Raw genomic sequence first — 144,179 nt, forward strand, 5'->3', positions numbered from 1 at the left:
AATAGATCAGCACAGCTTCACCAAGCTCAATAAAATGTTACTCCCTTGGACCATTTGATATGATGCTTTTAGTGTGTATGCTGTCGAAAATAGCATCCTTCTTTCACCCAGAAGCAGAACAAATTTATGCAAAGTTACAGCTATGGCAAAATTAGAACCAATACTTTCTCTTATAGCCATCATTTGTGCTGGCAAGAAAAGAAAATTGCCTAACTTTTCCAAGATTTTGGTTTTATGGGGAAATTTCTTTGATCTTGTTATAACAATAGTGCAAAGGTCTATACTCTGGTAATGTCTTTTATCCAAACCTTACTAAAAATTTTACTCTGAAAGTTCCTTATGCAAAATGATAGCCTCAAAATATAAGCCATTTACTGCCAGATGTTTTTCAAGCTGTTCTGTAATGTCACATAAAAAGCAATGAAGTAAAGACAGAGCCATAGCAACATATATTATAAGAAGCTGAAACTGGGATGGAGAGGGGTGTTAGCTTTGTAAAATTTACAGTAATGTGAAGAAATCAAGGTGTTCTTGGAAACTGAGTGGAGCCAAGCCTATTTTGAGTGATTTTTTAATATCAAGCAGAACATTCAATTAAGACATGACTGAATAAATGCATACATTTTGCAGTGCACAGTGAAACACCAGCAAATGTTCCCTGCTATTGAACCAAATAAGGAAATATGTTTAGGACTTGAAGATCCCATTTTGAGGGATTGCTTTCTCTCATCCAAAGACCTTGGATGAGCCATTGATCCCACAGATGGGTGGTAAGATGTCTCACATGAGATATGCCAAACCATTAGTCAATGCTGATGATGATCTTCCTGATCTCTTACGTTTCTTTCACTGTCTTGCTGTATAACCCTGAATTATTTTGAGCACTTTCTGCTAGTGATGGTGATGGGTGCATGTTCATTCAGACCAAGACTAGTACATTAGTCAGATGGAAATAACAGACTTTGGTCATGAAGGATATGAAAGAATGAAGCATGTGTATGTGACCCTTGAGTGGCTGTTTTAGGGCCCATTTTTAATTTTGGACATACCAGTTCAGCCTCAACACACTGCCATAGAGCTGATACCACTTAGAATTAGTGAGGATGTTTATTGGTAGCTGCAAACAAGGGAAGCTGGCAGTAGAAGCTGGTGATTAAGCACAGAGGAAAGTGAAAAAAATGATGTATAGCTGGAAAGATCAACAGTTTGGGCATACTGACTAGGTTTTTTTTTTTTTTGCTTGTTTTTAAAAGCAAAATTTAGCAGGAAGTAAAAGGCTCTTCACCTATGCATATACTTCATGTCCCTCTGTTGCTGCTTCTGACCCAGATCAGGGCCTTCAGACACTACAGAGTTATTAAAAAGGAAAATAAGGCGATATAAAGAATCGAGAGGTGATGCTTTTTATTAATAACAATAATTATTTGTTTCACTCTTAGTATTTAAAATAGTATCTGCATATAAATCATCACTGTGTGTTTTTTCCCTCCCTCCATTGTCATTCCATATAATGTGGTTTTTTGCCTTAAAATAAATGCTAGCAATTAAAGAGAGTGAGACAAAGTAAACACATTCCTTGTTTTTCTATATTTTGTGTTGTAGGGAAATAGCACAGTTGCCTCACAGTTTGTATCAGTGGAAAAATTGAATCTGGGAGTTAGTTCTTCATACCATTTGTGCATGAATCCCTCATCCAGGATGGGAGGAGGAGGATCTAGGACACTATGCAATGGCAATAATAAACAAAATTATGTCTATTCAGGGGGATAGAGTGTTGACTACTCTCCATTGACCCAGATCTCATTGACAGCACAAGAAGGTGGTGCTGCCCTCGCTGCTGCCCAGCCTTCCTACTTCAGACACTTTGAAGCAGGAATCATGAGGATGCCAACTGTGCCTTGCTGCTCTGCATGGTTGTCAGCAGAGATTCCATCTTTATTTGGTTGTTAGAGTACCTCACACATCTGCGGAGCAGGATAAGTCATAAATAATAATAATAATGTCACCGCTTCCCTCTCGTTAATAACAAGTCACTAGAGATTCCCTCGTGGTGATGCATAGTGCATGACACCACACAGATTAGGGCTTCCATCATTCAGACTGTCAGCATGATTGCTTTTACTAAATACAGTCATCGCATACAGTGAAATATGCTCAGCTAGGGCACTGCTAATAAAGCACTGGCAGCAGCTTCGCAAACAAGAATGTACAGCTTTCATCATTCTGCTCTGGAGACTAAAAACTTGGAGAAATGATGGGGATTGTGAGCAAGAGGTGAATACGTTAACACTTTTTCTACAAGAATCCAGGCAGTGGATCTTATTCCCAGAAATATGCCTTTCTTCTCTCTGGGAAAACCATTCACTGACTTAAGTCCATAAACTCTTTGGGTCAGTAAGCTTCTTAATCAGTTTCACAAAGTTTAAAGCAACTGAGACTTACTCTTGTCTGCTATCATGAATGTTAATTACCATGATAATTAGCTAATTATGTTAGCCAAACTGGCAAAAGAAACTTTTAAACAAGTTTCTACTAGTATTTTGTGTGGGAGGAAACAGAGCCAAAAAAAGAGCTTTTCTAACCGTTTATCTTAGTCTCATCTGCTGAAGCTCTTTATAGTCAATGGACAAAAGTGAGTTTCTAAAAGAGGCCGTTCAGAACACCAGCCCAATGCAAAAGCTCTGTGTGTTCCCAGGGAGGAGTCTGCCACTGTCAATGGACCTGCAGATTGCACACCTAGAGCTGAACGTCCAGAGTAGATGACATGGATATTTTCTTCATTCCCCTGACCAACACTGCCCTTCTTACATGTTGCATCTGGCTTCCACAGCCATTTTCAGCTGAAGACGGTGCCACAAAAATCACTTGTCCCACCTCCCTACCACCTTTGGCTATCCATTCCCCTCCCTGCCTGTTTCTTTGGGTGAGTCCCAGTGTTCATACACTGACAGAGCAACTGAAGATAATGGCCCTAGCTGGAAGGAAACTGCTGGGTGTTTAGGGGTTAGTTTTTTGGAAGGCAGTTCTCCAGTCTAGCCTATTGCTTGACCATCACAGCAGAGATGGTAGGAATATAATACCAGCCCAATCCAGATATGTTGAAAGAAATTTTGAAGTATTACCCAATGCTTCTGTGAAGATTACCTCAAGATCCCTTCGAGGTGCAGAATGTTAGCCTCTATATCAGTTACAGTATGAAATAGATACCAAACTTCAAATTCATCTCCTCATTTATTTCCTAGTAACTTCCACATTTAGGTAAGCCCTAGGGGACTGCATATTGTTATTCTTCCATGAATTCATTTAGCTTAGTGACTGCACGGAAGGATAATGTAGGAAAACCAGTCTGCAGATGGACGTTGGTGGTGCAGATACTCACAATTGCCAAATAAATGAAGGTGATGTTGGCTGGCATGACAACTCTGCATTGAACACTGATGAATGCACACCAATCACAAGTGTATTTCAATGTGTTTTCATGTGTTGTCACCAAAAAAATGCCATGATCATACTCATTACATTTTGAAGGCAGGGAACAAAGCCATGGCCTTGTTCAACTTAGCTAGGACGTTGCCTTGGAGTTCATCCAGACAAAGACTCCTCTCCAGATCAGTAAAAAAAAAAAAAAAAAAAAAATTGAGACAAATTACTGTGTTACAGAGTTACCTGTGTCTTCCCTTGAAGCATTTGTTGTGTTTTTGGAAGGAATAACAGAGTAGAGGGACAAGTCTGGTTACAAAATAGCAATAAAATATCTGTTTTTAAAGGCACTCAACATTTTCCTGTGGAGAAACGGAGAAGTAAAATGTTAAACCATAGGAAAAACTGAGTTGAGCAGAAATACATTTTTTCATTCTAAAAAAAATTGATGCAGAGGTTCATAAAACCTGAAACTCCACAGGGTTCATCCAGCTAGAGAATCAGTCCTGAATAGCAGTACTTTTGACAAATATGGCTTTTAAAAAAATTATATTATGAATACTAGCTCATTTGCATGTGGTAATTGTCCTTGTCTGTCACTTCTGCTTGATGGTCTGCTCTTTAGCAAATGCTGCTTTGTTTGTCACTTCCCAAGTTCTATGACTGGCTATGGAGCAGCACTCTTTCATTTTTATAGATTTATAAGTGATGTTAATAAGAATAATCTGGGAAAAGCAGGGGAAAAAAAAAAAAAAAAAAGAAAGAAATCTGGTGTCGTACCTGGGCTATGGACATAAAGATAACTCCAGAAGAGTCTTTTAAACCATAACATGGTTTCTATGCTGACTGAAATATTGTTGCACCATGAAACCCATAAATCTATACAGCTTTATATGCTAGCTCAGTTGGACTGAGTATTTTTCAGTAACTAGTATCTTGGCACTATTCATTGTCCAGATATTATAGGATTTAAAAATCTACAAATGTACAAACCCATTAAAAACAATTTAGTTCTAACAATGTTTTCTGTAGTCTTTTAATGAAAACCAGACAAAACCCAGAGCTACTGAAAAAAATGTCACCTTTATTTTGGAAATTCAAGCTCTGTGTGTTGCATCTGCAAATGAAAAATTTTTAACAAGTCTCTGAGTGCCAAGAAATACCCTTTCTACCATCACTTCTTCTGCATCCAAAGCTTCCTTCAACTGAGAATAAAAACAAAGAGTGTCACACACTGTGCTTTGCTACACAAGAGGCAAGTATGGCTAAAGGCATCTGACAGGTCTCCAAAGCATGGAGGGAAAGCCACTGCTAATGTTGTGCCCTTCAGTAGTCTAAAACCCATTTTAGCACTAAGGATTGTTAATAGGAGAAGCCAGTCACTTCCCATGTCAGGGTGAATGGATGGCCAAGAACTGAAGGACATAAAAGCAAATGAGAATGGATCTTTTAGTAAATTCCCTTCATGCAAAGAGGGCACCAAATTCTAGCCCAAGAGGGACTTCTTGTTGGCGAACTGTAGGTGAAATAGGAAAAGGAAGATCAAATACAATCTGTTTCAACATGAATGTAGTAATACTTCTACTCCTGTGTAGGAGACCTTGCCTCACTTAGGAGTAGTGGCAGATATATGTAGGAAACATCCAACTGGCATCTTCCAAAATTAAGACAAAGCTCATTATCTATTGCAACCTCAGGGACAAATTATACCTAGTGAACTCACATCAATTATGCTGCAGTGTCGTGTTATTGAGTCACAACCCATAGAACATGGATAATGCACACACTGAGGGAGGACAGAGAAGGAAAAACTGAAGAGAGCTGAAGAAAATAACAGGTGAAAATTAAATGGGTATAAAACCAGAAAAAGACATTTTAAAAGCAAAATCAAGTTCAGGAATGAAGCCCAATCAAAAGGAAACAATCTGAAAAGCCTTTGCACAATTACAGTCAAGTTAGTGTGACTGAAAAAACATTTCTCAGACAAGGCATGGATGTACCTGTCACCCGAGACATTCCCTCATGTTCCAGAGAGATCATTTTAATGCTCAGTTTAAGTGAAGGATTAGGAATGAGATCAGACCACAAAGGACTTTCATGCTCCCCTCTCAAATCCCATTAATCAATCAAAACCTGCTGCCTGGTCAGGCTAAGGTCCACCAGCAGACATAGGCTCCATCAAGTCTTACTTGCTTGAATCAGTACCATGTCCACAACTACATATCCTCATCTGAAGCAGAAGCATTTACAACCCAGAATATGAGCATAAATCTGGTTTTATTAGCTGCTTAAGTTGATAAGCTGAACAACAAACTGGCCTGCTTGAGGCATGGGAGTACATTCCTCCTGCTTCTCTTGCAAGGGGCAGGAATAGGTTAGAGCAAACAGGTAAGGCAAAAAGTATCTGAGACTGCCACAGTAGGGTTAGGGAAGCTTCTCATATCCCTCAGCCTACAGACTGCAGGTTCACAAAAGGTGTAACTTCATTGCTTGCAGGGTTTTGAACCATCTTTCAAGAACAAATAATATGGGGTCTTAGTGGTGAAAAAAAGCCACCCCAAGATATTTTCATAAAGGAAACAAATCTCCTGTCTGTACAAGAAGACATAAAAATTTAACTCAAGAGAATATTTGTTTAGATCATAGGAAAGTACAGATCAGTAAGAGAAACAGATGTGATAAAAACTAAAAATACTTGAGAATTGCAAGAATATATTTTTAAAATATACATTAATGTCATAGTTCTTAATGACAAAGGATATAAATCAACATAGCTCAGCTGATGTGCAGCAAAAAATTGTATTTGATCAATTTCTGTCTGAAGGTCTCGCCCCTGGTATGCAAAAAAAGATTGGTAATTATTTCAGTACATAATGCATGACCAGCTCATGACATCAGTGTAAAATTAAAATATTTCGGATTTGTGTGCTTGGTTATTTTTTTAACCGTTAGAATTCATAGATTCAAGCTTTCTTCTGCAGTCAAACAGTAATTAAAAAAAATAATATAAATTGTTCATAGTGATGGGATCCCAGGAACTTTAAGTATATGAGTGATTTCTAGATGAAATTATGTGAGTTGGCAAGTACTAATTAGGACTGCTGACATTTGTTTTATTGGTCTGATTTCTCATGCATCTCATGCCTTTCTCTCCTGCTGAAATCCATGGCAAAAAAGTGCTGTTGCCATTGATAGAAACAATGTTATCGTATATCACATAACTCTTACTGGCTTGCAAGAAACCTGCTTCCAAACTCAACTTTTCTCTTTTCTTTTTGGCTTTGTTCTTTTGATAAATGCTGTCAGCCAGTAAGGAAAAATCAATTTAAATGAATAAGCAAGCGAAAAGCATTCACATCACCTTTATTTCACTTTGCTTCCTTGCTTGATACTAATGATGCTTTATTTCAGTACTGAGAAGCTTCACTACTTGGCCAAGCCTTCATAAATAAGAATCAAGTAAGTAAATAAAATCATAAACCCAACTGAACATCAGCATTAGCTCTGAGCCATTGCAAACTTCTATTTAATAGTAATGAACATAAGTTCAGGAAAGTCCAAGCTGTTCATTGCTCAAATGGGGCTCACAAATTGCATATGACAGTCTTTTAATACTAAAAAAAACTCAGACTAAGGTGCCTATCAGATGTGCTGCCAGAGAGGGGAGAAACTTTACCCTTTTTATTAAGCTCGTGGTTCCACTTTGTTTAATTTGTTCTCAAGAAAGGGGAAAAAATTAAGATGAATTCATATATGGACAGCTGGAATGACAATGTATTGCAAGGGATGAAAGCTGAAGCATAAACAAGCTTTGGCTTCACCACACAGCTGAAATCAGTGAGTCATCATGGACCGTCAGCACTGGCAGATGGGCCTCTGGGATCAGTGGAAAGTTAGGACTGACAACCTCTTTCCACCTCAGCCCACTGGTCCTGCTTCCTGATGGTGGTGAAATGACCATCCCTGTCCTCTGCATCCCTTGGATGGCCTGATCTTTGCTTCCCTTCTCCGTGGTCATGAACACCTTACTGGCGACATTATTGCCTGTGCTCATAATCATTCTTCTTTTGTAGTGCTGAAACAAAACATCTATGGAGAAAGGTCACCAAATATCCAGACTCAGTGGGCTTAAAAATAAAATGTTGCATCAAGGACGTTTGAGGGCTTGAATTTACTCAGAGCCCCATCAGTCCTGTATTTGGACCCTTCAAATCATTGTGAATGCTTGAAAAAGACAATGCAAAGAATGGTGTGGGGGGTTTGAATATGCAAGTACACACTGACCTGCTACATCAGTATGTAAAGCAACCAAGCATTTCTACTGCTAATAGGAAGTCCATAACCTGTCCCTCAAGGAAAGATTACTTCTCAAAGGATTCATCTACCTTAACTCAGGTGCCTAGAATTTGGATATCTATACTCTCACCTGTCATTTTCACATGCCTTCATAGTCATCTAATACATCACACAATCACAGGACATTTTCGATCAGAGAGGAGGTTCATTCCACCATAGGTTTATCATAAGTATAAAACAATGCAGATCGGCAGCACCAGTTCTTATTCATTGCCTGTGAAAAGGGTGTAAGCAACCAGCTTTGACAGAAATCACTGTCAGGTATCTAAAGTGGAATGTGATGTTCAGTGAGGGCAAGAGGGAGAAACTATCTTGGTTAACAGGGAGACCATAAAACACTGATTAGAAGTTTTCTATCTCTTTCTGAACTCTCTTTTGTTTGGGTCATGCCTGCTGTACCCATGTTTTTAAGCTTCTTGAGAGTTCGAAGAAATAAAACATGCACCCAGGTTTGTGTCTATAGATACAGGGAAAAGGTAAGCTCTCAGTCCTGGCAGCTGTAACTTTAGTTTCCCACTGCTTGGGTTGCACATTGATTTTTTTTCCAGGAGCTCTGGAATTAGAGCTTCCTTAGTCACTTAAATTTATTTGTTGTTAGAGATCCAGATTCTCAGCTCTGGTTTAAATTTTGTTTCTTCAAGTGAAGATTGAAGTTCATAAGAGAAGCTTTCTGAAAACTTAAGGGGTTTTTTTTTGTTCATTCATTTTTCATTTTTTATTTTTTTATTTATTTCATTTTTTATTTATTGTAGAAGCCAGGTTCCCTTTCTTAACTGTAGTAATTCTCCAGAGGTGTCCATATTAGTCTTCCTTACATGAGAGAAGGGCCAGCACAACCCCTGGGTCACTGTGCACATTATATATCTGACTCCATTGAGGGCAGAGGGAGTTGAGCTGACTAGACTTGGTAAAACACTTAATTAGCCTTTAAGCTGTAGGCCACAAAAGAGAAACACAAGCCATCCCTTTTCAGGTCCCTCCCCATGCTAGGCATTTTCTGGGAATCAGCTGGTGTTATCTGAAGACGGTGTCTTCAAGACGGTGGCTCCAAGGCTAGGTGGAATGCATTACTAGTGGCTGCTGTGCAGTTTTCACCAGACCTTACTCTCCCAGCAGTGGTCATCCCCTGTATTTCAGGATTTAATAAATTTGGATATTAAATTCATCCAGTTTATCACAAATTACAGAAATAGAGTTTTAAGTCATCAGTTGTGTCAGTAATTAAATCTCATGAAAAGCAGAACAAAGTATTAGCTCGAAGTTGGGAACACAACAGGCTGACATAGATGCCACTGCCCATACTGGACAAAGGAAAACCAGCTTGTAACTGGGGAAAAGGATCTTTGTAAGAAGTGTTGCTCTTATTCCTTGGCAGCTGTTCAGTGTAAAACCCAAACTGATTGTGTTCACAGATATTCCTTCTTTCCTGAAGCATGTTTGAAAAGAATAGTCTTTTCCTTCTTATTGAGCCCTTCCTTTTTTTGCTAGCAGTTTCAGTGAGCTACAGTGACATGTAGGGCTGACTCTGCTAGAAAGTCAGCTGCCTACATCTCCAGCATCCCCATAAGATGATAGTGTGTCCATGGTGACACTGTGGCAACAACATTATAAAGCATCAGCATTACCTTCAAGGGAGAATTTATGGCTTGTCTGTAATTTTTCTACTTAAAAAACAATTTTCTTTCTTGAGGTAGGAACTGTAATTAAGCTCTCCTCATCTCTTTCTTAACTCAAAAATGGTATTACAAATATTTTAATATTACAATGTTGCTAATTGCTTAAAAAGGGAGGCTGAAAAGTAACAGAAACACAATACAGGGGAAAAAAAGTCACCTGGGAGAAGTAAGGTATTCAAGATATTTGGTCAAGATATCCTTAAAGACACTCTCAGTCTTCATGCTGATGTCCTCAACCAATGTTAACAATATGTTTGTATTCAACGTGCAGGCATTGTGGTTTTCTGGCCCATTGTAGCAGCACATATGTAAACACGTGTTAGGGACCAGACATAAAGACTGGCACAGGGTTAGTGTTCCTAGCACATAAATGGAAAGTAATCTCTTGTGAGGGATGTCAATATTCTGGTCAAGTGGCAGACACATTTCCAGTTAGATTACCAGTGGAGGTACGTCAGAAAGTCCTGAGAAAAAGTATGGTAGGGACTGCTTTACTGGAGTATTTTTTCGATCTTCTAGCTCATTCTCTGACACTTTCTTTCTCAAGTGTCCTTCACAAGACCCAGACAACCCAATTAGTTGTTTGGATGGACTGAATTTGACCTGTGAGCCAGATAGCAAGTATTTTACAAATTAACAGATGATTTATCCTTGACGTCATTGTCTCCATCTACATATAAATAAATAATAATAAACCCCACCCCTCACCCAATAATATTTAATGAACAGTGAACTTACAACTAATTGGTGCTTACTCTGCGGCACTTAACTTGTGACTGGAGCTGCAGACAGCAGTGTTACGGAACTCATGAACTGGGATGGGCAGCAGGAAAATGGAAGATGTCAGGGGTTATAGGACTGAGGTCTTCGTCTGCCTGTGTGGGCGTGGATGATAAGAAAGAGGCTTAAAATGGAGGACGTGAGTTGCACATCCAGATTTAAAGATAGGGGAAGCGGTAGACGTTTGAAGGTAGGCAGGATCAATTTCACTTCCTAGTGTGGGGAGATATAAATAGGACAGCAAGGAGTGGAAAATGAATTAAGAAAGCTTGGATCTCAAGCATGTGAAAAGGTTGGTGTATGACAAATAGTGCTGGAAATTTTACCCTTATTCTGGGGAAGAGGGTTTTTTAAAGGGCCCTTGATAAGTTCTTTTTGTATAAGGTAATTTCAGTGTAAATATTCAACAACCTGGAAAGTGTTTCAGTTAGAAGGATGGTGAGTAAAAGGAGAGGCACTGTCTCAACAATACCTACAGCATTGCATTTTCTGTAGAAACTGCCCTGTAGGTATAAACAAAGTGTGTTCTTGCCAGGTGGAGAGTCATAAAGACGCAGAGGAACCCTAACCACTGAATCTCAACCAGACACAGAATTAGGCCTCCATGCTTCAGAAATATAGACAGAATCCTTTGAGATAACTATGGAAGCACAACTGTACACTGCTCTTCATTGAAGCATGTGTAGTTTTAAAGCACCAGGTGATCCCAATATTGAATCTAACTATGCCATAGCCCAACATCTCGGCTCATTTTTATTTTTGTTTTTAATTGTGCGTGTGTGTGTCTGATCATATGAATACCTTGTTAATTTTCATAGCTACCTTCTGTTCAAAGTATAAATAGCTGCAGCATTTCACAGAACTGTGGGGTCAGATGTCTGGGGCTGGAAACCAAATCCAGCACCAGATGCAGATACAAAGCAGTCTCATTCCAAGAAACCAGTGAAGCCATAGTTTCCACTGACTTCATCAGGAGCTGATTAGTATCTCTGAAAAACTGCCTTTTTAGACACCTAATGATGGAGATCAGTGTCTAACAGACAGCAGTGAAGTTTAAAATGTTTTTAGCTTCACTGCATTATATCAAGCTGACCTCTGCCAATGTCATTCCCTCAGCTGATAAAGTGATTTTGCATGGCAGAGCTCTCACTGCACAAGAGTCATGTGTGAAAGGCCTTTCAGAAGCGTAACACCCTGCCCAAGGACTAAATATTATTAACGGGTATTTTTCCTTTTTAGCATCACTTCTTAATTAGCAGTGAACATAAGTAGCTGTAAAACTCGACAATACAGCACTAAATTCACCACTTGATCAAAATTCTAGCAAAAATTACCATATGTGTTACAGGAAGCTCAACATTTTCTGCTTTTCCAGCCTGCTGAGGCAGCATCCTCTTAGTGTTGATAAAAATTGCTTTGCAAAGGTTGTGCCTCTTTGGATTTATCACTATCAGCATGTGGCAGTGTTTGAGCTTCCAGCTAAAAAAAAAATAAATTCAAATGGAATTTTACAGTACTTGCTTTGGGGCTGGAGCATAAAACTGCTCTCTTAGCAGCTTCCAGGTCCCTGGAAGCTCGGTCCCTGTGTCACTCGACTTTGTCACATCTCCTCATGCATTGCTGCTGATCTTTTCCACTTGCTGTTTATTTTATTGCACAGTTTGGAGGCACCTTTTTATTATTATCTTGGTTTGATTTTGGCTTCTCTTGATGACAAGGGCTTACAGAAGTGCAAAGGAATCATTAACATACCATGCATGGCAGGCAAGACATCACCATGGAGGAGAGGAGAAAGCTGCTGAAACAAGATTTTGAAGAAATTTTAGTCTAGAAAAAGTGTCTGGGTCTACATTAGCAAACTGTGAAGCCAAATAAGTGATGTTATGCACTTGACATCTACATTATATGCCTCCAGCGGCTCTGCTTCAAGCTAGCTCTGGTGCTGTGGGTTGGATGCTTGGTGGCAATTAGCACAAATTATGTGCTGATATAAAATTCTGGTGTAATGCCTTCCTAAAGGACTACAGTTTGTGTGTTGGAAGCCCCATCTGCAGTCTGAACCTATGTGCTATGTAGTGATGGTAAGAAGATACACTTCAGAAGTGCACTGCTGAGCTGAACTGAAACACTAATGGAAATGTACCTGGAAAAGGAGCTAATGCCCTTGGACTGATGCAGAACAGCAGTGGGTTTACACCTGCTATAGTGAAACACACAATCAGAACTTCAGCAGGTGCAAATCAGTCTATATTAATATAAGTAGCCTGAAACACTTTTACCAAAGATCTGGTGCTGTATTCTGCTTAAAAATAATAATAATAATAATAAAAAAATTACCTTTGCATACTGAGCTGGATGAGGCATACAAGCGTTTGATTTTTCTGGGTGCTTCTCTGGTTTGAATGGGGCTTTTTAGCACTCAGTGCCTCCCTGGATGTCAGCATTTTGATTCCCTTGGTAAGGTTACACACAACATCCCTTACATCTGCTAGCTGAACCTGTGTTTCCATTCTAAGCTTTTAGACCAGAGCCCTGGGAGAGAGCTGGAAATTACTCTGAATCCTCAATCCAACTCAGTGCCATTTCATGGGAAGGGTAAAGCGAAGGGTAAATGCTCCATTTCGAAGCCTCTTTTATGCATTTGATCTTTCACAGTGTTCCTCATTCAATCTGTCCCGCACTAGCGATATGAAGAAGCTGTGAAAGTTAATCCATTTAAGAGATGAATCAGTGCTGGCAACTGTCCTCAGCCACAGGTCAGTAAGCACAGGATGGATGGGCAACCCGGTGCTCTCTGCTGGGAACAATTCCTTGAAAAACGGTATCTGGAAAATGCTCAGTCTCTTGTTGCTCATCTGCTTTGGTAGTAGGTAGCTGGCACAGGGTTCAGTTTCACCTTGGCTCTAGGCAAGGAAGAACTGCCAGGCAATGACAGTTTTCAGAGCAGAAGCTTGGGGAAAAAAAACCCAAACCAACCCATACAGTCCCTCTGTGAAAAGATCCTCTTTGCGCTAAACATTACTACACAGCCAGTACAATCCACCTCCTTTTACATATTCCTACTGGCATTATAATGCCCCAAAATAAAAACTTATTGTGGGAAGAGCAGAGAACACAAGCAGAAAGCATGATATAATGTACTGTTTTGTTCAGCACAGGGGCAAAGGACACAAAACACTTCTGATGCTTGATTGATCCCACTCAGCGCTGTAAATAGGAACAATGACCTGCTGAAATGGCCAGGTAGAAAAGCTGGTTCGACTAGAGAAAATGCCTGAGGACTGAAGAATGTTGTTCCCAGTACGGGAAAAAAACACATATCTAGAAAGTTAGATCTGCTCCAGTTTCAGTCTTTGTCTCTGCTCCAAATCCATTCTGTGGTTGGGTCAAGAGAAGTTAGGGTTCTGGATATTTCTTTCAGTGTTACAACAGCATTTGGCCTATACCAACCTTGAAGGAAAACTAAGATCCTGATGTTGTCAATCTAAGCCTTACAGAAATTCATCCTAAGTCTGAATTCTAGTGGCAATGAGCATCTCAGCCCCCTTCAGCAAAACTGAAAACCTCCCTGTTCAAACTCAGAAACTCTGAGTTGAATACCTGAAAATGATACCATTGGTACAAAAGCAATGAAATTTTTTTCTTCTATGTCTATTGACTATGCAAGCTCTGGGACAATGTATGACTATTCAGGGCCTCATCTTCAAACACAATTTTGGTCTTTTTTTGTAGAAGATTTGGCCCAAAATCCCACATAGAACCACATCCGCAGTTTTTTTGCTTTGTTTTGTTTTTTCACAGCTGCCTCTCTCCAGAAGGAAAGAGGAGACCTGGTTACCTAGAACATGGAGAAGGCTGAGGTACTCAACAATTTTTTTTCCCCAGTCTTCCCCAGCAAGCGTTCCAGCCACACTGACCAAGGAAAAGGCAGGGATTAGGAGAATGAAGTAGTATCTGGTTCTGTAGGAGAAGATTGGGTTTGAGAACATCTAAGTAATCGGAACGTGCACAAGTCCATGGGACCTGATGGCATGCATCTATGGGTCCTGAGGGAACTGGCAGATAAAGTGGCTAAGCCACTATGCATCATATTTGTGAAGTCATGCCAGTCTGGTGACATTCCCAGTAACTGGAAAAGGTGAGACATAACCCCATTTTTAAGAAAGGGAAAAAAGGAAGACGCGGGGAACTACAGGTCGGTCAGGATCGCCTGGCAGGTTCGTGGAGCAGATACTCCTGGAAACAATGGTGACAGCCAACATGGCTTCATTAAGGGAAAATCATGACAGACAAACCTGGTGGCCTTCTACAACAGGGTTACAACGTTGGTGGATGAGGGAAGAGCAACTGATGTCATCTACCTGGGCTTGTGCAAAGCATTTGATACTGTCATGTGTGACACTTGCCTCTAAACTTGGGAGACATGGATTTGATGGACAGACCACTCACTGGATAAAAAATTGACTGGATGGTTGCACTCAAAGAGTTGCAATCAACGGCTCAATGTCGAAGTGGAGTGCAGTGATGAGTGGCATTCCTCAGGGGTCAGTACTGGCACTGGCACTGTTTAACATCTTTGTCGGTGACATGGACGATAATATCAAGTGCAGTCTCAGCAAGTTTGCCAGTGACACCAAACTGTGTGGTGCAGTTGACACGCTGAAAGGAAGGGATGTTGTCCTTGAGAGCCTTGAGAGGTGGGCCCACACAAACCTCCTGAAGTTCAACAAAGCCAAGTGCAAGGTCCTGCATGTGGGTTGGGACAATTCCAAGCATAAATGCAGGCTGGGCAGAGAATGGATTGAGAGAAGCCCTGAGGAGAAAGACTTGGGGGTATGGGTACACGAGAATCTCAACATGACCCGGCAATGTGCACTCACAGCCCAGAAAGCCAACTGAGTCCTGGGCTGCATCAATAGCAACATGGCCAGCAGGCTCAGGAAAGGGCTTCTCCCCCTCTACTTTGCCCTTGTGAGACCCCACCTGCAGTGCTGTGTCCAGCTCTGGGGCCCCCAGCATAAGGGGGACACGGACCTGTTGGGGTGAGCCCAGAGGAGGCCATGGAGATGCTCAGGGGGCTGGAGCCCCTCTCCTATGAAGCCAGGCTGGGAGAGTTGGGGTGGTTCAGCCTGGAGCAGAGAAGGCTCCGGGGAGACCTTAGAGCAGCTTTCAGTACCTAAAGGGGACAACAAGAAAGCTGGAGAGGGACGTTTTACAAGGGCCCGTAGTGGTAGGACAAAGCAGAATGGCTTTAACCTGAAAGAGGGGAGATTTAGATTGGATACTGGGAAGAAATTCTTTACTGTGAGGGTGGTGAGGCGCTGGCAGAGGCTGCCCAGAGCAGCTGTGGGTGCCCCATCCCCGGGGGTGCTCAAGGCCAGGCTGGACGGGGCTGTGAGTAATCTGGGCTGGTGGAAGGTGTCCCTGCCCATGGCAGGGGTGGTTAGAACTCGATGATCTTTAAGGTCTCTTCCAACAGAAACTATTCTATGGTTCTATGATTCCATGATTCTTATATACATCTCTAAATAAAATTTTAATGGCCAAAATGCAAGTGATGTAGGGAATCCTATTTGGCTCAGGTTTTAACTGATGTCAGGATCCTCTTACCCTTTAAGAACTGTGAATGCTGCCTGCCCTTGGATTGTTCTGATGTGTATGTTAAGTTATTTTTCCTTTTCAGTCAAAATTTTGCTTCTGCTTTTAAACTGTTATGTACCACACAGGGAACTGTCCTTCTGAGTTGAGAACAGTTTTGTTGTGCAGCTCATTTCTATCTAAGCACAGCTGCTGGAGTTCTGTAAAGCACTCTCTAACAAAGCTATCTAAAGAAAAATCTTGGATTAACACACTCAGTTTTAGCCAGTGGAAAGCTGGACATCAGGGACTCAAAGAAAGACAAAATTGTAAAATATGAACATCTTCTCAGAGCAGCAGTCCTTAGTACTGCAGGTGATACCTAATATCCTTCTGATTATGGCCTGGGTTTTGAGCTTTCTGTGTTGTGTCATCCCTTGCCTCACATGCTGACCTAGTCTCACCTGCCCAGCCAAGTTTATGGATGAAAAAACACATTATCACTTTTGACATGGGAAATCCTAGGGAATTACTGACAGGAAACTGCCCTGTCAGTAAATGCAAACATTCTTGCAGCAGCAAAGTAAAAAACCTCTTCCAAGTTAAAATAATCTTCTAGCAATGAGTTTGCTTACCAAGAGCACGTTTTTCATAAAATACATAAATTATTAAGAATTATAAAAGCTTGAAACACACTGATGCAAAATAACTCAAATTGTAGGAGATACTCAATGTATGCTGGATCTTGGTGTTACATTGTTACAGGCTTCCTGTTGTGTCTGTTGTCTCATAAAAGAGCCATCACGAATTCTGAAGATTCCAGGGATTCATTCATGCAATGTCTATGGTATGCGGTGGCTTCTCCATTCTTTTCCCCATGAGAATTTAAACACGATGTCCTAGTAGACAACATGTGGACCACCAGACGGCAATGTGCCCATGCCGCAAAGCAGGCCAACAGCATCCTCCAGGGCTGCATTAGGCAGTGTTGCCAGCAGGTCAAAGGAGGTGATCCTTCCCCTCTACTTGATACTTACGAGACACATTTGGGGTTCTGGGTCTAGTACTGGGCTCCACAGTAAACAATAGATATGAGCATACTGAAGCAAATGCAGCGAAAGGCCACAAAAACTATTAAGGGACAGGAGCATCTCTCATATGAGGAAAGGCTGAGAGAGATGGGATTGCTCAGCCTAGAAAAAGATGGCTCAGAGGGGGTTTTATCAGTTTTTGTAAATAAATATTTGAAGGGAGTAAAGAGGGAACCAGACTCTTCTCAGAGGCGCTCAGTGACCGGACAAGAGACAATAGGCATGAACTGAAATACAGAAAGTTCCATTTGAACATGAAACACCCTTTTTTTTGTTGTGAAGGTGGCCATACAGGATGCCCAGAAGTGTTGTTGAGTCTCCATGCCTGGAGATATTAAAAATCCAACCAGACACAGCCCTGGGCTACTTGCTCTAGCTAATCTGCATTGACTGGAGAGGTTGGACCAGATGATCTTGAAAGGTCCATTCCCACATCAATCACACTGTGATTCTATGATCTGTTAAAACATTCTGGCTATAAATAATGTAAAACACAAGAAGGTTGGAAAATAGATTAAAACTTTAAGACCCTTGTCTGGTTTCTGTGCAAATCAGCTATGCACAGTTCATTGTAATGGTGTCTCAAGGTTCACCCTAATAGTTCAGTTATATCTTCAATACAAAAGATGGCCAGTGTCAGGACTAACTTCAGACCAAGTACCTTGTTTCCACTCTGAAACTACTGAGTTCAAGTAGCCCTGCCTATGTATCCTAAATATCACAACTCCTCTTGGAATAACCCTGGGCAATCATGCAACCTCTGTCCAGGAAGAAACTGACACACTGTACACAGAGGGTGAAATTCAGGGACTTAGCAGTCTGAAGGTTAGGCATCCTATCTGAAGTAGCCATCTAGGTAAGTATTCACTAGACAAAATCTAGTGCTACAAAAGATAAGGTAGTTCACATTCTTCACAGCTAGTGGAGAGAAATAGATTATCTCTCACTTCAAGGCAGATGTCTAAAGCCATTAGATGTGTCATTCTTTAGAAGTGCTTTTTCCCCTCTGTTGCCTATAAAAATATTCTGAATAATTAACTCTGATACAGATGTTTATAGTATAGATGTCTAAAATTAGATAAGCTGACTATTGCTTTCTCTGTCAAGGCTCATCAACCAAGATGACAAATGAGCCTTGGTGTCCTGCTAGCTTGCTAACTACTCTCAGCATGCCAGCACCACCATTAAGTCGTCCCCGGGAGTCTCCCGACAGTAACATGACTAGAAGCAGTATCTCACATAATCTAAAGCTGATAGTCTCATAGCTGCTTATACACAGCAGTTCATCAGTACCAGTCCTCAATAGTGGATAACCTCAAATACCTACCACCCAGATGCATCCCTTGTTTTTTCCACCCACCAACATGAAGAGAAAGGGGCAATTTTCTTATTCAGCAATCCTTCCAAAATTTATGGCCAATTATTTGCTCTGCTGCTGAACATCTCTTTGAACTGATCAGGCAAGTCTTCAAATCCCTATTCCAAAATATTCAGGTCTTAGGCTCCTGCTGAAGTGAATGACTGCTGGTTGCCTGAGAAGCTTTGAAGGTCAGAGGACTGCTTTAACACATGTAATCCTCAAAGCTGTAAGAGAACAATGTTCCTCAGAACTTGTGCCATTAGAAACAACTTTATTTCCCATCTCCGTGAATTTTCTTACACAAATATTTTATGGTAAAAGACAAAATACCATCTATCTAAATGAAAGATATCATGGAAGAGTTCAGGTAAAGAAGGAAGAGCAAAGTAAATGAGGTGTAACAGATAAGTGCTTGACATTCTTGAAAGTGTCGGTCCACTAATTAACTGGGAAAATAAAAGCAACAATTATGTAATTTTGTGTTAGATGGCTCTGAGATACAGGCAGAAAGAGAAAATGGATGCTTCTATAAACACAGGAATTACACAACTTCTGTAGACTAGGTCTCTTTAAAATGAGATGCTTGCTGTATCTGCCAGATACGCTTTCAGATTGCTCATCTCTACTAGTCCACAGCCCAACAAAACAAACATGCCTACTATTAATTTCAAACCTCTCCACTTTAAGCTATCATCAAACAAACATTAACCACTCATAACAGCCTTTTATATACAGTTCACTCATTCCTAACCCCCTCAGCATAACAAGGGCAGCTGCTTATATAGAAATCTCTCTTTCAGTCAAGGTGGTGCTATACTGAGAACATAGATATTTCTATATTATATGCTGTGGTGAACACCTTGCTAGGTAGGAGTCTTTTTTTTATTATTATTTGAGAAAACACAATTATTAGCATATTCCTAGCTAACATTACTCACTGTTGATCTTGGACTGGAGGTGCATATTGTGAGACATATTCTTATAGATATTTTTAAAGACAGCAATGAATTCCATTGGCAGCTAAAAACAGACAGATTTTTCCCCAGATGCATTCCATTTTTGGAAAAGTCTTGAAGATACACCTCAGATACTCTTCATATCCACATTTGACCTTATATATTCCTTCCAACTCCTAAGGAAGTAGCATAGCTTCTTAACCATGAGCTTTGACTCCATTCCAGATCATAGCTTTCTATAAGATTGGTTTCTTTCCTTAAGGAACAGAATATAAGGTACTTTTGGAAAAGAAGAAAATTATCTTCAGTCTCATGATTTGCTGTGAAAACTCTTCTCCTCCTAGCCTGTTTTTATTTCTGGTAATGGTGTACAGACATTTAATTGTTTTTTGCATATGTCAACCAAATATGTTTTGCAAATGAGCTTCAGTATATAGGATGCCTGCCAACTATTATATGTCCTTTGGGTTTTTTCACTGTACTGAGATATATACAATTAATTGTACCTCCACCTGTATTAGATTATAGTGACATTTCATAAATGAAAATAGTAATACCAACAGTTTTTGCAATATTTATATGGCTAAAAGCTTACACATTATAAAGAAACTGCAGCAAAAAGCAGTTTTGTAGGAAAGGAAAATTATTTAATTGAAAAAAAAGTGAAGATTACAGTTGGCTTTTGTAGGTTTGTTTGCAAACAGCCTGACATCAGCACTGCTTTCCAAACCCCTAGGTACTGTCACTGCAGAATCATGGCTTTTTCTCTGTATTCCAGCTCTTTGTATCGCAAGTTTATGAAATGTTCAGGATCTGAATGAATAAGTTATTCAGAGAATTATAAACAGCTCCACAGAGGGAGGACTCAACTATTGATCAGCCTCTAACAAGAACTTTAGTATTGAAATATTTGACAGGCTAATGTCACAACTTTTCTACATCCCTTGCTATTTATAGGTTTCCTAGGTATTCAGAATCATTGAGTTCTGGTAAGGAGTACTAGATAATTCCTAACATTTCTTTTGTTGTCAATGCTTTCTTTTATTTTGGACAAGCTAACAGACCTCTTTGAGTGTCAGTAAAATGGGGAATCTTACTGTTCAAGGAGACAGAGATGGAAAGAAGGGAACATTGCAGGTTAGTTTTCTTTCTCTCCTGACACTCCCCTCTTAAATGCAATTTCCTGAAGTAGAATTCCGTAAGTTCTTAATTAACATAGCCAAAAGAATATTCTGCCTCTCCTGGGGAAACTAATGAAACAAAAAATATTTATTGTCTCATAATATTACTGAATTAAGCTAATTTTTGTAAAGAGCTTTCACCATGAAAAGCTTTTGAATAAGTTCCTGAGTGAAAACAAAAGAACAACTGGGTTATTTTAAATAGCTTTTTTGTTAACAGTTAGGCATGCTTTGTGTTGTTACAAATATGGAAGACATATTTTGTCTTTGTAATGCATGGTATTCCAAGAAGGAAAATTCCATCTCTGAGCTATTGCAGTTCTCATGGAAATTACATACTTATCTGAAAGGGAAGTCATTCTGTGTCTTAGGTGAGTCTTACCTGTTTCCAAGTATCCAAGAGAAATCTAAAAGATTCCTCTAGCTTGAATATTTATGTAGGTGATATTATTGTTGTATCGGAACACATCTGCAAATGGCAATGCCTTTCTTCAAACTGCATTTTTTCATTGAGTAGATTGGAATCTGAAATTTTCTTGGTCTTTAATCAATATCCTAGTCGACATCTATTGTTGCTCCTGTGGGCAAAGATGATATTTTAGTTCTCTGCTGTGAGAAGCAGTGCAAGGAAAGGACTGGGGAAGGGATGTCCATGTGCCGAAGTCAGAGCACTTCCATGCAAATACAAGTACTTCAGTTAACAGGTAAGTTGTGCTTTTGTACAGGGAAAGAAAAGAAGTAAACTTAATAAACTCTGTATTTGCAAGGAGTCTGAAAGAATAGTCCTACCTCTTTGACAGTGCACATTTTAATCCAAAGTAATATAAAATGGTATTAGATCTGCATGGCACACAAATTACATAGAAATGTCTCGTAAGACCAATATTTTGTAGTCGATATTAAATTTAAATTATACTTTCAGAAATTAGCAGTAATTTTTAGGATTATTGATCTATTTTGCTATATTCAGCTACCAGCATATTCCTCTCAATGCAGAAGAACCATATTTTCTTGATTTGGGGGTGGGAGTGTGTCAGGGTGGGAATTATACCCCCCTGCATTCAATAGCATTTGTTGAAATAAGTGAAGGAAAATGTCAGCTGTATGTGCAGACAGCAGGTTTCTAGTAGTACAAAGATTCTGGACACATAAACTGAGGATCACATATAAGCAGCAGCATACTGACCCTGCACAAACTGCTGAGCTTGCATCTCCCTAAGTCCAGAGCCCCTCTCTGACAAGTCAAGGGCAGGTTCACTTAGAAGCTTTAATGTCCTGGGAAGTGTATTCATATTTCTTGTGCTGGGACCTGTCCTTTAAATAACCAGAAAGGGTTGGCATAGCTTGCTCAAAGCAGATTACCGGGAGATCCACGATGAAAACCTGACTCCCCTCAGTCTTGAGAGAGCACCTCAGTTTTACCCCGATTCCCTGCTGCTCTGTAGCGAGCAGAACATCAGAACTGCTGAGGTTTCTCAGTTTTCACTGGGTTTGGCACAGGATTTACTGAGGTAGCTCAGTATCATGTTCAAGACTGAGTTTTCAGGACCAATTCAGAGAGACTGAGATTTCTAAATAATTATTTTCCTGGGAAATGCCTGTAATTTAGAACTCCTTCGACATGCTTTTCTCAGCTAAGAAAGTCTTTCTGATTCATGCCACTTTTGTGACCTGAGGATTTTGCTGGAATCACATCTGCTTTTTCTGTGCCCCCAGTGCCTACAAGAGATTTTATGAATACGGTTTTGCTCAGGGAGAATTTTGATATATTATTCTGTTGTAATTAGATATCAAAAATACCTGTGTGCAGATTCTGCAATTATTTAGTATGTCTAAATATGAAAAAAAAAGAATTATTATAACAGTTAGCAGCAGTTACATAATTACTTGCTCCAAAACATTTACGTTGTTTACTTTCATATTTGAAGGGATCAGGGAAAATGATGGATTGAGTTTCTTTCTTTTCTGTCACCTGAGGTTTGTCATCTGACCTTTAAGTGGGGCTGATGAACAGAGAAGTTGGCTGGTGCAGCAGTCCAGTATTTCATTATCTGTTACCTCCAAAGGACCTAACTCTTATCTAGCACAGGTCACAGCTTGGTGACTTCAGCTAAGCCTCATGGGGATAAAAGCCTGTCACTCATACGTACTGTGGCCTTTGCTTCAAAAACACCAGGATCAAACAAGCTTAGGAAAGGCATTAATTTCCAGATGAGCTGAGATCTCTAAGCCTGAGGGTTTGAGTTTAATATAACAAGTGAGCTCCTTGCCACAGTCTTTTTACTGACCATAATTGTGGTTATTTCAGAAATATCAATGACCATTTATATAAACTTTTGTAATGTGAAATTTAGTGCAAAAACAAACAATAGGTTTTGAGGCCAAAGATTTAAATGATTAGTTACCCAAGAGATATTTTTCTGGTGAGTGTTGCAGCCTCCTCTCTGATAGTACAGAAGAAAGGGGGTGCAATTTATCTTTACTGTGAAACCATTTTTTGATCATAATTTTGATAAGAAAGGAAACATTTCCATCCTGAAGGATGATCATGATACAAGCAGCCCCGATGACAGATCATCAGTGTTGTTCATCTAGTGCAGACTAAACATACTTATATTTTTATTGTGTAAATATTATCCTTTCTTCCTAATAAGTTATAAAGAAGAAGAGAGACTAATTGAATTGGACAAAGACATGTTTTATTTCCAGTTTTTCTACAAGCTTCTCATGTATCATTAAGCAGACCAAAAATATAATTTTACCTTGGAACATGTCAATCACAGTAAAAAGAGACCTAAGCTTGTTCTGCTCATTGTTGTCTCAGATCAACACAAATGAGAAAATTATGCAGGGACCTGAGGTGGCTGGAAATCATACAGCAAGATTTATTCTTTAAGGACTAACACTCTATGCTACTATTGAGCTTCTAAGGTTGAGATGACTTCCATCAAACTTGTTCAGCTCTTTGTACTGCACTTTCTTGTGTTTCAGATTACAAGATTATCTGAGAGACCTAAGACCTCTTAGCACTTTTTCAGACTGGTATTTTCCCACCCTCTTTCTCTATAGAATAAGATCTATTGTAATCCACCTTGAAGGAGTCACCAGAGTAACCAGTGACCAATACATTCAACTGGTGGGTGAGGTATTCTGGGTACCAATTGCCATGTAGAATTAAATTATAATTTATTAACACATGAGAAAGTTGTTTAAAAAATATTCTAATTTATTTTTATTACAGGCCACTTGTCTAGGTAAAATGATTTAATCAAAAGAGCTTTTTAATCATGAAGGAAAAATTTTCATCAAAGTGAGCAGCACACTTTAATTAAATAGAGTATAAAGCAGAAGACAAGTTCTCAAATGTTATCTTTTGCTGAGGCTCCAGGGAACCAAGGAAATTCTTTCAAAAGCTGACCTTTCACTAGGAAAACCCATTTGGGTATATATCTATTTCTTATCTCTACATGAGAGATTTATGCAGGTAAGTGCCTGCTCTTGAGATGAGAAAATACTTCATCAAGCATTATTATTCCAGGCATTGAGTTGTCTGACAGGTTCAGAACCTACTTCTGTAAAAGAGGCATTATTCCATGGAAGGTTATGAAGGATTAAAACCCTTTTACTTCTTAGTACAGATTGCAGTTTAGGAGATCGTCTATTAAAATCACCACTGATAACAGTGAATTATTTCAAAACAGGAATCAGGACATATGTCAGTTTAGACCTGATGATGATATAAACCATGCTGCTTAGCTTCATTTGTCTACAAAACATGTTGAAAGTTGTGGCCCTGTATGTAGTGATGATTTCAACTTGATTTCAACAAGAAGTATCATGAAAGGATAACCAGCTACTCTGCAAAACTATAGGAATTTAGACCACAGATGCAAAAGGCTAGAATGGATTTATGCTTATGAGATGACCCCTAAGGTAGTGTTGGTTCCATGATCATCATTCATGAGCTGTTTTGCTAAGCCCATCAGTTTTTATAAGAAAAGAGAGTGGGTGAGGTGACATCATCAAGAAAAATCACTATGTCAGATCCTTCCTTTTCGTGGTACACTGGGAGAGAGGCTATGACAGCCTTGACTGTGCTTATAAGGGGTCTTCTGGACTGCCCACATAACATCCAGTAACTCAGCATACTGCCAGACTTACCCAGGCAGACTGTTCACAAGTATCAATGAGTTTCCCATGTTCAGACCCATTTCATACCTGTGTTCAGCTTTATAAGGAGAACTCTTGGATTGTGTCCTTGAAATGTCCTTCATTAACCCATTTTGTGATATTATTGCTGTCTTCCTGTACTCAGCTAGAAAATCTCTTCCACACACTGAATTTTCACTTACAAACTCCACCCCCACCCCCACCCCCTGAAAAATCTCCTGTTTTGAAATGATTTATCATACAGTTTTCAATGACTTTGTGCTCTTGTTGAACATGCAGAGATTATTTAAAGCCAAGCTTTTGCCTGAGCATCACTTTAAGGTGTCATCCACGGGTGTGAATGCTTATTTTCACTTGAGAAGTGGAAAAGAGGAACTTTTTGGCAAATGGATACTGGGTTAAAAATTCCCATCCTTGATTCCATTGGATTGGAGTGCTAATTAAACTAGGCTGTTGATTTTGCTTTGGTTGCATTATTTCAAATAACGTTCAGTAAGCTTTCAGATTGAGAAACTTTATTATTATTATTATTATTTTTCTGTTGATTAGAACAGAACAATCAAAACAATTAAACAAGCTTTTTACTTACCATAGTAATCAACTCCTGGCAATCAAAAAATCCCCGTCTCTCAGAGGTAACTCTGAGTCAGTGTTACTGCAAAAGAATGTGCATTCAAGAGCTGGTAAGGAAGGGGGAGGGGGTATTATTGACTATCTTTAAAAAAGAGAAATATAAAAGAGCCTAACCTCTCATTTATAATTCTTTAACTGAGGGCTGATGGAGGGAGAGAGAGGAGGAGCTAGGGACACAAAAGCAATTAAAAATGAAGGCTTACAAAGAAATTGTTTGTAGCTAATCGAGTTGCTGTGGATACCCTGTTTGTTGTTTGCATTCTTCGTGCAATTTGTTAGGGGGAAATCGTTTGTTGCAGTGAATAGAGAGTGTTTTTGAAACTGTTTTCTGGCAGTCAACACATGAGGTTAAACCACAGCCTCTGAGGCAGGCACAGAGGTCTCTTACCTCACTTCAAGTATCTACAAAATAAAGGCATTTGTCCAAGGTATTTATTTAAAAGCCATTTAGTAATGCCACTGATTATCAGAGAGAATCAACCATCTCTATGAAATTAATCCTCCCAGCCCAATATAAACATTGAAAGCACATTATAGGTGCATCCAAGGAGTGTCCTATAAGGCTGAAAAATGAGAAAACACTGATGGATTAATAATGTGTACTTAAAGGCCCTTCAATCGGAGGAAGGGTCTGATCTGATCCTGGCTGAACATTCCATACTTTGCCCAGTTTTTAAGCCGGAGCTGATATTTTTTTATTGCCAGAAACTAGTGAACACAGCTCAACTTCTTCCTTACTATGAATTTTCAGTATTAATTTTGCAGCTATTAACATGGAATTTCCTAACCAAACACAAGGTTAGGAGAAATCTGGAAGGAATGGCCACAATTGTGTTAAAATGATCTGTGAAGAAAAGGACAGTTTTATTTTTAATTCATTCCAGTCCAAGAGAAGGAACCAAATACTCTGTCCAGGCTCATAGGAAGTGTGAATGGGAATTTTCAGAGATAATGCTTAGACTGAAACTCCACACATACCAATTACAACTATTAATCGACATTATACCAAGCCAGGGTATATCCACCTCTACTACAAAACTGGTTTATTTGTCCATACTGTGCCTTCATAATTAAAATCAATGGGTGATCTTAGGAAATGAACTACCTCTGGTTGAAAGGAATTCAGAAAAGAGATCCTAAGGCAATGCCAATGAGGGGGAAAAAAAACCCCAAAACCAACAAACAAGAAACTCACCACCAACCAACCCCCCAAAATTTAGGAGGGTAAGCTCTTCTACAGAAGCCTCAGTGAATTCAGTCTAGTAATGATGTTGTTCAGTCTTGTCTAGTGCCAAAAATAAAGGCCAAAAAATGTGAATGATTCCATGGTGATAACAAAAATATCTCACCCTTCTCTTTTTCTTGTTTTCCACAACAAAGCGGTCCGATAATTGCTTACATTTATTAAGAAAGCGTATCGTCATCCTTAATCATTATTCCCCTTTCCCTATGATAGCCTAGATAGTATTGTAGCTGAATGCATAAATAAGAATGTAAAATCTATCTACACACAGTAATCATTCAAGTAATAGCTGAAAATAAACACCACTTAGAGGACACAAGTTTATATAGTAGAGATGTAAATACTCTTTGCTATTGTCTCAAAACCAGCAGGCTGGTGGACAGAAGTACCAAAGCAGTAAAATCCTTCAAAAGACTGGTGATGTTGTGATTAGAAAGTTGCAGAAGGATATGAACGCAGCATGAGTTGTTACCCTCTGAAACACAAAACTATTCTTCCACCCTCAAGGTATCTTATTAGTTTACTGAGAATGAAAAATGTTGGGTGATAGAGCTGGAAAGATGACCTTCTTTTGGGTTTTGTGACATTGTCAAATCCTCTTGTAATTCTAGCTGCATATTTGAAAGCCTTTCATTTAACCAAAACCCAAAGAGATAAGCATTTTCTTTCCAAATTAAAAAGAAAAACAAACAACCAACAACCAAACTAATAAAGAGTTAAATGGTATCTCATTCACTTACATTCATATTGAGGCAGCTGTAAAATCAAAAAGGTGATTCGAGATAACACAAAAGGTAAAGAAGAAAAGAATCTGGTTGCCTGAATATGGAAATTGCCTTTGCTACAATACTTGGAAGTGAAAACTTTCTTGGTCTTTGCCAGTGACTGACAGAAGATAGTTTACAGAACTGCATACTAATGATAAACCCTTATGAGTTTGTTGCAGTTGCCCATCTGGTTTCTTAACTAATTTATGGTCTATCCTGACACTCCTTAATATTACATTACCTTGTAATATAATAATTTAGGAACCTAAAAATATTCTCCAATGTTTTGAATCGCAAAGCTATTAAAAATTTAATAAAATGAAACACAAATATAATGCAATTAAAAATCCACATTGCATATTAACACAACACTTTGCAAGAATATGGAATATAATAAAATTTGAAGCAAATTATGACATAGATATTCAGCCAAGTATCTAAGAGTTTCAAAAGAATTTACTGTAGACCATGCAGTTTACAAATATAAATGATTTAGTGACATCTCATTAGAAGACACAGCAGAAGAATCAATTTCTTTTTAAGAAAAAGTAACCTAACAACTGGAATACCACTCCACTCTCTCTGTGGATATAGAATATCAACTGAATTCTACATGCCCTAGCCACAGGAGTACTTGCATTTTCCCATTCATTTCTGCTAATTTTCCCATGAATTTCTGCTAATTTGCTGGAGACTCTACTGTTGCTGATATTTTGATGCTACAGTCATACACAGACCAGCTCAAAGCCCTGTTTTTATTTTAGTTTGTTTTTTTTTTATTTTGGTCTTCAAATCTGAAGATATTGTGATGATGCAATGACCAGTGACCAAATATCTGTAGGTATTTCAGCTTTTTCAGACACTTTAGTTACCACAGAAGAAAAATCAACTACACAATCTTCCCAGTGATTAGATTTCTAAGTATGAGACATTTAGCTCCTGCAGTGATATTGTGGGTATGATGAAAGAGATTACTTCCTTCCCTTGTAAGTTAAGAGACCAATGTTGGTTTCTTTCCAGACATATTGTCAAGACTATCCTCTGGGAAACCATCCCTCTACATGGTACATGTTGATATCAACCACCTAAGATATTTACAGCATTGCTGGAAACTCTTTCCTTAAGTTCCCAACTTTGTCTTGAATTACGATCACTACCATTGTTTATTTGCACTACTACTTTATTTTAAATTTAATGTTTCCCTTAAAAGCAGGCTGCTTCCTTCACTGTCATTGACTTTAAACCTAAAAAATACCCTCTGAACATGCCAAGCAAGTTCTAGACAACAAAAAGGACAATATACTAAGTTCTAAAATGTCAGTTCAGAGTGTCTCTGACATTGACCTCATGGAGAGTGGCAGAAAACAATGAAAGGAACCTGTGACCCATGGATAATTCAGCTGTCACTGATGAAGACATCCCATGGCCTGGTGCACCAGAGGCATTTCTTAGCATCAGAGAAAGGAAGAACGTCTTTGAAAACACTCTGCTTCTCAAATGCTGTCTTTCAGAGTGACTCTTTCCTGGGATATTGACTCCAGCTTTACTTAAGAATTTTAGGGATTCTTTTGGTCTGTAAAACCCTGTCTCGCAACCCTCTGTATTTCTGTGCTAATTTAGGAGCTATCTATAGATACAGCTTTGCTGTAACTATTTGGTATCTTGAAGAATAATGGAACAATCTTCACCTTCCTTAAGAACAAAACACCTTAATGAGAAAAAAGGTATTTTTAAGGGATCTTTCTTTTATTCCTGTCTGCTTATTCTCTTAGAGAAGCAGCTGAATTGTCATCATAAATCCACATTATAACATTTTGCAAACCGCATGTTATGCAAGTGGTTGGGTGCAAGCAGCAGACTGCCTTCTGATTTCTACTTTCCTTAGACAGCGTGACTTATACCCAGAATCATTTAATTGCTTCATTATTACTTAATAGCTTCCTATTATAAAAGCATTATTTAAACAATACATTTTATGATCTCACAATGAGAGTTGTCTTGGGAAGCTTCCACAGAAATGATACACAATATATTAGTAGCTGAAACAGCTGGATTTGGATTCCACCAGTGGATAATATTGTTGATAGCACTGAGCTGTGCTTTTGGTCAACAATAAAACACCAGAAGCACCTATGATGAGAAGCCTTTAAATCTTTTAAATGATCTTACATACACTATTTTTTATGCTAAGGTTTTCATATTTTTGACATAACAATGACATAGGCAAAGTCCCTCAATAATTACAGCTATGTAATAAAAGGAGATGTAATTTTAGGTTCTGTGGCCACATTTGATGTACTTGAGGCCAAAAAATTTACATCTTCTGAAACATAGAATTTCACATATTTCTAGTGGAATAGGCATCCTACTATGGCTACCCATATTGTGGCCAAACCAGATGCAGTCTTTCTTATTAAGCCATGGTCTTGCTTTCAAGAAAAATGCCAGGAAAAATGTTCCCCATAAGAACACCTCGACATCCACCTTCCTTCATGAAAACTTCATTCTCATTACAAGGCAGAAATGTTACAGCCTCCTCCCATTACTCCCTTACCACTCACCCCCCAAAAACCCCAAAACTGGAAGAAACCCACCCTGTTTTTACTTTCTGATGAAGTGGAAATTCCAGTGTCTAAGCTGGTAGATGGATCTGCTGATTGTGGCCCTTCAGTCTGTATTTAGTGCAACAGTCATGTTTAAACAAACTTCTTAATCATAATTCCATATTGAATCATGTTTCTTCTGGAATCATTAGTATATGTGTGTGTATATATATATGTGTACGCATACACATATGCATATGTATATGCACACATGTTCTTGATCGATTATATTTGCCTTAGGCCACCGTTTCAAGTTTTCTTCTGTAACAGTGCTGGCCAGAAGTTTGCATTTTTCCTGCAAAAGAAAAATTTCCTACTACTCAGACTAACTTAGTACTTCTACAAAGCAACAAACAACCTTGCAATATTTGTAAAGCAGTGAGAGTTGGCAATGCAGCTATACTTAAAGGCCTTGGTTAATGGACCCCAATGGCACTGAATCTTCTGAATTCCACCAAAAGCAAGTAACACAGCATTTCTGTAAGTAGGACATTTTTTCTCTGCAGCAAGACTAAGTATTTTTCCTATGGTTTGTGTGATCACTTGCTAAATCTGTTATGACAGGCTACTTATCTCTGTCCAGAGCTTTAAGACCTTTGGATCATTTCCCCAAGTCTAGACATTTCAGTGATAAATCCACCATACCTAGCAAGCATTTTATACAACAGTGGAAGAAAAATAATTGTAGCAGATTAATTCCAGAAGTACTGCTTTTATTTCAAGCCAGTATCTCATCATAATTGACCAGCTATGACAGGTATGTGGCTGCTTTGCATCTACAGAGGGGCACAGGGAAGCCTGGGCTGTGATCTCAACACTTGTTTAAATGAAAACTGAATTTGAAACAAAACCTTTCATGCTTGTATGGGGAGCTCCTGATGCAGGTAGCATGATCGTAGGTGGAAATAGACTCATGTGACTTTTTAAAAGACTGTTTTGCATCTATCATTCAGATGCTTTTGAATACATCTGGAACCTTACCTGGCTTGTTGTTTTATGGCAATACTTTGCTTCATGTTCTCTACCAGTTGAGTCTGCAATTTTCAAATTATTGGCTGGCTAGTAAAGAACTGTATTTACCACACAATAAATCTTTCAGGCAACTTGAGCCTGGAAACCAGAGGTGCTAAGAAACTATTCAAATGCAATTTTTCTAGCTGATCTGATTTCTTAGAGCAAAACTATTTCTTACCCAGTCTGAATAAGCCTTTTTTCTGTGTGTAGAACTTGCTCTGCCTCAGACTTTCATATTGCCCTTTAAAATTTTGGGAGGCAGAGTTGTGTCAAAAATATATGGTACTCTTTGAGAGCTATTCATTTCAGCGTGCCAGGTTAGAAGCTCATTGCAATTTGGGCATAAAGTGGAGACAGTCAGAGGCATCTCTTTCCATTGCCATAAACCTGTTGTTTCACAGGTCTGCATAATTTGCAGAAAGTAATGCTGTATTCTCCAAGATGGAACATTTTGTTCCAAAGAGCTGCTGTTGCCTTTATCTGCCCTGTGGGGAAGCAATCCCTTTCCAGCTTTCAACCATGGACAAAGGTTTACAGCACTAGAAGCAAAGGTATGTGTTTATATAGGGATACACCAACATATCTTTGCTTTTATCTATGATATAAATACATGTTTTCCCTGAATGTGGTAGCTAAGAAGCTTTTATGTTTTTCTACTTACACCAACACTAGGACAAAGTGAACATTTTTACTATGCAGGAATTTAAAACACAGAGAAAGGTATTTAAGGTCACACAAGAAGTGAAAAGGGAAGCAAAGAATTAAACTTGAGCTGCTGGGTCACATATTTGTTTTTGCCTTTTCTTTCTTCTTCAGAAACAGAGGCACTTCTGTGAACACAGCGTGAGGAAGATCTAATTTACTTTGAGTTAAAGTAATCTTGCTTCCACTACTATAAACAAATCAATTTTGTTAAACTGCATGCTCTATTTTTTAAGATCTTAAATCATGGAATCACATAAAAAGTCAAGATGGAAGGGACATCTGGAGGTCATCCAGTCCAACCCCTGCTCAATGATGGACCAACTTCAAAGCTGCAATAGGTTGCAAGAGGTTACAATACAAACCCTGTTATTTTAAGCTGATTTAGTGAAACAGGTTTAATTAAACTGGATATACCTTATAGATGGAGAAGAGTTAAGCCTATGGTTTTCTGAGGAGACTCATTTGGTTTTAGGACATCAGATGAGACTTTCAAAAGATCCTCCTACACAACACAAAGTGGGAAAAAACCTCACTCTTGTCAAATTTATACTAGGTAACTTGTCCTGATGGACTTCAAGCAAGATCTAGTTTTGCTTGTGCTTCCACAGTCAGTATAAAAGCTGTCCTAGAACACCTCATGGGCAACATATAATGTGCTACAAATTTTTGGCAGAAATGCAAGTGTGTGATTATTCTTGTTTCAGATCAGCTGTATATTGCCAGGTGACCTGGTAATGCACAAGTAAAAATTTAATGAACACAGATTACAGCATGAGTTCCTTCTCTACAAATGTTATAAATAAGCAAAGACAACCTTGGTTCTTCTAGTGCCAAATCTCTACTTTCAGATCATGTTGCTGTAACAGGGGATTTATCTGATTTTTTCTTTCTACGTAGTGGCCCTGCAGTGGTCTGTAAATGTTGTATGTCTATAATCCCTCTGAAAACAATAAATTGTTTATCTCAATTCTGAGAAAGTTGTGTCTTCCCACCAAAGAGGAATCAGTACTTGTGCTGAAATAGCTGGCACTAAACACCAAATGGGAGCATATAGAGACAATAAAAGGTCCACATTAAAGCATGTGCTAATAGAACTAAGAATACCTGAAAGGCAGGGTGGCTGTAGATGTGTAAAATAGGATAAGAGGTACCCAGAGGACAATTTTAAAGAATCTATTTATTAAGAAAGTGTCAGGAGAGTATTGAGAAATTGGTGGATGTGTGAAAAGGTGAAGACAGAGGAGTCCATCAACGAACTTCTGACAGCACAGAGTCAATCCTTTTAAATCATTAAGTCATCAAAGAACATTGAGCGTCCTGAGTGTAAATAACATGGTTTCCTTTTTATTCCGCATGGTTTTTTTGCTTTCACATTTTTTGACAATCTGAAACTTAATGCATTCATTAAGATATTTCAGTAGGAAAAGTCTTTCCTTTTAAAAGCCCCATTATCCCCATCCACACCACCACCACCAAAAAAAAAAGCTTTAATAGGAAAAAATAAAATAGGTAGAAGTTTAAAAAAAAGGATGAGTAGTGTAAAAATATATTTATACTATAAATACACACAAATATATGTAAATTTTAAAAAGTAGGCACACAATTACATGTATAGAGTCCTCCTTTTTCTTACAGAGACATTTAAGAAAATGGGGACGATGTTATTTTTATGCCTAACACTATATTTTATATACTAACTACATACTATATATATGTATATAGTTATATGCACGTATATATTATATATATGTATATAGTATATATGTGTATATACATACTCTATACATATATATATGTATATATACTATATATATGTATATACTATATATAACATACACTAACTGTGCTGATATATGTTCACATGTTGAACACACAAGCCACATTGTGTGTGGAGAATGGCAGTTCAAGTGAAATACTCAGAAGGGATCATTTTTCTATATTATTATGAGAAAGTACTGAGGAAATCAGGATATTTTTCTTTCTCACCAAGAATGCCTAGTTATACCCATGCTACAAGTTTAACTAAATTGTTAATTTTGGGATATAGGAAGTATCTTTTCTTTTGTGATGTGAAGGTTCATATTTGTTTTGCCTTACTTCAAATGCCCAAAACATACAAATTTAAGTTAATTTTTAAGGCTACTGATTGTGTCAATGAAGGAGAAATTAAGTTAGACTAGCTTCGAAAAAGCCATTTGAACCTCGCTTAGCTTCTTGATATAGCATGAAACATCGTCTTACGATGCCTGTAGAGGACCTGTGTCTAAAGAAGAAGCTCAGACAATTACTTTAGGTTAAATTCCTGGTATTTGGTTTCTTAAAGTAAGTAGTTGCATCCAACTCTATATGTATAATTGCAAATGTACCTGAAAGGCTGTACTGGATATCTGTCAGATAACCTGTTATACACAGGGACAACACTAATAAACATAGACCCCTTGAAATCTACAGAGGAACTGGAAGAGAATTAAAGTGCAAGTAAACTTTTGTCTTGTCAAGAAGACAAGTTTGAACTCAAGTGTGTGAATACTAGTAAATAAACCTCCAGCAAAATTGTCCTTCCTGTGGAAAAAACATTACTTAAAAGGAGGCTCATTTAAAATACGTATTTTTCTTCGTGTTAATTGACTATTGAATTTCAGGGAAGTGGGAGGAATAATTCATGCACGGAATGTGGATTCTTTACAATTTACACAGAGAACCTTTTACCTTCCTGATCTCTGCCAGGAAAGATCGTAAGGTATTACTTTAAATAGTCATCCAAAAATTTTGTTCAGTCTGAATATTGTATTGCATCTTTATTAGTATACTGAGTTGAGTTCCCACCCAGGATAATAACCTCACCCGATTTTAACCATCAAACCTTTGGCATTATATGAAAGCTAATGGTTAGGTTCATCCTAAGGGCTCCATGTAGCCTCAGTACTGAAACTTCACATCACCCTAAACTGAGAGTGAGAGAGAGGTAAAATGAAGCATAACTTAGAGATGCTTTTTCTTTCCATTGACTGTTGAGGGTTCCTCAATTAAATTAGTTTAGGTTAGATGTCTAAACAGAAAAATTCTTGGAGCCAAATGAACTTTGAAGCCATTGCAACCTCATCAGCATCCACCCCTGGACAGTGCAGTATGAATTCTTCTAGACAGCAGGAGGAGGAACTTAGGTTGAAATCTTGCATGATTCCTTCATATTCCTTAACCCTAGATCAGCTGACTTTAGCTGTATGAAATCCAAATGGGTTTACACAGTACAATTGCACATAGAACTTCGTAAGGTCAGTGACTGCAATACAAGTTTCTGAAGTCTTTGTAAGAGGCAATGGTCTCTCAAAAACCAGCACCCAATTCAAAAAAGCATATATAACATTAATTCTGAATCCTGTCTCATTCTAAAGATACGTATATATGCATTTCTACATCTGTCACAGAGCTGCAGAAATGCACATATTCAGTCTGAGTTCCAGGATCAAGAAGCAATTTCTGGGTGTGATGCCATAAATCCTTTCCCCAAGTAAAGCAACTGATCAAACTGGTCGATTTACTTGCCAGGATGAAGGGTTGTGGTTTTAGATCTTATTCTCCTCTGACAGGTCCATTTAATAAGCTTTTCCTCCGTGATTTGATTAGCTGATTTAATCTGCATAAATATTCATTTTAAATTTACTGTTTAAATAGAGAAATCAACACTGTTCTTTTCAAATTTACTTGTAAAGTGACCTTTGATTTTTAATATGTTTGCATTCATGGCTTTTTGCTATTTCAATTAGGGAAAGTTAGGATACAAAAAACTTAATGCTGCTCCATTAAACATTCACAAGTCCATGGGGCCAGATGGATACAGCCAAGGGGATTGAGGAAGCTGGAAAAGGAGCTCTCTAAGCCACTCTCCGTCATTTACCAGCAGCCCTGACTAATTGAGGAGGTCCCTGAAGACTGGGGATTAGTTGATGTGACACTCATCTACAAGAAGAGCCAGAAGGAGGACCCAGGGAAGTACAGGCTACCAGCCTGACCTCGGTGCCAGGGAAGGTTCTGGAGTAAGTCACCCTGTTATGTGCAGGACAACCTGGCAATCAGGCCCAGCCAACATGGGTTTATGAAAGGCAGGTCCTGCGTGAGAAGCCCCATCTCCTGCTGGGACAAGGGGACCCGCTGGGTGGCTGAGGGAAAGGCTGTGGCTGGCGCCTGCCTGGGCCTTAGCGAAGCCTTTGGCACCGTCTCGCCCAGCATCTCCTGGAGAAGCCGGCTGCTCCCGGCCGGGCCGGGGGGGCTCTGCGCTGGGCACAGCCGCTGGGCAGGAGCCCCCAGCGTGCCCAGGTGGCCAAGGGGGCCAGCAGCGCTCTAAGGCGTATGAAGAGGACCACTGGATGAAGAGAGACCTACAAGAAGCAGAAGGAGGAGAGAGAGCATCCCACATGTAGGAGAGACAAGGAGAGGCCCTGGGAGAAGCAAGGGACTTGGAGGTGGATGCAGCAGAGGGAAGAAGTGGGGTGGACTGGCGTGAAGAGGATAAAGAAACACCACAGACAGTAGATGAACCTTTGAAACCTTGTGGGGATTGGTGGCTGTGCCAGGGCAAGGCTTGGGAACTACTTCTCAAAGTGAACCTGGTATGGGATGGTAAAAGCCTTGTTGCAGCTGGTTACTTTTGCTAGTGCCGTAACACTTAGTGACATGGTTTAGTGGTCATCTTGGTAGTGAAGGGTTAATGGTTGGACTTGATCTCAAAAGTCTTTTCCAAGCTAAATGATTCTATGATTCTAATTTTGCAATTAGTATTGTAATGGAAAAATATGAAGCATTTTTAAATGGGGCAAGTCACTAAATGGAAAGAATATAACCCATAATAATTCCAAACAGCTAAATGGTGTATTCATCAAGGCTCTGTACCTCAAAGTGTTGTACAATGGAGGCAAGTAGCATTTCACCATTTTAAACATAGCTCTAAAGTCTTTATAAATGATGATGAAAAGCCTGTTCTCTTTGCTGGTTTTGTGCTTTTCCCTCCAGGGAGTCTATAACTGTAATCACGTGGAAGTGAACTCTCCTCTATTATGCAAAGCTTGTCTTGGGTACAATGTGGGCTCAATGTGCTCTGGAGAGTTAGGCTATTGTTAACAGCAAACCTATTCTATTTTAAACCTCCCAGTAAATCACTTCTTGCTTTTCTTGATTACCAATTTTGAAACCTGTATAGAGTTCTCATGCCTTTGGGGTTAAGAAGTTGAATTTCTTTGGCTCTCATAAGCTAATGGCCATTAGTCATTTCTGTTCATAAGAAGGGATTGCCTAATTGACTGAGGGCCATATTGAGACTTCCAGTAATGACTGCCAAATTTAGCTTTTGTGAATTCTTCTGTCCATTGACTGCATGCAAACATAAAGCTCACAGCTCCACTGGCTTGTAGGCAGCCTGGAAGACTCGTCAGCCTTTCCACCACCCATGCCACAGCAGTTGCCAAGGCTAAGCTCAGGACCAAGAGCAGACAGCATGAACATTTTCTCTAGGGTGGGTCCACACTGCAAGTGGAAGCGTGTGTCTCAGAAGTATACAGGCACTCATGCACTTTTAAGTTACACAGTCTTATACTTCTGGTCTTGATGAGATTTGTTTAGCTGGGGTAAGAATAGACAGTTAAACATCAGAAGAGATTGCCTGAGAAGTTGTGTTATCTCTACCCTTAGCGATCTGTAAACCCAAATGAGACAGATGCATGCTGTTGATGGTGTCGATGTAGCTGGTACTACCAGAGAGCAGGTGGTGTGCTGGGGGACCTGGAGGGTCCTTTCTGCCTCTTTTTGTTTCACATAGTTATTGCTTGCTGCAATGTCATTCTCCAAAGGCAGAGAAAAGGTACACTTAGGTCTTTCTGGAAAATCACTTCCACAGTACAGAGCTATAGTGCACATCCAAATTAAACGTTGACTCCTTTTTTACAGAATCAGTTTCAAGTTTTTCTCGGCATATTTGCCTTCCTCAAGCTTTATCAGACAGGCTCTGTCCTGTGTTTCAAATGTTGTTCCAGTGAAGCTGAAATCAGTGGAACAATTTAAGAATAAGGATCTGTCTGACTTGTGTATAGGAGCATTTTAATCTATTTTCATTATCTTTTCTTGGTATTTCCTTATTAGGTTATCAACCAAGGTTTGTGCAGATTATATTTGGAAAGTTATTTTTTAAATTACTGTCTTCATATTTCCCAGGGTTAAGAATTCCATTCACTCATTACATTGTACTATTGACACGGAGTTTTGCTTAAAAGTAAGCATAACAGATTTCATGTTACTAGCTTAATAAAATTCAAATTACATGATTTTCATTATCACTGAGAGATATCTTGTTCAAATGCTCAGAGTAAGAAAAAGATTAAAGAATGAAAGATTTCTTCTTCCGTTTTTTTCTTTTTTCTTCCTCTTGATATGTTTTATAGAGACAGAACATGTATTTTCCCTGAGGGTTGCTTGTAATTTGTAAAATTTTTGAAACTTTTAGGGATAGTTTGGAAAAGACAACAAGTTTAGGGATCAGTCCTACCCTACTTGAAGAAATCTCTTTTAAAACATGGGTCATACTGCAGAAACACTACAGTTGCCCCTGCATTTGATTAAAGCCTGAGGAAAACATCTATGATCATTTAAACTTCAAAGACCTTTGTCACATTGAGGCTACAGCATTTTCATAAGACTGAAGATAATCCCCCACAAACAAGCAACTGGCGAGTCTGCAGTCTAGATTCATAGGGAAGCTTGCAATATACTAGTATATCAGTGAGTTCAGGCTATAAATATTGCTCTGTTGAAAGGTGGGTTGGGTTTTTTCTCTTAAATTTAACCAAAATTCATATATTTAGACTTCCTGGAGATACAGTACTGATTCATTGCTTCAGGAAAGGATATAGTATAAATATAATGTAATTTAAGTCAAAGATTGTAGAGGAATTATAGAAGACTGTATGAACATTTTATTTATAAAAAGGTTGTCATGATTGTTAAAAACATAAGGTGTGAAATGTTAAAAAAAAAGGGGGGAGGTGTAGAGGAATGAAGCTGGGTTAATTAGCATTGGTAATATGCAGCTGTGGGCTGGCTTCAGGGGCAATGGGTTGGCTGATGTAGATAAGGTGCAGCTGTGGCTGGTTCTGTTAAGAGGTTGGGCAGCCAATGAAGAGAAAGGAGGAAGAAGCAGAGAGAAGAGAGACAGTGTTTGCCCTGGATGAGGAGAGACTAGGAGAAGACAGCAGAGGGACTAACATGAGGAATATGCTAGTATGTGATGGTAAAAGCCCTTGTTGCAGCTGTCTAGTTTTGAGTGTGCTGCGACGATAGATTTTCTGAAATTATGTTTTCTCTGCAGCTAGGGCATGTTAGTAAACATTGAGAAATAGTACTCCTATTTTCATGCAGACCTGGAGATCAACTTGTATCCCATTAGTACGGTACTGAATAAAATTGTGAATTAATAAAATACCTAGAGGTCTTTGGTGTTTTGGGGTCAGAAGACCTTGTTATCTCCATTGTGACTTGCCTGATCTTCAGTGGTTTAAGTTTTAGTAACTTCACATTCTGACAGGATATAAGATTCCCTTTCACAGTCTTTACTCAGTATTGAACTATTTATTTCAAATTAATAGACTGAGACCACTGAACATCCTCTTGCTAATGACAGAAATGCCTAGGTGAATAACATCAGAGACAAATCCCTTTGCTCTTATCCAGGTATTGTGCAACTGGGTTAGCATAGTATCATGTCCTTATTAACATTTTGAAAGCTGTCAGTGTTCAATAAGGTACTGTGCTCCTGTACCAAACCTGATTCATCTCCAGACAGCTCAGAACATGAGTGATCCGTGTCTGTCATGTAAATATATCATGTAAATGGCATTTTTTCCCTGGACCAAAGCAAACATGCAACATCTGCAAAGCAGTAGTGCACAGGCTTTAAGTAAGAAGAATATCTCACTGGAACAAAACTTACTGTAGTGTGCAGTCTATAGTTGTGAATGAAGAGGATCAGTTCTGGTAGCAGACTGGTTCCCCCATGCTGGCTTATGGATTGTTCTGCATCCGTAGACTATTAGTTTGCAGAATGGATCCTCAGGGCCTGTCAGCTGTTATTACAAACTAATCCCCAATTAGCATCTTTATTCAATTGTAAGAATAATGGGGGGAAAATCAAGCTACAATAACCACTAAATGGAAAAACAAGTTCACTTTAATTAAAGTGTAATAGCATTTGTGAAAAGCCTTAAGCTGAGGGGGGAAATTCAATAAAAAAATATTTTATTTGGGAACTGCAGAAAGGTAATTAAATACACTCATTTCTTTTGAGTCCTCCCTGATGATCTCTTATAAGTCAGGACATGGTCTGTACTAGTGCTATCATCAGATAGAAATAATAGTATTTATACAACTAACGTGTTCCAAGAACTCTGATAATCTCATCAACTAGGTGGTAGCTTTTGGGACTGTGTCCAACCTGTAAGACTGTGCAGGGTTCCAAGCTTACTGAGATTCTTTACTTTTGCTGGTATGAACTTTGGGATTCCTGCTTTCCAATATGTTTTCTTCAGGCTACTGTTTAGTATCTTTGCTGTTTAAGACTGATTGTTAGTCCAAAAACACTTTCAGAAATTTGGGAAAACCAGTCTTCTTTGTTTCTTTACAGAAATAGGATTTTATTTTACTGGTCAAACATAAATCAGTCTGAAAGTTTTGTGTACAGAAACTGGAGTAATTTTGTGGTGATATAATACTTGCATATACCACACAAAAATACATATACAGTATATGTAGTAATACATGTATCATAGGATCATATACTGGTTTGGGTGGAAGAGACCTTAAAGATCACCATGTTCCAACCCCCCCTGCCATGGGCAGGGACACCTTCCACCAGCCCAGGTTGCTCCCAGCCCCGTCCAACCTGGCCTTGAGCACCCCCAGGGATGGGGCACCCACAGCTGCTCTGGGCAGCCTCTGCCAGCGCCTCACCACCCTCACAGTAAAGAACTTCTTCCTAATATCCAATCTAAATCTCCCCTCTTTCAGGTTAAAGCCATTCTGCTTTGTCCTACCACTACGGGCCCTTGTAAAACGTCCCTCTCCAGCTTTCTTGTTGTCCCCTTTAGGTACTGAAAGCTGCTCTAAGGTCTCCCCGGAGCCTTCTCTGCTCCAGGCTGAACCACCCCAACTCTCCCAGCCTGGCTTCATAGGAGAGGGGCTCCAGCCCCCTGAGCATCTCCATGGCCTCCTCTGGGCTCACCCCAACAGGTCCGTGTCCCCCTTATGCTGGGGGCCCCAGAGCTGGACACAGCACTGCAGGTGGGGTCTCACAAGGGCAAAGTAGAGGGGGAGAAGCCCTTTCCTGAGCCTGCTGGCCATGTTGCTATTGATGCAGCCCAGGACTCAGTTGGCTTTCTGGGCTGTGAGTGCACATTGCCGGGTCATGTTGAGATTCTCGTCTACCCACACCCCCAAGTCTTTCTCCTCAGGGCTACTATTACATATAACATACTGTGCAATATGATAACATTACTTATAGTGACATATCATATAAGGTACACACAAACACACATAACCTACATGTCCATATAAATGTGCATGTGTGTGTATATATATATATGTACACACAACACAACACATATACAGATATATATATAAAACATAATCGGTTGCATGGCTCTTTATCACATCACCTGGGATCAGATTCAGCCAGGGGACATGAAATCTGAGGAGTAATTAAGAAATTTCACAGGTAACAGTAGTCTCTATTGGCTTGGGGTTGACAGCTGTTGGAGTACTAACCCTTTCATAAGCTCAGCTTTTATTTATATTATCTGTTTGTTATACGGTTGGAACATATCTCACTACATTTAAAACATGTACTGTATATTCAAGCCAGCAAGTACAGGCTCCTTTTATAGTCAAGAGAAAAGAAAGAAGACAACAACAAACAGCATGCATTTTGAAGTTGCTATTTGCCTTATTCACATGACCCAGACAAATCAGATACTCATAATGTATCTCTTCATCAGTCTTCACTGGAACTTCAAGGTGATTTACTCAGCAGTAGATGTCTAAACGAAGGTAGGGAAATCCTACCCCTTTTCTTTAAAATGAGACCAGATTCCTCCTAGATACTAGTGCAATACCTCATTCAAAACCTTTTCTAGAAACTACCAGAAAAATGATAAAATAATAATCATCATAGTAATTGTGCCCAGACCCCTAGCTATAATTAGAAGCCTGTTTTTCATTGATCTGTCTTTGGTAAACATTCAGAAACCTCTTCCTACATAGGAAAAGGGTCTCCAGTGAATCAGGTTCTTTTAATCAACATTTTCTGATACCACTCACTCTGGTATGCTGTCACAACAGTAGTGATGCAGACTGCCTTTTGTTGATCTCTTTGGTAATTAGTTTTTGAAGGTTAATCCCACTAGGCATTCCCTGTGTCAGCTTGGAGTTTAATGACTTTCTGAGCTGTAAAGCACTATGTGCTGGGGATAAAAAATAAAATTTAGGTCTGTCTGATCCTCCAGCAGGCTGACCTGATCAAATTCAGATAACCAACCCATCAGGTTAGCACAGTTAAGGCATTGCCGTTCCCCTCTCATAAGCTCCCTTCTGATACCCAGGGAGCCATAAGGTAGCATCCAGCCACTTTCTGCCACCCACAGAAAATGAACACATATATATTTACATTTTTGCAAGGTAGACCTCCATCAAAGCCTGAAATGTATTTGGAAATAAAATCCATCCCTTAAAGTGCCTATGCTAAAACTATTTGGCCTTGGGGAGTGTAACAGGTTACAGCGCTGTTTGCCCAGTTCTTATGCTCTCCCAGGAGGTGTCTTCTCTTGGCCATTGTTTGAGACAGGAGATAGGCTGTTGGTCTGATCCAATGTTACCATGCTTCTTACCTCTCAATAACAAGAAGTCTTCAGAGCTGCACCATTATGTTTCAACATAGTAATATCTCTAATGTTATTTTTGTAGGAATTTTAACTCAAAAACCCTGTAAAGAATAAGGGCCTTATATGATATGCGGCATGCATACAAAGACCAAAAATAGTCCAGAAACAAAGTGAAGAGACTTCCCAACAACCGGAATTTAATGCATACTTGGTGCGCAATGATCTGAAATGGATTGATTTTATATAACTTCAGTCTTACAGAATTTAGACAGATGGGGTGGGGGTCAATATCCGTCTTTGAGAACACTTTTTCTTTTATGGTCATCATTGGAAAACCTTATTTTTAGGGGATGAGTTCCTCTCAGCTCTAATCTGATGTCTAGTAGAAATCAGATAAATAACGTCCTTGGTTTTCCTACCATTAGTGGAGAGAGGAAGACACCTTAGGTAACGAGTCTTCCTACCTATTCTAAGTGCCTGTGTAAGGATGGAGTAAGTTTTATCCTAGAGCTATCTTTGTATCTTCCCCCATGTATAAACATTACCTAGATGTCCTGGTTTCAGCTGGGATAGAGTTAATTTTCTTCTTAGTAGCTAGTACAGTGCTCTGTTTTGGCTGTGAAGTGAAAACAATGTTGACAGGACACTGATGTTTTTAGCTGTTGCTGGGTGATATTTATAGTGAATCAAGGACTTTCCAGTTCCTTGGGCCCTTCCAGCAAGAAGGCTGGAGGGGCATGGGAAATTGGGAGGGGACACAGCTGGGACAGCTGACCCAAACTAGCCAAAGCAGTTTTCCATACCATATGGCATCATGCTGAGTATATAAACTGGGGGAAGAAGAAGGAAGAGGGGGGGAGTTTGGCATTAAGGTATTTGTCTTCCTGAGTAACTGTTACATGTGATGGAGCCCTGCTTTCCTGGGGATGGCTGAACACCTGCCTGCCGATGGAAAATGGTGAATGAATTCCTTGCTTTGCTTTGCTTGAATGTGTGGCTTTTGCTTTACCTATTAATTTGTTCTTATCTCAACCCTTGATTTTTACATTCCTTTCCAGTTCTCCTCCCCATCCCTCTGCGTGGGGGAGAGTGAGCAAGTGGCTGTGTGGTACTTGGTTGCTGGCCGAGGTTAAACCTTGACACTAGATAATTAGCTTATATTAGATGCTGGATGTAAATAAAACCATCTGTCAAGGTTGCACACCTTATACATACATTTTTTTAGGGGAAAGCAGAAATTCCTCATGTAGTGATACGTTTACTTTGTGGAGTGACGTTTGGGCTTAGCTTATCCCTATAGAACAAAAGTTAGGCTACATGGTTAAATATCTTACACTTGTAAGACAGAAAGAGTATTTGCAAATACATCCTCTTATCCTCTTTCACACACAAGTACCTGCTCAATGAAGACCAATGTAGCTGTGCTGGGGCTCAGCTGCTTTCCATTAGCGCTAATGACAGCCACTGGGAGATATCTGCAGGATGCACTGGCTCTAAGGCAGATGCAGAGATTTTCTGTTTATTTGTTTGCCTACATTTATTGTAGCTCAGAAGGAGAGTTTCTGGGTCATTAGTTTTTTGGAAGAGTGAGATATAAGAAAAGAAAAAAAAATAGAAGAAACATGAAAGTGATTTCATGAGATCTCCAATTAAAGTGTGTACACATCAGCTAGGTATATTTTCACTGGTTGAAACATGCTTGTTGAGTGCATCACCATGCAGATTTTTACTCTGGAAGTCACAAAACAAATATGTATTCACACCAAAGAACGGTCTAGCCCAAGTTCTCCTTCCTTCCTTGACCCCAACTGGATTGGTAGCCCTCATCACCTCAGGTAGTCAGGTAAGCAGCCTGGGGCAGGCTGTTCAGTGAATACCTAGAGTGAACTCCAGGTGGGAGCTCCTGGAGAGATGAAAAGTTGGTCAAGTATCCTCAACCTGGGGAGATCAGAGACACAAATCTACAAGCATTGGTTTGGAAGCTCCTGAATAGGAGGAATCTGGAGCTATATATTGTGCTGAGCTTCAGCATAGCTGTGTGAATTGTAAGGTAAACATCTGGAAGGAACACTGAGAAAATCCTCAAGTTATTGGCTTGTGGTCTGTGAAGCACACATGCTGTGAACTTTGCAGTTTCTCCTCTGTTTGGCCTGTGGACCTTGACCTGCTCCACAGGGTGCTGAGAAATTTCAACTCCTACTGAAATCTGTGGGAGTCAAGGGTGCCTCAAACCATGCCCAAGACATGATCAGGTACAAAACCAATTTGTATATGGACTTACACAAGTTGTATATATGGCCATATACATATATATGGAAGAAACTTCGGGATGGTCAGATGAAGAGGGATCTATACAACATGCGTGCAGAGATTTATGCACTTTAGCAAAACAGTTTCTCACTCTCTGAAGGTCTGAATGCATATCTTGGATCTAAATTCATGACCTGTGTACTGTAGATATGCAGAACCCATGACTGAATTCTTAAAGGAAATGGTATCTTTTTTACTTTATCATAGAATCATAGAATGGTTTGGGTTGGAAGGAACATTTAAAAGCCATTTAGTCCAACTCCCCTGCAGTAAGAAGGAACATCTTTACCTAGATTGTGTTGCTCAGAGCCCCATCCAGCCTGACCTTGAACGTTTCCAGGGATGGGGCAACTACAGCTTCTCTGGAAAACCCATTCCAGTGTTTCACCACCTTCATCATAAGAAATGTATTCCTTATATCTAGTATGAATCTAGCATCTTTTAGTTTACAACAATTACCCCTTGTCCTGTCACTACAGGCCCTGCTAAGTCTGTTCTGTCTTTCTTATAAGTCTCGTTAAGTACTGAAATGTTGCAATGTGTCCCTGGAGCCTTTTCCTCTCCAAGATGAACAACCTGAAGTCCCTCAGCCTTCCCTCACAGGGAAAGTGTTCCGTCCTGATCATCATCTCTGTAGCCCTCTTCTGGACCCACTCCAACAGGCCCATGGCTTTCCTGTAGTGAGGACTCCAGAGCTGAATGCAGTACTGTAGGTGGGGTCTCATGAGAGCAGAGTAGAGGGCCAGAATCACCTGTCTATATCATTGATAAAGATATTAAACAGTACTGGTCCCAATACAGACCGCTGAGGAACACCACTTGTCACTGATCTCTATCTGGACGTTGAGCCATTGACCACTACTCTCTGGATGCAGCCATCCAGCCAATTCCTTATACATTGAACAGTCCACCCATCAAATCCATATCTCAATTTAGAGAAAAGGATTTCGTGGGGAACTGTATCAAAGGCCTTACAGGAATCCAGACAGATGATGACAGTAGCTCTTCCCATGTCCACTTTATGTCTTTATTTTTCCACTTCACAAATTCTTTTTGAGAGTAATGTCTCAGTGATGTGAAAACACACATAATAGCAAAAATCTTATTCCTTTAAGTAGGAACAATAACCAAGAAATGTTCTTACCAAATTTATAGAAACACTGTGAGCTTTAGTTATTAAAGTGATTAGAGGATGCAGTCAAGGTATTATTAATTTTCTGAGCTTTTCTTCAATTTAATTCATTTAGATTTTTAATACCTATTAATTGGATAATTTATGTTATTTAAAGAAAAAACTGTTTAATCAGATGTCATTTTGTTAAGCAACCATTATTATACATTTACCAAAAATTATTGTAAACCATGAATGGTTATAAGCAAAATTCTGGATTAATTTGATGAATAAAAGCCCCAGATCTTATGATACAATATCTATTGACTTCAGCAAGCTTTGAATCAAATCCAAAGACCTGAAAGAAGAAATGTAGTAATTCAAAATGTCTATGACTAAACAGTTATGTTTCTGTTTATGATATTAGAAACACTGCCACATGCTTCCTGGTTTGTGATATGGTCATGTGGGAATAAATCTACACCAGGATGGAGATGGTTTTGCTGGGTTTTTCCCCCCCATGTATATAGTAGGATCAAAATGAAACAAAATAAAAAGAAGTCATAATTTATTCAAGATAATTTCAACTATTCTATAAATATCCTTTTCTCATATTTATATTCAGAAGAAAATGTTTTTTCATACAATTGTACATGAACAAAAATAAGAACAAATCTTGTTTTCAAAGGACATTGTGCCATTGGGCAGGAGAGAAAAAAGAAGAGAGAAAAGGGAAGAAAATCATCAAAAAGCCAATGAAGAAACATTTTCAAGGTTATTTGATGGAAAATTCACAAGTTAAATTCACAGGAAATTAAGCAAAAGAACCATCTTTGAAGATAGAAATAAAATTGTTTTCTACAGCTCTATAATATGTATTTTCATCAGTTTATTTGTATCAGATAAATATTTTTCACATGTGGTTGTTATGGTTGCCCAATAATGAGATTCAGAATGATGTTTCTAACTGAAACAGAGACATGACTTTTCTGTCAAAATGGCGTATAGCTGAAGTTCAAATTGTTCAAAATCAAGTTGACAGAAGTCATTATCATCTGAGTTTCTACATAAAACATTTCAGTGCTGACGGTATTTCATGGTGGTTTCTACTATTTCTGCCACATTAAAAGAAGATGTGTTTTTAGGCATTTTGGTGACTAGCATAAAACAAAATCCACCAGGAAACGGAGCCGTTTTTCATCCTAACTTTGGAATCACAGGTAAATGACATCTGATTTCACAGCCAAACTGTCCTATGTGTATGTTGTTATATTCCTGAGCACTCCATAGAACGTACATGATTTCGAATAAGTTGCCAATTTGAATATATTTCCTTTCCCCTTCAGGCCTGTAAAATCAAATCCTGAAGGTAAAGTTAAGCGGTGTGGGTGTGGGGGTTTGTACATATTTATAAACATTGGCTCTTTGAAATCAAAGTGGATAAAATGTTTTATGCTGATTTTTCTACAGCATGGCTTTTGATGGGCTGGAGCTTTACTCTTCAGTGTTTGGTCATTTTTAACTCTGTTGGAAGTTCACACTGGCTTTAAACGACCTTCACAGTTCTGTCCGTACTGAGGAAAAAACAAATCCAGGCTATACTGCTGGTGAGAAGTTGTCCCACATATTAGCTGAAGCTTAATAAACTGAGCCCAGATCTAAACAAAGAATTTATTCTCAAGTCAAAACACTTTCAGGTTCAAAGAAACTATTAAACTGCTTTCATTTCCGTATGTTTCTGCAGTTTATTGTGTCCCTCTTTCCAGGTCTAGGAATTTCTCCTGTTTCCACCACCAGTGATGTGTCTCTGCCTCTTTTCATGTCACTTGATGAGGATGGCAAATTCATGTCCTTTGCTTTAGGAAAGGATAAAAAAATATATCATTGCTATTGATCAAGAACAAAGGAAAAAGGAGAGGGATGGTAGTTGCTTTACTCAGTAGTCTGCTATTCAGAAAGAAAGGGAATGCCTTCCCTTTTAAGTCATTAATTTGCAAACTTTTCAGGAAAAAAGTCTTCTCATCATACCTGTGTGTTAATTCTCATGAAAACTTGTACTAAACTCACTCTAACACTGCAGTCAGAACTAAGAACTTTCATTATATATATTGACATTTCTACATTTTCATTTGGCAATATACATGAAGCTTTAAAATGCCATAATTTCCCATGAACCTACATTTTAAAGATGCCATTGCTTAACTCATCTAAAACATCCTGTTGATAAAATTGAATGGTCTCACTGAAATTTGACTTAAAATACTATTAAATAAAACATTTTAATACATATCACTGGAAAAAATAATGAAGGAAACAAATTGAAAACTTTCTTTCTCATATGATATTGAGTACTAATAAATTCAAATGCTTTATCTTAAAAATCTCTTCCACATGCGTTATTTCAATAGAAATTCAATGAAATTCTTACAAGGGGAAACCAAAACCTCATTAGGAAACTTTCATTGTGCCAAGTGTGATAACAGTACTCACAAAAGTATTTTCTGCCTCTTTGTTCATAGTTTTGTGTGCAATTCAGATAAAAGTTGAAGTTTCTCTTCCCCTGTAAGTAAAAGCTAAGTGTCTGCCATTAAGTACATTTTTGGAGTGCACAGTACATTAGATTCCAGCCTAAGAAACTTCTTTGTCTCATCTAACTAGAGCCTTTTAGAAGCTGATAAGCCTAAACTAATTGTCTAGTATCCAATTTTAATCAATCGACAGACAGGCATCTCCAAAGCGTGATTTGTCCTGCTTATCTTAGAAATATAGGCGCAGAAACCTCATTACCATGGGGTGAGTTGTCTTTTTAGAAATACCTCTCTCTCTCTCTCTCTCCTTGTCCTTTGACTACAAAAAAGCTTAAATAGTTTGGTCAAATTAAACATGCAACTTTCAAATTTCTCCAGTGAGGTGAGGTGAAACCCCTTACCCTTTGCATGTGGGACTAGATAGTTTTCCATTATGCTATTCCTACCCTTAAATTCTAAACTTTGTTGGTAAAACATAGGCTTGTAGCGGGACCAGGATTGGACCCTGGCTGTGGCCATGAGCTTTGCCTTGAGATTTGGGCTTCTGGGGAACTTAAGACAAAAAGGAAGGCTCTGGTTTGACACCTAGAAGAAGGAAGCTCTTAGATGACTCTCCATGAAGACACAATGCCTTGTTTTTGCACAGCCCTAGTTCTGATACATCGTTAAAATTCAACACAGTTAGTAAATCCTTATGCTTTGTGTAGTTCTTGGAGGCATAAAAAGTGCATGACAATTACAGCCAGTAAATCTTATCATAAATTATCTAATATGCATGCATTTCACCTACATTATGGTTCAATGTTGTATTTTTAATGGCATCATTTCTCACAATTTTAGTTCAACATCAAGCTGGAGTCTAAGATGATTAGGCTATACAACCTTTCTACTTGTTACTCTGAGGTCTGAGTCTTGTTATTGGGTTCTGGGCATGGGTAGTGGTTTTTTCTTTAGTCGAATTTTTTTCGCTGCCTTTTTTTTTTTTTTAATGATCTATATATACCAAAAAAACAAGTGTTTCTATTCTTGAAGCAATTACAATTTGCAAATGAGGATTCATGAAGACTTTGTTCTTTAGTTATTTCATAGCCAAAGGGAGAAAATCAACCTCTGAATTTTTTAAGTGACATGACATAAGGGTACTTCAAGGTCCCAGTTTTTTATTACGGTCTTCTGACCCTATAGGTTTAAGTAAATTATCCAGATAAAATTATTTAATATAAAATGGATAAAGGAATCTAAATCTCTGGGAGCCATAGGCTCTGACTGCTAAATCACTTTGGGTAGTGTTAACATCTTCTATCTATAGACATCCGTATTGTAGGAATATCTTTTTCTTTGTAAAGCCTATCCGAATGTAGACATCTAATCCAAATCAGATGAAATCTGATTTAGGATTGGTTACTTCTCGTCAATGGTTTTAAAAGCACTTCAAATGACTAATTCAGCTGCAGATTCTCTATGTAGTCAGATGAAACGCATCCTATGAGAGTAGCACAGATGCAACATGGATGTCGGGAGAGATAAATGTTACTATTACTGATCGTTTCTAGATTAGACATAGCAATTTTATTATCATATTTTGAATACAGTATGATGATTAGCATTATGATTCCATTTTACAGAAAAAAATGCTCAAAGGTAGCTCAGAGAAGTTGAGTGATATGTACAAAGGGGTCAGGCCTGACACTGGCAGAGCTAGGATTTCAGCCAGTGTGTTCTGAAGCTCTGTCCAGCTGTGGTATCATTTGGGCAGTGCCCAACAGAGGAAAAATTAAAACATCTGAAAAATATGACCCAAAGTAATTCTGAAAATGTCATCTAATTCATCATCTATGGGCATAATTCATTGTAAGGACCTATTACTCTAACACAGCCTTCTAAAGAGACTTAGAAATAGAAGATATGTGTTTGTATATATCCAGTGATTTCTTCTTTTTAATAGCCTTTACACTTACCAATGTAAAGTAGCCAGCAGCATTAAAATATTAATTGGGAATTAATTTGCTTCCAGATCTAAACCGAAGAGTAGAAAATATTCATTTTATTTGGCATTTTTTTGGTACCAGCTTGCAAATATCTGAATGTAATAAAATATTTTAATTTGTGAGTTCTTACAAATAGAGGTTATTAGTAGATGCTGAAGTAATTTGCTTCTGCCTTTGAATCAAATCACTTTCCTATCAAAGGAAACTTATGCCAGATGGAAAAGTACTCTAGCTCGCAGGCAAGGAGCTGGAGTTAGCTCACACAGATCCTCCCTGAGAAAATCAAGCTTGTGTTATAACTCCAAGTTTGCCTGAAAGTGAGAAGTGCTCAGATCTGGTACTCATAGCTATCATAGCAGAGTAGCAAAAACAACAGTGAACTTACTGAAAACTGGTGGGAGGCAGGGGAGTGCCATGGGCCTCCCTGCCTGCTTGTTTCACTGTCTAGACCCTTCTGGGGATGCATTCACTGTGAATCAGGAAACTTGATCTGACGTGCACAAAAAACTATTTTAAATGACGTTGGCAGTATTGGTACCCCATGGGAGAAGACTACTTCATAAGGAAATTTATGAGTGAGAAGAAATTTGAAGCCTGACTAAAAGGGAGGGTTCAGCAGGGTGAGATAAAAGGACTGGAGGCAGGTGGGGTTGGAGTTCCCCAGGGATTAATATTGATTTTACAATTCTTCATTAATTATTCTCACCAAATGAAATATGGGAATGCTATATTAATTCTGGCTAACAGCCTGATTTTTTTGATGCATGGTCAGAACAGAATATCATAATTCATAAGCAAATAACTTTGTATTTGTGAAACACAAAGAGAAAATACGTACATTCAAAAATAATTGCTTTTAAAAATCCAGTTTTGCTTAGTTGATCAAAACCTACCTCTGGCTTCATGATGTGAAGCAAAATCCTAACAAACAATTCAAGTGTGTCTTGCTGCAGCGACCATGGTATTGCTCCCTCTCCCATTCCTGTATGTGTCTCATTTTACTGTTGATGTTTAATAAAAGCAATGAATGTGTACAGTTAACTGTTGGCAGCTCAAAAAACGTGTGCTGTGAATATCTGGCTGGACTTGTAAATGGCAGATCATAAATGTCACTGAATTTATTTCTTTCTGCATGATCATGGTTTTAATGAAAGTTACTCTTGTTTAAGATAAACAAAAACCTTATGCAAGGTCTAGAGCAAGTGTCCTTAAATATTTGATAAATAAATCACATTTGTTAACTAGTACCTTGCTTCCAATTTGTAAACACATGTATTTAACCATCAGCCATCACTTCTCTTTATGACAAAATCAACCCTCAATCTTCTCCTTAGTAAGTGAATAACACAGTAGTGTATATAGTCCTATTCTTTAGTAACTCTCAGAGCTTTAATCACTTTGATATTGGTAATTGCTGTACTTTCAAGCTACATGTCTATGTTCCTTTTCTGATCAATGAGGGGAAAATAGTTATCACCATCCTCTCAAGACGAGACACACCACTCTTTGGAGATGCACACTACTCTCTGCTGATCACAGAACAAGCCTAGGGCTAGGATTTGCATGTCTAACTCTCAGAGGACCACAGAAAGGCACATTACTTTAATCCTTACTTCCGTGAATTTTGTTTAGCAGGTGATCTAGATCACTCTGTCAATCACCCATCATCTTACTTCTTCCTGCTTTCTTGACATTCAAGTCAACAACAAATTTATCAGCTGTGAGACTGCATTTAGTTCCTGAATGTTGATAAATACCACAAATAATATAGACCTGATAGCTCACCTCTGTGCAGTCACACAGAAACAAACCTGCACAGCATTAACTTATCATTTATACATTTATTCAGAGGACTGTCACGTCCTATGTTTAATCTGCTTGATGTATACCATATTAAAGTTATGCTATCTTGTTTTCTTAAGCAAAACCTTGTGCAGTGCTAGGCCAAAAGTACAGAAATCTATGTCTATTTCACCATAAAAGTCAGTTTAACAGCATATGTTTTCCATACTGGTTGGTATTAATTTTATTTTGCTCCTTTAAATTCTTGCTTTTCAAGTCCTGAGATCAGTATCAGACTGAGAGTAAGACAAATTTATTATCTCATTTATCTCTTAAAAGCACTGATATAACATTAACATCCCTAAACATTTTGAACTTCCTACTTTTTAGTGGTTATTGAAAATGGAGCATGAAGGGTACTGAGAGTTTCTTTACTAAATAAACTTCCAGGTACAAGAACCTGGATATTCTGGCTGAAAAACTTTCATAACTACTCTTTAACATGTTCCTAGGGAGGCTTGTCTTTAGTGTCCTCATCTTTCGAGCCATGTTACCGGAAAATGAATGCAGTAATCAAGTTCTGACCTTACTAATATCATGTTTGGATAGACATAGACAACACATAAACCTATTAATGGTTTACATCTATGTGCTCAATAGTTTAAAAAGTTAACGATATGCTTTTCTCCTGAGATGTTTTTGAATACTAAACTTCATTTTCTCAAGGATCATAATAACTGTGGTCTGTGATAATGTTATCCTGCTGGCAGCCATGAGGAATTACTTCAGGACAAGTCAAGGTGTATGAAATTCATGCTGCTTGTTGCATAGGCATCCCACCTATATTAACTGCAAAGCTGAAAGATACTGAGCCCTGTTAATTAGCACCTGTAAGGACAACTCTATTTCCATCATTTTTGTGACTGTGTAGAAAGGTCTTTAATTTCTTTTCTCTAGTTGATTAGTCATACCACTAATCAACCAGCACTCTTAAGTGCTTACTGGTTCTTGTTCTTTGACCCATTTCACTTCTCTGATACTTAATTGCTTCTTGTGATGAAGAGCAGAAAACTCATACTCCAGGATTTGTGCCCCACATACAACAGATATTGTTGCTTCAGACATCATTACTGATGGACTTCCCTTTGCCTCCTTAATTAATACTTACTGCTCTTTAGCACCCATTATTTAAAAAAAGTTACTAAGCAAGAATAATTATATAAAACCTGCAATAACCACCCCAAACCAAAATAATTTGTGTATTATAGTCAGAAAATTAATGCATTGTCCAGTACTAGCACTGATGATGTATGGACTAAAATCTGTGTTGTCAGGATATTTTCTACAAGGAACAAGGTACTTGAGGTGAAATTTGAAAAAGATTTTTATGTCTAGTTTTAAAAGAGAAAAAGAAAAAAGTGAAACAGAAATCAAGGGAGCGAGTGAAGGAGGGAGAACGTGTGAAGAGGGAGGGAGGGAGGGAAGGACTAAGGAAAGAAGAGGAGAGGAAGGGGAAAAAAGAGAGGGGGAGAAAAGGGAGGAGAAGGGGAAAAAAAGGAGGAAGAAAGATGGGAATGACATTCATATAGCAGTTTTAATATCAACAATAGACATTCATTTTCACTGAACAATTTTACTAACATAAATCTATGCTGTGTCAGTATGAATCAACGATAACTGCCAGTAAGGTTGTCAGTAGTTAGTAACCTCTTTATAATACACATCATAGTCCTTGCTCTTGTTCAGCCTAAGTATCAGATACTGATACTTCTCTGCTTACCTTTGACTGACAGCCTAGATACCCCCTGCTCAGTAATCAAGAAATCAGGGAGACAAGAAATTCAGACCTTCAACACAACGCTACTCTGTGACACAGATAAAGAAGCCCTCACAGATTTTCCTGTAAGTATATAGAAAATTTCAGGCCCCAGGGCTGGAAATCTTGTAGTTTTGTAGATGACAGTTAACACCTGCTAAGGAGAGGGTGGAGGTCCTGTACTAACATCCATAAAAAAGACATGGGCAGAAAGCAAAGTTGGGGGCAGGGGAAACAAAGTGGGAATGTTAATGTGAACCCTGTAGGAATTTGGTGATTAAAGAAAGGCAATACATCAGGGCTGAGCTGATCCCAACTCTGCTCCCCTGGGTCCCACCTGGGAGCTCCTGCTGCCCACTCAGGTCATGGTCCTATGACAGGCAATTTCTTCTGTCTCTCCCCTACTGTGGCAGAGCTGTTTTCTCTTAGCATCAGGATTTTACCTCTGCAAGAGCAATGTGGGTCTCAGCTATTCTCAGCCCCAAAGAAGCAGCATGATGCTCCTGACTGGCTGTGATGCTACGCAACACCTCTGCGGGGGTAATGGGCAGGCTGAATGCAGCCACATATCTCCAAAACACAAGGAGTAGGCAAGGGGAGCGTTATCATGTCAATGTTCAACTTATAAAAAATGAGAGTGTGTCATACTACCTCACCCTGACATTAAGACATGAGAGAGAACAAAATGGACAGATGTCTGAAAGGCTATGACAGCCACCAATGCTTCGGTCCAAACAGCAGAGTTACAGTGATAGCATGGCCAATAGGATTTCTGAGGGGGTCACAAATAGCCAATGCTTCTGTTGACCTAATCTTCCTAATGTAAACAGCAATATAGAATTTCTGGTTTAGGGCTTTGGATTTTCCTTCCCCCCCCCCCCCCCCCCTTGTTTTTTTTCTCTTTTTCTATTCTTGTCCTAGCCTCACTGAGCAGAAGGGTACATCTCATTTGAGCAGACAGGCAGGGAAGGGAGCAATGTTCACTGACTTGTCATTTTTTCAGCAGCTTTTTCAAAACTTGTAAGTCAATATTCACGGGAAGACTAGCACCAGAGGAAAGGGCTTGAAAGTCTATCTCACATTGCATCCTACCAAAGGGAAAGCTAAAAATAAGATTATATGAACCTGGAAAAGCACCACCCTCACTCCCAAATTGTCTTAAATATGATATGTTTTGTGTCCTTTCCCCTTCCTTCTAACTTCTCAGAAGCCTGGTGGGCTGGCCAGAAGCCTTCTGGAGACTGCTCAGCCAACAATGTCTTATGTCAGTCACTCTTATGTCCTCTAAAAACCAGTCTCCAGAGGCACTCAAGGCCTTGTATATGGGCTCACCACATACAGGGCAGGCAAGTCAGGCTGTGAATATATAAATCTCAGATGCTTTCATCCTTTGAGCAAGACTGGAAGTTGGATGAATCCTGGCTTAAGGCTTTTATCTCATGCCAAGTTCTTCCCAGTCTGTGAAGCCCATGGTATTTTCTGCCATTCGCGCTTGAGTCCTGAAATAAGATTTAAAGTCCATTCTCTGCTTCTATCCCTTAGCACCATTTTACTTGCAGTTCTAATTCAGATACGTGTCAATCCTATTAGACACTCTGAATTATGTGTTAGTTAAACGTGGCACCCATAAATGGTTCTGCTCAAGTTAGTGGCAAATCTCTGATTGCCTGTAGGAGGAAAGGGTCAAAAGCATTTACAGTATGCTGTTTTGCTCACTGCTGCTAACTAAAAGTGACAAAGGCCAAAACCAGCTTTATTCAGGTACCTCAAACATAGACATTGAAATATATCAGCTTTCACCAATAAAACACCAGAGGGCTCAGATCTGACGAGCGAGCCATCTTTGGATGCAGAGTGTTGAACTGAGATGTTATGGCATCTGTTTGCGTCAGAGCAATCTCTGATTTTGCAGCAAGATGATCTGGTTCAGGATTCAGTTGCCCAGACATAAATATCCAGCTCCATTTTAGACACCTTACAACAACTCATGTACCTTCCCATTGCTGCTGCAGAAGGCAGATGTCCCAGACACCTCAGAGCATTTCTAATACATAAGCAAAAGTGTTGAAAATTAAATAGTGCTCTTTTGTGCCATGCACACACTTACTTAACTGACATGCATGAAAATAGAAGCCAGAGGGAACCAACAGGCTGTGACTACTGCCTTTGTGTCTGTCATTTATGTGACCAAGAAAGAAGTAAAAAACTAAAACCAACAACAACAAAATGAAACAGAGCAAAAATAAACCCAGAGGTGATGTAAGAACTAAATTTATCAAGTGTAGACCTGTTTAAATGTTTATGTTTCAGTATTACAGGGATTTCTAAGTAGGAAAACTTCTGTTTCTGGGGCAAAAGAAAGAAAGAAAACAAGAAGAAAACAGTTATTTCAAATTTTCTACAGAAAAAGAAAAAAAAAAGTTTTGTAAAAAATTGTAAAGAATGTAATTTAAGTCTAGGAAGTCAAACTCAGAATTTCCCAGCTCAGTCATCGCACCTCGATCATCCCTGGAAGATTGATAGAGTTCCAAGTAAGAGCTGCATAACTCAGAAGCTGGTTTGGATCACTTCTGTGGTAGTCCTGCAGGTATCCAAACCCCTGCATGGCTGGAAACTCAATCCCAGGTAATCCTAATATTTTTCAAACTTCTTAACAGAGAATCTTGCACCTCTGAGGATTCCAGGCTGAGGCTGCTGGCATAGCTGCCTGCACTGTGGCCCTGGAGCTGTAGACCTGAAATGCTTGTTTCTCCAAACTGAACGTAGGCTGTACTTGTGAGAGATAGCAACCACTGCTGAGCTTAGATTCATTTGCAGCCTGCTGGGTGAATTGTCTTGGTCTTTGTCTCATCAGAAGCTCTCTAGTTTCAAGTTGTTTCTATGAAATATTTTAGTTTATAACTTACCAATATAGTACCTGCTTACTGGGGCCTTATATTTTTTTCAGATGTGGTGCTGCAGTACAATTTGGAGGAAGGTAGCTCTACCTTGTGAAGTATGTCTCCATTTTATTTGAGCTTTTCTACATTTGCAATAGAAGAAAAGCCCAACACATGATTAATTATTTTGAAACTATCTGAAAGGTTCATCTTGTGTTTTATGCCCTAAACACCTTGGCATTTGCAGTCAATCTGATCAGAGCTATGTGTTCTGGAAGATCTGGGCTGCCCAGCATACCCTTTCTATGTCCTCAGTGGTCTTCTCCACTCTGTCGTTATTCTTCTTTGGAGAAGACTAGAGGTATGCCTTTTCCTCTCACTTTCTGTTGTTGCATGGGGTTGACTGGATTCTTTCTTCCAGTTCCCCTTCTCTTTCACCAGAGGGACAGACAGTGGAGAAGCCAGAGGACACAGTATGATGACAGCCGTTGACTTTGAGGAATGGAAATGGAAGCAGACAATCCCAACCTCTCTGAAAGAAAAGTGATCTCTGATATCTCTCAACACCTCACATTCATGAGGTGTAACTAATTTGCCACTCTTTGGTGGCAACTGTCTTACTGGAAAACAGGACCCCAGAGGTAAAACCAGAAGCATCTTAGACCGTCTCCAACAGACTAGACTAGGAGACTTAATTTTTCTGATTCTGTGTTGAACTCTGAGTAAAAGCTAGGTCATTGGTTTTGAAGTCCTTTTTAAGAATCTTCCAGTGATTTGGAAATCCTCATTAAGAATCAGATTTTTCCCTGTGGTCTTCTGGGGTCTTATCTTCACTTTTTTGCTTTTCTATATATTAACACAGAATCATGTTTTGGGTTGGAAAGGACCTTAAAGATCACCTAGTTCCAAGTTCCCTGACATGGGCAGAGACACCTTCCACTAGTGCAGGTTGCTCTAAGCCCCATCCAACCTGGCCTTGAACACTTCCAAGGATGGGTGATCCACAACTTCTCTGAGCAATCTCTGCCAGCGCCTCGCCATCCTCACAGTAAAGAATTTGTTTCTAACAGCTAATCTAAATCTCCCCTCTTCAAGTTAGCAATATCTGAGAGAATGAATAGCTAGAATCTCTTAATTTGATTTTCAGAAGTTGTTCTATAGTTGATTGCAATCTTATTCTGCTCTGTGGAAGCAACTTGTAACCCTGAAGAGCTGTTCTTCTTTTTTAGTCCTGTTATATCCCACAGTTTCTTATAATCCAGCTTTCTTTCACGTTAAGTCTTTCTGCAGGTCAATATCATCTATATAGGCTCAAATGTAATGTGTGGAAATAATATTAGGATTCATTAGTCAGTTCCTTCTAAGCCTACAGAAACAGCAGCTAATATTGCTACCTGATATTCAACTTCCATGTGTGTTTCTGGAGAAACAGTAGTTTTTACTGTTTCTTCATCACTGACTGGATGGCACTTTTCCTGGTACACTCCTCAATGCCTCTGAATATGCTGCCTCCCGGAGATAGAATGGCTGCACCCAGTTGCAATTTTCCTATTCAAATCATGTACAATCACACAAAATCTGAATAGGCACAAGAATTATAAACTGTATGTTTGCATTAGTTTTCTTCTAATGGGTCCTGTGACAGGTACAAAATGTGCATTGGTAGAGGAGGTCCCTATTGCTTGATGCAGAATGATAGATGAGTAGTTAGTAATCAGAAACTTCATTATTTTGATCAAGAGAGATATGAGGAATAAAGCTGTTATGAAAGTTTTCAAAATGAACTGAGTATGATAACAAGAAGGAACTCTAGAAACTTGTATATAATTGCTTAACGAAGAATTACAACAGGAATCCTTTTACCAGAGCAAAAATCTGTATCAAAGTTAAGAGCACAGATAGTTAAACTGAAAGGAATAAATTCCTTCACAGCAAGAAGGGGACTGTTGGAGGTCATGGAACTTTAATCTGATCTGAAGTGAAGATGAGAAAGAAAAATACCCGTATCCGTGTGTAATTCCAGGCATCACTAGAAACTTACAGGAAATAGAGCTGTTGCTGGCTTCCTGATGCTTGTAGTAGGTCTGCTTTTTAATTTCCTTGTTCCTTCTTAACATTTATTCATACTTCCTTACCTTTGGAAATTAGAGTTGCAAAAATCAAGGAATTAGCAAGATGGCTGGGAAGATTTTTATTTTGTTTTCTTAGAAAACACTGAATTAAACAAAACAACAAACTTATTTTCAAAATTAAAACCTCAGCTTTCTTAATTCAAGACTTTTGTTTGTTTGGGGGTTTTGTTTGTTTGTTTGTTTTGGTTTTTGGTTGGTTTTTTTTTTTTTTTTTCTGTTTAACTACTCACAATAAAGCAGTACCTGATCATCACTTAGCCTTGCATAGCTTTTTGGAGTGAATATTGTGCTGAAGGCATATGTAACTCCACTGTTCTTGCTCTCAGGGCTATGTGTAGCTCAGTTTAGATTCCAGAATTCAACAGTCTTTAAAACCACAAGCATAATTTTTCCTGTTTTTCAGTAACAGAATTTTCTCTGCAGACTTCAGCAGTTTGGAGGAGGAAGGAGAGTAATTCCCCAATTAATAGAATTAGTCATTGTGTTGAATAAGAATAGAGTAGGAACACTTTGCAACATCAAAACCTAAACATGACTGTTCAAAATGAGTGTGTCAACACCAGCAGCTGGATCATTCTCCAGTCTTCTGGTTGTCCACAAATTCATCAGCGAGGATTTTTCTCTGTAGCAGGTCAGCTAGGTTCTTCCTTAACAAAACTGGAGCACTCACATATTTGGCTGGGTATACATAATGCATTGTGTAAAGAAAGGTCTGTGAGGCAGTGGTCAAGCCAAGGACTGCTCCAAGTGTTATGCAGAGAGGACGAAGCCAGTTCATTAACGATGAGCAGTATGTGTGCAAACAGCCCTGCAACAAGAGGTCCAGAAATTAAATATCATTTCTCCTGGTACAGAGAAAGAAGTCAATATAGATACACTAATTAACACCAAGGTCCTGAAGAGAGCTCTAGACTGCAAGATGCTCATTTGCTTGGTTGTCTTGGGTGTCTCATATCCATTCACTAAAAATACACTGCAGAATGAAGATTTTAAACTGTTGCTAATCGTTGATTTGATAAAGCACACTGTGCCCCTTAACGTATTGTTCACTCCTTGACTGAGGAATACTTGCATTAAAATTCATATTTTTAAATGAAATTGCAATTAAGGCAGTTCATTTGAATTCAAGATTTATCAGATTCAAGAATAATGTCAATCATTATTCAAATAAAAAATGTGTGGTCTGGGACAGTGTATCTAGTCAGCAAAAATTAGTTAAAATATGAAATGTTTGTGTGTAATACAGGTCCAATAGTGTACCTTCATTTTAATTTTAAATACAACAGGTACACAGGGGTTAACTCTAATAATGATGTTTGGGAGTTATGTGCATAAATCATATTAGCATATAACAGGATTTGTGACTGCAACGCCCACGCTTCAGTTTGTATATTTACCACAAACACTTTAACTAGGTTCCCCTTTTCAAACTGTTCTCCAAGTCTGATTTACTTCTCCGTGAACTGTCATGGGGCTGGGCTGGCTTGCAGGGTTATAATGCAGCACAATGCTTTCTCTGCTCTATTGGTGTTCCTATTTCTGATCCAGAGAAGGATTATGAAGACAAAGAACCAGTTTCCTAATTGCACCAGCATGGTTGTACGCACTTGGATAATTTTTGAGACTGCAGCTGCAATGAGATTTGTAATAAAGGTAAATGATCTACCCTTTAAATATGTGCAATTACAACATTTTCCCATAGAACATCTTACTGCTTAATGGATATACAGGTTACTATGTGAAATGAGTAAGAAAGAGAACTGCTGTAACAAGTAAACTCTGTATATTTCCAAAAATACCACTCATGTTGAAACATGCATTCAAACAGTAATGCAATCCATCCTCTTAGGAAATAACATGGATAGTAAGAGCAGTACTATTGAATTTTGTCAAGAAATACCTACTGGACATAGAAATTATTTATATGGATCCCCTTTTTAAAGCAGAATAATGGGTTTTCATACAAATGAGAACGTGGCCTAAACTAAGAGTCTGCTGTGTTGCCCAGGGGGGCAGATTCTGCATGGGGCTCACCGCCTTTTCAAGAATGGTCAGCTTACTGCCTACATCCTCCTGTTTCACTCTCCCTCCTGCTTTCTTTCTTGGAATATGGCTTGGAAGTTAACCACTCACTCTTCTCATTGCCTTTTCTATGTTTTCCTTCTTTTGATTCCCTGTATACTTGAGGGAGAGAAAGCAAATATAGAACGGTGCTTGGCTGACAGATTTTGCTTCCTGATAGTTGGAAACATGATGCTGATTTTCTAGGTTGTCACTAGCTAAAAGAGGAAATAAAGCAGCTCTAATTAAACTAATTACTTTTGTGCTTTCTTTCCTTCACATCACATTCACACAGAACTCATAGGAAAGATTTACTGTGTAGAAAAAGTCAAGAAGAAACACTGCGCCTATGAAATCCTCTTTATTTTTACTATTTTGAACATTTTGAGGCACAAAAGACAGTGAGAAGGGGTAGGTTTGAAAAGCTGAAGAATCCCTTGCCTTGCAGCTGAAAGAATAAACCAACCTGTCAAAATTTGTGATTACTATTCATCTGCACAAAAAAAATTAAAGAGAGAACTTAAGCATTTTTACCTCTCAGAACTCTATTTTCCACACTGAAGCAGACATAGAGAAGAAGGACACTTCAAATCTAAGGATGCAACTTAACTGGAAAAGCAATAACATAGTCACAAGTTGTTTTGTTCACTGGAATTACTTGAACTACATAACTGCAGAAAATTTATTTGCATCCAAATGCAGCCATTATTTATGTGATGAGACCTTGTGTAGTTAAAAATAATGTAATTTAAGATTAACTGACTTGGAGAACAATGTGAGTCTAATTATGATACCAAAAAGCTCAGCACACCCTTCAAAACACACCTGGTAAATTGGGTAATTTCAATATCCGCTTGCCATCATTGGACTCCAGGCTGATGTCAATACCTGAGTTATGAGAAGCTGTCTCAGATACATCAGCCACCTTGGTCACCAATGAGAAGCAGTTACACAGGGAAGTGGACTGTGAAATACCTATATCTTCAGTTATGTATCATCTTCTTCCATTACTACCTCTCAACACTATTCAGTGGATGGACTGTACAGAGTAAAGATACCCACTAACTCTGCTAATCCAATCCCCTCAGTAAGGGCATTATTATTTTTAATTTACACAAAGGTGTATTTAGGGTATTTTAGCCAGGTCTCCTTTAGCTTTGTATACTTTTTCTAATATCTTTATGTTAACTGTCTACAGACTGTGTGATGCTAAGCCTTAATAACTCCAGTACTAGACTGAACTGTCCATGCATGTGTTCAGAGCAGGTTATTTGGACTCTCATCATAAACTCAGAGAATTTTGGAAAGTTCAGTTCAGTGGTTGATAATTAGTTTGGAAAGAACAGATTTACTCAGGAAAACAAAAAAGGTTGTAGATATCCTATTGAACCCCCTTACAGTGGCATGTCTTGGGAGGTAAGCCCAGCATTTTCTGATAAGTATAGTTATCCTTTTTCTTCCTTGCTTTTGTACCCAGTTCTGCACTAAACTAAACTCAGGTTCTCATTTCTACTATCTTTTACTTTTTGCAGTTTAGTTTTTAAACAAAACTTTTAGACCAATGTTTTCCTGGCAAGCCAGTTTGTCTTGGAGAGCAGTGTTTGCATGACTTTTAAAAGAACAGCTTCAGTCACCTTGGGAAAGTTGGATATTTGTTTCTTTCTTTTCTTTTTTTCTTTCTTTTTTTTTTTTTTCTAAGTCTCATGGCCTTTTGCAAAAGATACTTCTGATTACATTTCAAAGTGTTCCCTGAATGGAATCATATTTCTGTTCGGCCTTTACATGGGGATTATATTAAAAAAAAAAAAGGGACTTTGAATCCTTTCTCTCTCACACGCACACAAATACAAAAGTATTGTACTTTGTACAAATCTCAAATCTGAAGTGGGTGACATCCCTTACATCTCTTATCATGTCAATGCATGACAACCAACATGTGCTGTGTTTCTATTTATATCACCATTCAAACATTAAATAATAAGTTACCAGAGCAACCAACTTTTCATCCAGTGGGTACTGCAATAATACCTCAACAATTCCTTTATCTAAACCTTGTAGCTGGCCACCCACCTGAGATGAAAAGCATGCTCCGCTGTAATCAATGGAAAGTCAGTTCAGTCTGTTTTACCCAGCCTGGATTTTGTCTTTGCTTTTGGATAAATGAGTAAACAGTCTTGGCTCACAGAAGTGAGATATACTTCGCAGAAGTCCACCTTGCACTGACGTTCAAAAGAACCATGCACACTCTGTTTGGTGTGTTGTAAATAGCCATCCTGCTCATCAGTGCAGGGTTTTTTTCAGCATTCCTTTGCAGATATCTTAATTAAAAGAAGCTGAAAATCATCTAATAGTGATAAGAGAGTATACCTTGAGCCCAGGGAGCTATTCCTGTACAGCATTTTGCAAAGACAAAAGCTTATCATGCAGCTTCTGCAAAGTACAAATCCTATATGTGTTGAATAGAATTGTTACAGCCTCTGTCAGCAACCTCCTCTATTATGCCAAGTACATTTGGATGATATTTAGGCACTTTTTTCTAGATGGCTTTAGGGCACTTCCGATATTCAGGAATGATTTCTTCCCTTCTTTCTTCAGTATACAGGGCACAGCTACAAACAATATGCAAACATAAAATCTATATATAATAACTAACAGGGGAGTCATCAGTTGCTCCAGGAGATTTTTCCTTAAATGAGTAACACTAGATATATCTGTATTAGAAAGCCATCATCAGATTAAGAAGAGAAAGGGGCTTGCAGGTCAGCTGCCCCAACCTGAACTTAAGGACAGAAACTCTATAACATCTAGTTCAGAATGCAATTTGTAAGTCAGAATAGATCCAAACATGGCAATGATGTTGTACAAACAGTGCAGATATTAACTAGAATAAGTGTGTGTCAAATCCAAAAGTACAATTTATAGCCAGTTAGCAAACAGGTAACGCAGTCCCTTTGAATGTATAATGCACTTATGAAAAGTCAGTTTCAGATCTCTGTCATATTTACTGCTGTGCCTGAATAAAGAATTCCTGCCAGGTGTTCACAACACAAAAAGTGCAGCAGTAATGCCTAAAAAAGTTTCTCTTTCCTTCCACCATAGCAATTACTCTTGGTCCTGGGACATGTCTGTCACCTCTTCAGCTGTGTCAGGGAATTTATTTGGCTGCAAAGTGTTGCATACACATGTAATGTTTTTTGTACACGTGCCCACACATTTCTCCAGCTTACTGGTAATGTAGATTGGTTCCCCACGGGTTTAATACAATAAGCAAATTTTAAAGGAAAAAACAACAGGGCACTAGTGCACAGAACCAGCATCTGAATATCCTGAGTTCTCAAGGTACATCACCTCTCCAGAGCATTTTGTTTACTTGTGCTACTAAAATGAAGTTCACAGGGAGAAGAGAACAGAAACCAGAAGAACACAGGCTGAGCCACAGAGCTTTTCAGTAAAGAGATCACAAATAAACATTCAAGAGTTATTGATCTCTGACACCAACACAAGTGCTGAGATTAATCCTCTGAAGTCTGATTTGAGCATGACTCTGGCTGTGAGTACCGTTACAGGGTGCTGCAAGCTGGGAGAAATCCTACCTGCTTTCTTTTACACTTCCTTACTTGTATAGGGTGAACTTCAGTAGTTCCTTTCTCTGCAGTCTGTGTCTAGGTGATGTGTTGACTAGGACAACCTGTGTCTGCTTTCTTTGCTTGTCCTCATCGCAACACAAGGTAATACAGGCATGGACAGTAACAGCATTTGGGTAGGGGGAAATTTACCTATGTCTTTTTAGGTACTAAAGTGGGTGCATTTAGGTAGATTAGCTGGTTTTGTGCTAGACAGTCTTTAATCTTATCTGACACCGTTTTTTATCATTGTAGTAATTACATTTGAAGAGTCTTATTCTAACCCCACTACTTGCACTGAGTGGTACCCTGCTTAGCAAGGACTCTTGCTGAACTGACTTATTCATTTAAGAGGTAACACAGCTTATGAATCAATGTGACATATTGAAGATTATAATCATCTGTCACGGGGTAGAGAGCTTGCAACGAGGCAACCTGTTATGAATTTAAAAAAGAAAAAAAGAAAAGAAAAATAAAAGGCAGACTTGAAAAATAAACTAGAAAAGCTACAATCAACATTACACAGGAAATCTTAGTAGACAGAAAGGAAGGGAAGAGAAGAGACATAATATCCTGGTCTATATGAGAGTCTAAAGACTGGAAAAATATTTTAACCTAAATAATATCAAGTGAGCAGTGTGAAGACTTGTTTCAAGAAAATCTGTGCTCTTAGTCACACTGCTGCTGGGGCTAGCAGCTGTAGAAAGAACTGGGATCAGTCTAAATAGCTGTAACTATGGCTAGTGGCGTAAGACAGAGAAGATCCAAAAGCCAAAGACAATACCAAGTAGAAGGGCCAAAGACCCAACTGCTCCCAAGATGTGATCTGTATGCAGTAAGTGCCTCAATCCCAGCCTATTCACTTTGAAATGACATCCGCCCTGATGTGTTCATGGAAGTGAGACCCCTGAGAGGCTGAGAATGCAAGGGTGGTAAGTCCATTGCACATACACAGTCCTGTGGGTCTCATGTTGAGGTCAATGGTCTAGATAGTCTTCTAAAACGAGCTCCTCAGAAAAGATTGAAAGGCTTTTATATTTTAGAAAAGCCAGGCTCTGTAGAAGTAAAAGCTAGGATATTTAACTTACCAAACTGAAAAAGATGTGCAACGAATCAAACAGAAGAGACAGAAAGAGTTTTTGCACTGCCCTCCCCTGACCATAGCTGACTTTGCGCTTTCACTCCTAGTGATCACTAATTTGGGGTTGGATTTGGTGCAAGATTAGACATATAACTTAAGATCTATATGTAGCTGTCAGCATATGAACTGAGCATCTAAGCACCACTATAGCTGATGGAAATATAATTAATGTGATCTAACTGGGGGCATGGCCTTTCAGATCATGAAAGGACACACGTAAGACAGGCTTCAGTTATGCAAGCAGAAACGTCCATCTATTGCTATTTTAGACACATGGAAGTGTGTAAGATGTTCAGTTAGAGCCAGTAGACATAACAGACCTCTAGGAGGACCATGGCTTTCTGGGGCAATAGCTGGAGGCCAGGCAGGCTCTCAGGGCATATCAAATGGCTACCACTGCTATCAGTCCTTGCGTCTCCTCTGTTAAGGCTCAATATTTCCCCCAGACCAGGACTGATCTTCCCTGACCAGGAGGTTCCACTTGGCCCAGTTCCTACTTAAAGGATCTGTAATGTCTAGCTGAAAACACCAAAGCCAGGACTGAAGGGTGCAGGCAGTCTCCTATTACACCTATAATCCTGACTAGTTACTCACTATCACCTGAACATGGTTAGACCTAGTGATTGTCAGTTTCCAGTAAAATTTTCAGATAGTCTTCTAAAGAAGGGAAGGAATGCAAACCCACCTTGCCAGCAATTACAAATATGTTGCACTGTGCCTTTTGCCCCTATAACCTCTTTTTATCTCTGACTGGAATAAGAGTTTCAGGAATCTAAGTAAAACCAAAGAAATCTAAATGCTAATGAGAAGACACTGCTATGAGAACTGCTGTATCACCAGACTCCTTTCTGAGTGTGTTGAATTTGACATTTTCTGACAAGGCAAAATGTAATCTTTCTCCATGACTGGATACAATGGGAAACCATTAAACTTAACAACTGTGCTCTTGATCAAATAACTCGTTTTCAAAGGAAGCTGGCCGGAGCCAGAAGATGCCACATCCTTCAGTGGTTCACAGAAGAATGGAAAAAAAAAAAGTCCAAAAATGAGCCAGCAACTAGCCAGAAGAATTATAAACTCAGAAGACAGCCATGGTCAGAGGAAGGAAGCCTGCCCAGGAGGAGGAAGGAGATACAAAAGCAGCAGGAAACAAATGTCTTGTACTGTTCACAGAGAACCCTATTCCAGCCCAAAGGCAGCATCCAAAATGGTGAAGCTATGAGGCAAGAATACATGTGGAAGAACTATAATTTTTAGTGCAGACCACTATATCTCTGATCCTATGCAGTGAATGGCAGCAATGCTGTAAAAGTCATTGGGGAAAATATATTTCTAATTTAGTCTCTAACATGTTGTTGAAAGGTTAAATAAGAAACCAGAGACCTTACATCCTTGATGAAATATTATGGGAGGTGTAAAAGTAATTGAGAGTGAGGAAAGCAGCATTAACTTTTTGGCCTGCTGGGGAAAAAAAATCTACTGCAGAGGGAGGGTGTCAGTTAAATTTTATCCAGGTGGTGATTTTTTGGCACAGTTTGAAATACCTTTTCATACAGCAGTCACAGCTGCAAATGAGAAATTAGACCTTTTCTGGTTATTGAGAAGTTCATTGGAAAGATATATTGATTTTAAACCTGAAAAGGTGGGAAAAGGCTAGATGCAGAAAACAAAGGTGATTTATCAAAATTCAGCCAATCACTATGCTAGTTTTTATTACTCTTTATCCAGTTCTTTAACAAAATCTTCTCTCTTCTCAGCAATGTGGTTTTTTTTTTCTCCCTCTTCCATTGCCAAGCTGCCTCCCATGGAAGTCTACTGTAGAATCTGGGCCTTAAGGTGCAAAATAGGTAACTCTGCCTACCTCCAGCATGCTAACAACTCATGGAATTCAGCAGATGGATCCCTGTCATATTCAATGAGTCTAACACAGCCAGACAGGCAGTAGCAGCCCCATTTATGGAGTGCGAAAACCCCAGTGATAATTGTTGTTAAAAAAAGCATGTTACTTTGAGGTTTAGAACTAAACACCCCATTCGAAAGTCTGCTTCTGTATGATGAGCACATATCTGCATGGCAACATGTATAAGAAGCAGCATGACCTCCATTTTCTCTAGTATTTTTTGAGATTGAGGGCTTGGGGTCATAAAGAAAACGATGACAAGCACCACAGCATACTCCTGCTTCACTGCATAGAAAAAAAAGAGTAATTTAAATATAGAGCGTTTGGTTTTCTATCTACCTTTTTAAAGGACCACCAACAAAGAGTGATCAACAGAAACTTCTTTTTGGTTTTAGAACAGAACACTGTGCTGATTAAATATTAGTTAATTAACAAGGAGCATTTATTTTGCAGCAGTTTGTTGTCTTTTAATAAGCAGAATAACACACAGGATTTTCCATTAGTGACTTAAACTTTATCTTTCATGTATTTTTAGCATTTCCATCTTGGTTAATTCCATTTTTAAATGGCATGACATTCCTTTGCAAGTGCAATCTGTCTTTGTGCAGAATCTGTGTCAGCTCTCTGTAGTGTATCGATCTGAAATACGATGGGCTGCAAACCTAACTTATAGCTTTAAACCACAGACGTGTGGCAACCTAGCCATTACTCTTGGAAGCATTACTTTTAAAGAAGACACAATACCTGAAGAAACAAAAGCAAGCTCAGACATTTTCACACATGTGTGACAGGCAAGCTCACTAACCAAGTTCCTCTCCCAAAACACAAAGCTACAACTACTGGGCTTTCAGTTCAAAAGATGTAGAAAACATAGGTCGATAGCTGAGCTGAAGAAAAGTAAAAATATTTCCAGTATACTCCTTGTCCTTTCTGTATAGTGGTAGAGCAGAAAGCCCCATCATACTCTCCTCAACACAAAGACCTGGCCCCACGGTGCTGCTGCCACAGCTGTTTCCCTTCTCCAATACAGATGTGTTACTCAGACCCACCGATGTCAGCCTTGTTTGTGCATCCCACCAAAGACCCAACATTTACCAAAACATTGAGATGTTTCTGTCTAGGCCTTGCCCTATAGTGAGCCTTCAAGGAAACATAAACCCCCAGGTTTTACTGCATAAGAGCTAGGATATTTCACTTTTTAAGCACAGAAACCTCAAAGTGACTAAAGGGGAAAGATGAGAAACCATCAGTGTTTGTGCACAACTCTCTCCCACCCACTTTGTCCCTCAAGATGTATCTTTGACTTTATGATGATTTTCAGTTAATGCAGTGAATTCCTGTGTTGTAAGTAACTTTCCATGGTAATTTCTTCTTCCCAGGAAGCTCTGGTATTTCCCAGGTCCCCACCCTGGTTCCCATTCATCTTGTCCCTACAGTTACAACCGAAGTCTCCTGGGATCTCCTCCCCTCATTTGTTCAGCCCCTGTCAGGTAAAGAGAAACCTCTCACCCGGTCTTTTTACTGGGGCAGAAAACAGCTGTGAGAAAACAAACAAACAAACAAACAAACAAACAAACAAACAAACAAGTAAGCACTTCTGTCACATCAGCCTTTCCCGTTCCTGAACACCTGTCTCTGCGCATCCCAAAGCCACAAGCAGCTCACAAGGCACTTCTTCTGTTAGGACTTGCTCAGTTCCTCAACTCAGAGACACCGTGGACGTTACGTCAATTTGCTGCTCCCTGTCTTGGACTGGTGGTGATTTACTGTGCCAAAGGAGTCAGGCATCTCAGCAGCTAGGTAAGGACTACTGTAGTCTACAGAAGGGTTAGTTGAAGGTTGACTAACTTCAGCCATCCCTAGGTTTTTGTGGCTTTTTTTTTAACATAGGACAAGTATTCCTATAAGGGAGGGGTTCCTAAAATGCCTCTGACTGACATGTTACTTCCATATTTTCTTCTCTAATGCTCACTTGCACACCAATTTTTTACCTCCGTTGGCCAAAAGAGGGAAACTTCTGCTTTTTGTTTGGGTAGTCACTAGTGGCTATTCATGAAGCTGGCAGTGACCATATCTATATCTATATCTATATCTATATCTATATCTATATCTATATCTATATCTATATCTCTGTACGCAATGCCTGCTTCAAAAGATGCTGTCACCTGTGTATTGAGTGTGGTCAGTGAGATTCTTTGTTTACACAGAATTCCTTTGTGCATTTGCTAGATTTCATATAATGATTTTTTTTTCAAAATACTATATGCCATCTGATATTTTTTCCCCCAAATTCTTGTGCCACATAAGTCAATAATTACAATGGATAAATAAAATTGTAGAGGATGGCAAAGTTCTCGTTACTGGCACAGCTATACAAATGAAGGAGGTCTGGGTTTGTGTTTAAGTGAAAATGTCAGGGGAAAAATATTGCAAGGGTATTATTTGGGGGGTTTAGTAATTGCAAAATCCATAATTTAAAATGTGTAATTGGACCCTATCTATTTTAATTAAATCTGTCCAGGCCTCTATTTTTAGATGATGACTGAAAAATAAAATTAAGCCAAAGAGGACACATTAGAACAAAAGTAACTGAAAACCTGAAGTCAGTTTCCAAACTGCCTATCTAGATGAATGATTTTATCAACCAAAAAGATTAAAACACCCACATCCTCCCAGAGAATGAAGAGAGTTAAATTAAGTGTGAATATTTTTAAGTATGAGCTACTAAGTAACTGATTTTTATCTAATGCACATAATGTTCTACCTACAAAATTCTCCTCCCTCCACCTCCATTTTATAGCCAGCCAGAGAGGATATGAAGAATGTTGTTATACATTTCAATTTTTCTGAGAAGGAGTAAAAAGAGTTATAAAAGGTTTGCTTTATATATAGGCCTTGTTGCAGCACATATACCAGTGTAATAAAAATTGCCCCAGGATTTGTGGTTCAAATGAAAAATTAAGAGGTGGGTTAGAAAACAATCACAGCAATGTTTCCGTTTATTTCTCTTCCCCTCCTTTCCTCCCGTCTTGTATGCTGAGTTGTTGGAAAGAACAGATGGTTAAGTAATCAACTAGGTGTGAAACTATACAGTTATGTTGCTTCACACATCTGATAACAGCAAGGGCCCATTTATGGATGTTTCTTGGAAGAAAAGAGAGTTGACAAGATTTTTAAATTGGATTTATCTTGCTAGAAGAAAATCAATTTTCTATACATAAGTAATTGAAATTGACCTAATTAATGAATTATACTAATTTTATTGTGCCAACTGAATTTACATGGCTCCCTTTGCTGACGATTTGAGACACATACATCATCTGGACTTTCCCTGCCACAAAGATCCTATCATCTCCTGTAAACAGATGAAGAAAGGGCTGCTGACAAGTAACTGGAGTACACAGACACAAATGCCTCCAAGGAGGTTTCGATGCCTACCTGTCGTTTTGGCTGTGAAAGTACAAAATTTAGAACCTCAAAATTACTGGCGTCAAACCCAAAGGGACCTCTCTGATTATTCAGAAATGTCTCGGATGTCTGCATTTCTGTTGCTGGGTTTGCAATAATCCTCAAAGCTGTGACACTTCCAAACTGCTCAGTGCCTGAGGGCTGGCAGGATTAGTCTCTCTTCTGCCCATTTACCTCTCTGAGCCCAGGGAAAGAGCCAGTGGTGGTGCTAACAGATATTCAGAGATGAAATCTGATGGTTTACCTTTTTTTTTTTTTGTATACTGTCATAAAATACATGGCACTGCAGAGTAATGCTCTCTCCTCCTTGCTTTTCTTTTTGCGATGGGAGTCGTTCATTTTGTATGTGAAAGATGTGTGGCCGGCAGGGCCGGGGCAGTGCCCGTCCCCCTGTGCTGGGCACCGGTGCGGCCGCCCCTCGGGGCCTGGGCTCAGGGTCGGGCCCCTCAGGGCAGGGGGGACGCAGAGGGGCTGGAGCGTGTCCAGAGCCGGGCAGGGGCTGGGGCAGGGGCTGGGGCAGGGGCTGGGGGGGGGCGGCGGGGGGAGCTGGGGGGGTCAGCCTGCAGAGGGGGGGCTCAGGGGCACCTGGTGGCTCCCTACAGCTGCCTGGCAGGGGCTGTAGGCAGGGGGGTCGGTCTCTGCTCCCAGGGAACAAGTGACAGGACAAGAGGAAACAGCCTCAAGTTGCACCAGGGGAGGTTTAGATTGGGGATGAGGAAAAATGTCTTCACTGAGAGTGTGATCAGGCATTAGAACAGGCTGCCCAGGGAGGTGGTGGAATCACCATCCCTGGGGGTGTTTAAGAAATGCGTAGATGAGATGCTTAGGGATGTGGTTTAGTGGTCGACTTGGCAGTGTTAAATTTACGGTTGGACTTGATGATCTCAAAGGTCTTTCCCAACGTAAATGATTCTATGATTCTGTGATTCACTCATTTCTGTGCAGCAACCTGAGCAGCAACTCAGCTGATATAGGAGAAATGGAGAGGGATGGTACCTGTCTGATCCATTGCTTGACATGAAGGGCTCTCTTCTACAGCATGGCTGGGTGGTTTCAAAACTCCTTTTTCTTGACAGGAGAAGAAGCCACTAATAAAGGCAGTCGTCTAGCATTCCAGATGAGACACTGAAAATACAGTGATTTCAATTCAAAATAAATTATAAACAGATACATTCTATTTATTTTTTACTTCCTTCAGTGTCATCACTGTCCCAAAATTCATGTTTCTCACTTTCTGAGGAAGCTTTCCAATCATGATGTATCTATAAAATAAGTAAGAACCACCAGCTCCTCCTCCACCACATAAGTTTTAAGAGAAAATCATGGCTATTACCTCTACCTATCTGCCTCTCTCTTTGCCATTTGTCTGCTGTCTGGCTTTTTCCAGATCTCAAACTTTTGTGCTCAATTCCCTACTTATGGTTAAAGTACTGACTCTGAATTTAAATTCCAAGGCCAACATCTACCTTTTAGGCTACAGAGGCTGAAACATCAGTGAAAGTCTGGTATTGAGGAGTCAAGTCTGCAGATGCATGCTTTTCAGAGACCAAAATGAATGTCATGTGGGGTGGGAAACAACATCAATCTGACATGGGTGTTGAAAGTTCTTGTATCTGAGCTCTAGACAAAGGATGAATAAATAGTGTTTTTCTTTTGTTCAGCATGTTCTGTCTGACAGCTCCTGTTTCCTGGAAAGCAGTTGCTTTAGGATTAGTTCATGGCACATATCTTCGCAGAAGCCTGGAACAGGGGTTAAAAATGGAGTGGCCAAACAGTCATCACTCCTACCCAGAATCATCGGCGCTATGAAGCTTCATTCCTATCCTTTCACATATTTTAAGCTACACCTCCATACACACTGCAGATTATGATAAGCAACATATAATCTCTTTCAGCAAGAATGAAAGATATTTGCAACGTGGTTAGGAAGCTTTCAATTTTTTAATTCCACTAATGTTTCTCAAATCAAACTGATACCAAGTCGAGTGGGGAAGTGGACACTCCAGAAGGGACAACCACCCTGCAGGAAGACCTGGATAGGTTGGAAGACTGGGCTAATATGAACCATATGAAATTCAACCAGTACAGGTTTAAGGTCTTGGGAAAATGTAATGCAGGAGTGCAGCACAGGCTCGGATTTACCTGGCTGGGGAGGAGCTCTGTGGAAAGGGATCTGGGGGTCCTCAAGCACAACAAGCTCAATATGAGTGAACAGTCTGCTGCTGTGGCAAAGAAGTCAATGCGGTGCTGGGTTGATTCATCAAGGGTATCACCAGCAGAGATAAAGAAGACGTTATTTCACTCTACTTAGCACTTGTCAGGCCACGCTTGGGATACTGTGTTCAGTTTTGGTCCCCACTATGCAAAAAAGATGTGGACAGGCTGGAGACAGTCCAGACAAGAGTCATAAAGATGATCAAAGGACTGGGAAGCCTACCATACGAGGAAAGGCTAAAAGAACTGGGTTCGTTCAACTTTTAGAAAAGAAGGCTTAGGGGAGACATTATCACCATGTTTCAGTATTTAAAGAGTAGTTACAAATAAGATGGAGACTCCCTTTTACAAGGAGTCACATGGAAAAGATGAGGTGTAATGTGTACAAGTTACTCCTGAGAAATTCTGGTTGGACACAAGAGGAAAATTTTTCCCAATGACAAAAATCAATCAGCCATAGGAATAATCTCCCCAGAGAAGTGGTGGAAACCCCAACATTGGAGACTTTTGAGAGTCAGGTGGACAGGGTGCTGGGCCATCTTGCCTAGACTGTGCTTTTGCCAAGAAAGGTTGAACCAGATGATCCTTGAGGTCCCTTCCAACATGGTATTCTATGAAATTCCAGTTCCTTAAACTACATAAAACATCACCTGTGCTGCAATCCAAGATGCCCTGCAGTGAGCTGGTATGAAATCATACCCATCTTTCAGGATTTTTACTTGCCATCAGGTTATGCACTACTCAAGCATTTTCCACATACAATAATGAAGCAGATCTAAAAGTCCTCACTGAACTTCTCAGAGTCTTCAGCTTACTTTTGTATATATGGTTAATTTTTTTATATGTTGGTTAATTTTATGGATTTTTTTCTTTTAGTTTAGCTTCCAGTTGTAACTTTCATAAGAACATTCCCTTCCAACCTGGTATTCTGATTCTGTGATTAAAAATTATTTACTAAGGAGACTGCATAACACAAGGGACTGCAATACAACAGTCTCTCATCTGTGTTTTAGTAAGATAAATCCACGTGAATATATATTAATATTGATATTTCTGGATCATTTTTTTCATTGCAATGCTATAAAAGAAAACTGGGGGAAGAACTGTATTACAGACCCTCCATAAAGAAAGAAAAACACTTTTAGGCAGGCTACGACACACTGCAACAACTGGTCAGGTAATGAATGCTCATTAAGTGGTGTACTGTAGGAGCTTTGTCTCATCTACTCTGAAGCAAACATCTGCAGGGGGTTAGGACCTTACTACCACTCATTATCTGGCTATCTTCTTACTGGTGATTACTGCTGTTAAGGCAGAAGCTATGGACTGGGATGTGTCCGTGTCTCAGCACAGGCATGATAGCATAAACACATTTTTATCAGTTGTTTAATCTGCTATGACAGACTGGGTATCAGCGCACCGGGGAAGTAACCTCTGGCAGAGAAAAACATAATCCTTTTAAACACTGTGGTTAACGTGGCCAGTGGTCATTTGCCAGGATCCAGAGGCTGATGTCCTCACACTGGTTCCTGCTTCCAGGGAAAAGCCAGCACCATCAGCATGAGTGGGGCTCCTTCTGACAGCCTCCTTGGAAGAAACCTACACAACTTTTGTTGGTAGTGATACATTTTGTTCATATTTTCTACTACAGGACATTATTGTGAGATTTAGGTGATCCTTTCCACTTAATCTTTGAGCCCAGGCTGTCTCTGGGCATAAGTAAAGCAGACAGTTACCAAGGAAAGCAGGTTAATGGGGATGGTAAGGTAGCCATGGCCCCAGTAACTATCCAAACCTCTGGATAGCTAGACTTGTTCAAAAGAAAGCTGAAGGTCAGTGGATTGGTTACTTCTTATGACTATTTCCATCAATATGCATTACATTTCCAACCACTCTGACCAGGAGCAGCAAGCCAGGCTATCCAGGCTTCTTGTGTCCTCTGTCTTGTGGCTGGAGCAGCCTGTTCATGTCTCCATCCCCAATTTCTCTGTATGTCAACTTCATCTTTGCATATGCCAGATAGAAACCATGAATCACATACCATGGTACCATGAGGCATTTGATCGCTTCCGTTCACTTTCTCCATGCATAAACTGAGTATCTTTTTATACAGCTAATTGCAGTTCAGTGCTTCCCACTAATATTATACCCATGTCTTTCACACACATACACATGATGGTCTCTGTGAGTTTCATTTGATAGCCAAAGTTGTGGCACATCACTGTCCCAGCTCCCTCAAACATGACATGCATCCCTTTTTCTCTATTGTTTGTTCTTGACAGCTTTTCAATGGCTCACAGTGCCAAGGGAAACATCACTTCAAAGCATTTTGTTTGCTTGAAGGGAAAATAATGTTGCTATGATCAGAAATAAACCAGTCGGCATGGAATCTGCCAGGAAACTCCACATGCTCACATACACATGCATATTATTGTCTTTCAGACTCTTTATTTTACTAGAGAGTGTCAAGGGCTTTTTTTAACAGAACATTAAAATAATATTGCTCCAGGCAAAGAACAGGCACAGCAATAATGAAAGCTGGCAAGTGGTGATGGCAAAAGGCAACACACTGCATTTCTTTATGACAACATGTATTTTACCTTATCTTTGAAAGTGAGAGGGCATAAGCAGAAGGACAAAGCAGAGGCACTTATATCTGGGAGAAAACATTTTCCAAGAGCCAGAGGAGAGAGTGAGGATTCAGCCTTTCATGGAGAGAAGGAAGAGTCAGAAAAACTCCAGTGTGGATTTGATGTGTGGTTTTAGGCCTGACATTAATCTTTTCTACTTCTATCAGTTTCAGTGAAAAACTTCTCAAGGTGACATATGCAAACCCGGAAGGTTTCGAAACAGAGGACACACACACATACAGAGAATGCCATTTATCTAAATCCTAACTATCACAATCTTTTCAAGGCAGCCTTGTGATTTGGGGGAACACAAATCTTGATTTTCCAGTTCTTGAGGTGCCTTGAAGTAAGTGTCCTTACTCCTTGCAATCTATTCTAAATTTGTTTTCAATAAAATAAAGGAGAAATATGACTGAGCTGACCTATTGTTAGTTTGCAGTGGAGCATGGGTTAATAGAATCAATAATTTTGTGAATGTATCTGGTTTGTTCTGCCAAGAAGCTACCACAAATTATTGATCTGACTTCCCTCTTCCCTAAATGTGTACAGAATGGATTTTACTTCCAACCCTCCGGCTAAGAGCTGGAGAGGAGAAATACAACCCAATATGTAAACCCGGTAAGATATAGAAAGATATTGCAATGATCTATGGGTTCAGATAGTCAACATTTTTCAGTGTTAAGGGGGTTCAGGAAAATGTGCTAAATGTGGAAGATAAAACCTATGAATATTGTTGCATATTAAAATAAGATAACAAACCCTTAAAAACTCAGGGAGCCCCATATCCTCATCATTTTCTGATCTAGAAGCTATCAAAACCTAGTCCAAGCAACTTGCTGAGTATGTCTACAATTCATAAATATGGTTTATATGGGCCTAGATGTGTCTGTATGGTTTCTTCTGAGAAATACAAGTGAAAACAGACAGACACAGAGAACACATTCATTTTAAGCAGCTTTATTTTACTAAATTGATATCTTTTTCCCATGCACCACTAAGAGAAGCTGTACATGGTCTATCCTCTTTTGAACATTTTGACAAAGTTATCTGATGTAAAATACAGCTTCAGAAGCAGTGCTTTTTGTGCAGTGAGCACAAATACCTGGACATTACCTTCTCTAGTTCTGTAAAACTTAAAAAAATTACACTTGCAGAAAGGTGTGGAGGAAAAATTTCTTCTGAGGACCACTTTCTTTGGATACATTCCTAATCTCAATGAGGAAGCTCGAAGAGAAGCTAAGCAATTAAAGAACTTCATTTGTCTTCCATTGGGGTGCCATGGAAATGCAAATAGGGTCTTCCCCTCTCTCGATGCCTTCACCTGAATTCTGGCACTGGTGGAAAGAAGAATGCAGTGGTGGGAACAGCAAGATACAGTGCACATCAAGCATGTGTGACAAGGTATCTCCTGTGAAGCTTGAAGAATAGCATAAATGCCAATAAAGTCATAAAGGATGATGAACTGTTCTGAGATTGCTACCACGTCATTTCTGCATCAAAACACATGGGTATTATCACTTTGTCATCCCTGCTATTTCTTATTTCTGTGGCATATTACTGCTTTGAAGATGCTGCTGGTTAATTATTGAGGATTTTATATAAGAGGGAGGCATCTGTGAAAAACAATAGCTTGCTCAATGTTTCCTACAAGGATTTCATGTAACACTGAGCAGTACAAAAGATGTCCTCCCTCATGATCTAGAGTTTCTGGCAAATCAGTCAGGGGAACAAAAGCCCTGACTTCTACTTCCTGGAGGGTCAGAGGTGCGACAGGAAAGTGTTGCCACGGATGCTAACAGGCTGTCACTCTCCATCAAGATGTAATCAACCCTCCATGAACAAAATGCTACTTTGAAATTTAAAAGAAATGCCATAATTTTATCAGTGTCTGCATCTCATCGCCTAAATAGACCCATTCAATAGTTTTTTCTCCAATAATATGTCCCATTTCATTCTTTCTGATTTAGGGATATCATCTGTCAGCTGTTTATAGTTAATAGAATCATAGAAACACAGAATTGTTGAGGTTGGAAGAAGCCTTTGAGATCATCAAGTCCAACCATAAACTTAACACTGCCAAGTTTACCACTAAACCACATCCCTAAGCACCACATCTACACATTTTTTAAACACCTCCAGGGATGGTGATTCCACCACCTCCCTGGGCAGCCTGTTCCGATACCTGACCACCCTCTCAGTCAAGGAATTTCCCCTCACACCCACCTAAACCTCCCCCGGCACAAGGTGAGGCCGGTTCCCCGTGTCCTGGCGCTTGTTCCCTGGGAGCACAGACCGACCCCCCCTGCCTACAGCCCCTGCCAGGCAGCTGTAGGGAGCCACCAGGTGCCCCTGAGCCCCCCCTCTCCAGGCTGACCCCCCCAGCTCCCCCCGCCGCCCCCCCCCAGCCCCTGCCCCAGCCCCTGCCCCAGCCCCTGCCCGGCTCTGGACACGCTCCAGCCCCTCTGCGTCCCCCCTGCCCTGAGGGGCCCGACCCTGAGCCCAGGCCCCGAGGGGCGGCCGCACCGGTGCCCAGCACAGGGGGACGGGCACTGCCCCGGCCCTGCCGGCCACAGCGCTTCTGACAGCGGCCAGGGCGCTGCTGGCCCCCTTGGCCACCTGGGCACGCTGGGGGCTCCTGCCCAGCGGCTGTGCCCAGCGCAGAGCCCCCCCGGCCCGGCCGGGAGCAGCCGGCTTCTCCAGGAGATGCTGGGCGAGACGGTGCCAAAGGCTTCGCTAAGGCCCAGGCAGGCGCCAGCCACAGCCTTTCCCTCAGCCACCCAGCGGGTCCCCTTGTCCCAGCAGGAGATGGGGCTTCTCACGCAGGACCTGCCTTTCATAAACCCATGTTGGCTGGGCCTGATTGCCAGGTTGTCCTGCACATAACAGGTGATGGCATCAGGGCGACCTGCTCCAGAACCTTCCCTGGCACTGAGGTCAGGCTGGCAGCTTGCAGTTCCCTGGATCCTCATTCCTGCACTTCCAGTAGATGGATGTCACATTTGCTAACTCCTGGTCAACTGGGATCTCCCTGATTAGTCAGGACTGTAGATTAATGATTGAAAGTGACTCATTGAGCTGTTCTGCCAGCTCCCTCCATGCCCTCAGGTGTATCCCATCCAGCCCCATAGATCTATGTGTGTCTGAGTGGCGTAGCTGGTCACTGACCATTTCCCCTTGGATTCTGGGGGCTTCATTCTACTCCCCATCCCTGCCTTCTAGGTCAGAGGCCTGGGTACCTGGAGAACAACGGGTTTTACTATTAAAGACTGAATCAAAGAAGGGTTTAACTACCTCAGCCTTTTTCTCATCCTTTGTCACTATGCTTCCCCCTCACATCCATTGAAGCTTGGAGATTCTCCTTAGCCCTGCTGTTGTTGCTGGTGCATTTATAAAAACCATTTTTATTGTCTTCTTTGCAGTAGCCAGATTAAGTTCTAGTTGAGCTTTGGCCCTTCTCATTTTCCCCCTGCATAATCTCATCACGCCCTCGTAGTCCTCCTGAGTTGCCTGCCTTTTCTTCCAAAGGGCATAAAGTCTCCTTTTTTCCTGAGTTCTAGCCAAAGCTCTCTGTTCAGCTGGGCCGGTCTTCTTCCTTGCCAGCTCATCTTTGAAATGTAACCCTTAAGAAGAAATGATCTGAATTTAAAGTTCATATATATTTAGTAAGAGGAGATTGAAAATGCAGTCTGAAAATTTGTTAGTTAACTTCTTTGCACACAAGCATGTTTAGATAAAGAGCACAAATTGCAGTCCCCATTTCTCACATCTGATAAACAAATCAGATTTTCTGTGTCAGGTAAATCCAATCCAAATTTTTGCTTTCACTGCAACATCTAGGAACAGACGATAAAGAAGAGGTTGCTGTCTGCTTGACCACTGATGAATAATGGACCCTGGAAGTCATAAAAATAAAGCTGCACACAATCCTGCCCTTGCCTTGCTAGCAGCTCTCAATGCTGTAAGTAGTTCATGCTGCCTTGAACCTCACTGGCTGGATGTTCATGTGGCCCTTAAAGCAAAGGGCAACCTTATTCCTCAGCTCACGTTTTGCATAACACTGTATGTACTCAGAGGGGCTGGCCAGGGCAGCAGCCAGCAGCAAACAGGTCTGGTTTCAGCCACAGAGTGCAAACAGAAAATAATTCTAACAAGTACTGAATGGACTGGAAATAAATGAACTTTAGAGCATCTAATTTTCATACTATCAACCACAGGCCAATTAAAGCAGCAGCAGTACAGAGCATTGTTGATACCACAGTAACTCACTGAGGCATAACACAATTGCCTCTCCTGGAGCCTCTGCATTTTTCCAGGGAGAACTCAGACTCGGTAATCAGCTTTATTTATCTTAGGAAGATTAAGAGAGTGCATCCAAGGTGCATCCATCTAGCCTGTTTTTGATGTCTGCTCTAGGGAAAAAGAGTCCTTGCTGAGAAGTAATTACTGTATTCATTGACTGCAAAGAGAGGCTTTTTAACCTTTTTGCCCCAGTTGATCAGGCAAATCCCGCCTCCACTCAGTGACAGGTGGAAGTTGTCTTCAAGAGCTGGAAGGTACCAATGGAGTACTCCATGGGGAGATGTCTTGGGTACCAAAGCATCTTGCTCCTTCCCTCACTTTTCATAGTAGGTTATACCTCAGAGTCACAGAATAAGTCAGGTTGATAGTCCCACTTCCTAGTCATAGCTTTGACAGGTTTCTCAGCTTTTCTGGGCAACTTGTTTCAGCATCTGACCATCAGTGACAAAGTATTTTCTGTGAAACTTGAAGACTACAATAAATGTCCCAAGTTAAGTGGTTTGGTTTTTTTTCTTATTTATGACCTGGTGTTGCATGCTGGTCTGAGACTGGAGCATGGTTCTCTTTGTATTCTCGGGAACAGAATTAAGACTCAAAACGGAGTCAAGAGCCAAGGAACTTTATTTGCCCAACAATAAATCTGCAAATGCAAAGGGAGACAGCGCGAGAGATAAAGAGAGAAAGGAAGGAAAGAAAGAAGGGAAAAAAAGAAAGAGCTCAGAGAAATAGCTACCACCCTGGAGCTGCAGAGTCCTGACAGTCCGATTTGTTTTCAAGTCTAGTGGGGGAAATGTTCTGTCCCATGTTAGTTGGTTCTGTTTTTTATAGAGTTGTTACAAGCTGTTCTGCTCAACCACACCCCCCACCCAACAATGGTGTACGTATCCAACATTCCTCAGGGGCCTCCAGGCACCTTGACCCCCCTCACCTCAAGTCTGGGCACATGCACAGGGGTTTGGTTAAGTTTTGCAGGATCAGCCTCCCCCGTTGCTCCATGGCGTCACTCAGTTTCCTCCTTTAACAAGGTATAGATAAATCTCTGCGGTGGCAGTGGTGTTATCTTCCTGCCTTAAATCTCTTCTGAGGCAGTGGTGTTATCTTCCTGCCTTAACAATGTATTCACTGTGGTGGCGGCATGAGTTTAGCAATGTTGAGACAACACATCTGCTGTGGCAATGGTGGGCCTCACTGGCACAGTCTTTCACACCTGGATTCCATTTGTTGCCACTTTTGGCAACTACCTCTTGATCCTTTCATCATGGCTCTCAATGAACAGCTCCATCTTCTCTGTGGACCTTGTTTAAGTTGTGGAAAACTGCAATTCAACGTCCATTAGCTTTCTGTTCTCAGGATACCTAACCTCAACAGACAAGAACAAGCAAATACTCATTAGGTGTGATTCATCTGATGCATACAAATGTCTGTAGTGCAAGTGTCTAATTGTTTCCATAGGTGATAATTGGAACCTAGGCTGATGCAGGTATACATGGATGTCTGCAGCAGGCTTCTCTAAAGTAAAGTAAAATAAGTCTCATCCACTGCAGAGAGTGAATGGTCTGGTTAATGGCCATGGTTTAACCTCAGCCGACCACCAAGCAACACGCAGCTGCTCGCTCACTCTCTCTCACCCAGAGGGATGGGGAGGAGAATTGGAAAGGAATGTAAAACTTGAGGGTTGAGATAAGAACAATAACAATTTAACAGGTAAAGCAAAAGCCGCACATGCAAGCAAAGCAAAACAACGAATTCATTCACTATTTTCCATCGGCAGGCAGGTGTTTGGCCATGTCCAGGATAGCAGGGTTCCATCATGCGTAATGGTTACTCTGGGAGACAAACGCCATAATGCCAAATGTCATCATCCCCCCTCCTTCTTCTTCTGCCAGTTTATATACTCAGCATGGCGACCTATGGTATGGAATACCTCTTTGGCTAGTTTGGGTCAGCTGTCCTGGCTGTGTCCCTTCCCAATTTCCCATGCCCCTCCAGCCCTCTCTCTGGCAGGGCCCAAGGAACGGGAAAATCACCCAGCAACAACCAAAGCCATCAGTGTCCTATCAACATTGTTCTCATACCACATCCAAACCACAGCACTGCACCAGCTACTAGGAAGAAAATTAACTCTATCCCAGTTGAAACCAGGACAGTATTGTACAGCAAAAGGGCGAAAATTTAGGTGCTGGTCTCATTGTGACTTTCAAAAGCTGTTGAAGTGGGGTTCATCCCATCTCACTCCAAATGTTTTCAATGCATGTGTCTAAATCAGAGCTGCTTTCCTGGATTCCTTGACAATCAGTGGACACAAATAGACACTTCAAAAGTGTTATTTGTTGGACTTGTTTCAGCTGTCATGAGAAGATGAGAAGAGTGATGCTCCTTTAGCTGACAAGACAACTCCCTCAGATATGTCTGTGGACAATCTGTGTACCTAAATTAAGACAGTTTAACCCCAATGCTGCATTTCTCAGTGTCCTGTTTTTTCCACCATGAGGAATTTTATTGGTATTTATTTCAGTCTTTTGAATGAACACTGTCTTAAAATTCCACCCCTGAGTAATCTGATTATATGTATCTGTCTGATTCAAAGCTCAGTGAAGCCACCAGAAACCTCTGAAAGGACACAGATGGGGTTTGGCTTCTACAGGTTGCTGAAGTAATTGAATGGTTTGCATCCAAGTGCATTTGTACTGTATGCAAGTTACAGTTCCTTACAGCCGTATTAACATTCTGCAAAGACTCAGACAAAGTGACCTGGAGGGTTTTTGTCATCAGACCTTATTACAATGCAAATACCAGGCATATCACTTAGACAATTCCACAAGACAGCCTCTTCATTCAGTATGCTGATAAAGATGTATTAGCCTTCACCTGTGCCTGCAATGGGTGATGCCACAGGCAACATATGTTAACAAAAAAACCAAGCGGAAACCCACTAGATCTTTGGAAGACACTATCTTTAATTCAGACTACTAAGAAAAAAAAAGAAATATAAAGCAAATGGCAGAAATATTCACTGAGAATGTAAACAGACAAATGGAGAAAATTCAAAGGTGTAATTTCCTGTGTAAGAGAGATTTGCATCCTTGGTTTCCTTTGCAGGCATAGTCATTTCATTCCTACTGCCACAGGCAGGGACCAAATTTTCCATATGAAATTGGTATGATAATGCAGTTAAATGGTTCACAGACAAGATGAGCTAAATTTCAGTCACCTCAGAGCACGGGCAGAGGAACTCCAGGACAGATCCAACACAGCAGTGCAGACCCACCTGCAGATTCATAGAAATATATAGCTGAGAGACACCTTAAGAACCTCAAAGGCTGGCAATTTTGTATGGGCAGTATAACAGCTTGTACCTTATTTTCCCATAATTAGTGTTTAAGAGTACTGGTATGTTTTCAGACTGAACCTGGAACTTTGTGTCTCTCAGATCTGCCTTTTTCATTTCCTGTGCTCCAAGCTCCTACCTTGTCAGCCCCTATTATGAAATATCCAATATCTATCACCTGCTGGCACTTGTGCCTGTAAACTTAGGTCAAAACTGAAGCAACGATGAGTCCCTAACCAGTCCAACAGGGCTGTAACCAGCTTATAAAAAGATGGTATACATTCAGAAAAGGGACATGATGCACTGATTGATATTCTTGGAAGACACGCTTATTTCTCCATAGTGTTCATATTTCGTCTGAACGAAACATTTAGCCTTTCTGAGTCTCAGTCTGTCGTCTTTAACTAATGGTAATAAACTACTCTATACCATGGAAATGTAGGACACATACATTCATGAAGACATATTCTGTGGTTGCAATTAACAGCAACATGTAAATATCTCCTCTAGATGGTATCACCTTGCATATGGGAAGACCACAAAGCAAATACACACTAAACATGAAGAAACAGAGATGTAAAATCTGAGCCAAGGCATTTGATATTTATTTTTTATAATTTTTTCTTTTTTCTTTTTTCTTTTTTCTTTTTTTTTTTTTTTTAAACAAAAGTGTATTGATCAGAAACAATATTTTGACCTGCTTTGGAAGGAAGAGCATTTCAAGCCCAGAATAAGCTCTGATCAGTCATGATTAAAGGCATTTAGACAAAGCATTTATAGTAACTAGATGCTCAGGCATAACTGCTGAAGCCTCAGATCTACAAGGGTCAAACCCACAAGTTTCCTAGTTTTTCTGGAGTGAAACTTCAGTTCTACTCTTTAAATACAGTATTTTTTCTCTGTTTCCCTTTCCTCCTCATCTTCCCTCTCTATTGCCCACTCTGCCTGCCTCACTCCCTTCCTCCGTCTCATTCTTCTTTCCTCCCTCCCTTCTTCTCATCCTCCCTTCCTTCCTTTCTTCCTTCCTTCCTTCCTCCCTCCCTTCCTTCCCTCTTTTATAAATTAACTATTCATCACTATCAGAATGCTTTAAAAATGTTAATTTATACATGTGCAGAACACCTTGGGAGATTAGAGTGTGACATTAACCTCAGAGGGAAATGTAAGGGACTTCTGGCTTGCTATTAGAGGAGTCAAATAATGAATGCTCTGACCAGGAAGTCTTGTTTGGTGCCACACCACTGATAGTGCACCCTAATAGCAGCAATCAACAATTGCTGCACTTTGACATACAGCAACCCCATGACAGAAGGAACCTGAGAGGCTAGGCGAGGTAGACAACTATTTAAACTTGTCTGCATTCATGGTGGCTACACCAAAGGCCCTTTGAGTCCTAGGAGCACCCTATTCTGAGGGAGCCTATGTCAAGCACACACGGACCCACCGGGCTGGTCACAATACGATGCTTCTGCCACTTGTCTCCTGTTAGGTTTAGCTTAGCCTCCAATACAGAAGACTGTATTATTTATTAACAGAAGCAGAACTGGCGACATTAAAGCAAAAAATGTCTCCTAACTTGGGGGCAATCTAAATTAAAGATGCAAATACTTCCCCCCACCCCCCTGCAGAACCAGCTTTACATGCAGGTTTCAATGATCAAAGCATAGTCCTCACCAGCATCAGTTGTAGCACCAGCTACTGTGAGCTGTAAATGCACACCTCTTGCAAAAAAGAATGAAAAGTATATCTAGTCTCTAGATGAACAAGTGAAATGAGAAATGTGAAATGATGTAAAAGAATGTGATTAAGATTTAGATACGCTTCCTTCAATTCATCCATCTTAAAGTTAAAAGTTCAGTCTAAGCAAGCTGAGTAACCTATGACAGTACACAGTGGAGAAAGGCACTTCTCACACATGATTTACTATATCTTGGATGTGTCTCCTAGGTAAGATGATTCATTACTAGAGATACTGCTCTTCTCTGTTGGCTATAGAGAAACCCAGATAACTAGTTTAAGCAAGACACTTGACTTTAAATCAAGTTAGATGAGGTGATCTAAAATATGACCTGTATTACACAATGCCCTTGTAGCACTGGTATAGACAAAACTTCCTCTCTATTAATTTCTGCTCTGTCTGCCTCATTCATGCACATAATCCAGCTGACAGTTTTTCTGGGTGAATATATTTCATGTCAACTCTTCACTCATATGAACCAGTTAAAGGTCTCCAATAATTTCTTATGGTCTTGTCCAGCAGCGCGAGTAGCCTTCTAAAGGGAGAGATCAGAGAGAGAATTAGGGCTTTGTGATTTATTATCTGCTCCTTATACTGTTCCTAAATCAGTTAACAGGATTTATGGCAACCTACTAATTTGAATTTAGTAAAGAACCTCCCACTGAGGATAAAAGCTGTAGCCTAAACGGGTTATTTAGGGACTTACGTGTGATGACCTGGTACTTCTTGAATTGCATCCAGTGTTTCATTGAGATGAAGCATTCTGAGCTACCTGGGGCTTGTATAGAACTACGTTTAGGATGTCTGGGGAATTTAATTTCTGGAATACTAAGAACAAATTCTGATCCTACTGGCATGAGTGTAAACACAGACTAACTTTACTGACATCAACGGTGTAAAAGCAATCCATATGCTGCTCCTCCTGGAGCTGACTTCAAATGAACTAAAAACTGATGGGCACCATGGACGTCCCCGGATACAAATGAGATCAGAATCTGTTTCTTAGATCTTTACTGGTTGAATTTACTGTTGGTAAGACTTTATTGCATCATGTTGCAGAGCTATAACAGAGAAAAGAACTTGGGGCAACACTACTTAAAAACTGGTTCATTCACAATGAAGAGACTACAGTATACTTCAGCCATCTTTCAAAATGTAAGACTGAATGAAAAAGAGAAAAACATCCATAAGCAAAGAAAGGTGAGAGCTGGATAATATGCCACCCTCACTGTTTGCTGGCTGTTCCATACCTGGCCTGCGTTTGGAATGACAAGTGGCCAAGGCTTCACTTCCATTAGACTTATTTCAGTCACAGACATTCAACATGCAATAATGAAGAGTGAAACATTTTTATAGTGAACTGTTGGATAACATTACATTTCCTCAGCACTTTGAGATTCATGGGAGAAAAAGGTTCTAAACAGGTGAAATAAAGAATTATGGTTTTAAGATAAATAATTTTTTACTCTGTTAGGTTCTAAATTTTTACCATATAAACTGCAGTACAACTTCTTTAGCAAAGAATAATCTTTAAGTACATATTCAATCACATTTATTTCTGTTCAGCCAGATAGAAAGAAGAAAAATCAATAGTTATGACAGCTGCTAGTTTGCTTATAATGGTGTAGATACACTATCATGTCACTGAAGAGCACAGTGTGCCACCTATGCAAAAACACTGATTTCCAAATGCCCTAATCACCCTTAAACACTCTTGCACAGCTCCTCACTCAGAGATGGCAGCCTTATAACTCAACACACTTCTCTAGTCAGTGTGTCTAGAAATTATTATGATAATGTACAAGCTGTGCTGCCGTCACACTTCATCACTTCTTATTTTGTACAGCATCAGCTATGACTTAATGGTTTTACAATCAAACCTCTTGTACAGAGCATGTCTTTGGTCAGGTATAAAAAATTGCAGTGCGAGTTTTACATCTGAGCCACATGTACATGGGGGTAATCTGTGTCAGTATTTTTAACTGATCTCCTTTGAGTTAATTATTGACTACTTCTACTAACCCATATTAAGCAAAGATATGTGGGTGGCCTGAAGACTGACTGACTTAAATGATGCAGGAACAAAAGATTAGAGTGACTCATAGTTCATCAGTGCTAATCCTCGTGCTTGCAATCTTTAGTCCAATGGGCCTTTCAAACATCTATTCTGAGTCTGTCTCTCCCCTCACTTTCAAAGCCACTGGATCTTTACACAAAACATCAAATGGTACAGAATACTGTATTCCAAAACTGGAAAATAGCCTGAGAAATCTAGGGCATTCCTGATTTAAAGGCATGCAGCATGTACCCATTTAGAGCTATTACAGAATAAAAATCCATCCTCAGAAAACTTCTGAACATAGCTAGGGAAATATTTCATGCCGTGTTTGCTAAGCATCGATTGGTGCTATAAGAGGGAAATTATTGAGAGGTTTTTGGTTTACCTCTTAATTTGTTATCTCCAACATTTTAGACTCCTGCAATAGCAGGTGTTTTGTAGGATGAACCTACAGGCACATTGAAATAAATGCAAAAAAGCGCAAAACAGTCTGATCGTGGGAAAATTCACTGAGTGACTGCATTACTGAAAGCAAATCTCACTGACCATGGTCATGAGACACTTCTTAACACTACAAGCTCTAAGACTCTTCACTAAATGTCTTCTCTTCAACTATGCACCTTGTCTTCTTTCTAAAAGAGGAATGGAAAAAATAATGGCAGTCAAGTCATTTAGAAGACAGAAAAGATATTTCTGGCCCTGGGAGACAAACAACAGTAATTTAGATTTGCCATGTATAAATATATTACAATAGATAGCGGTTATGCATCCCTTCGTACCTTACTGCCTCAATTTTGAGAAATAGCAGTAGATTAAAAATTCATGACTTCATCTCACAGATTTAAATTGTTCATTGCAGGTTCATCCCTCTCTCATCATTTCTCCCCATAAACTTACTAAGCTTCATTTTGGAACAATGCAATATTCTTATCTTATCTGTCTTATTTGGGAAGGTATTTCAAGTCCTGCAATATCAGTTAATTTTCAGTGTAAACATATCTATGATGAGCTTGTCTATATGATATTCTGCCAGAATTACCTTCTAACATAAATATTTCTATTTTGTTACTACTGCTAAATGTTTTCTCTTCATACCAAAATGTACTTACATGAAGTAATTCAGTTCCATTTCACCAGAGTAAACAAGCCAATTTCTGCTGATTAATCTCTTAAGGTGTGTTTACTCTTTCCCCAGTCATTCCAAGAGACCTTTTTAGTCTTTCATAATCTGATCTACCCACATATTTCTACATCAGGCCTTCTCAAGTTTTATGCAGTGGTCTTAAAATCTTACATGTAGAGAGGAAAAACACCTAATTTGGTACATCTAGTGCTTCTATTATCCCTTTTCATGGCCACACTACCTTAATACTTCATAGTTGTCTCAAAAACAACAGGGATCCTAAGGGTATTCAATTTCTTTTGTTGCCATCCAACCACTGCAGAACAAGTTATTTGATGAAAATCTAAATCTAGGACTTTGAACTATACATAATCCATACTTTTCTGGTCAAAAAATCTTTCCTTGTACAATGGTCTGGTCCCTTGCCAATAGCTTCCAACTTACAATCAAGTATAGATTTCATACCTAATTCTTATACCATGATGTAACAATATGCTTTGTTGAGTATAGTTGGTCTGTTTCCAAGACCAAACTTACATCTTATTCAAACATCTATGAACTACTTGGAGTATTTGTTCATTTTCAATTTTTTCAAATTATGTCACGTATGTGTCCTGAATCTATAATTAAGCCAAAGCAGAGTTCTTGCAATTCTACTTCTATGTTATCAGCTTTACTTTTCAACAACTCTTCAGTATGTAAGGCAAAAAAAGAATACATTAATTCATGTCTTTATTTCTGAATGGTATTCCAGAATTCAGGAGTAAAGGTGTGATGCCATCAGATTGTGTGTTATTTCTGTGCTAAAGGTGCTGGAAAGTGCCAGTCCAAAGCAAAGGTACCAATACAGAAATGCTGGCTTAGTTCTATTTGCCTGCTCTGTTATATTGCAGCTATTGCAAAAGACAGTCTGATAAATTTAAGGTTACCTTTGACTAGACGATATTTTTCTAGTAGCTGCTTGAAGATCCACAAGGAGAGATAATATTGTTACATAAACATTGTGTGCCCCATGCCCCACAGGTTAGAAATGTCTAATCTCTGGTGTAGATTTATTTGTATGAGCTGTAAATAACTTAATCACTGCATTTTTTAAACTATATCACTGATATATTAAAGCCAATTTTCCTTAATAAAATGTATCTATCTGAGCAGGCCTGGTAGAAAAATAAATGGTATAATAAATTTGAGTAAGAGATGCAAGGTGCATAGTTTGATTAAATTCTTATCAAAATCCATGGGAGTTCATTAGAGATTAAGAAGCTGACTTCTTAGAGCATAAAGTTCTTGGTAGCTTACTAGCTAACCCTTATAATAGAATTTTCATTTTTGGGATGCAGTTTCATGGCCAGTTTAACCCAGTCTATGGATGAGTTCTTAGAAAAAGGGATGGTTCTGTCTCTCCTCACATTCTTAGCTATATGTTTCCAAAACTTCCCATAAGGCCATCCAATTAAAACCCACACAAAAAGTGGATTTGTTTTCAGCCACACTTCCAGCTTCCTGGTCTGACTGACCAAACACACGTACTGATAATAGGAAAGTGGGTGACAAAATGCATGACCCATGGGAAAAGGGGCAACTACCTCCATCAACAGTGATACAAATCAGCTGCACTGAATGTGAAATGTAGATCACCCTTATGTCAAACTGGTATATGGTTCGGTCATTCGCAATATATCTTATTACCTTTAATTAATGTAGGCATTTCCTGTCACAGACTGGAATCCATTTAGTTACTGTTATTTTAGATAATGTTAAAGGCAGACATAAATTACAGGCAATTAATGCAGTGGACAAGAAGGAATAACTAAATGCCCCCCTTTTGCAATGGAACTTGAGGAGCTATTGCCTAAAGCACTGGTTACCTTGCTAGTGCTTCAGCAACAGCTAAACTGCGTGAGATGAAGGGATTCTCCCTGAGGATTGCTTGTAAATGGTAGGGCTGAGTTCTGGATCATCTGCTTTGGAGTGTTTAGATGTCAGAGGCAAGGCAGAAACCAGAAACCTCAGAGAACTCTGGGAATGGGAAAATCACTCTAAATATCTAAATATGCAGCAGGGAAACACTCCATTTCTAAAATCAATTCTCTTCTTCATGGAACAAATTGGAATTGACCTAAAAATTGTATAAAATCTCAGATCTGACTGTAGAGTATCAGATCTTAATTGTCCATTTCTTATATTGAAATTATATACCCCTTTTCTTTCTTACTGGCCCATAGGTCTCATATGATCTTCATCTAGTCTCTCTGAGCTCATTAGCTAAGCCTGTATTCCTACCCTTAAATCCCACTCAAGTTATTCTCTGCTGCTTATCATAATTGAACTAACTGGTCAATAATGTAACTATTGCATTTCTCCTTCTTTCTTCCCTTCTGACTGCCTTATCTCATGTTCTGACAAGGAGTATCCATTATTTAAAGGTACCTAGGTCCTGCCTCACAATAAAAGATCTAATCTTTGTTTGGTTGGTTTTCTTTCCTTCATGGAAAAAAGTTCATGCTTGTTTGGGAATTCAAACTGAGGACCAGCAAACCCAAGACCTCATCTGCAATAATTACAGAATTTATTCCATATGAGCTGACCTTTCTGAGGTTTTCTTTTTGCAGCCCTTTAGTGCTATATTTTGTTTGATTCAGCTTAGGGCTATATTTAAAATAATGTCTGTGGGATTTTCTTTTTTCTTGTCTTTTTTTTGACAACTAGAAACCAGTATAATTCTTTATCTTTATTAGTTTGTACTGTTTAGACTTAAGCTGTTTGACAGTGTTTATTAAAAGTCTACATGCTGCTTTCCCTGTCAGTCTGTTATTCTCACAGTGTTATAGCAAGCAGCATGACTCTTTAATAACATTTCAGTCCCTTGACCTTTTTAAAAAAAAAGCCATATTTTCATTAATTGCAGAGTTTGTACAATTCCACTTCAGAAGAACTGTCTTTACTATTTTGCCACCTCTGTAAAGTAAAAAAAAAATAATCACCATTATCTTCTGGAGCCATTCACTGCGTAGTCTTAAAAGTTCACTTTCCTTTGGACAGCTAAGTGAGGTTCCTGAATGAGTGTAATCACACTAAATAACTGCTGTAGTCCAAGAAGAGGAGAGTAGGGCTCATTTACAGAAAGTAATTCAGAGCTGTAGTGCTTTGAATTTAGAGGTCTATATCTCTCCATCTGAAAAAAAACCCCAAAAGCCCAGGGACACCATGCAGAACAATGGCACCAACTTTCCAGAGAACACTGAGCAGCGAAGTGGCTTGCATAGGTTTGCCCAGGAAAGTGACTGAACCAGCTCCCAGCCTGCTCTGTTGGATAATAGAGGCTGACACTACAAGCCCTATTGCTTCATTCTACTCTAGCCATTATTAAAGGTGCTTTGTAAAAAAAAAAAAAAAAAAAAAAAAATTTCCAAATCACCCAAATGCATTTATGCATTTGTAGGCACACTTCATATATATTTTAGCAAGACTGAGACATTCAAATCTTTTAAATAGTCTGGAAATTGTCATCTTGTATGTACATTAAACCTAAGACACCAATAAAATTATCTTCAGATGAGTCCTGGCCAAACACTCAGTGAAACTATGACTGAATGAACACCATTGAACCAGCAAATATGAACAGTCCTTGTGTATTTTTAGAGATCCCTTATAATCTCTTAGCAGATGGAAAAAAGTAGTTTTAAAATAGCTCTGCAGCTTGGGCAAGAAAATAACATCAATATAGAACAGATGAGTCTACATTTTGCACCTTGTGCATTCTTGCCAAATTCATTATTTAATTTAAAGTCTTATTAAGGATAAAATGAGTATTTATTCAAATAAAATTGAGGGAGAAGCAAAGTCCCAGAGACTTCAATGGCAGAATTTCCTTTGACTTACAAGAGGTCAGAATATTATTACTCAACAGATCTTGTTCCTTGAACATTTGCTGTGTCCAATCATTTCAAGTACTTCAGTGATAATTGTTCTTTGTTCCTTTTATCCCTTGGTGCTGTTGAAGTATACTAGATGACTCAACTGGACTTCCACCAGAAATTCTTTCCTGGCCCTGAAACATCTCAAAAAATGGAATTCTAAAGAGCAAATATGCTTCACTGGAAAATACCCGGTCGATTATTGTTCAAGAGTCAAGTTTGCCTAGAAGCATGTGGGCTGATTATGCAGAATGTCTTCAAGACCACATGCACAAAAGGAGCTTCGTCATCTCAACAGCAATGGCATCGTCATCTCAACCCTGTCTTTTCCTGTACCATCACTACAGACATGCTTCGCACCCCTACACATTTCACTTATGTTTCAATTCTACTATGTTCAAAATTAATCTTGTATTGAGCTAAGAGTTGGTGTGGATGATCTCCAGAGGTTCCTTCCAACCCACATTATCCTAATATTCCCTGTACACCATTGCTTTTTGTTGTTACTCTTGCTTTGTTGTAAAGTACTTGATTTGTTTATATATTCATTAGATTAATAATATTATATTAACATTGTGCAATAGCAACTCTGCAAATTCCTTAGCACCTTATTCTTGATCCAGCAGTAAAGCCCTGTAATAAACTTTAAGCCAACTCCAGATATTTCCTAAGGTAGCCAGGTCTGCTTACACTAACAGTGTTCAGCAGTTTATTTATAGCAAATAAGCAATGTTTGAGATATTCAGAAAATGTCTCTCATTCTGTGATTTTGTGCTTTTAATGGCTTTACAGAAGAAACAAGGATTTGTATTTCTGGGCCCTTGCTATTTATCTATGTATCTGGTTTTTTTAAGTTGCTTCTTTGCAGACTAAATCATGTTTTCAAAAAAGGTGTAAGAAAATGAGTCTTCAGAGACAAAGATGCCTTTTATTTTTCAACAGTTCTGCCCCATGGTCTCCAAACAAACTCCCAGTCTGCTGACTTCTGTCAGGAAAGTACCACAAACTGACAAGACAGCAAAATCCCAGAAGTTTTTGTGTTGATATCAGACTCATTTTCCGTAGTTCCCTAGTCAGCCTGACACCTTTGCCTTCATCTCAGCTGCTCACCTGGGTGAACAACATTTTACCAGGAGAATAATACATAAATTGATAATCTTTATGTTTAAAATGAAAATATATACAGTTAATGTTCATGACAGCAGCTAAAGCTAAACTCTACGTGTGTTCTGAAGGGTAAAGGAGATTTTACACACTGCCATAGGTGTGCAAGACTCCTTCAGTGGAACTTGGAGAGATTTCTCGCATCTCTGAAGCTGTTTCAGGGTTCATAATTCATTAGTGTTTGTACTCCACTAATTCCTAGAAGTTCCAGTTATGCAGCAGAATAAACTGCACAAACACAGACATTTCTAGGCAAAAACTTAATAAGGCTCCTTCCCCACAGAAATCAAAGCCTGAAAAGATGGAGGTTTATCAGGGAAAACCTTTCAATTTACTTTTAATTTATCCTCACCTGTAGAGCTGGAGCAGTGGGACACTGGGAGAGATGATTCATCCATTGCCAGTTTCCACAGTAACAGTCACACAGCTGTACAGTCCCATACCAAAGCTCATATCCCTTTTGAGAAATAGTCTTTTATCTGTAGTTATTTTTCTATTTATATATATATATAAACATATTTATATAGTTGTTTATATGTGTATGCACACTTAATACATAAGCAGAATTAGATAAGCATGCTTGAATAAAGATGTAAATTACATATTGATAATTTTTATTCCTACTAGTACTCACACCTCTTATTTTGACAGTCAGCTTTTAGCAGTACATGAGTTAGATGATTGATACTAGTTCATACGTTAGTAAGTCATCCTGGCAGGTCTATATAAAGGGAAAACAAATTTTGCTGGACTGGAACAGCAGGAACTTTCTAGGAAGTCAGAAGACCCAGCATTATAGCTATGAAATCATATTCAGTCCCTGAATGTGACATAATTCTTAAATTTATTTTATTTATAAGCAATAATAACAATAATAACATCAATCTTCAACAAGGCTAAAGTATCGGATAGACTAGGCTCTGACTTATAACAGGCCACAATGCCTGAGTAACCATCTTCTTAATTTTTGGGTAACCTCTTATTGCACGTAATAGTAACATTGTTCTGAAAGGTTTAAGCAAGCATAGAATTTTATAGACAAAAGAAATACTTAAATTTTCAAACCACTATGCACAAGCATTTTGTGCTGTTGCAGACAATAGAGCCCATGTTCAGGGCTCACTATCGCTTCAGCTCAACCCCATAGCCAGTGTTTCAGTCCCCCAAATTAATCAGAGCTGCACAATTCAAAAACAAAACAAAATTATTAATTAGAATCGTGTTGTCAAACAGAAGACATCAACTGTGTGGAGGGAAAGAATGGGAAAGTAATAGGAGGAAAACCAAATCCTGATAACACAAACTAGGTTGGGAGGTTTATCCCACTAGGAAACAAATAATACCAACAGCAGCAGAATTTAATAAGCTGGATGAGGCTGATTACAAGTGTTGGTCCAAGCTTTGCTTGTTTAGTTGCATCCAGAGCAGTTTCTCTGAGGCCTAAAAGCGTGTGAAGTCAGTCTGGAGCTCTCCAGGACACTACGAAGATTTCTGTCTCTCCTGGTCATCACCTTTCACACACTTTCATAATGTTGGCTTTGTGACTTCTTCCCTTCTCTCAACTAAAGCAGAAATTAGCCAAAAGGTTCAAAAAATGTCAATATGGACAGACACACAAGCAAAGCAAGAGTGACAAAATAAGCCCTACTCTTTATAGAAAACTTGGGTTAATGTGTATGCTGCAACTGTGCAAGACAGAAAGAAAGGCAAAATATATATGCTGTCTTTAAATAATCTCAAGCATTTTTGTTTTGGTCACTCTTTTCTAGTAGTTAGTGCCTGTGCTGTTAGCTGTCCTAGCCCCACTGTGTTCCAGTCCTCCTTTCCTCTCACTTTTTGGCTCCTCCAGAGTGCCTGCCCCCAACCCCATTTATCCCCCGTTCAATGCTGTTAGTCCTGCCTATCCATTTCCTCTCCACCCCAAAAAGAAACTTTTGCAGTCCACTATCCTCCTACTATTCCCACCCCAACTGGCCTATTGTACGCAACTGCAGGAGAAAGAGGAGGAAAAAGAGGAGAGAGAGGCCAGATCAGTACAAATTTTTCCAGAAGCTTCTCCTACCCATTCATAAAACATATTTAGCTCTGTTTTAGAGGAGATCCACACACATTCCTTCCCTCCCTTTCACCACCTGACTGGTATCTGCCATACTGCACAAAGGTGAATATTTTACTTGCCTGGTAGACAGAAAGGCAGCATGTTTGACTTTCATCTGACATTCCTGTAGAGCATTGCATTTTTCTCCCAGGGGAGCATGCTGTCCTTTGGCACGTGACTCATTGCTAGATGACTCCACCGATGCTTTGCCCATCTGGTCTGCGATATTTTGTTCTGAGTCCCGTTTGTGCAGAAGCTAAGATCTGGTGAAGCCAGATCTCAGAGAGACCACTAAGGGCGTAAGCAGCAACATTGGTCTGAGTTTGTATGTTTAACTTTGGCTGCAGCTTGTGTAGCATGTCTGATCTGGCTCTAAATGAAAAAGCTCAAATTGTCATGGCAGGAGGATAGTACTTAGTCACGTGAGTTCTTATTCTGCTCATATACAAGAGAAGCCACCTCTTCGCTGCCAGCTGCTGTCTGGTTTCGAGTACAGTAGTTACGCCGGCTGTGTTCAGAGCAGTTATGACAGCATATTTGTGCTCTGAGAGTCACCCTTATGGTACTTCGGACAACTTCTCATCTAGCACTGAATGTAGTGAAATCTTATCTATTACATGGTACATATGTGTTGGTGATACATTTGAGTAAGCTGAAATGAATGTTAAGGTTAGAACAGGCCCTAAGGAAGAGATCTCCAAAAACACTGACATTTTATTTCAAAGGCAATACCCTGTTGGAAATAAAACAGGTTGTTGGCTAGTCTGTTATTTGAAAAAAGCATTGGTCACTTCTTGAAATATTTTCTTGGATGTATGTGTGTGGGAGGTGTTCTTGATTCCTTCAGGATGCTTTTCACGCTAGAAATCGTGAAGTCAGTCTTTGATGTCATATGGACAATTGAAGATGTGGCAGGATCATGACAACAGAGGCGGCTGTCATGAAAAGCAATACATATATTGTTTTTGTTTCAATGAATAAAACACAAATTTTGAAAACACAATGGGGAAACTGGTTGTGAATCTTGCTAACACTAAAGTTTTTGCTTCATTAGAGCTAAGACTACCTCTGTTTTTAAAAAGTTTATACTTGTATAGGCTCATGCGACAGCTGGACAAGTTATGATTTTCTTGAAAACCTAAGTAATATGCTAGTCAATAGTTTCACCAACTTATTTGTACTTGTAAGAACTTGTTTGTGCTATGTAATGAAACAAAGAATAGAAGCTGTTTTGTTTCAGCGTTCTGGTAAAGGTGAATGGCCACTGCCCTGAGAAATAATGGGGCAGGCAATGAAGTTCATATGACTAATGTAATGAAAAGGCCGATTGCCATTTGTATTGACCTTAAGAAAACATAGGTGTAAGGGAGGCACAGCTGGTGTTATATGTCTGAATGGGGATGGCAGGTGAAACTGCCTTTCAGGGAAGCTGAAACTAACCTGTAGATACAATAGCCATTAGACTGATGTATCTCTTGTCCCTGATCCATGGAAGGAAGTGGGCAGGCTGTTAATGGTGGTTGCCTCTTCCCAGGACCCTCATATGTCACAGCATTAGCACAGTTGCCATGGGCATGTGCTGCCATTAGCAGACAGGGCTGCATGGCAGACAGACAGGCTCTGTCTTTGCCCTGCTGTGAGCAGCAGTACTTTGACACAGAGACTTACACTAAAACAGCAGATTACTTTCACCTGAACAAACTTCACTGCTTACTCTCCTGTTGCACCAGATTAAATTCTAGACTGAATCTTTAAGACTCAAACACAATAAAAGTATTTTAATATCCTTTGACATATGCAACAAATTATTAAAGTTGCATGCTTTCTGTGCTTGTACTGAGAATTGTAAAGGTAGCGATAGAATGTGTACATTGAAATATTTCTGTGTAGGCTTGTTAAAATGCGTGTACCAGGAAAGGATATGGTATATGCAAGTTGTGAGCTGTCTACCACACCTCTTAGTTTAGTCTTTGATGTGCTTTTTTGAGCCCCCTGATACATGGGTGCAGGAAGAAAAGGTATGTTCTACTTCCCATAAAATATTTCAGGAAACAGAAAGGAATTTGGTTTCTTGGAAATGCAGAACAGGCAACTCAGAGATAACCTCTCAAACTGATGGAAATTAGATAAATGGAAACCAAGACTGGGAACCCAGGTCTTAGTGGTGAACCGAATCTGCAGTTCCCTTAACCAAGAAGGATTTCAGTGGTTTTTACAAATTAATCTTTGTGAATACTCTGTCATAGGTGCTTGTCAACAAAAACTGTTGATTGCTTTTTTTCCAGACAGCTTCAGCCCCATGTATCCAAACCTAACCAAAAGTGGAAGCTAAGCCGTGTGTCCAGTTCAGGATATGGAAAATCATGATATTCCCCTCTCAAAGAGGCAGAAAGAGCAAAACTTAAAGCTTGACAGTGTGTGCTCAGAAAGCATGAAGCCAAGGAGCAGGGTATACTGCAGAGCTCCCAAATCCAGCATCAGACTTAGCTAGTGCCTCCACATGAGCAGAAGCCAACTGAGACTTGAAAGCAGTATGTCATGCAAGTATGACTCTGAACCTAAGCCTCTGACACTCATCAGAGCTCATTAGCATGATCATAGTCTTGTGACTACTTGGATATTCCACTCCTAGTCACAAATCTAGCATTCTCTTATCTTGCTTGGGTGTCCCTACACCATTGTCTACAGTATGCAATGAAGAGGACAGGGGTACAGCTGTATTTTGACCATGGCGACTTGTTTATCCTTTTTCATTAGCATAGATATACTATTTGCAGAGAAGCATGCTTGTTGATTCATCAGTTCGTGACAACAATTTTACTCACCCTTGAGTGAAAGGCCCAGCAAGATTGGTCGGTCTAGACCATAGCTTAGCTGAGAAATAGCCTTCAACTTTATTGTCTTCCTCTGAATCCTTGCATATAATTTGGGATGCTTTTTGTTGTTGTTTTAAACTTTAATGAGGTATCTGGAATGCTTGTTAGATTCCCCAGTCAGACATCAGTGGTCGGATAACCCAGTTGTTATCTTGTTACCCTTAGTTTTTATATATCCATACTGCAGGAGCCACACATGGCAAAACCCTCCATGTGTCTTTGGCAAGCCAGCTGTGTCAGTGTGCAGGTGCATACAGAATAGCCTCATGAGCACATTCAGTACTGGCTGCACTCATGTATGTGCTGCTGTGGTCATCATGCTTACTGTCTAAAGAGCTGGTTAGGTTAAAACTGGCATGGAGCTATCTATACTAGTGTGTCTGCCTTAGAGACCAGTTGTGGAATATGCTTATACAAATCCAATGCAACTCTAGAAGAACTCATTTCACTGTTCTGTAAAAATATGTGACAATAAATAGCCATTGTCTAGACCTTTTACATCAATCACAAAGATGTGAAAATTCTGCTATGTGCTGTGAGATGTGCTGAGATTTCTTTAATCAAGTTTATAACTGCAATTAAACTCTGGAGGAAAAGTCTGCTGAATTTGAGACAGAAAATTAACAATGGCTGTTAGCAGCTTTGATGCAGTTGCTTTGTTTTTTTAATATAAGTAGAAAAACCAAACACTGTTCTCTGCCTCTGAAGTACTTTAATGTCCGTCCGTTCTGCTCCCTGCCCCCCCCTCCCCCCCCCCCCCCCCCCCCCCCCCCCCCCCCCGGCCCAAAACGGCAGGACAGACTGAAATACAAAAAACAATCCTTTCACTCTACAGATTTCCAGCCCTGGTAATGTACTGCAATGCAGCATTCACCCAAGACCTGGCCAAAATTGAACAGATGAAAGATACGTACTTAGCAGATCAGTGTATCTTCAGTCACCTTACAGCATACTCACACTGGCTAACTTGTGTTTACCTGGAAGCTACATGAGATGCTAGACATGAATAAATATGTAGCTCTTTTTTGTTTGGTTTTATTTACATGTTATTACAAAAATCAAGTATATTAATAACTTTATTAAAGCCACAAAAATATTAATTTGTAGGAAAGTGATATATTTCATTACTATCCATTCAGAATAAATAAAAAAAATAAAATTACTTCTGCTTTTTTTATTATGCAGTTAAAGTTTCTAAGATTTTCCTTACCCTCACATGTTTGCTTTCTGGCATAAAAAATGATACTGTCTTAGACCCTAAGTCTCTAAAACTCCAGGATTTCAGAAAATATCTGTGGTGGTTTGACCCTGGCTGGGCACCAGATGCCCACCACAGCCACTCTGTCACTGCCCCCCTCAGCCAGGAAGGGGAGAGAAAATATAGCAAAAGGCTTGTGGGTCAAAGCAAGGACAGGGAGATCACTCAGCAGTTACCATCACAGGCAAAACATATGTGCTTGCACATATTCCCACTCCTTTCTGGTTGCAATTGCTGTTTCACAGCAGTTTTTTCCCCCCTTCCTTAAATCCCCTACACCTAAGGCGCTGCCACTGCAGCTGATGGGCTCAGTCTTGGCCAGTGTTGGGTCCGGCTGGGAGCCGGCTGGCAGGGGCTCCATCAGGCATGGTGGGAGCTTCTGGCAGCTTCTTATAGAAGCCACCCCTGTAGCCCTCTGATACCAAAACCTTGCCATGCTAATCCAATACACTCACAAAATGCTTGAGGATATATCCCAGTTGCTCAGCACCTTGAAAGAATTGCATCAGCATTGAGATTCTACCCTAAAGGACAATCAAATATTTATGCATGGCTTCTCTTTAGGTTGCATCCAAATACGAAACATTTCCAGAACAGTACCCACTTAAGTAATTCCATTATTATTCAGGTAATCTTTTCAATTTTTCCTTCATTTTAATTTATTGCTTAAGTCTCATTGATCTCCAGGGAATTTATACAGATACTCAAATGAAACATGGTGCAAAAGGTGCATTCTTGTGTAAAGGAAGCTATTTTGTAAAATGGGCTTGGCTCAATTGTTATGCTGAGCCTCTGAAGGTAGATTTTAGCAATAGGTAAATAATTCTAATGTTTCAGCCAGAAGGTCTTGTTCATGTTTAATTACTTCTCAGCAGATTAAGGTTCTATGAAAGCTGTTCCCTGATTTTTGAGAAGGTAACTTACCATTTGTTTTCATGGTAAAGCTGTCCTGCCAATCTGCACATATTTTATCTTTCTACTCCATTTGCACCACCACATATATGATATAGGTAAAAATATTCATTCCACTGGTTGAGTGATTAGGAATTTTAAAGCACAGAGCTTTTCCATGAAAAATCATTCCTGACCTCTATTCATGTTGAGAGACATCAATTCAGTTTTTGAGCCATGGCTGCTACTACCTGAAAGCATATATTCTTATTGATTCATACTGATTTTAATACATTCATGAAAACCGCAGCTACTCAACAATATTGTAAAAAAAAAAATTAAAATTTTAATCTACTGAAAAACAGAGAGTTTTATCTAGCTGTAAAAGAGCCATCTGATGGTATTCATTCTGATTAAATAGCAGTTATTAGGCTTTTAACAGTTTTATGCTTTAAAGAATGATAGAAATTCTAATAAATTAGTTCTCCTGGACCAGTTTTAATATCAGCTAATCATGTATCATTAAGATGACAGATAGCATTTATCACCATAGTAGCTGGTGACAGTAGCTCTTACTGTATTCTGCATTTCTAATATCTATTGAATACTTAGAAAATATGATGATATAAATAATGTATCATTACACATATTAGAACTTTAGAAAGGTGTTCAACAGTGTTGTATTTCTCATGTCTCCAACACATGTGACATTCTCATGACTCACATTTGATATTGTATTGGGTTAGTACGACAAGGTTTTGGCAGTGGGGGCTATGGGGGTGGCTTCTGTGAGAAGCTGCCAGAAGCTTCCCCCATGCCCGATGAAGCCCATGCCAGCTGGCTCCCAGATGGACCCAGCACTGAGTATGGCTGAGCCCATTGGCCATGGTGGCAGCACCTCTGGGATAGCATGGAAGGGGAGAAAAAACTGTGCAACAGCAGCAACTACAGCTGGAAAGGGGTGGGAATCTGTGGGAGCAGTAGCCCTGCAGACCCCCAGGTCAGTGCAGAAGGAGGCAGGAGGGGCTCCAGGCACCAGAGTGGAGAAGTCCTGGTAGCCCATAGCAAGGCAGGCTGTGCCCCCAGCCCATGGAGCCCACGGAGGAGCAGACCCCCACCCACAGCCCTGAAGAAACACAAGCCAGGGCAGGGGATGCCCAAAGGAGCTGTGACCCATGGGCAGCCCTTGCTGGAGCAGCTCTGGACAGGGCCTGCAGCCCCATGGGGAGAGGAGCCTGGGCTGGGGCAGGGCTGCTGGCAGGGCAGTACCCCTCGGGGACCCACACTGGGGCCAGCTGGGCCTGGGGGGCTGCAGTCATGGGAGGGACCCATGCTGGGAAACTTATTGAAGGACTGCCTCCCGTGGGAGGGACCCTAGCTGGAGCTGGGCAGAGTGTGAGGAGCCCTCCCCATGAGGAGGAAGGAGCAGCAGATGATGGACTGACCACACACCCCAGTCTGCTATACCTGACATGGCCAATGCGTTTTCTTTTGATCCCTTTGGCAGCAGAGTGCAGGTCCCAGTTTGCTTTCACATGGTGGGGTGTCCAATACACCTGGAATTGAATGACCAGGAGTGGAAGCAGAGCCCTACTGTTTGCCATGGACTATTCAGAACTTCTGGAATCCACTGGAAAAGGGTCATGCTCCTGAATGTGTACAATACATTGATGACATCATCATGTGGGGCAGCAAGGCAGAAGTGTTTGAGAAGGGAAGAAAAGTAATTTGGATTCTTCTGAAAGCTGGTTTCACCATAAAAAAAAGCAAGGTCAAGGGACATACACAGGAGATTAACTTCTTGGGAATAAAATGGCAGGATGGATGCCACCGTGTTGTCATGAATGTACTCAACAAGATAGCAACTGTGTCTCTACCTGCTAACAAGAAGGAAACACAAGGTTTCCTAGGCCTCCTGGGGTTCTGGAGAATGCATATACCAGGTTACAGTCAGCTTGGGAGCCCTCTCTATTGGGTAACCTGGAAGAAGACCTATTTCAAGTAGGGCCTTGAGCAACAAGAAGCTTTTGAGCATATCAAACAGAAAACAGCTTGTGTGGTAGCTCCTGGGCCTGTCTGGATAGGACCAGCTGTGCAAAATGTGCTTGACACTTCAGCTGGGGAGTGTGATCTCATCTGGAGCCTCTGGCAAAAACATCAGGAGAAACCCGAGACTGACCATTTGGAGCCAGGGGTGTAGAGGATCAGAAGCCCACTGCACCCCAACTGAAAAAGAGATACTAGCAGCACATGAGGGGGTCTGAGCTCCTTCAGAAGCTGTTGACACAGAATCATATCTCGTCTTGGCACCATGATTGCCCACACTACACTGGATGTTCAAAGGAAACATCCCCTCATCCTCAGGGCTGCTCTCAATCCATTCTCTGCCCAGCCAGCATTTATGCTTGGAATTGTCCCAACCCACATGCAGGAACTTGCACTTGGCCTTGTTGAATTTCAGGAGGTTTGCATGGGCCCACCTCTCAAGACTGTCAAGGATGGCATCCCTTCCCTCCAGTGTGTCAGCTGCACCACACAGCTTGGTGTTGTTGGCAAGCTTGCTGCTGAGGGTGCACTCCATCCCACCGTCCATGTTGCTGACAAAGTTATTAAACAGCGCTGGACCTAGTACATCCCTGAGGAATGCCACTTGTCACTGACCTCTGCTTGGACATCAAACTATTGACTGCAACTCTTTGAGTGCAAACATTCAGCCATCCTTTATCCACTGAGTGGTCCCTCTGTCAAATCCAGATGTCATGGTTTCAACTGGGATAGAGTTAATTTTCTTCCTAGTAGCTGGTGCAGTGCTGTGGTTTGGATGTGGTATGAGAACAATGTTGATAGGACACTGATGGCTTTGGTTGTTGCTGGGTGATGTTTATAATAAGTCAAGGATTTTCCCGTTCCTTGGGCCCTGCCAGAGAGAGGGCTGGAGGGGCATGGGAAATTGGGAAGGGACACAGCCAGGACAGCTGACCCAAACTAGCCAAAGAGGTTTTCCATACCATATGACGTCATGCTGAGTATATAAACTGGGGGAAGAAGAAGGAGGGGGGATGATGACATTTGGCATTATGGCGTTTGTCTCCCAGAGTAACCATTACGCATGATGGAACCCTGCTGTCCTGGACATGGCCAAACACCTGCCTGCCGATGGAAAGTAGTGAATGAATTCCTTGTTTTGCTTTGCTTGCATGCGCGGCTTTACCTATTGAATTGTTCTTATCTCTATTTTTACATTCCTTTCCAATTCTCCTCCCCATCCCTCTGGGTGAGGGAGAGTGAGCAAGAAGCTGCGTGTTGCTTGGTTGTCAGCTGGGGTCATACCAAAACACCATCTCTCTTCTGTTCAGGCACCAGTTTGTTATGCAGGGCAGTACCAAATGCTTTGCACAAGTTCAGGTAGATGATGTCAGTTGTTTTTCCCTTACCCACTCGATTATCCTGATCACATCTATTATCGCCCTTCTGTTGAAGATTCAGTGCTGGAGAAGAAGAGGATTCAGTGGTAAAAATTAACAGCACTAAGAGCTCAGTGCTTTTTCTGCCTTGAATAACTTTGGTGAACCTAAAGATATCCCCAAGTATCTATCTACCCCTTGGTTTTCCAAATGTAACAAGAGAGGTCCCAGGAAAAATGGGAACAATAATGCTGCTTCTCACAGGACTGGCACAGGTTGTTAAGACAAGCTAGCAGTAAGTCTGTGATTGAGTCACTCATGCATTACTCCAAGCCAGTGTAACTCTGATGGGATAAAGCTTTATTCATATATTTGTATGAACAATAAAATATTTTCATATATTCAAAGATTTTATTCATATTACAGGAGCACCAAAAGATGTCTTGATGAGCATTGAGCCATTATAGCTGGGACTGTGATAAAATGTTGGAAAAATGCTCTGTACCTCAAATAATTTACTGTGGAAGAGGGAACTGATTTGTTTGAGATTAGAAAGACAGCAGTGAGATTGGAAAAAATGTGAAAACTAGCTAATTATCCTAACACTATAAGTAAGACTATAACTCATGTCTTCTAGCTCCATTACTCAAGGCACAAGATCTCTGATAATTTCCCTGGGTTTTTTTGCCTTTTTTTTTTTTCTTTTTGCCACCCTCAACCATTCTGTTGTTTCTGAATTACTCTCAAACAGACAAAGTCGAGATTCTTTCGTTAGCAACCACCTTTCCTAAGCTTACTTTCATTGATTTTCTGTGACTTTAATCCTTAATATATTAACCTAACTCCTGAGAGAATGTCATAGTCTCAGCAGAAGAGGTGTGAATGATTGGGAGGAGGAGGGAAGGGGCTCATGGGGTTTCAGATGCTGTCAGCGTAGTGCAGGTATGCTAGTGAAGTGCCTCATGACCTCTGGCTCTTGGACAAGTAGTCTGAATCTGAATGTGAATGAGCAAGAGTCCATTTTGTATCCAGACTCAGTTCAAAAACATCCATGCTAAATTTAACCCAGAAAGAATATGCATTGCCAACAAGATTCAGGTTCAATGTAGGATAGTTTCCAGCTCATGCATGAGGAGTATAATGGAAATGCCAACACAGCAATAATAATAGCAGCTGTAGTAGCGAGCAAGTGCTACAGCCCCTGAACAATACATTACACCACAAGGCTACCTGCCTCAACACTATCATTTCTGCCAAAACGATGGATTGTTTTGTGAGGTGAAGGACAGATTTCTGAGCATTCACAAAGACACCATTGTGAAACTGTTCCCTCATTTCTTGTTGTCTGCTTGTCTGAACTTGTCTTCTTTGATTTCCCTTTGACATTTAGAAGGAGAATTATGTAAGAGGCAAAAAGCAAAAACAGTCTAAGAATTTGAGAAAAGAACAGGGAAAAGAACAAAAACCCTGTTAATTCAAAGGCAGCGAGTCTGGAAACAGGACAAAATCCTTACCCCACAGGATCATAGTTGCAAATACCAGTGATTTATTACTAATTACAACTATTACTAGAACTGTTCAGAACCATGTCAGGTGAATCTGTTTCAAAAAATGTACTTTCAACTCCACTGAATATTTCAGAAAAGATTCTGTTACGCAGAAAGTCTTCACTTTTGTTAAAAAAATAAAATTAAAAATTTTGTTTGGAAAATGTGAAATTTCTACTTGAAAAGACAACTTATTTGTCAGAGGTGTTGTTTGGTTGTGCATTTTCACTGATGTTTTCTAAAACATAATCCTATTCTGATAAATTAGAAATTTTACAGCATTTTCCAATAACCTTCTTTGTGCTATGACACATTCTTCATGTTCTCTTTCGGGTGGAAACCTGAAGCATATGGACTTATTAAATACCAAACTGTAATAATTTTTAAGTAATATTTTCATAGAAACTTAAGACTGACAGAATGTTGAGTGATCAATTGTCTCTACAAAGCACAAAAATATTCATCTGGACCATATTTGAGAGATGTTGTCCCTTATTTATTATATACTTTCAGGACAGGAAGTCCAGTAGTTTACCCAAGCATCTGTTCCAGGGCTTTACTAATCTGATAAATAGTTTTCCTAATCCCTGTCCTACAACTTTGTATTGAAAATTCTGCCTGAAATATTATGTTTGAATTAAGTCAGCATCTCTTACAACACACATGTAGAATGTGGAGAAAAAATAGCCACCATCCTCTTTAATTAATTCATTTCATATATCATTGTTTCCACCCAATTTTCCTTTTACTGAATAAATAGAATTCCCCTAGCCTTGTGACATAAACTGTGCTTTCTGTGCTGTGTCTTTTTTCCCTCCTTTAGAGATTGTCCAATTTATTTACGCCTACCCTAATGCTTGTTTTCAGACTAGGGACAGTACACCAGCTGAGATCTCACCACTGCTTAGTACAGCGACATAATTACTTTCCTTGTCATGCTGTTAATATAGCCCAGAATGAGATTTGCCTTTTGTGCAACTGCATTATCTGGTCGACTTATATGCAATTTGTGAACCATGATGACCTTGGACCTCTCCTACAGTACTGCTGTTTCTCCAGTTATTGTCCCATTTGTAGTTGTGCACTTCAGGTTTCCTGCACAGACATTACTATTCATGGCACTTGTCTTTATTGAATTTCATCCTCATGGTTCAAACACTTGCTACAGGTTTAACAGGGTGGTTATGAATTCAGATCCTTTCCTCCAAAGTACACACAATCCTTCTCAGCCTGTCACCCAAGAACTTTTGTACGTGCGCTTCATTCCTTCATCCAAGCCACAAATAAAAGATTGACCAGAACGGAGACCAAGGGAGTTCTCAGGGGTGCCTACCTAAAATACCCTCCTTGCTTGATAGAGAAAGGATTGAAAATCACTCCTTAAGTGCCATTTCTCAGCCAGTTACACATATATACGCAGGGACTACAATCCCTTACTTTGCTGGCATTGAATGTCAGAAAGCTTAATGAAGTTAGAATAGTTTGCATTTTCTGCTTCTCCTCCATCTGCTAAGCAAGATCATTCACCAGAGAGGGGAATCAGATAGGTTTGACATGATTTTCTTTGATAGATCCACACCAGATGTTTTTAAGTATAGCATTTTGCTCTGCTTGCTTATCCACTGATTATTTAGCATGCTTTTCTTGTCTTTTCCTAGATATCAAAGTTAAAATGACAGACATATAGGGGTTTTAGGTCTTCCTTCTTTACATCAAGAGTAGGTACCACATTTTTGGTAAATTCACCCTTTATTGAGCCTACTAGAGAAGTACCCACATTTTCAAAATAGCTAAGCACAGCAGAAAAACACACTGTGATGCAGAATTTCATCATAAACATCACAAAAAGAAGCCAGTGCTTGAAAAGCCACCTCTGCACCATTTTCCAGTGTCTTGCAATACGTCACTAGTAGTCAGGAAACGTTTATATCACCTTACCTGAGTTTATTTATATTAGTATATATATACCTTCCCTTTTCTTTCGTTCAAGGATCAAAAAGGATTTCTACCACTTGTGCAAACCCGATGTGTTTTGTGGTCAAGGAAAGTAGAAGCATTCACCATCCTTCAAAGCATTAAAGACTGCTCTGCCTGCACATTCTGTTTGAACCTCATCCTTCTCTAGCCCACATAAGCATTATTTATATCTGGCTGTTTTGGGGTTAGTCAGTCTGCTCCTCTTTGTACATAAAATTATTGAAACAGCAACTTGAACCATTACTGCTCTGTTTTCAAAATAAATTTTCAGGTAATGACAGAAAATACCTTTGAAAGATGTATTTGACACAACACAGACATATGCCATTTAAACACCTCCATTTCAGCCAGAAGCACTTGACCCCCCTTTTTAACTGATGATGAGAGATCAGTGTTTTTACACATCTCTTTTTGGATTATCTGACTCATGCCTTAGAAGTAGCATTTCTCTCTACTGGCTAGAGAAAGCTGAGGCTTACACATTCAGATATAGACACTAGGAAAGACATTCCTTAATGAGGTGAGTCACAGCCTTTCTGTCTCCCCTAAAATGGAAAATCTCACCAGCATGAGGGAAGGTGTCTCCGACAGAATAAAATTTCTCATAATTGATATGTTCTCACCAAAAACTTTGGTTTGACAAATGTGTATTTTTGATGTATGACCATGTAATGAGAAAATGCATTTACTTCTGCACATTGTTGAAGTAGAGCTTAAAATCAATTTTTAAAAACAATCCTTGTATAAAATTATATTGAACATCTATGAAAAAATGTTTTCATGCTTATAACCATAAAACTACCAAGTCATTAAAGCAACCTACTCAAGAAATTGTGAGCCAAGTTAGAACAAAACATATTCAGCTGTTTTTAAATTATTCCTATGAAAGATTTCTGATCAATAGCCAGTTTGAAGAATGTAGTTCATTTTCGGTCTGGAGTCATAAGCATCTAAACCAATTTTACTCAGATCTTCACTACTGCCCAGAATTGCTGCTGAGCTGTAAATAACACTGGAAAATTCCAACTATCACTTCAATTTTCAAAATGTTGCAAATGACTAACTGGAAATAAAGGCATAGAAAGCAGGGAAACTGAGAACAAAAATCACATTTTAAACTTCACTGTACCTTTAATGATAAAATAACCCTTATTAAACAATTAATTCATCTATAAGTTTAAGAACAATACATCTCATTTCCTAAATTCCAGTTTAAATATTGAAGATATTGTTTGCATGCCAGACCATAGTGCTCTCTAAACTAAAAAAGATGTAGGAGGTGGAAGGTTTTAACATTATTGTGTGGCGCTTCACTGATTTTTTTCCATAAAAATATTTGACTTAACAGTGTAGGTATTCATACAGTAAATTAAACCCTAAAATTGCAAGGAATATAATACTGCTTTAATTGCCTGATGGGACTGGGATTATTTCTCACATTCTCTCCCGCACAGCTGAATATAACCTTCCTAAAGAGGAAATATATTCACTGCTGAATAGAGTGAACTGTATTAACATATTGAACTCTAGGAAGCCCCTAAATAATGTGGTATAAAGTATTAGCATTTTTCACCCATTTGAAGATCAAAAGTGGGGGTGTTAGCTGTATGGTATTGGATTCATAGGCTACACCTAGGTGAGTGCTGAGCTGATATCGCAGGACTAAAGTCTTACTCCTGGAGTACTAATTTAGAATTAAAAGAAAGGCAGAGGGGCAGAGGTTTTTTTGGTGTGAGCGTCCTTCTGACATACCACATACTGTGAAACAATTCCCAGGTGCACTTTGTCTCTTATAAACTTGTAGCCAAAATGTGAAATTTTTGCTTCCATCGGTAGATGTGGATGAAGCTCTGAAGAACGAGAGCTCCAGAGCCAGTCCTCATGCTCTGGCACACAATAGTTGTCTGAGAGGTTTGAGTTTGATATGCCCTTGATGTTCAGGCATAGTTCTTTGTGCTGCTGAAGGGACCAGCTGCTTTTAGACCTATAGCAACAGGCTCTGAAAACTGTGTGAAACTCATCTGCTGGAAGGAAAGATGGGTGAACTGATTACAAAACCTGAGCAAATAATCTTAGTCAGTTGGTTGTAATGCCCCATAAAAGCAGAAGTACCATTTCTGGATGCAAGCCAAGGTATCAGTGCAGTTCAGTGAAGCTCACCATGGAGGCTATGATAGTATTGGAATTTCTGTCCTGTGCTTTTAATGCAGTACTGCTGTGACATTCACAACAGTGCCAATGTATGGGGCATGAGCTGCACCAGGTGCTCCAAGTGTCAAAACCTCAACTCTGACATTGCTTCTCTCAATAGCCAGGACCATGACATTTAATACGGAAAGCCTGTCTGTCCTTGTATGAGTGTAGGGATTATTCTAGCAGGAACTAAACTCTGGGAAAAACTGATAGGTAAGTATGGAAGGCTCAGTAAGGATATGTAAGTGAAAAATTAAGGCACAACCCCAGGCACTTCCCACAATGTGAGGGATTTTCCAATTAATTATGGAAGCTTTTCTGACCTGGAATTTACAATGCCAAGTTGGAGTACAGCCCTTTGGGGATGGCAGCTTCCTCACTCAAGAGAAGTGCTCCAGTGAGAAGTGTAGATACCCAAGTAAGGTACCCCAGGGCTGGGGTATCCCCATGGACGGGGAAATCATTAAGGTTCAACCTGTGTATTTCTTCCATAGAAGTTTGCTGGAGGGAGGAAAGTACGTGTTTGTTTCTGTATTTCTTCCCTGCCTATCATATAGCACGTATTCAGTCCCATGCAAATAGAAAATCTTAATTAAATAGTTCTAAAAAACCAACACCCAATTGTCTCTTTACACGTGACATTATTCCAGGTATGTGTCAGCCATTCACTGTGGAAGGTAGTCCTGACCTTCTGAAATCACACAAGGCAGCTTTCATCCAGTTTCTTCCTCCCCCTGCTCCCCTTGATTGTTACGAGCAAATAGTCATCTTAGAGAACACCTGTGCTCTGCAGGTGCCTGGAGCTTCCCTGTGGTAACTAAGCCTTTGAGGGGTTGTAACATCTCTGCTAGTATGCTCAGAACAGATTGCCCCAGTAATTGACACAGAAACATGGACTGCTGCATGGGGTGAGATGATAGGGGGAGTAGACGGAGTAAATCGTGTTTTTCTTAGGGCAGTAAATCTGCTGATCAAAAAATCAAATTCCAGTGAAGAACCCCACCAGGCTTACTAGGAAAAGTTTGTAGATTCAGTGTTAATCTCAGCTGATAAGGAACACTAAAATCTACAACTACATATGGCAGGTTTGCTAAGAAAATGGTATCTCTGAGGGAAAAAAAATGGAATATTCAGGAAATCCAATAACCTAATCTCTTCTTCTCTCTGTTAAAGTCTCTGCTCTGCCATTTGAACTTGTTAAGTCAGTAATTTCAAAAAAAGGACTCTGCATCAATTTTACAGATGTATTCCTTACCTTGGCTTCCTAGCAAGTGTTGCATACTGCCCTGGTTTTGGCTGGGACAAAGTTAATTTTCTTCTTAGTAGCTGGTACAGTGCCGTGGTTTGGATTTGCTGTGAGAATAATGTTGATACCACACTGATGGCTTAGTTGTTGCTAAGAAGTGCTTACTCTAAACCACGAACTTTTCAGTTTCCCATGCTGTGCCAGGGAGCAGGGGCAGGACAGCAGACCCGAACCAGCCAAAGGGCTATTCCATACCATAGAATGCCATGCCCAGTATATAAACTGGGAGGAGTCAGCCTGGAGCCACTGCTCATTGCTCGGGGTCTGGCTGGGCATTGGAGAGCAGGTGCTGAGCAACTGTATTGTGCATTACTTGGGTTTGTTTTTTATTTTTCCCTTAGGGTTTTATTTTTCTCTCTTTCTCTCTCCTTTCCATTACAATAATAATTATTGTTATTATTATATTTTATTTCCATTATTAAATTGTTCTTATCTCAACCCACAAGGGTTACCTTTTTCTCAACTCTCCTCCCTATCCCACTGGGGATGGCGGGGGAAGTGACTAAGCAGCTGTGTGGAGCGTAGTTGCTGTCTGGGGTTAAACCATAGCAGGTATTCCGTTAGAGTAAAAAGCAATGAGTGTCAACCAGAGCTTCCAAACATTTCTTCTACATTGTTGCAACTGAGTTATGGAGGTCAGGAAATAACGCAACACAAACAAAACAGCAAGCAGCAAAAAGCTTTACCATTGGTCAAAGTCTACTGTCCGTGCTGTTTCCCCATCCACCAGAGGCCAAACCATACTCCTCCTTGTCTCTGCTCCATTTGGGTTTTTTTCCCACAATCCTCAGGGCTATTTAACCACGTTGGTGTAGGATCACAGCTGCACATCATCAAAGCAAGGCCACAGCTGCATATTATCAATGTCAATCAACCCACTGTCTTCATTCCCCTGCACTACATCATTACCCTGTTCTGTTTTGCCTTGGAGTCAAGTATATACATGGTCACTGTTCTGCAACCCTTAGTAACTGAAAACTTGTGATGGAAAAACCCGTACAGCCAGAAAAGTCTTTAGCCTTTCAACCTGTATTATGGCAGCCATGTATTATGAAGCCATCCCCTCGCTGGAGGAGCCCAGGGAGTGTGGTTCAACTGCTAGATACCTACTTCAGGAGAGCCAAAAATCAGTCTGGTTTCCCTCGACCATAACAGTCGCTGAGCCCATAACTGCTTGGCCAGCTGGTAGGTACTTGCATATCAAGGAGTTAATTTAGATGTCAACTTCAACCTGAATTCTCCCAATGAGTTGCCTAGGGAACAGATTTTTACACATATTTAAAACCTAAAGATTTTATTTCTGTTTTGGTATTTTTCCTCCCCTACTTTGGGGAGGGAACTGAGGTGCTGGGCGTTAAATATTTTATCAAAGACTACCCAGGAAAGTCTGTCACAGCACAGAACTGAACCACCGTGCTTCAGCTGTCAACAGGGTTACAGAACTTCCTGAGCATATCACAATCAACTGTGTGATAAATAGTTCTTTCTACCATTCCTTGAAAAAAACCCAGCATACATATATATGAATCAGAGAAGGGCAACTTGTGTGGCACTTCAGACAGTAGTAAATAATCTCCTCTTTCTTTGGTAGGTGTGGCTGACTTGGCCATTTGCAGAAAGGATTGACTTAATTTGAAGAAGTCCTCTGTACATTAAAAACATCCATGCATCAGCCTGAAAAAAGCCAAGGAAAATGTATTTTTTGTTTTATACATGCATACAGGGAAATGCAGGTGCATTCAGCACGACTTTAAACTTTAGGCAACTCCTTGTGTAATTTCAGTTCAAGTCTTTGCTTGTCACAGGGATTTTCCCTGAATGGACACTGCTCATCAGTGTCATGAATACAACTGAATTCAGACCAAACGCTGCACTTGGAATTAGCATTCAAGTTCTTCACCTCCACTGAGAATTCAACCATAAATTCTCAATTAAGGCCTGGCTGAGGCTCAGTGAAGCATGAGTGGAGATTTTCTTATGTAAATAAGATAGCAGTCAACTCACTTAACAAAGCTTCAACAGTAATTGAGGCAACTCGTTCATATTGCGTCTTTCACCTCGTCTTGTATTTGATTAAATTGACAAGGGCCTGGCTGCATTCCCCCTTTATTTTATCAAGTCCTTACTTGTCCGGTATCATTTGAGGCCTGACAATTGTTTCTGATGGAAACCTGTGTCAAACTAATTGTATGTTTTTATCCAGATCCTTTTTGGACAGCTACTAATTCTGAGGGTTTCATTTGCACTAGGTAATGAAGGCTCAGATCCAAAGACATTATTTTGCAGAAATAGATACATACCTGTTTTAAGATGCTGTCATGATATTAAGATGGATGCTACCAGACATTGAGGTTTTTGTTGTTGCTGCTTTTTCAAATGGGTATTCTTGTTTTCTTTGGAGTATTGAGTCAGATGTCTAATTAGTGCCACTGATGTAAGTGTATCTGCAATAGAATTTATGTCAATTCTTATGTCCTGGCTGTCCTACAGATTTTCATGAAGAGCACTAGTAGGATGTTGTGTAAAAGCAATTAACCTCTATGTGTATGTCTGTGTTTGTGCTCATGCATGTGTTTTCACTGCATAATATTGTGACTCCTTATAAAAAATACTTCTGTAAAGAAAAAGAAGGGAAATTTGTGATGCAGGACTGTATATAGCATATTCTGATACTCATGCTCTTTACAAAAGTCACAGAATCTCCAAAGGATGGCTACACATTGCTATAGTCCAGTGTGATTTACACATAAATGCTTTGAATCAGCTCATGAGACTGATACTGAGGGAAAGCTAAGAAAAGGGCTAGGGAAACAAGAAAAGAAAAGAACAAAGACTTCTTAGCTGAAATAGCTAAACAAAGTTTCTACAATAGTTTAAGCTTATGCAAAGGTAGTGTCTCTTTTAGTGCATTCATCCAGTTTTAAAAGTACCAAATGTTATGCTCTCTAAAATAATTTGTAATGGAAAGTAATAGGCTTCAGCAGCTGGACTTAATTATTCAGTTCAAAAGAATGTGTGTGTGAGGGTGAGAAATAATGTTACACTATTTATATACCTCAGCAGAGGCTTGATGCTTGCAGTGAGCAACCAAGTTATCTAAACCACATAGGATGGCAAGGAAAGACCACTTTAAAAATGTATCTGACCATCAGCCTGGAGGAATGTGAGCATTTATTTACATTATTTCTTTATATGGTCATAGTGCAGTTACACACAACTACCAATTTGCAAAAAGCTGAGAAAGTAAAAGAGTATTTATTAACTTAGGCTCTATATCAAAAATTAGTTACTTTATTTTGAGATTTCCCTACAAAACAGAGTTCTCTGAAGTTGATAATCAGTAACTCCTCCTTGTGGTGAGTCACTGACCTCCTCTAATCCATGGCTATCTGTCACAACTCCTGGACTCAGCAATGCTAGTTGTGACATGTGAGTTAAAATACACCTCTTCTCTCACTACAGAAGGATAACGAATTTAAATCATATTACATCAAGAATGGAATCAGTCTATAATTAGGTCTGGATGACATCTCCTCTTGAAAGAATATTTCCCATGTTTTCAGTTACTAATAGAAATGTTTTTAAATTTGACTATTCAAGCTGACATTTTCTATGCTGGTATCTGTTTCTGGTTGCTTTTTATAACTATAACCAACTTTATTCAGCTGTTTCCAAGAATGAAACTAGGGGGGGAAAGAATGTTGGTTTTATCCATATTAAAACTCCCCTAAACTCTGAGAAGATCCAGTATCTTTACACTGTGGACCAGGAGTCAGAGGCTTGGCAACAGGGTAGACTGTTATATCAGCCCTTTTTCTGTCCTCATGTTCACCTTGCTAAGGAATAATATCAGTCAGCAAATCCTTGTTGATGGTTCACATCCAGCTCCTCTGTATTCTGTCTGTTCAGAGGAAGAGCTGGAAGGAAGAAAGTGTTTTTTCCATCCAGTTTTTGAGAGCATGAAGTCTACCTCTCTCTAAAATACCGACATAGTTCCCTGCACACATCGGGATCAGTGACATGAATGCAAAGAGGGAGGAGAGCTGAAGAAGAAGGATAGTATTAAGCGAGGAGGGCAGTAACAGGAGTTGTATGAGGCAAAGCAACTGTGGCAAAGAGTTGGTGGAGCAGAGCTATAGTCCAGAGCTGACTGAGGAATGGTAGTGGGAAGTGGCACAGGGATGAGCTGGACTGGGAATCAATTAGGTGACAAGATCAGGACAATCTGTGTAAGCATGAAAATAGGAGCAGGTGGGTAGTGAGAAATTAGTCTGATTAATTGGGACCTCCTGGTTCAAAAACAAGAGTAAAGAGTTGGAAGGTGAAACCCTAGATGAAGGAAAACAAACTGGGAATGAGGACTAAAGGGAAATGTGAAAGAGCTCAGGCGCAGCAGCTGAGAGGAGTTTGGGTGGGATGGACAGAGGGAGAGGCAGGGTAAGGGTAGTGGAGCAGATTGGGAGATAGGTGGCGGGGGACTTGGACATCCATCAAGAGCAATGGAGCAGCAGCTAACTGAAGAGATATCTGACTTAGATAAGACTCTCGGTGGTGTCAGCCATGCTGGTATGGCTGGGGAAAGAGAGTGATTCACTCTGAGGGCTCAAGCACAGAATTTATGACCAAGGAAGACCTATCCATTCCTTGGTACCTCTCAGCTTCGTCTGGTGCTGAGCGGTGTGGGAGAAGATAGCACACTATTGCTAACAATCTTCTTTCCTCGTTCTAAATCGAAGAGCCAAAGGTGACTCTTTTGTGACAGACCTGTGGCAAATTAATGTTATACCAAAATGTGGAGTAACTCTGTTGGTTTGTCTAGTGATACTGTAAGTAAATCCTTACACACAGACATAAACACTACAGAGATATTACTTCTGTTTCAAAATCAAGACCCAGAAATTCAGGCGTTTCAGAATTAAAAGTATCTTTTAAAACACTAGTGGCTTCATTTAAAGCACTTTTTACAGATGGACAAAATATTCAATATTATCATAACTGCAGGTTAAAGTCAAACCCTCCAACTTGACTAATTCTTGACCTCTCTGTTTGAAGTAGCACCATGTGTATTTGTGCTGTTCCAGGACTGCACCTTTACTGTAGCTAAAACTGAAGACTCACTTTTTCCAAAACTGGGTCATAGCTAAAGCAAATGTTTTAATAGCAGCTTTTATTAAACATATAAAATCTTGCCAGACAGATACCTTTACACATCTTTACAGCCTAAAAAAAGAATTTTTAAGGATTGTTTTGGTGTTTCTTGGGAAAGAAAATCTATACAGCTAGTTCATTGAGCTCGATGAACTATTCCAGCATTATTGCACAGAAATATAGAATCATAGAATGGTTTGGGCTGGAAGAGACCTTAAACATCATCTAGTTCATCTAGTAATTGCACAGAAGTATATTCTGTTGATTATTATCCAGGATCCTTAAAGGGGACAGGAAAGGGTCTCCAAAAATAAGCTTTATATAGAGTTCCTATGCTACTGTGAGCTATAGAAGTTGTGCTTTGCTCCTGTGTTTACCCTAGGGAATATAATATGGGGGAGCAAAAGATCTGGAGCATAACAAGGCCTCATAGCTTTCTGATTATTTGTGCTTCAGGGACTGTAGGAAAGGCAGAATAAATTACAAGAAACCTTTAAGCGTGCCAGCCTGTGCAAGTATGTTAGCATGTGCTGAGAGAGGCTGTGTTGGCTGTGCTGTCAGATGTCTTGCCCTCAGCTGACCCACAGGGTGGTCATTCTGTTCTTAAATTCTGCCTCGTGGAAAATCTACCCCTAAAAGGAAAAATCAAGCAGTGAAATCACTGCAGAATTCCCAATGATCTCAATTATGCCAACTTTAAAACAAATAAAGTGTATTTTTTTTTTTTAAATCAAGTTTTCACTCTTTATTTCTTTACTGTGATCTATGGTGTATCTTTAATAGACAAGGACCTGGGCACTAGGTCTCCTCCTGCAAGTGCTGTAACCCATAGGCTTGAGACTTGGTTTGCCAGCCTTTTCTCTCACTCTCTAAATGATTACTGTAATGATTCCATTATTCTAGCACAAAATATTGAGAGTGCAGTCTTCCATCCAGACAGGCAGTGTTTAAGAAGCATTTGGACAATGCCCTTAACAATATGCTTTAACTTTTGGTCATCCCTGAAGTGGTCAGGCAGATGGACTAGATGAATGTTGTAAGTCCTTTCCAGCTGAAACTATTCTATTCTATTTGAGTCATGGTCATGACAACCACATTTTTACACATTTTTTACTTTTTTTTTGCAGCCCCTGTGTTTTCCACAAGAGCCTTTATAATGTATGTTCACAGAAAGAGTTTTGGTAAGGTAAGTAGAAGGGCACCTAGAGGCAGCTCAGCACCTGGCAGGATTTATTGTGAACTGAGTGCTTAGTTGCTCCAGACTGTCAAGGTATCCACAGAATTTCAGGGCGTTGTAAGGCTCTATAAATTCCAGCGGTTTCTGTATATAAAGGACAGATTAAAAGTTCTGAAGATTTGTTGTTTAGTTGCCTAATGTTGCACTTAGACCTTTGCATTCTTTTGCTGATTTAACCAAGCTGCCTTGCTGAAAATCATAAAATCTTTGTTAGAGTGATTTTGCTTGAGTAGCATATTCTAAGTGTACACTCATATTTCATATAGTCTGAGTCTACACTCGGAGTAGACCAAACATCATCTATTATTAGCTCCAACACCAGGAACTATGTATTTTTTCTGTGTCATCACTTGGCAGCTGCCCCAAAGCCATCCCCGATGGATGGCAGGGGATGTATAGCTGAAACATATCCAAATTCTTTGCTCTGCCTTTGGTCTAGAGATTCAATTCACTTTAAAAAATGGTTTCCACATGCACATATTTGGATGCTGGTTCAATTGCTGGCCTTCCTGCAAAAAGAATGATAAACCCACTGGAAAGTGAAACTGTGCTGGACAGTGAGCAATAGCTTTTGTACCCAGATATTCAGCTGATCCTTCTGCACTCTGTTCTGCTTGAATGGCTGGGTGTGGCTGTACGCATGTTCTGAAGGGCAGATGATGTTAAGATGAGAATTGCCAATGGATACAGAAACAGATCAGATCCTTGCTTCTCACCTCTTTTATGAATTCTAGGCTACAAAACACCTGGAAAAAACCAACAAAAACCCCAACCCGCAAAAAACAACACCAAAACACAGAAAACTGAGCACGCTGACTAGCTATACTGCTTGTGGGGTTTAGACAAGTGGAATGGGTTATACATGCTACTCATGCACTTGCCAGAATTCCAAGATATGAACAATAAGCATAGACTTCTGACTTAGATAAGAACTGGTTTAATATTCTTCTACCATATGTATCCATGTGTGATGAATTAAGAATCACTTTTTAAAGGGCAAAGCTGGGGGGGTGTGGGTGGGGTGGTATGATGTGTGGAATTGCAGCAGACTAGCTCAAACTGAAAATCCCAAGTTCAAGATAAAGCCAACTGAGACTAAACGGAGAGACACATGGATAAAAAGAACATGGTATTATTAATGCTTATCACTCTTTAGGTCCATACAGTTCAATGACAGTTTCAAAAGGATGTACTGATAAAGGATTTCCTGGTAGTTTGACACAGTATGTGGTGGTTCCAGTAAGCCTCTTGGTGAACAAAGAGCACCAGGGAACTTCTGAAGCCTGAATAGATGACTGACAGTGCTGAGCCTGAGAGGGAAGCACTTTATCCAGGCTTCCGTCATTTTTTTCAACCGCACTAATACTCAAGCTGCCGTCTAAACAATTGCCTTGTTAGTAAGAGCATGAAGCAAAGTTCTAATTGTTTGCAAAGTTTGTGACATCTTCTTCCTAGGTGTTAGGGTGCCCAGGAACATGTTTGCAGGACTGTTGGAATTTCATCCAAGACAGCTTTGATTCTGGGGCTGGATTCAATACATCTGGGATCTGGAGATTCTAAATCCCTCTCCCAGTACCCGCCACTCACCCCAAAAGTGGGGTGGGGTTCAGAATAAAAAAAAAACCCAGCCACCGGCTACAAATTTTGTGAACATGATTTTTGCACTGGATCAAGCTAAAATCTGTGACACACAAAGTCAGGTCTGATCTGGATGAGGCTGCAGATCAGGCCTCTCTGTGGCTTTGCCAAATCTTACATAAATGAGGCTACATATCCCTTTTCTCTGGCAGTATCCCCAGAGCCTGTGTCTTCCTTTGCCTGCAGCTGGAGTCTCCCCATAGAAATCAACCTCGCAGCACTGAGAAGTGCTGATCCAGTGTGATTTGGGAGACGAAAAGACAGCTTGACATGAAAAATTTCTGAGTGCCTCAGGGGAGCTGAAGGAGGATAGGCATGTTTCCTCCGTGGGAGGTTTGGACACCCTGGTGAAAGACAGAAAGAAAGAAAGGAAGAATAAATAAAATAGTTTTTCTGCAGATTCATTGAATCATGATAATTCAGAACTAGAGACACCATAGGAGGGACAAGAAGATTTACTGGATCAAGACGCTGCTTACAAAAGAGGAACAAATTAAGAATATTTATCATGAAACTTAACAGGGAAGCTAAGCTTAATACTGACCCAGATACAGATAGAAAGCTACTCCCTGAGTAAAAATAATTATTGGCAGAATAAGACTCTTTAATTCTAGTCATCTAGATTTAGTTAAGGAGTAACAATACTTGAAGGGCAAGCAGGAGGGACAGAACCAGGACCTAATCAGATATAAAAGCATGAAACAGGAAAAGAAGTGTAGGTCACACAGTATTACCGTAGGCAGACAGAAAAGCAGCATGGACAGACCAACAGAAGCCCTACGGGTGTAGCAAGCACCGCAAGCAAGCCTGATGTGCTGGCTTGGGCTCAGAGCCACAGTGATGTGGTCAGGCAATTTTCCGACTGCATTTGCCAGCTCAGGAGCATCAAATGAGCAATTCAGGACCTGAAGAAATTCTCTCATGGAGAGATAACCTTTTCTTCTTCTGCAAGAACCATGGGGGATTCTGGCTCTCGTTAGTAGACTCTTGGATCACAACTCATTGTAATGCAATCATAAATGTTGTAGTGAGATCTACAGAATGCTAGAAATCAGCCTTCAGATACAAGTACTAATTGTTCTCCAATACAACCTCTCACACTGCCATAGCTCTATGTTTACAATACTTGATAAGCTTGCCAAAACAATGCCTGCCCACAGCCCAGGAAAAGCAAACATACAAGGAGAACCTGGCAGGTGTATTTGGGAGATTGTTAGGGCCTTGTTCCCTAGCTGCCAGAACCAATGTTACGTCCTTGACAGATCCCCTGTCACCTCTTGTCAACGTGTCATAGGTATGGATGTTATCCTGTCTGTTAGACTGAAATAAGCCCATATGTGCCCTAATTCAATGATGATTCTCATCACCAGTCTGCACAACATTTATGGACAAATTATCTCAGAAAAATGCTCATCCCTGGGAACCATGGGAAATACATCCTTTGAGGCTAATAAGAGATAATCATCTTGGATTAGTAGTGAATTTGAAAACAGCACAGATAGGAATCAATCTATTCTTTAATGCTTTAAGCGAATTTCTTTCATTACAATCAATCCTGTCTGTAGTTTCCAGGACTTTGAACAAGTTAAATGCTGTCTTTATCATTACTGTGTCTTCAAAGGTATTGGGTGAGCTGTCTGGCACCCAAACATTGTCCACTATTTGCTTTCACAAACAAGATTTCCAGTCCCACCTGTTAAGACACTGTCTTTCAAAAAAGTACAAGTAATCACAGCTTCAGACTAGTGGTCAAAGGATCAAGTGTTTTAAGCCTTCAAGCACCTAAAGTTTTGCTTTGGCCTGCAAATTCTCAGTATGTCTGCATCGCCTTTTCTGTCATAAGTAGATCTAGCAGCTTCAGCTGGCTCAGATGTCAGTCATGGGGAGCTCACTGTGGGCTGCAACACCTCCCACTACACTTTAAGAAAAAAGGTAAATGCTCACAGTTTTCCCAGTGTTCTGAGCTCCCCGCTACCACCAGCTAAGTTAGCTATTTTAAAGCTGGATTAGGTAAAACTACATGGTTCTGCACTGATTAAATACCCTCTGTCATTTCCTATTAAAAAATGCATGACCCCCTTTCTTCATTACACGGAGCTTTAGCACATGCTAGATGTTACTTCCACTCTAATAACACCCAAAGAGTTGAACATATTTATGTGTACATATACATGTTTCCAGTAGCTCTGAATTTTCTTGTAGCCTTCCCGCTTTAAGTAAGCCTCTGATAATTCAGCTGTGAAATTAAAGAAACACGGGACACTGTAGTGAGGTCTACTTTCTTCTTCCCCCTGTGAAGAAATCTTAATAATGTTCAATTTATAGCTGTTTATATTAAATAGGAAATGTGAAATACTATAGCTTAAGATAAAGATTCAAGCTTCTGTAGCCGATGGCTGGAACAGTTAACTTTTCTCTTGAATTAATCCAAAGAAGTACCTGCAACATGTCAGTGAAATGCCCTACACTTTTCTTAACAAAGAGGAGAAATCTGCTAGTGTTGCCTCTATTTGTGCTAAATGTGCTTTCCTTGATTTTGATACTAAAATATCATGGAGTATCTAACACATGCTCCCTGATGCATCCCACCTAATTTAAGGCATTTAAATTAGGAGCCTACTTACCTTAGATCCTCTGTGTGCTAGTCTAGGTGAAAAACTAAGGACCCCTACGGAATAATTCAGCTCCTCCAAGATCTGAAGAAACCTCCACTAAGGCTGGAATTATCCTACCCTGTCTAGGTTTCTAATGGAAATGCCTTGTTACCTATTAAGCTAAATGGGAAAAAAATCACGCCTGACCATTTACATTTACATGACTTTTGAATATTGGCTCCACATCGTTTGACAGGTTTTACTGATGCCATTAGAGTTTGACTGATTTTGATGTTCAATAGTACCGGGCATATTCATAGTCTACAAAGCTCAGACCCCTTTCTGTAGTACAGAGCAGCTAAAACAACATGAGTTTGCAATTAGAAAACTAGTCAGTGTTTTAACACAAACTTGAGTTATTAACTCAAGCTGTTAACCTGCTCCTGGCTGTCTAAGAAGAGGCAGTTTTATGCAAGGGCTGTTGTGAGTGAGGGTTGAGTGGGAGCGGTGTGGCTCATGAATCTTCTACCAGGCTTCTGTTGTTTCAGTCTCAGCCCAGATTCCTCTCGTTTATTTTTTTTTGCAGCTGAGTACCTGCAAACATTACATTACTCTAGTTCTAGCTATAAGCAATGGAGAGAGAGAATCACCCACTCAGCTATGGGTCGCCTCACCTTTCCTGGCTACCTGTTTTTGGAAAGGAAATAAACCTCTCTTTTTGGTACCCTCTTCTTCCACTGACTTTGGACCAGATACCTAACTTTCAGGGAAGTATTAAGTAAAACAGAACTGTGCTACTGAGTGACGTTAGGTTGTCACTTGAGGAGTGATTCTTCTGACTTAAGGGTGAGGTTAAGCTCATAGATGAAGGTACTTAAATTGTCTACTGCAAAGACATCCTACCCAGCTCCTCTGCTGTATCTGCCAGCTTTTTGCAAGTTTCCAGTACATTAGTGCAGCTGCCATTGGGTGCATACATATAAGCAACTTAACCTACACTCTTACTAACCCGGGCATCCAAACGATTCACATTGCTTCAGAACAAGCATCTAAGATGATTCAGGTTAGTTGCTCATCTGAGCTGCCTACTACTTACCCCTGACTCTAAAGCATAACTCCCTCAGGTATTTAGCTCTTTATCACAAAGAGATAAATGAGATAAATGCCACTTTCTGGTTTTGAGCCTCTGTTATTCCATCTCTAAAATGCAGCTACTATTGTTCATTCGTATTGCATTTCAGAAACAGTGATAAAGTTGTGCTCTGCTGTTATACATCTGACTTACTACCTAGGCTTACTGTGGTGCATTGCTGCCATTCCTGATTGAACTTATCTAATGCAGACAGTTTTTGTCGGTCATGTGGTGTTTTCCACTTGCATTGAAGGGGAAAAGCACTTAATTTTGTTCAATATTAATTAACTACTGAGGAGACAGCAGGGAAAGTGGGTGACACTAATGAATTTATTAATCCAGAAAACACTGAAGGTTAGAAAGAGGGTGCATGCTTAACTAGTTCAATAGTTAAGGCATTAATATACAATGTAATGAAATTGTAGGACTACCTCATATGGAGACTATAATACTTTGGGGCAGGTCTCATCCCCTTATAGTCTGTAAAGCAATGCATCTTGAAACTAATGAAGTGCTATGTCTCTATGAGACTTTTCATGGACAATAAGGCTAATTGGAAAAGGGGGTATTAAAATAATGACTTTATCTTCATGTTGGTAAACTATGAAGGAGAATTAGAAAAAGTGAGGGGTTATTGCTTTGTTCGGCAAAGTTTCTTATTTTTTTCCTTACTCTCTAATAAAGTTCTGAGTGGCGCTGCTTAATACTGTGGATTTACAAGAGATTTTTAAATATATTAGAAATCTTTGTATTTTTTTCTATATCAGACCTTCAAAGAAAATCTTCCTACTACTCAGCGCTTTATTTCCTTGATCAGATGAGAATAGAGACTAAAAAAAATCTTTTATGTTGGTCCAGTCAAATACAGTACCATTGCTGGGGTTTAAATATATGGATAGTTTATTCAGATAAGTCTGAATGATCTACTATATCCAACCACATTACTGGAAAAAGAGTTTGGGCCTCTGATACATGAGACCTAAGACTGGGCTGTTGGACATAGAACCAGTTTATAGTTATTAATGGCAGTTTCTGCTCTTGCTCTCTTATTCTCCCCTAGGGAAAATGCAAGGTAATTTCTCTGAAGTCTTTATTTACTATACAGTCTACCCAGCTGGCACTCTGGGACTCACAAGCTGTAAACCAGTTTTATACCAGCTGATGGTATTATAGCCTTTATTGGGAGGGCATATTTTTGATCACTACTTTTCTGTTTAACACAAATGCCCATTACTACCTTTGTCTCTTATTGAAAGAATTGAGAACTGAGTTTGGCCATGAATGTTGACTGTTCTTGTTGAGATCTGGCACAGGTCTTAATTATTCAGCCTCTTGGATGAGGTGGAGCTAAAAAAGCAACATCCTCACAGAAAATTTTAAAAAGTCAAATTTGAAAATAAAGCTATCATTACATTGGTGTGCAGATCGCAAACAAAGGCAAGTCAACTTTAAGTACCCAAGAGAGATGAAAAAAATAATACTATAGGCAATATTTTGTTGCTCAAACTGTACAATCTGCAGAAAAGACTGACTGTGGCTTGAAGAAGGCCCTTATAGTTTCACTGGTATTTTTTAGGATCTTCTTTGCTTCCATGTTTACTCTTCTATAAAAGTAAACAGAAGTGCCCTTAGGATATAGAAGAAATGGAAAAACAAAACAAACAAACAGAAAGGAAAATAAGAAAATGGGAGGTACGATTATTGGTGTCATGGAAAAACGATATGTAGAAAGCAGTACAAATTATGGCTATTCACATTTCAAAAGAAGGCAAATTAAAGATATCATGATGGAAAGTGGAAGGGGGAAGGTAGGATGCGTCACGCAGATTTAAGGCAAGTTTTATAGTGAGAAGAGGAAAGTAGTTTATTAGTCAAGTAATTAATCTGTGCAAGTCATTGTCACAAGGTATAACTGAGCTAGGCCTTACAGAAGGATTTAAAAAAGATCAGATATTTCTGTGAATATTAAAAACTTCATTTTTTCATCAGACAGATTGTATAATACATGAAATACCTCATATCGTTGATGCTTTTCATGCTGGGCACATCATTAGATTAGTTTAGAATTTTCTAAATTAATATGGGAGTTCCTACATGCCTTTATGCCATCTGGAGCATTTCAGCCTGGCCTCGGTGCCGGGGCAGCCACGGGGCAGATCGCCCTGAGCGCCGTCACACGGCACGGGCAGGACGGCCGGGGATCGGGCCCCGCCAGCGTGGGGCTGTGAGAGGCAGGTCCTGCGTGAGGAGCCCCATCTCCTGCTGGGACAAGGGGACCCGCTGGGTGGCTGAGGGAAAGGCTGTGGCTGGCGCCTGCCTGGGCCTTAGCGAAGCCTTTGGCACCGTCTCGCCCAGCATCTCCTGGAGAAGCCGGCTGCTCCCGGCCGGGCCGGGGGGGCTCTGCGCTGGGCACAGCCGCTGGGCAGGAGCCCCCAGCGTGCCCAGGTGGCCAAGGGGGCCAGCAGCGCCCTGGCCGCTGTCAGAAGCGCTGTGGCCGGCAGGGCCGGGGCAGTGCCCGTCCCCCTGTGCTGGGCACCGGTGCGGCCGCCCCTCGGGGCCTGGGCTCAGGGTCGGGCCCCTCAGGGCAGGGGGGACGCAGAGGGGCTGGAGCGTGTCCAGAGCCGGGCAGGGGCTGGGGCAGGGGCTGGGGCAGGGGCTGGGGGGGGGCGGCGGGGGGAGCTGGGGGGGTCAGCCTGCAGAGGGGGGGCTCAGGGGCACCTGGTGGCTCCCTACAGCTGCCTGGCAGGGGCTGTAGGCAGGGGGGGTCGGTCTCTGCTCCCAGGGAACAAGCGCCAGGGCACGGGGAACCGGCCTCACCTTGTGCCGGGGGAGGTTTAGGTGGGTGTGAGGGGAAATTCCTTCATGGAAAGGGTGGCCGAGCCCTGGCACAGGCTGCCCGGGGAGGGGGTGGCGTCACCAGCCCTGGGGGTGTTTAAAAAAATGTGCAGATGTGGCACTTGGGGATGTGGTTTAGTGGTGGGCTTGGCAGTGCTGGGTTAACTTTATGGTCTCAAAGACCTTTTCCAACTTAAGCAATTCTGTGATTCTTTGATTCTATTTGGCATTGTTGTAGAAGTTAATTTACATTAACATTGGTGAATATACTCCTGCCATGCTCTGTTTTATCCTTGTGATCATTCTGGCTGCATCTAGCCTGTTCTTTCTTGACTAGTTTAGATTTGCCAAATTGCCAAGAATGAATATGATATGAATCATTGTTCAGATGTAGCTACAGACACAAATATCTATAAACTTCTGAATAAAATTCTATTAAGATTTACAACTTGTGACATACAACATATGTCTTCTTCCCCCTCTATATCCTTTTTGTTCCGTGATCTTTCCTCCTCTCATCAATTCCCTTATTAATGATTTATGTAAAATGCAATTTAAGTGATTTTCCTGGGGTCCGTTAATTTCTGTGTGAGAGAAATGCATGTGAAGCTACTCTTCAGAGCCTATCAAATGTTTTCAGTGGTAGCTGAGAGGGACTCCTGGAGGTGTATCAGCAACCCTAACATCTCTTGGATGATAGTAACCCAAGACTGCTCTCCTCCAGCTTCTCAAAGTTTAACACCAAGTCTCAAGACACTTAGGACCTTCTGTGCCATTCCTCTCTGCCTTGAATGAGAGTGGCAAGTCATTTTTCCTGTTCTTTTGATTAAAAAATGTCCCTTTACCAAAAAATTCAAATCTTTTTCCCCTCTTGGCCCACACAGCTGAAGGTCATGCACGTGAAACTGTTTTCTCTACCTGCTGTTCTTTTGCCTATTTCTTATGTCTGTGTAATATTTGACACAATGGTTAAAGTTAAAAAAATAAAATCACAGCTTCAAATTGTACATGACAAATTTGGGTTGAAATAATCAAAGCTTTCTCAAATCTATAAGCCAACTGGCCCTACAATGGAAAGTCTTGAATGAGCTTAATAAAAGCTGATGCCTGCAGCCCTGCCTAGAGTAAGTACACAGGGAAGTTGTATTGAGATAAACAGCATGTTAATAACCATGAAATTCTGTTTAGCTTTTAAATGAACAAATCTCCATCTCCTAGTGTGAAACCCACTGTTTGGGAAAAATTCCCATAACTTTCTCCTCTCAAGAGAGACGTGTAGGAAGATATGGATGGAGGGAACAATAATAAAGGGGCTATAAAATGACCGTCTGGACACACAACTCTGCAGAGGAAAGCAAGCAAAATGTGAGGTCATTAAAGTTTTCAGATGCCAATAACCAGTGGACGGACGGGTAAATACAGAGCATAAATTCATCTCTTTGATTTATAAAAGATTATACATATGAAATTCTCAAAATTGCAGGTGAATAAATGGTGATTTACAGGAAAGTTTGTCCTCAGTTGCATTAGCACAGGATTGGTTTCTCTATTCATGATTTTCTAGTGCTTTTCCCTAATGCTGTTAGTAACAGTAGTTGCTCAACTGTTGTTCCCTTCCGTTTTTTGACCAGAAGGGACTCTTACTTGAGTATAGGCAATTCCTTTTACTCTTTTACTAAGCTTTCTAAACTTGTCTTATTTTCTTTCATTATGTTAACAGTATTTTTTTCCTTCTTGTTTTTACTTTGCTCAGTATTTTCAAGATTTTTTTTTAACAAGCCTTTTGAAACAGCAAGGTTAAACATTAAAGTTGGCATAACATGTACAACCATGTCACGCTCACTGCTTTACATGGAACTACCAAGTGCCAATCAGGGAGTCAATTCATCCATACTCAATAGAGCAGATTTTTGCTTTGTGTGAGTTCTGCCTGTTTTTTAATAGAAAGTGAAAAGGCTTCAATTCAATTTTTCTTCAGAGGTATATAGGAAGGTTCCTCTGTGTGTCTCCCAAACTGAAGTCTCCTGTAGTTTAGTTACTTTCTTGCAGATGAATTTGTCGTAATGTCTTTGAAACGTCTCTTCCTGGGTTTAGTTAGAAAACAGATCTACCAGAATTCAAGATCATATAGTATTGAGTTTCTAGGAACTTAAAAACAAGGAATATTGGTTTTAATAAAAATAAACATCTTTCTTCTTATGAAAATGTAATCCTTCTTAAATTGAAGCTCCCACTTAATTTTAACTTTTCATGCAAAAAGACCCACTAGGTTTTTGTGACAATGGGAACAATAAGAATTTCCAGTTCTTCTGCCCCATGTTGCATTGTTCTTTGCACAATTCATTTTTTTTCTCTTCCCATTCATCCTTTCACCTTGTTCAATATGCTTGTGGTACCTTAAGTTTGAGTTGGAACCAACCACATTTTCCTTGTTCCAGTTTGGTTGTTGGTTCAGTGTACTCCTGACTGTTAAAGAAAACTGGACCCAGCTCTCCAGCTGAGGTCTCCCCTGTTCTGAATAGAGGGATGGATTGTTGCGATGTGGCTCATTCCTGCTTATACTGGTTTGACTGGAATTTGTTTTCCTTGTGCCACAAACTGTCATTGTGTTTTGTGGTCACTTGTTAGCAACAAAAACTTCTTAGTCTTTTTCTATAGACCCGCAACCCAACCATTTCTTCATTATCCTGTATTAGGACAGCTCACTGTTTTTCCTGCGAATAGTGTCTATATCCCAGTTGTGCAGAATTCAGCACGGTTTTTTTTCAGTTCTTACTCCTAGTTTCACAGGATCATTTGGATTCCTGCCCTCCAGTTCTTTAGGCCCTCTCTACTCAATGCCACCTACAAAATTACAAAGCTGCTAACAGCTCCTTGATGACAATAGCAACAAACTCAATTAGAGGTCCTTCAGGAACACTGTTAAATGCATCCTTCAATCTCAACATTGAACCATTAAAACATCATTTTCCAAACAGGTTTCCATCTACTGTGCACTAAATTGCTCTCTTCCATTTTTTCCTTCCTCTATTTTCATGGATTACTGTGGAAGACTATCAAGGTGTTTACTCTGGAAGTTGAGGTACAGGATGTAGGACATTCTCCACATGTCCTTTTACTCTGTAATCAAAGGGATTAGGTTTGATTTGGTATTATTTATTCTTATGCAGTTTGTGGCTGTTAATATTTTGATGACTGTCTTTCAAGTGAGCATGATTATTTGTCTCACTCTTCCTTCCAGGATTTTTTTTCCTCCAAACATTGAACTGACCAGGTTGCAGAGCTGCTTGCAGCAATTTGCAAGTAGTTCCACAGTTAATCACCGTTCCCTTCTAGAATCACCCTTGATCTAATTACTTCACCTCTACCGTGCTCGTCTGCTTTTCCAGTGTGCAGAGCAAAATGTACAGTAGGAGAACCAAAGAATGCATGATGTGAATATCACTGGATGCTAAGTTGGATGTATCAACAGAGAGCTTCTCCTAGGCTGCTGGGGGAGGGAAGAGAGTTTGTTTATGAATGGATTCCTTTGCAGCCGCAAAGAAACATTGTGACTTGCAGTAGCCCTTCTGAGATCTTCCAGGTAGCTAGGCTTGGGACCATTTGGCTCCTACCCAGGCTTTCCCAGGGGGGCAGCACTGGAAGAAGCTGAGAGATGATTCTCCCAGCTCTCAGACTATGTTCCTCCTCTCTGGCATAGTCCCCAGGGAGGAGGAAAGTTGACCAGCACTACAGTCAAAGCAGTCCTTTGTTTTAACTCCTTCACCCTAGAGAAAGATTTCCGGGGAGTGAATTAGAGAATTAAAATATTCAAGCAACATAATATATAGATAGGTCCCCCCTTGCATAACACATGAGTATTTTAAACTTCAAATTGATACTAAAGTGGTGCATTTTCAACCCTTCATCCCACAGGAAAAAGATCACAATAACAATATCATAGTTATTTCTAACTTCCCAGTTGCTGACCTGCTTTCCACAGTATTGCTGTTAGTCATGTCAGAGTTTCCATTATCTTTCTTCAGGCTCTTGTCACTTGATTACAGCAGTTCACCAGATGTCCCAGCTTTATTCTGTCATTTGCATTCTTCCCATTTCTGCATGGTTCCACATCGATTAGTCTTGTGTAAGTATCTAAGTCCAAAGTTAATGCACATAAACACCAAGCCATTTTACCACTGAAATCAGCATGGGGCTATACTGGCTTTTCAGAATTTTATTGTTTTGGCTTGTGATTAAATTGATCATGCCAGTTACTGCACAAGTAGGTGTACAATTCAAATCCATACCACAAGTTTGTCCTGTCTACCATAAACATGCTCTTCCAGACTGTGAGAGCTTTTCACTGACTAGTTATGTGCAAGAGAAACTGCTCATCAGTGAGAGGAAAAAACCCAAGATATTTAAATTGTCATTAGGAACTTTAGAGCAAAACTGAGTTTCTTCTTGGTTCTCAGAACTAAGAACTGAGAAAACTTAGTTCCTGGAGATCTGCTAACCTCAATTATCCTTTCCAGCAGGCTTTGGCTATATGAATGAAACACAGAACACTCTCCCATTGTTTCCGAGAAAACATTTGGTCCCAGACTATGAATCAAAAGGACTCCTGTGCCTATATCTGGGTGTCTACACCTGCACTAGTCTGCTAGGACCCCTTAATAGACCGTGTCAATGGCAATCAGCACAGTCACTGGAGTTAAGAGGTCCATAATCTCACCCTAACATGGGTACCTGGGGTTGGTCAAGCAAATGACTGTACTGATAGCTCTCCATTGTTATAAGGGAACACCAAGCAACTAGTTCAGATGCAGACACCTACATGTTAAAGTCAGCTGGTAGAACACTGATTTCATCCCCATTTCTATCAGTTATTCAGATGGCTTAGATATTTCTGTGCATTTTTCTCTAGTCTTGTTATCCAATCATCATCCTCCAGTCCTATTATGCCCTGGTCCTCACACCTTATCTCAGTTTTCCCTGACTAGGTCACCTTCCTTCTGCCCCTTTCTTCCTCACATGAAGTCCTGGGTTTCCTCCCAAAGGATCTACTCTCAATCTCCATACTGTTATCTGGATCTTTACTTGAAAGTTTTCTTTTTGTGGATCACCATCGTTCAGATTTTTTATTTCATTTGCAATTTCTTTGTCCACCTAGTTCCAATACCACACCACTGGACCCTCAACTGTAATGTTCCTATCTCAGACATTTCCCTTTCTCTGTTGATTCCAATTCCCTGTCCCTGGAGTCCCTTCCCATCACTGTAATCCTGGTCTACTCATTCTTTACTGTAAATTCTCTGTTCTTTATTTTTTCATTCTTCCACAACCATTTCTCCCCAGTGTTACGTTTCTTACCTTTCAACCCCACCCCACAGGTTTCCAGTCCCTGCTTTACATACTAATTTCAGGTATGCAGCACAGTTTTCCTTCTTCTCCTCCTCCTCTCTTGTTCCCATCATCTTGCCCTATTTTATGCCCTTAACATTCAATTATCCTTCTTCCAGCTTGCTCTATCATTTCCTATGAACACCCTTAATCCCACATAGAGCTTTGCCTTCCTCTTCATGCAAATAAAGCACTTTACTTTTCTAGATGCTCCCTGGACCATCTCCATTTGGTAACAGGCTGGTGACAGGGACACTCCGTAGCTCTCATTCTGGCTGCCTGCACGTAGCACTCACAGAAGAGTTGAAAATTGCAATCATAATGTTCTGCCCTTCCCAGGACTGGAGATCTCAATAAATATATTCAGGACATTTAATGACGAAATATAGGTACCCACTACAAATATAGAAATCACAATTGTTTTCTTTAAGTCTGTAAATGTAAACACATTTATAGAGCATTTGTACGTGAAGAGAAGCAACATCCATCTGAAACAAAGGCAACCCTCTTCAGTCCTCATTCCAGACTTTACAAAAGTTAGACAGCTTTAATGCAGTATTTTAAAAGCATTTCTTTACCTCATGAGTAGTTTTTAACAGCAAGCCCTCCTACCAGCCTCACCTATAGTGTGGTTCACTGCCTGGAGAAACTGCCTGCGTGTGCAGCCTGGAGAGTCAAGCCCCACAGAGACAAAGGCATATGACAAACCCTCACATAGCTTCAGAGCTGCTTGAAGAGGAGAACCTGATCTATTGACTTGTTCTGAAAATAGCACCCAGTGGGAGTGACTGACTGGCTAATACCTGTGGTGTTTCCATTACCAATTGGGATGAAGTCTGTTGCCAGGAATCCTAGGGTGGTTTCCTTGACAACCAGAAGAAAAGCACAACTGCAAGACACATGACTTTTCAGGTGCTTTTTTAACTTCTCTGAAACAATGAACTGCCCTACCAGAACCGTGCCTGAGATAAATAAAACCTAAGCTTATATCCAATTCGTGAATAGACGTTATGTGCAAGGACAAATTTGAGCTGAGCTTGAAATCTGTTATGAAATAAATCCTCAAAAGAGCAAGCAGGCTGGAAGTGTTTCTAACTATTCATGATGGCAGAAAGTTTCCATAATTATCTACTTTATTTTATAACTGTTGGATAAGAAATTTCAAGAGACTGAAGATACTTCCATGAGATGTAGCAATATATCTAACACAAAATTAATTTGGATGTCCCTATTAAACCCAAAGCCCTTAAATTTCAAAGTTGATTGCATACTCTTCATTCAGAAGCACTATGGCACTTACAGAAATCAGAACATATTCTGGAATTATTTGAACAAGAAAGTACGATATCTAAGCCAAAACATACAACAGTAATAAGAGTAACAGTATATAATTCCTCATTGTTTGTATGTAGAGTTGGATACATATTTTCTATGGACAGTAAATTCACTGAAGAATTCAGAGTTTCATGAATTCAAGTTATACTGAGAAACAGTTTCAGCCCAAGTATGACCAATATGATTCAGCAAAGTGTTCCATTACAAAATATTGAAATATATTATACATTAATTTTAAAGAAAATGTTCTGTAAGATTCCAAAGATTCTCTTTTTAACTTAAGAAAGGGCCATCATCCAGAGTCTAGAATCCCAGATAAAATTTTGACTAGCCAGACCATAAGAATTTTCAGAAAACTTCGCCAATATTTACTTGTGGATGAGAGAGTGAGTTGCTGGGAAAGGAAAATAATAAAATGCCACTGTGACAAAAAATAACTATAGAATACAAAGAGTGTTGCATAAGAAAATAAATCAACCCAGACTATCATCAGTGGGAGTCATGCAAAAAATATCTGAAACAGAGTGACACTGGAAGCAAACCAGTTAAGACAGAACAGTGCACACTATTAAAACAAACAGAGAAAGCTGGGTTGACCTGAACATTTTAAATGAGGATACTGCATGCATCTGAATGAATCATTAGCAGAGATTTAGGTGCTTTCCTAAAACAGATTATATTCATAATAAATAGACTTGAGTAGAGAATTTTAAAACCATATTAGTGATAAAGGTTGATGCCTGGGGCCACATTATCTCAGCATCAAGCTCTGATCTGTCATAGATCAATGAAATGTTGCAAGCCTGAATTGCTGATTCAATTTAGTATTCATTTACTTTCAGAGCAGAACATAAATAGTAAGGAAGAAAATGTGAAACATGATCTCTGAGACCAGGACCGTGTTCTATGGGGAACTTAGCATGCATGCATGAGTTTATCTTGTGAAAATTTAGGGAGCCAAGTATCCAAAGAACTCAATCAGTTCTGAAGCTGAATCTACCTCAGTGCCTCAAAGGCCTTTTACCACTGAAGTTGAAAGAAACTGTTTTCCTCCCCAGCAGATGCAAAACAGAACCATGCTGAGTGCATAATCAAGAACATACCTTGGCAGAGTAGTGAACCCCAACCCCCACCCCCCCCAACAAGAATGTAGTGATTGTAGCATCTGATTTAGAATCATAGAATCACAGAATATTTCAAGTTGAAAGGGATCCATAAGGATCATTGAGACCAGCTCCCTGCTCCTTGCAGGACTATTTAAAAATTAATCACATGACAAAGAGCATCGTCCAGATGCTCCTTGAACTCTGACAGGTTTGGTGCCATGTCCACTTCCCTGGGGAGCCTGTTCCAGTGACCAACCACACTCTCAGTGAAGAACCTTTTCTTACTGTCCAGTCTGAACTTCCCCTATGTCACTTCATTCTGTTTCCTCATGTCCTATTGCTGGTCACGAGAGAGAGGAGGTCAGCAACTCCCCCTCCATTTCCCCCTTTCAGGAAGGTGTAGACTGTGATGAAGGCACCCCTCAGCATTCTCTTCTCCAAGCTGAATGATTCAAGTGACCGCAGCTGCTCCTCCTATGTTTTGCCCTTGAGACCTTTCGCCATTGTGGTCACCCTCCTCTGGACACACTCTAATAGCTTGATGTCTTTCTTATTTTGAGGCACCCAAAACTGCACACAGTACTCAGGGTGGGGCCACACCAGTGCAGTGTAGAGTGGGACAATCACCAGCCTTGACTGGCTCGCTATGCTGTGCTTGATGCACCCCAGGACACAGTTGGCCCTTTTGGCTGCCAGGGCACACTGTTGACTCATATTCAACTTGCTATCCACCCGGCCTCCCTGTTGTCTTTCTGCAGGGCTGTTCTCCCACCTCTTGCCCCCCAGTTTTTATGTGTATCCTGGGTTACCCTATTCCAGGTGCAGAATCTTGCACTTGCCTTTGTTAAATTTCATACGGTTGTTGATTTTCCAGCTCTTTAGCCTATCCAGATATAAATGGGAAAAGGTCCAGTCTGCATAACTGGACAACTACATGACAGGAGAAGTAGAGGAAATACATTTGTACTTCTTGCAAATGGCTTTAAATTTTTTCCAAAGATCTTAAGACAGCCTGACATGTCTTTAATTAAGCTATGAAGGATTGACTAATATTCATTTATACTCATCTACAGTTATTGTATTTTTATATTAGGTCAGATATTGAATTTAAAGCCAGTACAACAGAAAAGAGCTCACCCAGTTGTTAATGGACCCTTCCTGTAACGTACCTACTACAACACTGCAGATTTTGCCATGGAAACATGAAACTGCTGAGTGCAATCAGATGCTGGCAGAGAGAGAAAATAGCAGCTTAGAGAAGTTTTAAAACTTCTCCAAAAGTTTTGTAATATTTTTCATAAAAGTATTTTAAATTCTAGCCCAGCCTCACAGGAGCTGTGTTGGACTACTTCTACCTGAGCCAGCCCATGCAGTAGCATCATTTATTCTTTGGAGGTATACTGGACCCTTCCTACTGCTCTACTTATAGTCTTGGCATTCTGTTTGCTGACAAAGTATGATCTCTTTATCCCATCTTTTTTACCACACATGATCCTACAATGCCTAAATGCTCCTATTTGAACTGCCTCTATGCATTTTTAAAGATTCTTCCTTTATTTTTCCTAAAATACCATGTGCTATCTATTCATACAAATAACAACTGATCAACAAAGTGCTACCAATCACTGACATATCCTGTGAAGTTTAGGTTTGCCTTCAAACTCCTTCTAGTTCGCTTCTTATTTTAGTGCGGCAATAAACAGCTTTAGATTAAAGTTGCATAGCTTGCAGAGTATGTTGATACTTAGGAGCTGTCTATAGAAATAAAGATTAGAATGAAGGCTTTACTAGCTCTTTTGTTAGGATGCTGATCTTTTGAAGCTACATTGTAGCCAGCAAACACATATTTACCTGCAGCATTAGCACTGCCATTTCATATAAGGATATACTAACACTTGGGGTAGGAATAAAAGACCAGTTTTCTTTCTTGACCAATTTTGCAGTAATCCTGTCTGGGTCAAAACTATTTGAAAGGGGAGTTCTATAGTGAAAAGATACAGTTACTGCAATACACTCAGAAACAAACATATATTCTGCCATTTTTCCTTCAGGCTTAATATTCTTAAACAGAAAATTTAAGATGGAAGAGTTTTATCTGTGTCTATATATGCATGCTTTTTTGCTTATCTGTGGGTGTGGGTGCACACACATGTGGATATATATGTACATGTATGTGTGCATTCCTGCAGGCTTATGTATATATTGTACTAGAATGCATTTTAATGCTAACTAAATAATTTCTCTTCTTTGTCTCTGGCTTTTGGACTAATATCTCGTTGTAACTCCAGTTTGTAAAGGCTTTAGGATTTGTCAGCATTCTCTCACTTTTGTGCATTGTGTTTGTTTGGGGTCTGACCTAAATCACTGCATCCCATGGGAGCACAGCTGGACAGAGGTTCTCTTTCTGCAGTGTTTGGACAGGAACACATTGCTGTTTACAGTGAGAAGAGTAGGACAGCCTTGATGTCAACAAATATTCTCGACCATCTCCTCAATATCAAAGCTGCATAGTAATTACTATTATTATGGTAGATAACTATTGATTATAGTATTTACTATGCACAGTGGCAAAATTAAAAGGTGTGCATAAGTGTGCAATACATGTTTTTCTGTAATAGCAATCATAACTTCTGTAAAAAATTAGACTATAGAAACGTCACAATTCTTCTAAGTGTACTTAGAGAGCTCTTCTTTTTTCTGCCAGTTCTTTCCTTGGCTGGCTGGGCAGTTGCTTGCAAAGGTTGCTATCTCCTTTGTGCTTGGTAAAAAGAAATTTTTTTGTATATTTTTCAAAAGCAGCAATTAACAGCACAGATGTTAATTGTGGTGGGTTTTTTAATGAAAAATGCATGTGTCATATTCAATATGCACTTCTTGGAATATCATTTGGTGTATTTTGAAGCTGATCAAGATTTAACCAAAGATTTCTTTAATCTAAATATCCTGGTGGGCGGTAATTCTCCAAACATATGAAACAGCGTAAGGGACTGACTGCTCTGTATGCAGTCATTGTAGCTGTCTATTCCACCAGATGTAGGCATTCTGCTTTGCATCTATCATATCCTTTCTACCATTATTTTTTTTTGCTGGATTAGCTTTAACATTAAGATCGTTTGGTATTCTCCTGTTGCTGTATATATAAATGGAGATGAATTTTAATATTGATATTTCTATTAATTTTCTTCCCAAGCAACCTCTGCCACAACATGCTTAGACTAGAATCAAGGCATAAACTCCCAAAAGCTTTCAAATGACACCGCCTTAGAATAGGCCTCTGGTGAAGAATTAATTATGGTGAATCATATCTGAACATCTGTGCTGAACTGATCAGCTACATCGCTAAGACTTTGCTTTGTTATTGCAGTGCCAGTCCTGAAGCTGCAGCTAGTACACGTTCCTGCAGAACTTTGAAGGGAAATATCCCCCCAGTCCTTTGCATTGCTGTATGTGAAGCACACTGTGGTTCCTGACCAGTTAATCATACAGCCACACTCTTGTCCAGAGCATGAAAGAGGAAAGTGATATGCATTAGTAAGAGTTATTTTTCATCCACAGTGCATAAATCTATGTAGTTATGCGACAGCTTACATACCTATTAAAGCCAGTTAGCCCCAGAGGAAAACACTATTAATGTATCTAAGAAGTTTTTGTGTAGGTAGAAGTGACAACTCTGCTGTAAATACATCATGGAGTAAACTGTAAAACTTGTATCTGACTGGGATGTGGACACTTCTGGTTCTGAAACAGAGATGCCAGACAAATGCAAGATGCCATACAAAACAGTGTTGTAGAAGTATCCAGCCTTTTGACTTACAGAGACCCTCCCATAAAGGCATGATCTGAACTACTAAAATGAAGATCTTCTAGAAAAGTGAGCAACTATGAAAGTGAGTAATAAGTTCAAGAAACTGAGACCACAGTCTGTTGTTTTTTTCTGAGCTATGGATGATCAAAGCCAAATAGTGATCCTTTCTGTCAAAAGGTTTGTGTGTCAGTGTTTGGGAAGTGCTGGTTTAACAACACTAGAATTTTGAATTTCTCACTTTTCTGAAATATTTTTATTGAAAAGAGACAGGAAAAAAGAAACAGAAGACTAAATAATCCATTCTGATATTTTCAAAACAGTATTTTTAATTCCAAAGAATATTTTTAAACATTCATTTGTTTCCCTTTTTTAAAACTCTGTGAATGTAACTCCATGATGGACTAAAATAATATTTGGTTTTGATAAAACTATACTAGTGTCTCATTTTTTGTTTCACCAATGAATGTTAAAACTTAAACTACTGGTTGTTTCTTTCAAACCCTTTCATAATTTCATCCATATCAAATTCTAAAGTAGCTGCCTCACATTTTACATAATTTAAAGATTAAAATTAATCTACTTAACATGATACTCCACTCTCTTGATAATAAAGACCATGTTCTCCATTACTGACTTTTTTTCACTTCTACTCAGCATTAGGAATATTTTATGTGTTATTATACCATTGAAACATTCTCTATTAAGAAAATAATCTATAAAACTCTTTCATGTATTTCATTCCAAAGGAACATTGAGTTAATTTAGAAATCATTGGTAATAAGAGAGAGAGAGAGAGATTTTGACCTTGATAGGTTAAAACTGAAAACAGGCATTATGTGAATATGTGAAAAAGGCACAGAACTGAAAAGATTTGGGTTTCATTCCTGCAGGTACCACAGATGTACACAATTATGGGCAAATGTCTGTGCTTTATAGCAGATTCATTCAATGTTAGGCTCTCAGTATCCTCCCTGTGGTCACCAACATGAGACCTCTCAGAAAACACAGCAGCATTCTTCCAGTGTGGATGCCTTGAGATCCTTAGAAGATAGAATAGATAGAATCATTTAGGTTGGAAAAGACCTTTGAGATCATTAAGTCAAACCATAGACGTAAAACTGCCAAGCCCACCACTAAACCAAGTCCCTAAGCAACACATCTACACATCTTTTAAATACCTCCAGGGAAGGTGACTCCACCACTTCCCTGGGAAGCCTGTTCCAGGGCTTGACAACCCTTTCAGTGACGAAATTTTTCCTAATAGCCAATCTAAACCTCCCCTGGAGCAACTAGAAGCCATTTCCTCTTGTCCTGTCACTTGTTACTTGAGAGAAGAGGCTGGCCCCCACCTTGCTACAACCTCTTTTCAGGTAGACGCATCCCAACACAACTCCTGTGAGGCTGGGCTAGAATTTAAAATACTTTTATGGAAAATATTACAAAACTTTTGGAGAAGTTTTAATACTTCTCTAAGCCACCGTTTTGTCTCACTTCCAGCATCTGATTACACTTAGCAATTTCATGTTTTCATGGCAAAAGCCACAGTGTTGTAGTAGGTACATAGTATGTTACAGGAGGGATCCATTAACAACTGTGTGACCGCATTTCTGTTGTACTGGCTTTAAATTCAGTATCTGATCTAAAATATCTGTAGCTGAATACACATAGAATATTAATCAATCTTTCATAGCTTTATTAAAGATATGCCAGGTTATGTCTATAATGCATCAGAACAGTTTAGATGTCTGCACCAGATCATAAACTGCACCTGGAGCTGTTTACTACTTTATTTTGACTATAAGAAGAGAGTAATATTCAATTATTCCGTCATCTAGTGACACGGTAGGTATGCTGGAGGATCCAAGATACCTGTGTAGGGCTGACATGACACAGAAACTGCAGGAGTGTTTTGCTTTTCTGGACTGGCAGCTAGAAACAAAAGTGATACATGAGGGCATGTCAAATGATACTACATTAGGCATCAGAGTGAAGCCCTAGACGACTAGCTCTGATGCTAATGTAGTAGTGAACTATTTATTAGTTGCAACTCAGTAACCTAGTCACACAGTTGATCAACCAAAGGAAAAGAAAGATTTGACTGCACAGACCATATGATTTCCGAATTTGCCTTAAGTTGCAGTTGAGTTCTAGAAAGGTACTAGTACTGAGAGTTCAACATCAGCACCGTTATTCAGAGCTCTTGGGTTTATGAGTCATAAAAACTGCTTGAAAAGCACTCTGGTTCATTTCTGTATGTATTAGAGAACTGATTGAAAATGAAAGCTTTTATAATCACCTCTCTTCCTGATTTTCAAAATTAAAAACCTGATATGAAGAACAATCATGGCTTTTCTGAAATAAATCTCTTTAGAAAGGGGTATTTTTTTCCCCTTTCCTTAATAATTAGAGTAAATCACATTGGGATAATAATATTCGGCATTTTTACTTCTTCAATGAGATTCGGAACCTGAGAGCCTTAAATCCTCACTATAAAACACCCCTTGATGTTGTTTTAACCAAAGCAGTTTACTCACCCTCTGATTTTTAAATAAAATGACTACCAAGTTCTAATCTACTCTGAGACTCAAATAACAGAAAACTGATTGCACAGAAGACAATTTTTGAATATTTTTTTCAAGACAGAGGAAAAAAGACATAGTATTTTCTAGTATCTCTGCATACTCCTTCTCATTGACACATGCACAAACACACTGTGAAGTAAGTGGGAAAAATACGTATTTTCTGAAGAATCCTGTCTTTCTTTATGTATACGTAACTGTCATGTCAGAAGCAGGATTCATCATATCCTGATAAGGACCTAAATTCAGCTGTCAATGCATAAATGTCTGCATGTGATCTGAGTGTATAACCTACAGATATGGTCGAAGGAGTTCAAGAGCTCGATATAATTGCCAGAAGGTCTCAGTATTTAGTGTTAGTGCTGTTTGAGGTGTTCTACAGTATCCAGTGATTGTGAGATCGTGGGATAATTCAGGTGTGAAGGGACCTCAGGAGGTCTCTGGTCCAACCTTCTGTCATCTATGAGACCATAGGGTCATCCATGAGGTCTGATTTATCTGATCTGATGAGGGTTATTTATCTGATCAGGTCTTGAAAAACTCCACAAATGGAGACTACATCACCTGTCAGCAACCTGTATCACTGTTGAATGTCCTGATTAGTGAAAAAAATTTTCTTGATATCCCATCTGGACCTTGCTGACATTGAGTTGGCACATGCAACACAGGAACTGTAAGAAAACCATGCCCTACAGAAGTGGCAGCTGGAGACAAAGACCTAGTAACAGGTCAGCCAAATGGCTCTGCAGGCTTCATAGATTGTTCTGGTTAGAGCTTCTCCATATATAACAGGAGCTTAGACACCTGTGTCACATAGATTTAGAGGTGGGATTCCATTGCCCAAAATTAATTGCCCCAAAATACCTACTTTCCAGCCAACCAGAACATAGAAGAGTTTGTAGGTCTCATAGACGCCTGAATAATCTCAAAGAACACTAAAAGTGTAGGCAACTGAAATCAGGTGATGTAGGATACCCAAAGAAATTTATTCAGTATCTTTAATCAGACTGGTTGAAGGAAGCTCTATATTATTCCATTCTTGAATGCACCATCATGCATTGGCCTGATCAGACTGTGCAGAGTTTCTTCCAAGAATTCCCAAGAGCTTCTGGAGGAAAAACAGATATGCCTTTGGCTGTATCAATTACCTGAGGCTACCAGGCACTGCCAAAAATGAAGGTTCAGCCCCAAACTTATCTACTAGGACCTTTTTGTCAAATATAAAAGGAAAATTTGCATGCAGCTGAGGATGACCATTTAGAACACTGAAATAATTATGAACTTTTCTATTACGGTATTTTAGATGATCCTGAATGATTAGATTATCATTTTGCTATCAGCTGGATAATAGTATGAAAATGTTAGAAAAGGTCATTCAAAAAAGTAAATTGAACTACTCTTTTTTTTTTTTTTAATTTTAATAAAATTAAATCTTTTGTTTGCATGTCAGGTATTTTTCCTGTTCCTTGAAGCACTATAAATACCAATTTACTTTTCACTATGAGGTTAGTCTTTGGAGTAATGGAAAACAATTTTCCTCATCTTTAATAAATAAATCATTATGGGAGGCTCTGCATGATAGTTTGATCCTGCATGGTTTTTTCTGCTGATTGTTAGCCAGGTTGTACATTTTAATTCCTGAAACACTATTAACTCATAATCATTTGCTTTTACACCTTTCTGATAACTTTGCTTTTTCATTAATTCCTTTTCACTGCGGTAAGAAGGAATTACTTTGTTTAATGATTCTCTAAAGATCCAAGAAGGCTGAATATCCTAATAAGGCAATTTTATTTCACAAATAATATTGCAGCCACCAATATCATTAAATTTTAATGTTTTCTGCAGTAGGCCATGTCCCTAGCAATGGGGTATGCAACATCCTGATCCAGACGCAATTTTGGCAAAATGAGCCTGTCCTTTCCCAGAGCTAAGTATCAGTCAGTGGAAATTCATCAAATATATTGTTGACTCTGACAGAATATTTAATATCCCAAGAAAAGGAGAGAAGAACCCTGATCACTGACTTCCTTTGGAGTAAAATTCCCCATGAGCTCTGCTCCCGTGGCCAGTTAAGCTATCAAACCCCTTGAACACATCCTTACAGGGAAAAGCTCATGGCATGGCCACACTAGGGTGAGACCCCCCCAGAGACCCTTCTGTGACCCACCCTTCAGGCTGATTCATGGCCGCTGAGACTTGCAGAAAGTTCAGTGGGCTCTGCATGTGCCCACGTCTGGCCTGTGGGGAGTAATGGTGGCAGAGAAGTCAGTCCCACAAAAAAAGTGTGTGACTTGCCAAAGCAGTGCAGTAAAGCGTGGTTTAACACAAGAGGCAGAGGCACACACTGCAGTAGGTCTCTGGAACACACCCTTCCCGTTCCTGCATTGGTATGATTTCTCCTTGAGACTGGGCTTCTCTGGATGCCCTCCTTGCTGCGGACTTTATGTCCTTCAATTTTTTACTGAAATGCCCTGAGGAATTTCTTCCTTCCTAGTCCACTCCTCCAAGAGCTCCTCTGTTTTCTATGCTCTTTACAATAGTTAGGATCCTCCTTTGATTGTAGGTGTAGCCTCAGGAAAAGAAATTATTTTCAAATTGTCTATCCTCTAATCAAAAATTTCCTTGTCTTCTGTGAGAGAGTTCAAATTTCATCATCATTTTCCTACTTAGTTCTTTTAAACAATTCTCTCTCTTTGAAGTAGTTAAGTTTGAAAATCCTTTAAAACTAAAACAAAACCAAGAAATACCTTGCTTTTTGCTTAGTAAAATCCTATGACTTCACTCAGTGTTATAACCTGCCCTGCAATTAACAGCGATCCCCCTGGACCTCTGTATGTTGTCAGAGCCCAAGCAAATGAATTAATTTTAAACCTGTGACATGAGATACACAGCCATTGAAATGGCGTCGCAAATGAACTTGGAATTTTTATATATGTTCCCTGCTCTACCTAAAGATATAGCATATAGATTTAACACATAATAGCCTTTGAATTATATCATATCATAGCATAAATGTGTTTTGGTATTTGACTGAAATATCATAATTTTTTTTGTCTTTCTCAGAATTACTAGCTGAAACAAGGGGAAGATGTCTCCTACACAGGGAGTTTATAAAGCAGTTTTTGGCTGCGCTTCCTCTTGTTTGCACAGAATATTAATAGCTTTCCACTGTCTAGATAAATGTTTCTAAACTAGTGGTTATGGACCCTTGTCTAATCCAAGCTGTTACAGGACAAGTTCTGAGATGGGCAACGTTTCCAAGTACCTGGGATCCATAACTGTGGTCTGTAAACGTATTAGCAATCTGAAAAAGATTAGGATATGCTTCTGTAGCACTCCAGCCTATACCAACAAGATAGCACTTCTTCCAATGGAAGGAAATATTACAGAAATCACAGCTAAGTCAAACAGCTTGATCTGTTAAATAATAAGCATTTTGTAGGAACCTCAGAGTATTTCATGCATGTAATGTCATAAACAGTCCAAGGACGTTCTGCATGCATGCAGTGTATTTCTATTCCCTGCAGTTTTTGTAGTGAAGTTTCCAAGCTGTGTGTAAGCAATAATATAATAGGATCTCTATTCATTTCTCCTTCAGGAATGCTGTGCATATTTACTTGCTCTTATTCCTTCTATTTCCTTCTATTTCTCAATTGCTTTGCTGGAAAACAAGTATTCACTAATAATTTGTCTTTTCCATCTGTTTATTTTGGCAAGCAAGTTTGATATTTTTCTTTTATTTTGCTCTGATATTTTTCTTCCCTTTTTGTGAACAACAGGATAATGGATGCAGACTCTGAACCAAGGTGTCCAAGGATGTCTTCAGTGTGCCTTTTATCAGTAAAATGTCTCAGTCTAGGAAGAAGGATGGTCCTATGGATATTCATTCAGAAAACTAGATCCAATGATTGGTTGTGCTAAGCCGTTTGTAGCCAAATTTGTAAGTATGAAAAAACAGCAGCTAGAGCCAAATTCTCAGAAATTCTCAAAAAGGCTGTCAGTTCACATTATGCTGCCTAAGGCCAGACTGAATGCTGTGTTACTCTGATGATGTTGCTACTTATTTTCATCCCTAAAGAGGAAGTAAGTTCTCTGGTCATTCTCACGTGTTTTTCAGGTTACTTAGAGGACTGTGCTTTGATTTTTTATGGGCATTAGCATCCTGCTGGTCAA

The sequence above is a fragment of the Falco rusticolus genome, chromosome 5 (assembly GCF_015220075.1).
Source record: "Falco rusticolus isolate bFalRus1 chromosome 5, bFalRus1.pri, whole genome shotgun sequence".
NCBI classification, from domain to species: Eukaryota; Metazoa; Chordata; class Aves; order Falconiformes; family Falconidae; genus Falco; species Falco rusticolus.